At 45.2% G+C, this 144179-nt stretch overlaps 2 protein-coding genes across 2 annotated transcripts; both read left to right on the forward strand.

Moving 5' to 3' along the window:
- Positions 1 to 16781: 16781 nt before the first annotated feature.
- LOC141164979 (uncharacterized) lies at positions 16782 to 19341 on the forward strand. Its single transcript, XM_073650639.1, has 2 exons — positions 16782 to 17258; positions 17470 to 19341. Exon 2 carries the CDS (start codon positions 17478 to 17480, stop codon positions 19101 to 19103), a length of 1626 nt encoding a protein of 541 aa, XP_073506740.1. The 5' UTR covers positions 16782 to 17258; positions 17470 to 17477; the 3' UTR covers positions 19104 to 19341.
- A 4723-nt stretch (positions 19342 to 24064) lies between these two features.
- Positions 24065 to 84503, forward strand: LOC141165533 (organic cation/carnitine transporter 2-like). The gene is made up of 10 exons (XM_073651206.1): positions 24065 to 24926; positions 43569 to 43672; positions 50920 to 51074; positions 54816 to 54987; positions 61981 to 62107; positions 63629 to 63729; positions 64932 to 65146; positions 67929 to 68111; positions 68511 to 68646; positions 79764 to 84503. The coding sequence occupies exons 1-10, from the start codon at positions 24534 to 24536 to the stop codon at positions 79852 to 79854; spliced, it is 1677 nt and encodes a 558-aa protein (XP_073507307.1). The 5' UTR covers positions 24065 to 24533; the 3' UTR covers positions 79855 to 84503.
- The last annotated feature ends 59676 nt before the right edge of the window (positions 84504 to 144179 follow it).

Below are 144179 nucleotides of genomic sequence, written 5' to 3' on the forward strand. Positions count from 1 at the left end.
TAGCCATCTATATACAAGCAGTGATGCGGCCGGGCCAGCTCACAGGGAAGTTAACAGCTGCAGTGCTGGCCCGGCCGAAGAAGAAGTAGCGGCAGTGCGCCGCTGCTGGGGGAGCGGTCCGGGGGGCCCCCCCGCCACTGTCTGCCGGTATGTGCCGCGGCGCCGCACATATAATGAGGGCAATCTGGCCATAGACACCCCAGAGCCCCAGGCCCCCTGGAGGCTCGGGGCCCCGGGAGGTAGCCCAGATTGACCTCATTATAATAAGCCTATGCATGTATCCACCACAATACACTATTAAATACGTACACACACTACAATACACTATTATTCACACTACAGTCCACTATTACACACACTAAAATACAGTATAACACATACACTACCATACAATATACTAGTACACACACACTACAATTCAATATTACATACACAACAATACAATATATACACACCCTACAATACACTATTACAAACACACAAACTACAATACACTATTACCGTATTTTTCGGACTATAAGACGCACCGGACCATAAGACGCACCTAGGTTTTAGAGGAGGAAAATAAAAAATAAAAATTTAAGCAAAAAATGTAGTCATGATGCACTTTTAAGGGGGAGGGGGTCTTCTGCTGACACTGGTATAGGGGTAATGTCCCCCAATTCTGACAATATCCCCCATCCTGGTATATATGCCGCCCCCCTTCCTTTTATACGTGGTCCCCATCCCCATCCTGGTGTGCCTGGCATCCCTCCATCCTGGTATCCATAGCACCCCTCATCCTTATCCTGGTATGCATGGCACCCCTCATACCTATCCTGATATGCATGGCACATCTCACCCCTGTCCTAGTTTGCATGGTACCCCTCATCCCTGTCCTGGTATGCATGGCACCCCTAATCCCTATCCTGGTATGCATGGAACCCATCATCCCTGTCCTGGTATGCATGGCACCCCTCATTCCTGTCCTGGTATGCATGGCACCCCTCATCCCTGTTCTGGTATGCATGGCACCCCTCATGCCTGTCCTGGTATGCATGACACCCCTAATCCCTATCCTGGTATGCATGGCACCCCTAATCCTAGTCCTAGTATGCATGGCACCCCTCATCCCTGTCCTGGTATGCATGGCACCCCTAATCCCTATCCTGGTATGCATGGCACCCATCATCCCTATCCTGGCATGCATGGCACCCCTCATCCCTGTCCTGGTATGCATGGCACCCCTCATCCCTATCCTGGTATGCATGGCACCCCTAATCCCTGTCCTAGTATGCATGGCACCCCTAATCCCTGTCCTGGTATGCCTGGCACCCCTAATCCCTGTCCTGGTATGCATGGCACCCCTAATCCCTGTCCTAGCATGCATGGTCCCCCTAATCCCTATCCTAGTATGCATGGTCCCCCTAATCCCCATCATGCTGCACATTTTAAAAAAATAAGCACTCCTACTCACCTTTCTTCTCTCCTCCAGCGCTGCGTCCTGACGTCACTGCCATGCGCGGCTCACAAGGAGAGATCAGCTGCCGGAAGTCACTGCTCCCCACGCCGGGACTGTGTGCACGGGGAGCAGTCAGGGCCGGCTCCAGGTTTTTCTGGGCCCCGGGCGAAAGAGTCTCAGTGGGCCCCTATAATACATACCACGATTCATGATGTACAGATACCGCAGAGAAATATATATATATAGTACAATGCAAAGATTTCACTTCTTACATTACATGAGCGATATCTATTGTAAATTCCACAATAGCTCAGAAACCGGCGAATCACTCCACACAGAATACTGGCCCCCATATAAGGCCCCATACGGAATACTGACCCCCATATAAGGCCCCATGAAGAAAACTGGCCCCCATATAAGGCCCCATACGGAATACTGGCCCCCATATAAGGCCCCATACGGAATACTTGCCCCCATATAAGGCCCCATAAGGAACACTGGCCCCCATATAAGGCCCCATACGGAATACTAGCCCCCATATAAGGCCCCATACGGAATACTGGCCCCCATATAACGCCCCATACGGAATACTGGCCCCCATATAAGGCTCCATACAGGATACTGGTCCCCTTATAAAGCTCCATACAGGATACTGGTCCCCTTATAACGCTCCATACAGGATACTGGCCCCCATATAACGCTCCATGCAGGCTGTTACCCCCCACATAATGCCCCATACAGGCTGCCCCCCCCTTATAATGCTCCATGCAGGCTGTTACCCCCCACATAATGCCCCATACAGGCTGTCCCCCCCCCTTATAATGCTCCATGCAGGCTGTTCCCCCCACATAAAGCACTATACAGGCTGCCCCCCCTTATAATGCCCCATGCAGGCTGTTCCCCCCCCTTATAATGCCCCATGCAGGCTGTCACCCCTCCTCTTTATAATGCTCCATGCAGGATGTCACCCCCCCTCTTTATTATGCCCCATGCAGGATGTCACCCCCTCTCTTTATAATGCCCCATGCAGGATGTCACCCCCTCTCTTTATAATGTCCCATGCAGGATGTCACCCCTCTCTTTATAATGCCCCATGCTGGATGTCACCCCCTCTCTTTATAATGCCCCATGCAGGATGTCACCCCCCTTCTCTTTATAATGCCCCATGCAGGATGTACCCCCCTTCTTTATAAGGCCCCATGCAGGATGTCACCCCCCCTCTTTATTATGCCCCATGCAGGATGTCACCCCCTCTCTTTATAATGCCCCATGCAGGATGTCACCCCCTCTCTTTATAATGTCCCATGCAGGATGTCACCCCTCTCTTTATAATGCCCCATGCAGGATGTCACCCCTCTCTTTATAATGCCCCATGCAGGATGTCACCCCCTCTCTCTATAATGCCCCATGCAGGATGTCACCCCCTCTCTCTATAATGCCCCGTGCAGGCTGTCACCCCCTCTCTCTATAATGCCCCATGCAGGATGTCACCCCCTCTCTCTATAATGCCCCATGCAGGATGTCACCCCCCCTCTCTTTATAATGCCCCATGCAGGATGTCACCCCCCTCTCTTTATAATGCCCCAAGCAGGATGTCACCCCCCCCTCTCTTTATAAGGTCCCATGCAGGATGTCACCCCCCCTTTATAATGCCCCATGCAGGATGTCACCCCCTCTCTTTATAAGGCCCCATGCAGGATGTCACCCCCCTTTACAATGCCCCATGCAGGATGTCACCCCCCCCCCCCATATTATGCCCCATGCCTCCATACATTAAAAAAAAGAATCAAATACTCACCTCACTCCTCCTCACCTGCTGCAGCTGCTCTGGTCCGGACTCCAGCGTCGCCGGTATCTTCCCGCTCTGCGCTCCCTGTGAATGCTCAGGGGAGCGCACGGTGGAAAGACGTCACCGCGCCCTCTGACCTGAGACGTCACAGGGAGCGCAGAGCAGGAAGACAGCGGATCTGCGGAGGCACGGGGAGAGGTAAGTATCCGGCTGCTGGGGCCCTGAGCAAGCGGGGGAGAAGGGCGGGCGCTGACACCGCTCTCCTCCGCCCATAGCCAGGCGGGGTGCGCGACCGCCAGTGGGCCCCTCTGCCTGCTCAGGGCCCTGGCACTTGCCCGGGTGCTGATGCCGGCCCTGGGAGCAGTGACTTCACTCTCCTTCATAGCCGGAACACAGCGGAGCCGCGCGGCTGCTGCTGGCTATCTCCTGTGCCCACTCATTAAAGGGCTTGAATATTCTCCCCCTCCCCACGCCCATGGGCGTGGAGAGAGGGTGAATATTCATGCCCTTTAACAGCGGGCACAGGAGATAGCCGGCAGCAGTAGGAGCCGCAGCGTGGCTACACTGTATACCGCTATTAAGGAGCATGAATATTCATTTTCTTTAACAGTGGGGACAGTGTAGGCAGCAGTAGGCTGCTGCTGCCTCCTGTGCCCCGCTCCTCTACCGATACCGCTCCCCCCACACCACACAAATATACACCCCCCCAACATTCGGACTATAAGACGCACCCCCCATTTTCCTCCAAAATTTTGGAGGAAAAAAGTGAGTCTTATAGTCCGAAAAATACGGTAAATAAATAGACACTACAATACAGTGTTACACACAATTCAGTTTTACGTACACACTACAATTCATTTACAGACACACATACTATTACGTACACACACTACAATACACTAGCAAGGTAATGCGCTGTCATAACATTGATGCACACACAGAACATCAGAGTCCTGGCGTGGCACGATGACGTCACTATGCCGAACTCTGACAACCTGTGCGTGTGTCGACATCTCACTCGTTCTGTAGAATGAAGGCTTAAAGCGACCTGAGGTCTACAGAACAGTGGTGCAGGGAGGTCAAGTCATAGATTGTAATCTTGCGACCAGGGCCCTCACTTCTTTTGGTAACTGTTGATTTATGTATTATTCTGTAATGTCTTTATTGTCTGTACAAGTCTCCTCCAAATGTAAAGTGCTGCGAAATATGTTGGCGCTATATAAATAATGATTATATATTACCATGTCTCCCTGCTCTATGGCAGGGCTTAACTGTATCGGCGCGCTATGCACGCTGACCAGATAAGGGTAGCGTGGCTCCGGGTGGTCCCCTCTGAGCGCGAGGCCAAGGGTGACCAGCTACGCTACTGCAATACACTATTAAGTACAGACATAACAATACAATATTACATGCATGTTGCAATACATTCTAGCACAGACACTAAAATACACTATTACCGTACATACATACAACCTACAATACACTATTTCACACGTTACAATATACTATAATATACATACGCTTGCTACAATTCACTATTACACACACACACACTACAATATACTAGTACACACACATATTACAATTTACAATTACATAAACACTACAATACATTATTAAATAAACACACACTACAACACACTGTTATACTCCAAATAATACAATTTTACATAAACACACTACAATTTACTTAGATGCACACAATACACTATTACATATACACATTACAATACACTATTACACACACATATACACTACAGCACGAGTGGGCTATTATGTTTTCCGAGGGCCACATGAGAGACCGTGACTTTTGTAGAGGGCCAAAGCAATAGGCTGAAATTAAGTCTGTTCGGTATTAATCTTAACATATTAATCATAATTATTATTTTACATTAATATTAATTGAATAACGTAATATTGAGCAGAATTAAGTATGCTGATGTGCTGCTACTGCTAACACAGGTTACAACAGGGCTTATTCGTAACTTGTATTCTTACCTAACAAAACCTAGGATAAAAACATTGAGCAAATACCCTGCAGTAAGTAAATAGTAATAGAACATAGTGTACTTAGTTGACACTATTTTGATCAAAAAAAGGTAAAAAGCCATCCTACCGCGACAATGTGTACCCAATCAGGATGGACCCTAACTCTTGTAGTTCACCTCACTATGTGTCAGTAGGCCTCAAAATATACAGGGATAGAGGAGGACTCAGACCAGTCCAAAAATAGGGAGCCAAATCCCTGTATGTACAAAGTACAAAAAAGCTAAAGCAAAGCCAAAGAAATGGGTTGTTGATATGAGTGCAATGTGTAGCTGCACATTCACACTGTGGCCATTAACAGAAAAAAACCTAGGGAAAAAAATGAGCAAATACCCTAACGTAAATAAGTAAATACATAGTATTAGTACATGTAAATAACATAGCTTATTTGACACTATTTTGATCAAAAAACGTGAAAACACATCCCACCTGGTGACAGATTCCCTTTAACCATTAGAAATGTTTATACATATTAGCGATTATTATTACTTTCTTCAATCTATTTTCTAAAATTCATTAAAGGGGTTCTCCACTACTAGGTCAACCCCTTTTCAATCTGAATATTTTCCCCTGTTAAAATAAAAGCACCTATACTCACCTCCCATGCCAGCACCGTTCCAGGGGTGTCGTCCCTTGCGTTCCCGGGGCTAACATGACGTTATGTCACGTAAGCCCTGAGCCCAATCAGTGATAGTGTCACTGTCCCTGCCTTCGGACATATAAGTAATCAAGAGGAAGTCAGAGCTACACCAGGCCGATCACTTCCTCTTGATTACTTATACGTTCGAATGTGGGGAGAGTGACGCCAGCACTGACTGGGTGTTTTGAGTACAGTTGTTTTTATTTAATGGGGGAAAACATTCAAATTGAAAAGGGGTTGTCCTAGTAGTAGACAACCCCTTTAACTATTCATACGATCTAATATTTCTGGATAGCTTCCCCGAAATTCTACTAATGGTGAAAAAAATATTTTATACAGTAATCATCTTTATCTTCATATCTATACTGGACATCTTTTCTTCTTCAAGTAAGATAGAAACACCAGCTCCCAAAAGGGATAGGTACAACTGAAAGTTGCTGGCAGGTCAACGGGTCTTGTGTGAAAAACCCCTAGAGGGAAAAGAAAGTAAGATAAGAGATTGAGACTCTCCTGCTAAACAACTAATGAACAAAGGGAAATAAATGAAGGAAGCAAAGAACATGCAATAATAAATGTTTCATTAGAAAGTGAGTGTGTATCATAGTGAGTCTAGATAAAACTACAACAGCAGAGATCCTAATAATACAGAGGTTAAAAACAGGTAATTGTTAGAAATAGTCTCTTTCAATTGGTAAAATAAAGATATCCGTTTGTGCTGCTTCAAGCAATTTACACAGCAGACCTGGTGTTCTAGCTCTAGATCTTGCATGTGTATAATAAGAAAAATGGTATAAAACAAACCTACAGTTTGCTGAAGTTGCTTCCTTGTTGTCTCTCCAAAAGATCACTGGAGGATAGGGGTTATCCCTCTGCTTATGTGCGCTACTATGTGCACAGGTATCCGCTGTAGGGATCCTAAACCCAGGAGTGGTTAGATGTAGACAAGGTGCAGCGAGACACTGAAAATCTTCCGACACGTCCATGCAGCCAGGTCGCTCCGGATGGTAGCATCTCTGGTGACCACGAGGGTGATTGCTGGAGTAGCGTGTGACGTCACAGTGAGAAGTTACGATGTCCAGCGGTGTCCACAAACCTATGCGTTTCGGGAAAATCTCATTTCCCCTTTGTAAGGGTGTGTTGAATAGAGACCATAAGAGAAGATTTAAAGCTACTGTCTCTGCCCATATAAGTTATTGCACCCGGATAGCACAGCAGATAGAGGGCTTTTGGAGATAAGGGAAGATAATGATTCAAGCAGCTTGTTTCAAATGAAATGAAATAATTGATGGAATATAAAATATATAATATGTATAAAACATGTTTAAATTTGATACACTGCCGATTTTGCAAGTTTTCCCACTTACAAAGAATGGAGAGGTCTGTAATTTTTATTGTAGGTACACTTCAACTGTGAGAGACAGTATCTAAAAATAAAGCCAGAAAATCACATTGTGTGATTTTTACATAATCAATTTGTATTTTATTGCATGAAATAAGTATTTGATACAATAGAAAAACATAACTTAATATTTGGTACAGAAATCTTTGTCTTCAATTACAAAGTTCAGATGTTTCCTGTAGTTCTTGACCAAGTTTGCACACACTGTGCAGGGATTTTGGCCCACTCGTCCATACAGATCTCCTCCAGATCTTCCAGGTTTCGGGGCTGTTGCAGGGCAACATTGAGCTTCAGCACCATCCAAAGATTTTCTATTGGGTTTAGGTCTGGAGACAGGCTAGGCCACTGCAGGACCTTGAAATGCTTCTTACGGAGCCACTCCTTAGTTGCCCTGGCTGTGTGTTTTAGGTCATTGTCATGCTGGAAGACCCAGCCACGACCCATCTTCAATGCTCTTACTGAGGGAAGGAGGTAGTTGACCAAAATCACGCAATACATCATACCATCCATCCTCCCTTCAATATAATGCAATAGTCCTGTCCCATTTGCAGGAAAGCACCCCCAAAGCATATTTCTCATACCATGCTTCACAGTTGGGACAGTGTTCTTGGAGTTGTACTCATCCTTCTTCCTCCAAACACGACGAGTGGATTTGATACCGAAAAGTTATATTTAGTTCTCATCTGACAACATCACCTTTTCCCATGCCTCCTCTGGATCATCCAGATGATCACTGGCAAACTTCAAACGGGCCTGGACATGTGCTGGCATAGTGTGTTACTAATGGTAATGTTTGAGACTATGGTCCCAGCTCTCTTCAGGTTATTGACCAGGCCCTCCTGTGTAGTTCTGAGCTGATTCCTGATCTTTCTCAGAATCATCCTTACCCCATGAGGCGAGAACCTTGCATGGAGCCCCAGACCGAGGAAGATTGACAGTCATCTTGCGTTTCTTCCATTTTCTAATAATTGTGCCAACAGTTGCTGCCTTCTCACCAAACTGCTTGCCTATTGTCCTGTATCCCATCGTAGCCTTGTGCAGGTCTACAATTTTGTCCCTGGTGTCCTTAGACAGCTCTTTGGTCTTGGCCATAGTGGAGAGGTTGAAGTGTGATTGATTGATTGTGTGGACAGGCGTCTTTGATACCGGTAACAAGTTGCAATTAATACAGGTAATGAGTACAGAGTAGGAGGGCTTCTTAAAGAAAAACGAAAAGGTCTGTGAGCCAGATTTCTTGCTGGTTGGTAGGTGATCAAATACTTATTTCATGATGCAATTTAATTATGTAAAAATCATACATTGTGATTTTCTGTTTTTTTATTTTTACATTCTGTCTCTCACAGTTGAAGTGTACCTAGGATTAAAATTACAGACCTCTCCATTCTTTGTAGGTAGTAAAACTTGCAAAATCGGCAGTGGATCAAATACTTATTTTCCCCACTGTAGATCAGGATATCCTTATTTATATTTAATAAAGTTTATAAATGTTTTATATTTATCAATTATTTCATTTAATTTAAAACAAGCTGCTTGGAACCGAGATTTCCTCCAAACAGCCCCCTATATACAATATGAGCTCACACATACCCATACTATATAAAGTATAAACCCAAACACAGCCCCCTATATACAGTATAAGCTTACACACATAGCCTCCCTATTTACAGTATGAGCCCACACACAGCTTCCCTATATAATTAAAAGCCCACACACAGCTCCCCAAATGGTATTGTAAGAGGGTGACTGGGACGGTCATGCGCCTCTTTCCCTTTTGTGAATGTATTGTTCTACTCTGTGTTTATATATGAATATGTAAATGTCTATTCTCTAATGTTAGTTACAGGGACAGTATATGTTAGGAGTGGATGGTATATTAGATTAGGCATTGGGTACAGTGCAGTGGTGGGCACAATAGTTTAGGATAGAAATAGTTCATATATTTAGTAATAGCTCCAGTGTAGAAGGAGGGGTAGTAATGGAGTAGTTTGCCCAGCAACCAACGGAGACAGTTGATGATTGGTCCAGTTGAAAAAGGGGGAGGAGTTTGGGCCAGAAGAGAGCAAGGGTTATTCCTGTCAGGAATCAGTTGAGTCAGAGCAGTTGTTGCTGTTGGTCACGTTAAAGTCTGTGCTGGAGGAAAACTGAGGAGGAGCTCGGGGCCCTGGGGGCTGAAGGTCAATAAGGATACCGACGGTCGATGATAGAAAGAGTTAGGCAGCTGGGGGAACGTTGAAGCGGTAAACTCTGAGGAAAATTCCCTAAACGTCCGAGGCCTGTAGAAGGACTGATGGAGCCAGGCTTCACTACTCCCAAAGAGGGGAGAGCGGACAGGGACATACCTGAGGAAAGTAGGACCATGTTCTGGAAAGCTGCGGTACTGGAGAAACTAACTCTGAAGATAGGACCGAAAGGGACAGAGAGGATGACAAATGTAATCAGTCCTATCTTCAGAGTTAGTTTCTCCAGTACCGCAGCTTCCCAGAACACGGTCCTACTCTCCTCAGGTATGTCCCCGTCCGCTCTCCCCTCTTTGGGAGTAGTGAAGCCTGGCTCCATCAGTCCTTCTACAGGCCTCGGACGTTTAGGGAATTTTCGTCAGAGTTTACCGCTTCAACGTTCCCCCAGCTGCCTAACTCTTTCTATCATCGACCGTCGGTATCCTTATTGACCTTCAGCCCCCAGGGCCCCGAGCTCCTCCTCAGTTTTCCTCCAGGACAGACTTTAACGTTACTAACAGCAACAACTGCTCTGACTCAACTGATTCCTGACAGGAATAACCCTTGCTCTCTTCTGGCCCAAACTCCTCCCCCTTTTTCAACTGGACCAATCATCAACTGTCTCCGTTGGTTGCTGGGCAAACTACTCCGTTACTACCCCTCCTCCTTCTACACTGGAGCTATTACTAAATATATGAACTATTTCTATCCTAAACTATTGTGCCCACCACTGACCTGTACCCAATGCCTAATCTAATATACCATCCACTCCTAACATATACTGTCCCTGTAACTAACATTAGACAATAGACATTTACATATTCATATATAAACGCAGAGCAGAACAATACATTCCCAAAAGGGAAAGAGGCGCATGACCATCCCAGTCACCCTCTTACAGTATGATCCTGCAAACAGCCCTCTTATACAGTGTGAAGCCACACACAGCCCCCTACACACAGTATGAGCCTCCACACAGCCTTCCTATATAGAGTATGAGCCCACACACAGCCCCTATATACAGTATGAGCCCCTATATACAGTATAAGCCCCATACAGCCCATATATACAATATGAGCCCACACACAGCCCCCTATAGAAAGTATGAGTACTTACACAGCCTCTATATACAGTATGATCCCACACACAGCCCCCTATATACAGCATAAGCCCTCACAGCTCACTATATGAAATATGATCCAATAGACATAGCCACACTAAATAAAATATGAGCCCAAATACAACCCCCTATATACAGTATGAGCCCATACTCAGCTCGACTATATACAGCTACACAAATGGTATAATCCCACACACAGCCACCCCATATAAAGTATTACACTCACACAGCCCCCTATATACAATATGATCCTCCACACAGACCCTCTATATACAGTACGAGCCCGGGTGGGGCTATACATAACAAGAGAGGATGCTTTGTAATAAAGAATGGCGCTATGCATAATTAGAGAGGATACTGATACTATGTAGTTAGAGACAGTGCTATACATGAGAGGAAACTATGTAAAATATATATATATATATATATATATATATATATATACAGTACAGACCAAAAGTTTGGACACACCTTCTCATTTAAAGATTTTTCTGTATTTTCATGACTATGAAAATTGTACATTCACACTGAAGGCATCAAAACTATGAATTAACACATGTGGAATTATATACTTAACAAAAAAGTGTGAAACAACTGAAAATATATGTCTTATAGTCTAGGTTCTTCAAAGTAGCCACCTTTTGCTTTGATGACTGCTTTGCACACTCTTGGCATTCTCTTGATGAGCTTCAAGAGGTAGTCACCGGAAATGGTCTTCCAACAATCTTGAAGGAGTTCCCAGAGATGCTTAGCACTTGTTGGCCCTTTTGCCTCCACTCTGCGGTCCAGCTCACCCCAAACCGTCTTGATTGGGTTCAGGTCTGGTGATTGTGGAGGTCAGGTCATCTGGCGCAGCACCCCATCACTCTCCTTCTTGGTCAAATAGCCCTTACACAGCCTGGAGGTGTGTTTGGGGTCATTGTCCTGTTGAAAACTAAATGATGGTCCAACTAAACGCAAACCGGATGGAATAGCATGCCGCTGCAAGATGCTGTGGTAGCCATGCTGGTTCAGTATGCCTTCAATTTTGAATAAATCCCCAACAGTGTCACCAGCAAAGCACCTCCACACCATCACAACTCCTCCTCCATGCTTCACGGCGGGAACCAGGCATGCAGAGTCCATCCGTTCACCTTTTCTGCGTCGCACAAAGACATGGTGGTTGGAACCAAAGATCTCAAATTTGGACTCATCAGACCAATGCACAGATTTCCACTGGTCTAATGTCCATTCCTTGTGTTCTTTAGCCCAAACAAGTCTCTTCTGCTTGTTTCCTGTCCTTAGCAGTGGTTTCCTAGCAGCTATTTTACCATGAAGGCCTGCTGCACAAAGTCTCCTCTTAACAGTTGTTGTAGAGATGTGTCTGCTGCTAGAACTCTGTGTGGCATTGACCTGGTCTCTAATCTGAGCTGCTGTTAACCTGCGATTTCTGAGGCTGGTGATTGGATAAACTTATCCTCAGAAGCAGAGGTGACTCTTGGTCTTCATTTCCTGGGGCGGTCCTCATGTGAGCCAGTTTCTTTGTAGCGCTTGATGGTTTTTGCAACTGCACTTGGGGACACTTTCAAAGTCTTCCCAATTTTTCGCACTGACTGACCTTCATTTCTTAAAGTAATGATGGCCACTCTTTTTTCTTTACTTAGAATTTGTATTATGGCAAGAAAAAAGCAGCTAACATTCTATTCAGTAGGACTATCAGCTGTGTATCCACTTGACTTCTGCACAACACAACTGATGGTCCCAACCCCATTTATAAGGCAAGAAATGCCATTTATTAAACCTGGCAGGGCACACCTGTGAAGTGAGAACCATTTCCGGTGACTACCTCTTGAAGCTCATCAAGAGAATGCCAAGAGTGTGCAAAGCAGTCATCAAAGCAAAAGGTGGCTACTTTGAAGAACCTAGAATATAAGACATATTTTCAGTTGTTTCACACTTTTTTGCTAAGTATATAATTCCACATGTGTTAATTCATAGTTTTGATGCCTTCAGTGTGAATGTACAATTTTCATAGTCATGAAAATACAGAAAAATCTTTAAATGAGAAGGTGTGTCCAAACTTTTGGTCTGTACTGTATATACACACACATATTATATATATATATATATAAAGAAAGCGCAGCAGCACTCCATTATGGCCAAGATACATAAAGACAATAAAACCATTTGATTTAAACTGTGTTATTACTCAATGAGCTTTACTTACAAAAAATGGAGGTTTTTAGCGCATAAATTGGCCAATTCATGTGTGCCCATCAACCGCTGCAAAGTGACCTCCCATCTGATGGGTACTACTCTGCCTACATGCCTCTGTTGGGCTACAAGCCTATAACTCTGGACAGAACATGTCACTTCTGGGCTGAAACACCTACAATTTAAATGGGCTGGTCTACCAACCTCCATTTTTTGTAAGTAAAGCTCATTGAGTAATAACACAGTTTAAATCAAATGGTTTTATTGCCTTTATGTATCTTGGCCATAATGGAGTGCTGCTGCGCTTTCTTTTTATATATCTTATGCAGTTTCTGCAGCTTGCACCTGTTCACATTTAGGATGTGCTGGTCAGTTCTCTTTATATATATATATATATATATATATATATATATATATATATATATATATATATATATACACAGTACAGATCAAAAGTTTGGAAACACCTTCTCATTTAAAGATTTTTCTGTATTTTCATGACTATGAAAATTGTACATTCACACTGAAGTCATCAAAACTATGAATTAACACATGTGGAATTATATACAGTGGTGGCCAAAAGTATAGGCACCCCTGCAATTCTGTCAGATAATACTCAGTTTCTTCCTGAAAATGATTTCAATAACAAATTCTTTGGCATTATTATCTTCATTTAATTTGTCTTCAATGAAAAAACACAAAAAGAAATGTCCTAAAGCCAAATTGGATATAATTCCACACCAAACCTAAAAAGGGGATGGACAAAAGTATTGGCACTGTTTGAAAAATCATGTGATGCTTCTCTAATTCGTGTAATTAACAGCACCTGTAACTTACCTGTGGCACCTAACAGGTGTTGGCAATAACTAAATCACACTTGCAACAAGTTAACATGGATTAATGTTGACTCAACCTCTGTCCTGTGTCCTTGTTTGTACCACATTGAGCATGGAGAAAAGAAAGAAGACCAAAGAACTGTCTGAGGACTTGAGAAACCAAATTGTGAGGAAGCATCAGCAATCTCAAGGCTACAAGTCCATCTCCAAAGACCTGAATGTTCCTGTGTCTTCCATGCGCAGTGTCATCAAGAAGTTTAAAGCCCATGGCACTGTGGCTAACCTCCCTAGATGTGGATGGAAAAGAAAAATTGACGAGAGATTTCAACGCAAGATTGTGCGGATGGTGGATAAAGAACCTCGACTAACATCCAAACAAGTTCAAGCTGCCCTGCAGTCCGAGGGTACAACAGTGTCAACCCGTACTATCCGTCGGCGTCTGAATGAAAAGGGACTGTATGGTAGGATACCCAGGAAGACCACACTTCTTACCCCGAGACATAAAAAAGCCAGGCTGGAGTTTGCCAAAACTTACCTGAGAAAGCCTAAAACGTTTTGGAAGAATGTTCTCTGGTCAGATGAGACAAAAGTAGAGCTTTTTGGGAAAAAGCATCAACATAGAGTGTACAGGAAAAAAAAAGAGGCATTCAAAGAAAAGAACACGGTCCCTACAGTCAAACATGGCGGAGGTTCCCTGATGTTTTGGGGTTGCTTTGCGGCCTCTGGCACTGGACTGCTTGACCGTGTGCATGGCATTATGAAGTCTGAAGACTACCAACAAATTTTGCAGCATAATGTAGGGCCCAGTGTGAGAAAGCTGGGTCTCCCTCAAAGGTCATGGGTCTTCCAGCAGGACAATGACCCAAAACACACTTCCAAAAGCACTATAAAATGTTTTGAGAGAAAGCACTGGAGACTTCTAAGGTGGCCAGCAATGAGTCCAGACCTGAATCCCATAAAACACCTGTGGAGAGATCTCAAAATGGCAGTTTGGAGAAGGCACCCTTCAAATATCAGGGACCTGGAGCAGTTTGCCAAAGAAGAATGGTCTACAATTCCAGCAGAGCATTGTAAGAAACTCATTGATGGTTACCGGAAGTGGTTGTTCGCAGTTATTTTGGCTAAAGGTTGTGCAACCAAGTATTAGGCTGAGGGTGCCAATACTTTTGTCTGGCCCATTTTTGGAGTTTTGTGTGAAATGATCAATGATTTGATTTTTGCTTCATTCTCTTTTGTGTTTTTTCCTTGCAAGCAAATTAAATGAAGATAATAAGACCAAAGAATTTGTGATTGCAATCATTTTCAGGAAGAAACTGAGTATTATCTGACAGAATTGCAGGGGTGCTAATACTTTTGGCCACCACTGTACTTAACAAAAAAGTGTGAAACAACTGAAAATATGTCTTATATTCTTGGTTCTTCAAAGTAGCCACCTTTTGCTTTGATGACTGGTTTGCACACTCTTGGCATTCTCTTGATGAGCTTCAAGAGGTAGTCACCGGATATGGTTTTCACTTCACAGGTGTGCCCTGTCAGGTTTAATAAGTGGGATTTATTGCCTTATAAATGGGGTTGGGACCATCAGTTGTGTTGTGCAGAAGTCAGGTGGATACACAGCTGATAGTCCTACTGAATAGACTGTTAGAATTTGTATTATGGCAAGAAAAAAGCAGCTAAGTAAAGAAAAACGAGTGGCCATCATTACTTTAAGAAATGAAGGTCAGTCAGTCCGAAAAATTGGAAGTGTCCCCAAGTGCAGTTGCAAAAACTATCAAGCGCTACAAAGAAACTGGCTCACATGAGGACCGCCCCAGGAAAGGAAGACCAAGAGTCACCTCTGCTTCTGAGGATAAGTTTATCCGAGTCACCAGCCTCAGAAATCGCAGGTTAACAGCAGCTCAGATAAGAGACCAGGTCAATGCCACACAGAGATCTAGCAGCAGACACATCTCTTCAACAACTGTTAAGAGGAAACTTTGTGCAGCAGGCCTTCATGGTAAAATAGCTGCTAGGAAACCACTGCTAAGGACAGGCAACAAGCAGAAGAGACTTGTTTGGGCTAAAGAACACAAGGAATGGACATTAGACCAGTGGAAATCTGTGCTTTAGTCTGATGAGTCCAAATTTGAGATCTTTGGTTCCAACCACCGTGTCTTTGTGCGACTCAGAAAAGGTGAACGGATGGACTCTACATGCCTGGTTCCCACCGTGAAGCATGGAGGAGAAGGTGTGATGGTGCTTTGCTTGTGACACTGTTGGGGATTTATTCAAAATTGAAGGCATACTGAACCAGCATGGCTACCACAGCATCTTGCAGCGGCATGCTATTCCATCCGGTTTGCGTTTAGTTGGACCATCATTTAGTTTTCAACAGGACAATGACCCCAAACACACCTCCAGGCTGTGTAAGGGCTATTTGACCAAGAGGGAGAGTGATGGGGTGCTACGCCAGATGACCTGGTCTCCACAGTCACCAGACCTGAACACAATCGAGATGGTTTGGAGTGAGCTGGACCGCAGTGTGAAGGCAAAAGGGCCAACAAGTGCTAAGCATCTCTGGGAACTCCTTCAAGATTGTTGGAAGACCATTTCCGGTGACTACCTCTTGAAGCTCATCAAGAGAATGCCAAGAGTGTGCAAAGCAGTCATCAAAGCAAAAGGTGGCTACTTTGAAGAACCTAGAATATAAGAGATATTTTCAGTTGTTTCACACTTTTTTGTTAAGTATATAATTCCACACAGGGTGGATAAAAATCAATGTTTTTTTAAAAAAAATCAAAAAAATCGGATTTTTTTGATTTAAATCGGATTTTTTTCAATAAACTGCTTTTTGAGGAAAATATTTTACCATCCAAAGGTTCTTCCATCATGAGATAAAGCTGAGTTGTTTAACTCAGTAGAATAAAGGCTATATATGTGTAACATTCACAATGCCATGCTCTTCCAGAGGTTTCTGTAGGATTAGTGGGCAGTTTCTCTCCTATATTATCACAGACGCTCGCTTTACTTACGCAGTTCTCAAAACTGAATTCGACTCCGCAGAGGTCCCAGCCTCTTCTTCACGGCAAAAATGTTACAACATGAACAGAGTTGAGAAAAAGACCTTAATCCTATTGTTCTACAAACCTATGAATACAGAATCAACCCTTTCAGTGCCAAGTCCAAGAAGTTAGACAATATGTTTCTGATTGTTTGGAGTGGAATAGATCTGCACAACACAAGAAGAATGTGAATCTAAGTGTGAGGAGGAGGAAGGGCAAGCAGACAAGAAAATGAAAGTGAAACTTTGAGCACAATACTGCAGCATAGCCACAGACAGACAAGTCTGGATCTGTTTGTGTGTACGATCTGAGGTTTATTACATTCTTTCCTTATAATGGCAGCAGGCCGTAAAAGAGACCCAGTTTGGGAATATTTTAATGAAGCTCGTTCGCCTATCGGTAAGGCAGGCATGCGTGCAAAATGCCAACGATGCAACAAAGAGATGCAAGGCCTGGTGGCGCGAATGAGGCAACATCCTGAGAAGTGCGGTGATGAAGATGACCAAAGAAACACTTCTGAATAGGCAGGATCTGTTGGTAAACATTTTTATTGAATCTTATTTCTAAAGACTGAACTGTCATGTGTGAGAAAAATTATATTTCTTATTATTACTGCATGTTACTGTCATTTGGTACAGTTATGAAGAAAAACAAATATTCCTTTTGGGGCAGGGGCAGTGATGTGTTGTGTACAATAAGCAGAAATTGTATAAACAATAAAATAACAGCATTGACTTTTTTTGTTTAGGGGAATTCATGGATTCTGGAAACTATCCACCTCCAAGATCACCATCATCCTGTTCTACAGTTTCAGAGTTATCCATCCAGGATAGTGCTTCATTAGCAGCAGCATCATCATCAGACACCCACAGCCACATATCACCATCACCCAAAAGGAAGAAAAAACCTTTACCTCCGGGAACCACCATAGATAGGTTTGTAATAAGAACTAGCAGATTAGAAAAAGAGTTGATTGATGAAAAAATTGCCCAGTTTATTTATGCAACGAACTCTTCTTTCCGTCTGACTGAGAACCCACATTTCATTAATATGGTTCAGTCACTGAGACCAGGATACAGTCCACCCAGCAGAGCTGATGTTGCAGGGAAACTGCTGGATCAAGTGTATGACAGAGAAATGGAGCAATGTGCAACAGCTCTGGAGGGTAAAATTGTTAACCTAAGTATTGATGGGTGGAGTAATGTCCACAATGATCCTATTGTATGTGCTTGCATAACAACAGAAGAAGGTAAAGTCTTCCTTGCACAAACAACTTATACGTCAGGAAATGCACACACAGCAGAATACTTACGAGAAGTGGCAGTAAAAGCTATAACAACATGTGAACAAAAATTCAAATGTCTAGTACGCAGTTTGGTCACTGACAATGCTGCAAACGTATCCAAGATGAGAAGAAATTTAGAAGAGCAGGGAGGGAATACAAAGCTGCTAATAACATATGGTTGCAGTGCTCATTTGCTGCACCTCTTAGCCAAAGACTTAAGTGTTCCAGAAATAAAGGCTAATGTTGTTGAAATTGCTAAATACTTCCATAATAATCATTTTGCTGCAGCAGCTCTGAAAAGGATGGGTGGAACCAAGCTAACGCGCCCACAAGATGTTAGATGGAACTCTGTGGTGGACTGTTTTGAGCAGTATATCAAAAACTGGCCTATTCTGATGACACTTTGTGAAGAAAATCGAGATAAAATAGATGGCACTGTCACGGCCAAAATCCTCAACATTGGGCTTAAGAGAAATGTTGAACATATGCTGAGCTTCCTGAAACCCATCTCTCAAGCTTTAAACAAAATACAGAAAAATAGCTGTTTTATTGCGGATGCTGTTGAAATTTGGAAGGAACTGAGTGAACACTTAAAAACAGAACTACACATGGACATAATTAAATTACAAGCAGTAAACAAACGAATGGGACAAGCACTGACTCCAGCTCATTTTTTGGCAAATATTGTCAATATCCAATATCAGGGTCAAAACCTAAGTGCTGAGGAAGAGGAGTTAGCTATGACATGGGTATCCAGCAATCATCCATCTTTAATGCCAACTATAATAAACTTCAGAGCTAAGGGGGAACCATTCAAGAAATATATGTTTGCTGAAGATATTTTAAGGAAGGTCACACCAGTAAACTGGTGGAAGTCACTTAAGCGCTTGGATTTAGAGACTGTTCAAGTAATGATTTCACTTTTAACAGCAGTAGCTTCTTCTGCAGGCGTTGAAAGAATATTCTCTTCCTTTGGACTCATTCATTCTAAATTGAGAAATCGGTTGGGACCCAATAAAGCAGGAAAGCTTGTTTTTCTTTTCCAGATTATGAATAGGAACAAAGAAGAAGATGATGATGAAGATGACGACGAGTGAGCTACAGAGGACAGCAGGGACAGTAGTATTTAAGTTTTTCATGTGTCGGCTGGGCTGACAGTCTAAGTTTCTTAAAATATATATATATTTTGTTTAGCCAAATTAGTTAACAAACATGGATGTTTGTTTAAGCAAATAACTTATGCTGTAATGTTGTTATTGTTTCAGTTGAATAAATCTATTTAAGGCTGAGTTCACACGATGCGTTTTTCATGCGTTTCTGCGGCGTTTTTGCAGTTGCGTAAACGCCGCGGAAACGCATGAAAAACGCATGGTAGAAGGGCAGCAATGTTTCCCAATTGAAATCTGCATGTGCTGTGCCCATGATGCGGATTTTTCCGCAGCGTAAACGCTGCGGTCAAAAATCCGCAGCATGTCAATTAATTTTGCAGAAACGCTGCTCTTTTGCCGCCATTGACTTGCATTAGACCGCATGGAATCCGCATCACTGTATATGTTGATGCGCTTTTCATGCGGTCTAATGTGCGGATGGTACCCGGGTGTGGAGGAGAGGAGAGTCTCATCCAGACCCAGGTACCATTAAAAAAAAAAGAATAAAATAAAAAATATATATATTCTCACCTTCTGACGGCCCGCGCAGCACTCCTGCTTGATTCCCCGCACTTCGCGGTTGAATGAAGAAGGACCTTCGCTGACGTCAGAGTCATGTGACGGGTCACGTGACGCTGACGTCGGAAGGTCCTAAAGTCTTCACTGCCGGCAGCCGGGACCGAGCGAAGCCGGACACCGGGGGCCATCAGAGGGTAAAGTATATATTTATTTTTTATTTTTTGACATTCACACACTATATAAATCCATGCCGGTTGCATGGATTTATATAGTGTGAAGTTGACAAGCACTTTCCAAGTGATGCTAAAATCGCTTGGGAAGCGCTTGTCAACCCGCATGCGGAAATGAAAGTGAAGACCGCTTCATTTCCGCATGTCCCTGGCAGGAAACCGCATGTACAATCCGCATGCGTTTTTTCCTGCCAGAGAGATGCAGAAACGCTCAGGAAAAAATCCTGAGCATTTCTGCATCGTGTGCACATACCCTAAATTGTTATTAAGGTCAGGATTATGTTTCTCCTTCCTAAGTACAACAGAACAGTGGTGTCCAAATATGAATGATTAACCCATTAAACTGGGGAGAAAAAGTAATATAAAAAGTGATTCTAAAAATCTTCATCTACTTGCATGTTAAAGTAGCAAGAACTAGTTTAGGTAGAAACTTTGATTTAAATCACTGATTTAAATCAAGCCTTACTGACTAGTGATTTAAATCGTGATTTAAATCAGTTAGATTTAAATCAAATCCACCCTGATTCCACATGTGTTAATTCATAGTTTTGATGCCTTCAGTGTGAATGTACAATTTTCATAGTCAGGAAAATACAGAAAAATCTTTAAAATGAGAAGGTGTGTCTAAACTTTTGGTCTATACTGTATAGATACACACACACAGTATATAATCTGTAGCTTTGTTGCCATAAAAAGAGAAAGGCTCAGACACACTTCTTGCACATCGGCCCCAAGCGGTAAATGTCCGCCACTATGTACAAGTAATACCGTGATCCCCAGTGTCATTATGCACAAGAACTCTGCAGAAGGTATAGTGTACAGTCAATATAGAGATTTCCGGTGGCATTGTACACAGGAGCTCTTTAGATAGTACACTGTGTTCCAAATTATTATGCAAATAATATTTTCTCAGATTTTCCCAAATTACCTATATGAATTGCAGTCATTGTAATTTTCCAGTCAAATAACTATTAGAGTACAATTGAAAGGTTTTTGTACAAACTGCCCATGATAACAGTATATTTTTTAAAAAATAAAAACTCAAACTGCACTCAAAATGCATGTTCCAAATTATTATGCACAGCAGAGTTTTCAACCTTTTCATTTTAATAAAGAACAAAAAAATGGTCATTTTTGAAATTATAAGCATTAGCAGGTTATTACATACTGAAATCAAACAGTTTTCAACTCAAAACTTTATTCTAGGTGATGTTACATTTGCACATAGGACCCCTTGTTCGAAAGGAGCTTCTGAACTCTCTCGTCCATTGAATTTGTCAGGTTTTGCATGGTTTCTGCTTCAATTGTTTTGCAGGAGGACAGAATACCCTCCCAGAGCTGTTGCTTAGATGTGAACAGCCTCCGGCCATCATAGACACTCCTTTTGATGATGCTCCAGAGGTTCTCAATGGGGTTGAGGTCAGGGGAGCATGGGGGGTCACACCATAAGTTTGTCCCCTTTTATGCCCATAGCAGCCAGAGATGCAGATGTGTTATGTGCAGCATGAGACGGGGCATTATCATGCATGAAAATGATCTTGCTGCGGAATGCACGGTTCTTCTTCTTGAACCATGGAAGGAAGTGCTGTTTGAGAAACTCAACATACATTATGGAGTTCATCTGTACCCCTTCAGGGATCCTAAAAGGACCGACAATCTCTCTCCCCATGATTCCAGCCCAAAACATTACTCCACCTCCTCCTTGTTAGCGCCGTAGCCGTGTTTGCATGGGGTGTCCATCAACCAGCCATCCTCCACTCCATCCATCTGGACCATCGAGATCATTTCATGCATGATAATGCCCCGTCTCATGCTGCACATAACACATCTGCATCTCTGGCTGCTGTGGGCATAAAAGGGGACAAACTTATGGTGTGGCACCCATGCTCCCCTGACCTCAACCCCATTGAGAACCTCTGGAGCATCATCAAAAAGAGTGTCTATGATGGCGGGAGGCAGTTCACATCTAAGCAACAGCTCTGGGAGGGTATTCTGTCCTCATGCAAAACAATTGAAGCAGAAACCATCCAAAACCTGACAAATTCAATGGACGAGAGAGTTCAGAAGCTCCTTTCGAACAAGGGGTCCTATGTGCAAATGTAACATCACCTAGAATAAAGTTTTGAGTTGAAAACTGTTTGATTTCAGTTTGTAATAACCTGCTAATGCTTATAATTTCAAAAATGACCATTTTTTTTGTTCTTTATTAAAATGAAAAGGTTGAAAACTCTGCTGTGCATAATAATTTGGAACATGCATTTTGAGTTTTTTAAAAATATACTGTTATCATAGGCAGTTTGTACAAAAACCTTTCAATTGTACTCTAATAGTTATTTGACTGGAAAATTACAATGACTGCAATTCATATAGGTAATTTGGGAAAATCTGAGAAAATATTATTTGCATAATAATTAGGAAAACAGTGTATATAATGTAAATGTACAGGTAAATCCAGTGATCACCTGTCCAATCTCCAATTGAGGTAATTCTCTTTCTCCTTCATCCGGCGCAGACAGCTTCTTCCAACCACGACTGATTTCTGTAGAATGGCTGATCGCTTCTAGGTTACACTCTTCACTCCCCGCCCCCCCAATTCTACACTGCGCCTGATAAAGAAAAAAAAGTGTGATACTGCTGCCCTGGTGCCCTACACAGTGCTAGTACTTGCCTTTTGTTCATCCCACAAAATAAAATATTATTTCACTAGTGATGTTTCTCTTTATGACCCCTTCACATTAGAAATGTCCTTCTCTGTGGCCCTGATACAGATCTTATCTGCTTTAACGTGGTGATGCCCTGGTACCTATCTGAGCTGGGCATACGTTTGGAGGGCAGAGGCTGGGCATGGCTGGGCATATGTTTGGAGGGCAGAGGCTAGATATGGCTGGGCAGATGTGTGGAGGGCAGAGGTTGGGTATAGCTGGGCATATGTTTGGAGGGCATAGGCTGGGTATGGCTGGGCAGAGGCTGGGTATGGCAGGACAGATGTTTGGAGGGCAGAGGTTGGGTATGGCTGAGCACGTTTGGTGGGCAGAGGCTGGGCAGATGTTTGGTGGGCAGCGGCTGGGTACGGCTGGCAAATGTTTGTAGGGCAAAGGCAGGGTAAGGCTGGGCATATGTTTGGTCGGCAGAGGTTGGGTATGGCTGGGCAGATGTTTGGAGGGCTGAGGCTGGGCAGATGTTTAGAGGGTAGAGGCTTGGTATGGCTGGGCATACGTTTGGAGGGCAGAGGCTGGGTATGGCTGGGCTGATGTTTGGAGGGCAGAGGCTGAGTATGTCTGGGCAGATGTTTGAAGGGCAGAGACTGGGTATGGCTGGGCAGATGTTTGGAGGGTAGAGGCTGAGTAGAGACTGTGTATGGCTGGGCAGATGTCTGGAGGGCAGAGGATGGGTATGGCTGGGCAGATGTTTGGAGGGCAGAGGAAGGGTATGGCTGGGCAGATGTTTGGAGGGCAAAGGTATGGCTGGGCACATGTTTGGTGAGCAGAGGCTGGGTATGGCTGGGCACATGTTTGGTAGGCAGAGGCTGGGCACATGGTTGGAGGGCATAGGCTGGGTATGTCTGAGCAGATGATTGGAGGGCAGAGGCTGGGTATATGCTTGGAGGGCAGAGGCTGGTCACATGGTTGGAAGGCAGAGGCTGGGCACATGTTTGGTGAGCAGAGGCTGGGTATGGCTGGGCACATGTTTGGTGGGCAGAGGCTGGGCACATGTTTGGTGAGCAGAGGCTGGGTATGGCTGGGCACATGTTTGGTGGGCAGAGGCTGGGCACATGGTTGGAGGGCATAGGCTGGGTATGTCTGAGCAGATGATTGGAGGGCAGAGGCTGGTCACATGGTTGGAGGGCAGAGGCTGGGCACATGTTTGGTGAGCAGAGGCTGGGTATGGCTGGGCACATGTTTGGTGGGCAGAGGCTGGGCACATGTTTGGTGAGCAGAGGCTGGGTATGGCTGGGCACATGTTTGGTGGGCAGAGGCTGGGCACATGGTTGGAGGGCATAGGCTGGGTATGTCTGAGCAGATGATTGGAGGGCAGAGGCTGGGTATATGCTTGGAGGGCAGAGGCTGGTCACATGGTTGGAGGGCATAGGCTGGGTATGTCTGAGCAGATGATTGGAGGGCAGAGGCTGGGTATATGCTTGGAGGGCAGAGGCTGGTCACATGGTTGGAGGGCATAGGCTGGGTATGTCTGAGCAGATGATTGGAGGGCAGAGGCTGGGTATGGCTGGGCAGATGCCAAGCTGCCCCTGACGAGAGGCTCTGCTCTGTACATAGGATGACTATCCGCCACCTGCTGGCTCCTCCCGGTGAATGGCGGCACCCAGCCATGTCCCGAGAGCTCAGCCTGGAGCGCACGTTACATGCCAGGTGCCCGGTAACCGTGTGTCCTCTATGGTGAGTAGAGGGCGGACTCCACGGCAGGTTGGGGAATGGCAGCCCTGGGACTGGCCAGGGTCACCCTGTATGGGTGTCACCGCACACAGGCCGCCCCGCACTTCCTCCGCCCGGCGGGTGTATACAAGTGCTGGTGACCAGTGCAGACACAACCGTCCTCAGCACCGGCCGCCACCGCCGGGCTCATCCTCCTCCTCTTCCGCCGCGCCGCCCGCCTCCACCCGGGAGCGCCAGCCATGCGCGACTATGATGAAGCCACCGCTTTCCTGGGGGACTGGGGACCCTTCCAGGTGACCATCTTCTTCCTGCTCAGCGCCAGCATCATCCCTAATGGCTTCACCGGGCTCTCCGCTGTCTTCTTGGTCGCTATCCCTGAGCACCGGTGCCTGGTGCCCGACAGCGCCAACCTGAGCCAGGCATGGAGGAATGTGAGCATCCCCCTGGAGGAGAAGGACGGGCAGCAGGTGGAGAGCAGGTGCTGGAGGTACAGGCTGGACACCCTGACCAACTACTCAGCGCTGGGGCTGATCCCGGGGGTGGACGTCAATGTCAGCGCCATCCAGAGGGAGAAGTGTGTGGACGGCTGGCAGTATGCCCGGGAGCTGTACCACAGCACGGTGGTCACCGAGGTCAGTCAGCGGCCCCTCTGTCTGTCTGTCTGTCTATTGGGGTCGGGCTTTATATGAATGGAACCCCTGACATTTGGGACATCTGTGTTTGCTGTCAGTGAATAGAAAGTTTTTGTTTTCTGTTTAAATCTATTGTCATAAGTACCCCACAATGTATGCCCCATGACATCGTGCCCAGCTAAGCCAGACACCCCGGGTGCCAGGGCTGATCGCCGTGCACTGAACGATTGTCCGTCCAGCTGCCATCATGTGAACATTAGGGCTGAGGTGGGCCAGACCTCTGCGATGGGCAACGAGGTGTGTGCCACCTGTGGTCCTGAAAGTTTACTACAATGTATGGCTGGTTCACAGTCCGTATACAGACCACAATGCCTGGACTCACCACAGGTATCCCGACCTGAACTTACAGTCTTGTATATCTTGTGAGGCTATAAATTTGGACCCGTGATCAGTTCGGGCATTGTGGTCTGACTGTGAAATACGCCAGTGTGAACCAGGCCTATTAGAGTAACGTACAGTGTGTACCACTTTAAAAAATGGCCAAAGTCAGGGAATTCAATAATAAAGATATTCAATCCAGTTACTACAAAAGAGACCAACACCACTTTCAGTCCTGGCAGAGACCACGGCCATTGAATTAATAGTGAGAGAACCAGTGAGTATGGACTCTTTTGTTATTTTATATCATTCCTTGGCTTTGGCTAATTTAACCTCTTTAAAGTATCACTGACCGTAATCACAGATGTGGACTCAAGGGTTAATATCAAACATTTAAAGATCACCAATCCTATGGATAGTAGGTAATACTTGCACATCTGGAGTTATTTAACCACTAGGACCCCAGTGATCCTGAGAACGAGGCTCTGAAATGGAGCTCTGTGCATACATGGCCCCACGCTCTATTTGTTATCTATCTTACTGTCGGAGATAGCAGAGTTCTGTACTCCGCCATCCACTGTGGTCCCATAGAAAATAAATGGATTCCAACTGGGCATGTCAGAGCCCCATTCTGGGGATCGGAGGGCGTCTCAGCACTAAAGTTGGCTTGTGATTCTAGGAATCATGGAGTGGTGGTAGCTTTCATATACAAGAAAACTCCTCAGACCCATATACATATTTTGGATATCATTCACTAGTCTGCCCCAACTTTTTTTCTAAACTGTACAGATACTAAATTAACATAGCTCTTACAAGAACAGAATAGACACAATACTGTGAATGGCCAATGGACGTCTAATCTTACCTGTCTGCATAACTGGAACCTAACAGCAAACACACCGGCTGAGCTGCTATGCTCAGTATCGACAACAAACCTTGGCACTGAAGCTACCGAACCTCACCTGCAATGTGCCGAGTGGAGTCACTGCCCTCCACAGATTTGTTCTTTAGTCATTTGGATGTTAGAAATGGTAAAACACAGACGCCCACATACCTAAAAAGAAAAGGACATAATTTGTGCCAACGCTTTAATGTACTCACTTCTACTCTTCCACTCCATAGTTATCACCTTAATGATAAATTAGGAAAAAATTACACAAAACACAACCTTTTAAAGGAAACTTGTCGTTAGATTCAGTCTGCCCAAACTACTGGCAGCATAAATCAGACACTGGGTGCAAGATCTTTTATTCTGAAATGCTTTGGTGTTTTCAGTCAAGAACATACTTGGAAAAGCTATTCAGGGACCATAATTTATCAAGACTGGCATTTTGTACACCTACGTGAGCTGTGCGCTGTTGTAAGATGCATTAAGAAACGGGGGCATATTAATGAATTTGGAGCATCTTTCACCTGCCAGAAATGTTACGACTGGAGTCCATTTTTGGCGATATATACACCACCTTAGTGTAAATTATGAATTAATCAGGCACGCTTGGTCAAGCCCTTTCCAACCCAAGCGCTATCCTTTTTCTAAGAGTTGCAGAAGTGGCGTATAAGCGCCAAACATCACAACATTTTTGAGCAACTTTAAGTTTCACAAAAATTTTGCAACGTTTCAACATTATACACCAAAATTGTGATTTTAAAAACACCTTGATGAAACAGACTCTTTTTTTCAGATGACTAATTCTTCTTTTTTGCCGCTTTGACTAACGGGTCTCTCCCTGTGTTAACTCATAGGGAGAGACCTGTCAACTGGGGTGGGGCAGGTAGAAGCCGGCCACAGGCCACGCCATATGAGTGATCCAAGAAGCATAGTCCCTGGCCGGGGTCTGCAAGCATGTTTTTGTCAGAGTAAAACATACGTGGCCTTAGTCACACAGCCAGTCTTTCATGTAGCCCGTTATACAGGCGGTATGAATCTGATGACAGGTACACATCTCAATTATAGCTGAGAACAGGAGAAGACTGTGGCAAATGTCATTTAGTGTTGAATTCTGCACAATGACTTTTTCTGCTCGTTAAAGCTTAATGTTGCAATGTGAATGTATTTTTTCTTTGTCTTTTTAGAAGGCAGTTATGATTAGTCTAGAAAATGCGACTTTTTTTGGCACTATTATTTAGGAATACATTTAGAAATATATTGTAGTTCTTATTAAAAGGTTAACCATGCCCTCTCTTCTCATCATGTTTGTTTGGACTTCAAATAATGGCATAAAATACTGATAAATTTGCTGCACTCATTTACCACAAGGAAGTGACGCAAATTACACAGAATTTTGTGTTCAGACGCAAGGATAAGTGTCTGCCACGGTTTTGTAGCCTGCTGGCATAAGGTTTGCCAAATTCACTATGATGGGACTGTCACTACATAATGACTGTTCAAACCAAGTACAGGCGCTCGGTGCTTCATGGCTGGGCCAATCATTTATATACACAGTACAGACCAAAAGTTTGGACACACCTTCTCATTTAAAGATTTTTCTGTATTTTCCTGACTTTGAAAATTGTACATTCACACTGAAGGCATCAAAACTATGAATTAATACATGTGGAATTATATACTTAACAAAAAAGTATGAAACAACTGAAAATATGTCTTATATTCTAGGTTCTTCAAAGTAGCCACCTTTTGCTTTGATGACTGCTTTGCACACTCTTGGCATTCTCTTGATGAGCTTCAAGAAGTAGTCACCGAAAATGGTTTTCACTTCACAGGTGTGCCCTGTCAGGTTTAATAAGTGGGGTTGGGACCATCAGTTGTGTTGTGCAGAAGTCTGGTGGATATACAACTGATAGTCCTACGGAATAGACTGTTAGAATTTGTATTATGGAAAGAAAAAAGCAGCTAAGTAAAGAAAAACGAGTGGCCATCATTACTTTAAGAAATGAATGTCAGTCAGTGCGAAAAATTGGGAAGACTTTGAAAGTGTCCCCAAGTGCAGTTGCAAAAACCGCCAAGCACTACAAAGAAACCGGCTCACATGAAGACCGCCCCAGGAAAGGAAGACCAAGAGTCACCTCTGCTTCTGAGGATAAGTTTATCCGAGTCACCAGCCTCAGAAATCGCAGGTTAACAGCAGCTCAGATTAGAGACCAGGTCAATGCCACACAGAGTTCTAGCAGCAGACACATCTCTACAACAACTGTTAAGAGGAGTCTTTGTGTAGCAGCCCTTCATGGTAAAATAGCTGCTAGGAAAGTACTGCTAAGGACAGGCAACAAGCAGAAGACACTTGTTTGGGCTAAAGAACACAAGGAATGGACATTAGACCAGTGGAAATCTGTGCTTTGGTCTGATGAGTCCAAATTTGAGATCTTTGGTTCCAACCACCGTGTCTTTGTGCAACGCAGAAAAGGTGAACGGATGGACTCTACATGCCTGGTTCCCACCGTTAAGCATGGAGGAGGAGGTGTGATGGTGTGGGGGTGCTTTGCTGGTGACACTGTTGGGGATTTATTCAAAATTGAAGGCATACTGAACCAGCATGGCTACCACAGCATCTTGCAGCGGCATGCTATTCCATCCGGTTTGCATTTAGTTGGACCATCATTTATTTTTCAACAGGACAATGACCCCAAACACACCTGCAGGCTGTGTAAGGGCTATTTGACCAAGGAGAGTGATGGGGTGCTACGCCAGATGACCTGGCCTCCACAGTCACCAGACCTGAACCCAATCGAGATGGTTTGGGGTGAACTGGACCGCAGAGTGAAGGCAAAAGGGCCAACAAGTGCTAAGCATCTCTGGGAACTCCTTCAAGATTGTTGGAAGACCATTTCCGGTGACTACCTCTTGAAGCTCATCAAGAGAATGCCAAGAGTGTGCAAAGCAGTCATCAAAGCAAAAGGTGGCTACTTTGAAGAACCTAGAATATAAGACATATTTTCAGTTGTTTCACACTTTTTTGTTAAGTATATAATTCCACATGTGTTAATTCATAGTTTTGATGCCTCCAGTGTGAATGTACAATTTTCATAGTCATGAAAATACAGAAAATCTTTAAATGAGAAGGTGTGTCCAAACTTTTGGTCTGTATTGTACGTCAGTGTACAGGTAATACAGGGATCACCAGTGACACTATACACAGTAGCCTGTGTATAGTATGTAGGGTATAGTGTCAGTGTGTTACCTGTAAACTGGCACTATACCCTACATACTATACACAGGCTCCTGTGTATAGTGTAACTGGTGATCCCTGTATTACCTGTACACTGGCTCACCGGTGACATCTCTAGTTGATGTCTTTCATCTTCTTTTTTCTTGTTCATCCAACACAGACCGCCATCACTTCTTCCAGTCGGAACTCGTGTCTCCAGAAAATAAGTTATCTAGAGCACCACTTCCAGAGCAAATTCCCCAATTTTTCCCTAACTTCTACAGTACACCAGATGAAGAAAAAAAGTGACATAGTGTCGCCCTACACAGTAACAGGACCCCCTCCCCACTGAAAAGAGTATCCTCAAACATAAAATACATCAAAGCATGTCCCACATCCTGCTCCCATATGTACTCCATTCTGGACACCATATGTCCTCATGTGTTCTCCCATCCTGGCCCCATGTGACTTCATCCTGCCCACATGGCTCTCCATTCTGCCCCCATGTCTTAAAAAAAAGTTCCTCCTTACCTTGCCGCCGTTCCAGTGGCGACGCTCCGTTGATTTGAAGCGCGGACACCAGCCAGTCACAGGCCGGCACTGATGTCATACGAAAGCGATGTGCGCACTGACGTCAGCTGCTGGCCTGTGATTGGCTGGCAGCTGTTAACTATTGCTGTTCGGGAAGGCTCCCGCACGGCAATAGATGTAAAGTGAATCTGCGTCTGAGGACGCAAGTTCAGTTCGCTGGGGACCAGTGAGCAGATGGAGGGGGTCTGGGCCCCTGTGCTCAACGGGCCCCATACTACAGTAAGGGCAGTAATGCCCTGATAGCTTCCCTGTGCTTTGCTAAGCTTTACCCACTTTTCAGGAAACTTGGTGTAAAAATGGCAAAAGATTTTTGTGCATCTTCCTCTTGCGTAAAAATGGGTGACTTTTAGAAGCCAGTTTTCTTGCATAATGTGTTTTGAGGATTTACCACATAATATATCAGAAAAATGAGGAACTTTTCATTATACTCCGATCAAGTGATGTTTTCATAAGAAAATCCCGCTATGTGATTTTGGTTTGTACAATCACTCTGCTAAAATCGCCTTGTGATTGTTTCCTGTTGCCCCATAGACAGAATATGTCTAGACAGTATATAACCTCCAATGTGTAACGGTGGGAGTCCCCTCCAGTACCCTGCTCAGTTATCGGATCAGTCTCTCATAGATTGTACATTAGAATGTACCTTGTTAAAAAATGCATTATTAATGATAACAATTAGTAAAAGGGTGTGTTTTTTCCCCAAAGTAGTGCCCCATTTGTCCGTGGCCCATGGTTGGTGTTGCAGCTCATCTTCCTGATGCTAAATAAGATGAGTTAACTGTAATGCCATAAACAGACTTGCCATGAGTGGCTTGGTTCCTGGAAAAAGAGACTTTTTTATTTTTTAATCATTGACAACGTCTTTAAGGGAGTTCTTCTAATTTGGCAATAGGTGATAACTTGCTGACTGCTGGGGGTTTGTCGGCTGGAGTGCATACGCAGCTACCATTGTATTGTATCCAGGCATTTCAGAGCCCTGGTCTATGCATGGCTGGCTGTTTGACCACCCAAACCACTAATCCACATTTTATCATATTTCCTGTGGAGTTGAGATAACCCCTTTACAATCATGGCTCCACAGTGATCACAGTAAAGGGGTGTTCTCAAGTTTGAACGTTATCCCCTATCCATAGTATAAGGGATTTTTTGATCACTGGGTGCCCGAACGCCTTGGCTCTGGCTGTGAATGGAGCAGAGATTGATAATATTCTTCTAGGAGTACATAAACATATACCTACAACTTTTTATGTCAGATTATTTGTGATCTGTAATCACAGACACACAAGGGCATGCAAATCTGTGCAAGAACATTTCCAGAGATATCACATGAATATTTCACAGCCGCACGGTGCAATGACCCACATGTAATCCCTGTGTAGCCTGGTATAGAGAAAATGAAGAACAGAAGACTAATAAAATCACACACAGTAAAATTGTAAGGCCAGAATTAGTGAGGATCCTTTTGTGACATATTTCCCTAGATCTCAGGTGATCGGCGATCACAGCTCCTACTAGAAGATTCACCAAGATCATGTCAGTGGACGTGTTAGTTTTCACAGCTAGTTCCATCTATACAGTTTATAGGACAAGCTGTTAATCTGTCCTAACAAGAAAGATGCACAGGTGAAGACGTGGAGTGAATAATATTAAGTATGTCATGACAATGCCACCTGTCAATGGATGGGGTATATTGGGCAGCAAAAAGCGGGGGAAAGGAGCTAGCGTTAGGATCTGAGCGAGGAGCCAAATTGAGATGGTCAGATAATTTCCAACATAGCAGGAGTCGCCAGTGTATGTCATACCTAGTACCGGTAAACTGGCGGCAGGGTAATGGGCGTCCACGGCACATTGATGTGCATGAAGAGTGGAGACTTGCCCGTCTCCTCCAGTCCCACAGAAGAGCAATGGTGGCCCACATTGCTAAGAATGGTCCTTGCTGGATGTCTTCAGAGTTCATGACTTGATGGGTCCAGAGCTGTTTTAATGTTATGGCTGATGTGTATATATAGCAATCTCCAGTGACACTGATGAACTGATTATTTTTATAACACTGAAATAACTTTCCCATTCATTCCAGTGGAAAGTTTTAGAAAATCCCACATAACCCGGTGTGCAAAGTTCACATCCTCCAGAAAAACCAGTGGAAAATAACCGTTTGAAGAGAACTCTGGAGTAAACATCCAGTACTGCCACATGGAGCGTCCATAAAGCGGTATCATGTTGTAATATCAAAGAATTATCTTTTTAAATAGTAGAAAATGTGTCTGTGGTTTGGGCTGCACACTGCAGGAAAAGGCGAGAGGAAGTGCAATGACAAAGCTTTTACCCATCCTGCCCAATCCTTCTATGTTTGCTAACTTGTGACACTTTAATGTTTTAGATCAACTTACTGAACAAAGATAACCCAAGTGATCACAAAATGCAGATTTTTTTTTTGTTAAAGTGGTTGGCCAGGACTTTAATATTGATGGCCTATCTTTAGTATGAGTGCCACATACTCACTCCTGAGAAAAAATACTGACCAAATACTGATAGTGGGGCCGTGGCCTAAAAGTAATTGCCTTCTCCAGTTAGGCAGGGGCCACACAGTGTAGTTTTCATCAGTCCAAAACTTCAAGCAGTTGACTGCATGTGTTTTTGTAAAAGCAAAATTCCTATAAAAATAAAATGTATGTAAACTCCTGCTTTCCCCAGTCTAATTTGCTTGCCTTCAGCTGCATTGACATCAGAATTTACTCATTTGGAGTACTGATGATGGCAGTGAAATGAAAGGGTCAGCACCTGTCTCCTGAGTGTTGTGCTTATCCAAACGATCTTCTACAGAAGTCAGGGAGACACGGGTTCTGAGCTCTCCCTTTCACTGCTATCATCTGTACTCCAAATGAGTACTTTCTGATATCTGTGAAGTTCTGATATCGGTGAAGCTGAAGGTAGACAAATAGACTGGGGAATGGCAGGGGTTTGGATGCCATGTATTTTTATTTTAACAGGAGTGAAGCAAATGCCCTAATAAAGTGATTTGCAACATTTCATAACTTTTCATGCTGGACAAAATTGTTAGAAAATAAAAATAAAAGTTTAGCTACTCTTTAAGTAAACTGATCCGTTACAGCTTGAAAACGTAATGAAATAAAGTATAGCTTTATATACAGTAGGTATTCATTAGAAGTTGGTAATGTGCCTGGTCTCTGCTCTTATTGACTCGCCCCCTGGGCCTGTGTTGTGCAGGGAATACCCGGAGCCGGATCGCTGGGGGTTGTAGTCTCCGTGGCGCTGACCCGGTCCGTGCCCAGGGTGGTCAATTCAGTGGCAGTCTTATTGGTATGATGATACTCCGACTACGCCACCCGTGGATTGCGGTCAGGGAGTACCACTGCTGCGAGGCAGACCGCTGAGGCTGATGTTATGTGTGCAGCTAAGAATGGGATGACTCCTCACGGGAGGAGTACAGCCTCAGGGCAGTTAATGTGAATGATGGGAGTGATGGTGCACGAGCGCATCAGGAATAACTCAGAGTCCTTGCAGTGCAGTTCAGGGTCTTTACTTGTGTTATAAGGCAGACCCTCCCGGGAGTTCTGGTTAGCAGAAGGGGGCCTGGTCAGTCTGAGAGCTAGCAGGATCTCCCCCTGGCCAGGTGGAGTTGTAGGCCTCCCCGTCTATCTGCACTCTTTCTGGCTACCTTGCTGTATGCTGGTAGAAGTAGCCCACGTCCCTGAGTATACCGTGTGGTGCTCACCCGTATGGCCGGTGACTTGGGGCCTTCTGTTAGCCTCCGCTCCACGACAGCGGTGCTGGTCCCTTGCTTGTGACCGTGCCTCCGGGCTTCTATGGCCAGAGGACCTGGAATCCCCTGCCGGTTGGATTCTGCTGCTGGACCTGGATGTCCCCACAGCCTCGGACTCTGTGTCCGGTATTAGTGTCTCCAGCCAGGGCGAGCTATCTGGCTTCCAGCCCCTGGCTCTCACTCCTGCTCCTACAGAGCTCCTGGTTCTTCCTTTCCCTGTGTCTGCTGTCCTCCAGACCAGACTGCGTCTCTGTCTGGACTCTCTTTCTGACCTAATCCCGCCCCAGACCCAGTTTATAAGGGCAGATTCCTCCCCTCCCAGGTCTGGGCGGGCGGTGTTGCATGCTTAGGGCTCCTGACCAGAGAAACCTCCCACCTGCTCTCAGACGTAATATTTCTATTACTGTGGTAACCAGACCCCTGGGGTGCCACATTATTCTTGATGGAAGAGCATTACAAAAATAAAAAATGTATAACTAATTCCCTATAGTTACAGAAATCCATGTGTAGCCGAAGAGCCATCAATTGGCCACTCTTGTGACTTGACCAGATTAGGAATGACCCGTCATCATGACCAGGATATATACAATACTGCAGGGTTTTCCAGACGTAACGCCCTCCTGGCACCCCCAATTGTTTGTGAGGTGCTAGAGAAGCAATTTTAACAGAAGAGACTTTATTCTGCAGAAGACTTTTTCTGGCTGCACCATTTCTGGTTTTACATTTGGAAATATTTCTATGTTGTTTTGGTTGTGGAGACACATTTAAGGATAAACTAAGGTAACTTTTTTCCACATTTTAGCACGGATTACTGCCACTGTTAAAGCTCCAGATAGAAAACTGAATAGTAGAATAGGACTTGTGGACATACCGACTTGGGGTTTGGAGCAGAATTTTAGATGTAAGCTAATCACAGAATTCATCATTTTATTATTGGCAGAGGTTCTTGGTTTCATGTTGGAAATGCCCAATGCTAATGCACACTCAACCCGCTGTATGTGTTGATCATGTAATTTAGCAGGGAAAGCGTATTTATAGCAACTGTAAGCAGGACGTCATAGACTGTTATCTAATTAGGAACCCAGGAGAAGGAATTCATTATATGGAACATAGGGCAGAATGACAGAAGCAAGTGTCTCCGCTGAGGACAGCCAGAATCGCTGGAGGACAGGAAAGTTTTCACGAACGGGCTCTCGAGTACAAAAGCATTCATCCTGACAAGTAATTTCTTAAAGGGGCCTTCCCACCAAGAAGAGTATATAACTTCAGTGGGGGGTCCTGCAGCCCACTGTGCAGGTAGGGCAACTCAGCCTCCTCTATGCAGCAGCTTTACATGTCTGTCCACTGAAACAATGGTCACATTAACTCAAAATTACTGAAGTCCTACACAAAACCATAAAGCACACATCTTAGTAAAAAAGTATGTTGTTTTCCTTTTGAACACCCATACACTTTAATAGCAGTTGACCGAACACTTGTTCTGCTGTGGGCTATTTCTCTCAACTCCCCCATACCAATAAATGCTGGGCTGTGTTCTCCATGGAGAAAGCGTAGTAAGCCGCATCGAGAGTCAATCAGATACATTGGATGGCCGACTGAAATCAGTGGCTTTATGCCGTGTCCAAAGCGCTGCAGTGGAATCCGCATGTGTTTATTGAACCATGCGGATTCACCGCATTCAATACATTGTACTGATCTAATTTCTGTTGTGGAGACTAGCGACTCTGCAAGAGAAATTGACATGCTGCGGTCTGTGAAAGACGTGCCGCATGTCCTTGTCCACGGGTGATCCACAGGTGCACGGAGACGCATAGTGGACATGGGATTTCTACAAATCCCATTCACTATGCTGTAACCGCTGGCAGCTACGGGTTTGACACTGCATAAGTCCACAGGGTCAAACCCACAGCGGCTCCTGACCGTGTGCTCATACAGTTATATGAAAAAGTTTGGGCACCCCTATTAATCTTAAGCTTAATGTTTTATAAAAATTGATGTTTTTGCAACAGCTATTTCAGTTTGATATATGTAATAACTGTTGGACACAGTAATGTTTCTGCCTTGAAATGAGGTTTATTGTACTAACAGAAAATGTGCAATCTGCATTCAAACAAAATTTGACAGGTGCATAAGTATGGGCACCTCACCAGAAAAGTGACATTAATATTTAGTAGATCCTCCTTTTGCAAAAATAACAGCCTCTAGTCGCTTCCTGTAGCTTTTAATGATTTCCTGGGTCCTGGATGAAGGTATTTTTGACCATTCCTCTTTACAAAACAATTCCAGTTCAGTTAAGTTTGATGGTCGCCGAGCATGGACAGCCCTCTTCAAATGATCCCACAGATGTTCAATGATATTCAGGTCTGGGGACTGGGATGGCCATTCCAGAACATTGTAATTGTTCCTCTGCATGAATGCCTGCGTAGATTTGGAGCGGTGTTTTGGATCATTGTCTTGCTGAAAGATCCATCCCCTGCATAACTTCAACTTTGTCACTGATTCTTGAACATTATTGTCAAGAATCTTCTGATACTGAGTGGAATCCATGCGTCCCTCCACTTTAACAAGATTCCCGGTGCCGGCATTGGCCACACAGCCCCAAAGCATGATGGAACCTCCACCAAATTTTACTGTGGGTAGCAAGTGTTTTTCTTGGAATGCTGTGTTTTTTTGCCGCCATGCATAACGCCTTTTTGTATGACCAAACAACTCAATCTTGGTTTCATCAGTCCACAGGACCTTCTTCCAAAAAGAAATTGGCTTCTCCAAATGTGCTTTTGCATACCTCAGCCGACTCTGTTTGTGGCGTGCTTGCAGAAACGGCTTCTTTCGCATCACTCTCCCATACAGCTTCTCCTTGTGCAAAGTGCGTTGTATAGTTGACCGATGCACAGTGACACCATCTGCAGCAAGTTGATGCTGCAGCTCTCTGGAGGTGGTCTGAGGATTGTCCTTGACTGATCTCACCATTCTTCTTCTCTGCCTTTCTGATGTTTTTCTTGGCCTGCCACTTCTGGCCTTAACAAGAACTGTCCCTGTGTTCTTCCATTTCCTTACTATGTTCCTCACAGTGGAAACTGACAGGTTAAATCTCTGAGACAGCTTTTTGTATCCTTCCCTTGAACAGCTATGTTGAATAATCTTTGTTTTCAGATCATTTGACAGTTGTTTTGAGGAGCCCATGATGCCACTCTTCAGAGGTGATTCAAACAGGAGAACAACTTGCAAGTGGCCACTTTAAGTAGCTTTTCTCATGATTGCATACACCTGGCTATGAAGTTCAAAGCTCAATGAGGTTACAAAACCAAAAAAAGTGCTTTAGTAAGTCAGTAAAAAGTAGGTAGGAGTATTTAAAACAAGAAAATGATAAGGGTGCCCATACTTATGCACCTGTCAAATTTTGTTTGAATGCAGATTGCACATTTTCTGTTAGTACAATAAACCTCATTTCAAGGCAGAAACATTACTGTGTCCAACAGTTATTACATATATCAAACTGAAATAGCTGTTGCAAAAACACAAATTTTTATAAAACATTAAGATTAATAGGGGTGCCCAAACTTTTTCATATAACTGTACCCTTAATGTCATGTGGATGAAGATATTTAGAATTCTATACTTGATACAGGCATACTGCTCATTAAAAGAAAACAAGTTATCGAATTTGCCCCTCTAACCATTGGCACCATGTTTTTAAACATCTAATTAGCTTTCTACCAGTCTATTCATTACACCCCTGCAGTCCAGCATGCATTAACAAATGAACTTTAAACTTTAAAAGGGTTGTCTCAATTTTGCTCCTATCTGTAGTTTGTCAGAATGGAAAAGCGTACAAGCATGCAACCAGAGCTCCATTCACTGTCCACGGGACATCTCCATCAGTCCCATAGACAATGAATGGCCCCTCTGAGCCGTGTTGCCAGGATCAATGAAGGTCTTAGCATCAGGAACCCCAGCAATCAGCAATATATCACTTCGTATGGAACAACATAGGAATAAAGAAGTCTGGACCCCCTGTCTTAGTTGGAATTCCACCTTGCATGGAAATTTAACAAAGAGAAAAGTACCTACGATAATGTAGAAGGTCAATGTGTAACATGAAGGGGGCAGAATGGAGTGCTTATTTAAATCAACAGGATTTCATCTCCCAAACTATTTATATGCAGATGTAGCTCTTTCAAGGACAAGTCCAGCAATGCCTTTACGTGGCCAGTCTGTTCCTCCATTCCTAAGAAATCAGCGTTTTAATTGATATGCAAATGAAACTGAAGAGCTATGGTAGATCTGAAGCCTGCGTCACTCCAGCTCTATTCCCCGCCCAGCGCCGCCTCCTCCTGCTTGACTGACAGCCTCTGTGCTGTGTGTCTTCAGACAAAGAAGCCCTCAGGAGGAGGCGGTGCTAGGTGGGGAAAGGAGCTGGTGTGACAGAGGTTTTAGATAAACAGCCTTATTTGCACTGATTTCACAATAATTGAGGAAAAGACTGTCTAGGTAAAGGTATTGCTAGACTTGTCTTTGAAAGAGCTACCCGTACAAATAAATAGTTTTGAGGGGTGAAATCCTGATGACAGATTCCCCTTTAAAAAAAAATTAAAAATACAAGTGATGTATTTGGGCCAATATATCAGCACAGCACAATTGTCATTATTCTTGTTTTTGATTTTTTTTTCATGACCCTTCAGTGCAAAAAAGTCGTACATTTAGCAGAATCACTCCAGGGGGAACTAGAGTTTACTTGCAAAAAAAAAACTTTCAAATTTGCAATTGATTGATTAACTGAATACATCTGAAAAGCCTAACCCCGCACAGAGTGGCCAACAAAAAACAAATGAGAACATAAAGAAGTGACTTTAAAAAGGTGCAAATGAAAAGCTGAATCGGCCCGATAGTTTTCTATATCCGAGGTCAATTATAACTGTCGCCTCTCCCCATTATACAGGTTTTGCAGTTTTTTCTGTGTTGTGGTGTAGGCCACCGTGTATCCATTGTAGCTAAGAATATGGATCCAGTTTGTGTTTTAGGTTTATTATTATTAGAAGGATAAGAATATTCAGATAAGCTTTTATTTCCTTGAACTTTGTGTCGAGCTAATAAGACAATGCCTCGTGATTGCTGAAAGAAGAACTATCATTCGTGACATGTCCCACTTAGTCATATGGTCATTTCCTCTTAGCCCAGTAGCAATACAAGAAATTACTAAGGAGTTATAGTAAATGATGAAAAAAAAAAAGAACTTCCAGTTAATCTGTATATAGACACAAGGTCTCGATGACATTTTATAATGTTCACATTATATTGCCCCACACATACTGCCAGTCTTGATCTGCCCGCATTGAGTAGGCACCTTCATTGTTGGCACACAACTTCTTATCCTATTGGGTCTTTTACCCTTCGGCGCAGGAAATAAGGTTGGACTCGTTCATCCTAAGGCTATGTGCACACGATGCAGAAATGCTCAGGATTTTTTCCTGAGCGTTTCTGCATCTCCCTGGCAGAAAAAAAACACATGCGGATTGTACATGCGGATTGTACATGCGGATTGTACATGTGTTTTTCCTGCCAGGGACAAGCAGATGTGAAGCGTTCGTCACATGCATTTCCGCATGCGGGTTGACAAGAGCTTTTCCAAGCGATTTTAGCATCACTTGGAAAGTGCTTAACAACTTGGTCACAATATATAAATCCATGCAAACGGCATGGATTTATATAGTGTGACCGAAAGAATGGTAAAAAATAAATATATATTTACCTTCTGATGGCCCCCGGTGTCTTTATCCGATGCGTCCTGGCTTGCCGGCAGCTCGCGGTAGACTAAAGGACCTGCCGGCCTCAGCGGTCGCTTGACAAGTCACATGACTAAATGACGTCATGGCAGGTCCTTCAGTCCACCGCGAGCTGCCGGCAAGCCGAGACGCATCGGATAAAGACACCGCGGGCCATCGGAAGGTAAGTATAATGTATATTTTTTTTATTTTATTCTTTTTTTCACAGGTACTATGGTACCCGGGTCCGGAGGAGAGTCTCCTCTCTTCCACACCCGGGTACCATCCGCACATTGAAACACATGGAATCCGCATGTACAGATGCAGCGATGCGGATTCCATGCGTTCCAATGCAAGTCAATGGCGGCGAAAACGCTGCGCTTCCGCAACATAATTGGTAGTGCTGAGGATTTTTTTCCGCAATGATAACCCGCAGCGGAAATTTCTGCAGCATCTGCACAGCACATGCGGATTATCATTGGGGAACATGGCAGACCTTCTACCAAGCGTTTTTTAAGCGTTTCTGCAGCGGAATTGCCTATGCGGAAACGCTTGAAAAACGCATAGTGGGCACACAGCCTAAAACTAAGAATGGGCTCAAATACCAGAGTTAGGCTTTTTTCACACATAATGTTTTTGCTGTGTTTTTTTTCTGCAGCCAAAATCTGCTCTTTTGGCAGTAAAAACGCTGAGCTCAAAACCCCCATTTTGCTGCATTTTTGACTCATTTTTTGAAGCATTTTTTTGGTTGCGGATTGAGTGTGCTTTGTCTACAGTACATGTTTAATAAAGTTAATTTTATTCACCAAAAAACATGCAGCAAAAAAAAAAAAAAAGTTAGCATTTTTTTCATTTTCTCATTACTTTCTATAAGTGAAAAAACACTCCAAAACTGTGAAAGAATTGACATGCTGAAGGTTGAAAAAAATGCTGCAGTTCTCAAATTCAGTCAAGGGGGGGAAAAAACAAGTTTGTGCAAGGAAACTTTAGATAATGGGAATCCATCACCCAAAATAATGGCAGGCCAGGACACCAGACTGTTTCCCAGATATATGGGCCATCAGTTATCGTGTGGCTGCATCTGAATTGTGGCTTTTGCATTGTACAATATTTGCAGAATCATGTTGGTGACAAGAACATCAAGTTGCTGCTTATCTCCAATGCTGTCAATGCTGAATCTAAGCCGGGTGCACTCTCACCTACTTTCACGTTTTCAGAATAATCTAATCGGCTTTTCCAGGGGCTAAAGTGCACAGTATAATTGTAGTATACTAAAAGGGTTTCCAGCTAATGGATTAGTAATATTTACAACCCTGCTCTCATGTGGGTGACTCATTAATCCCAGTGGGACACAGGAAAGTTTCTAGACACAAGGTATTGTCAGTGTTTCCTGGCAGATCAGATGCATTGTTCTGGAGGCCTCTACTTCCCAAACCTGGGGAGATATGCACAATGTCTCCACGCTGCGAAAACTTATCGTCCCCCCTTAGTTCAGCTCTTGGTCTCTTTTCCCTATTCACATAATAATTACCGTACGTACAGTACAGACCAAAAGTTTGGACACACCTTCTCATTTAAAGATTTTTCTGTATTTTCATCACTTTGAAAATTGTACATTCACACTGAAGGCATCAAAACTATGAATTAACACATGTGGAATTATATAGTTAACAAAAAATTGTGAAACTACTGAAAATATGTCTTATATTCTAGGTTCTTCAAAGTAGCCACCTTTTGCTTTGATGACTGCTTTGCACACTCTTGGCATTCTCTTGATGAGCTTCAAGAGGTAGTCACCGGAAATGGTCTTCCAACAATCTTGAAGGAGTTCCCAGAGATGCTTAGCACTTGTTGGCCCTTTTGCCTTCACTCTGCGGTCCAGCTCACCTCAAACCATCTCGATTGGGTTCAGGTCTGGTGACTGTGGAGGCCAGGTCATCTGGCGTAGCACCCCATCACTCTCCTTCTTGGTCAAATAGCCCTTACACAGCCTGGAGGTGTGTTTTGGGGTCATTGTCCTGTTGAAAAATAAATGATGGTCCAACTAAATGCAAACCGGATGGAATAGCATGCTGCAGCAAGATGCTGTGGTAGCCATGCTGGTTCAGTATGCCTTCAATTTTGAATAAATCCCCAACAGTGTCACCAGCAAAGCACCCCCACACCATCACACCTCCTCCTCTATGCTTCACAGTGGGAACCAGGCATGTAGAGTCCATCCGTTCACCTTTTCTGCGTCGCACAAACACGGTGGTTGGAACCAAAGATCTCAAATTTGGACTCCTCACCAAAGCACAGATTTCCACTGGTCTAATGTCCGTTCCTTGTGTTCTTTAGCCCAAACAAGTCTCTTCTGCTTGTTACCTGTCCTTAGTGGTTTCCTAGCAGCTATTTTACCATGAAGGCCTGCTGCACAAAGTCTCCTCTTAACAGTTGTTGAAGAGATGTGTCTGCTGCTAGAACTCTGTGTGTCATTGACCTGGTCTCTAATCTGAGCTGCTGTTAACCTGTGATTTCTGAGGCTGGTGACTCGGATAAACTTATCCTCAGAAGCAGAGGTGACTCTTGGTCTTCCTTTCCTGGGGCGGTCCTCATGTGAGCCAGTTTCTTTGTAGCGCTTGATGGTTTTTGCAACTGCACTTGGGGACCCATTCAAAGTTTGCCCAATTTTTCGGACTGACTGACCTTCATTTCTTAAATTAATGATGGCCACTCGTTTTTCTTTACTTAGCTGCTTTTTTCTTGCCATAATACAAATTCTAACAGTCTATTCAGTAGGAATATCAGCTGTGTATCCACCTGACTTCTGCACAACACAACTGATGGTCCCAACCCCATTTATAATGCAAGAAATCCCACTTATTAAACCTGACAGGGCACACCTGTGAAGTGAAAACCATTTCCGGTGACTACCTCTTGAAGCTCATCAAGAGAATGCCAAGAGTGTGCAAAGCAGTCATCAAAGCAAAAGGTGGCTACTTTGAAGAACCTAGAATATAAGACATATTTTCAGTTGTTTCACACTTTTTGTTTAAGTATATAATTCCACATGTGTTAATTCATAGTTTTGATGCCTTCAGTGTGAATGTACAATTTTCAAAGTCATTAAAATACAGAAAAATCTTTAAATGAGAAGGTGTGTCCAAACTTTTGGTCTGTACTGTAGCTGCCCGGTGCCTTCCCTTGTCCAGTATGCCATTACTTGCTAGGATGAGAAGGATGAGAACATTTGCTGCCAAAGTTGCTCCAAATGAGTAATCAGATAGTTTCACCTGTATGTGTAATTGTTCCCATTATATGACAATATAAAATAAATAAAGAATACCTTCATGGTCACCCTTGTGTCACTCATGACTATGATATACAGTATATAATAATATGCTGTGTGATGAAACAACATAGTGTCCCATGTGGAAGCTCCTGCATTCTTCCAGCTCTAGACTTTGTCCCCTTTGTCTCCAAGACTGAGAGCTAAAAATGTAATATGGCTGTTATAGGATTATTCCCATCTCCACAGATGGATATTGTAAGATAGAGCTTGTAAAATCAAGCACTTTTGCAATTTTTTGCTTTTTAAAATTTACAGACATTCTTGAAATATCAACTTTTTTTTTTTTCAAACTGCTTGTTGCTTAGGAGATCAACCACTGATGTTGTCTAGCTTGTAGTAATGTGCTGAACTGGCTGAGATTAGGAGGTAACAGCGCCCTCTAGCAGTCCTGGCCATATTCAAAACAGTGCCTACAAGTTCAATAGAAGAGAGCTTGTAAGCACTGTGCATGTTCTGCTGTCTAGCAGTGGTGATGGGTTTCCAAGACTACAAGCAAAAAATATAAGGAAAGTGTTAAAAATTTTCAGCCATTTAAGAGATATTATCTGGAGTAAATGGCACCATTTCTTGTATTTACAGGCACTATCTAACAATAGCCATTTATGAAGATCAGAATAACCCTTTTAAATTAAGTTTGATCTTAACCTTCATATTGTTCCTCTTGACTGAAGCTTTTATATTTTGTTCCTCCAGTGGAACCTCGTCTGCGATAATGACTGGAAGGTGCCATTAACGTCATCGCTCTTCTTTTTGGGGGTGCTGCTAGGCTCATTTGTGTCAGGACAGATGTCAGACAGGTAAGTTGCTTTTCTATTAATTACTGTAATTCCTACCTGCCAATGAATCTCACAATAAATATCTGGTTAGATCCTCACCCTGGTACAGTATTATTAGTACTAGTATAATGCTTAATCGATGTACACAAACATCATCTCTAGTGATGAGCAAGCGTGCTCGCAACTGCTCGGTACTCGCCCGAGCATCTCATTGTTCGAGATGCTCGGCGAGTACTTCCAGGATGCTCATGCCAGCATCTCGGGTCCCCACCTCGCATGTTTGGCGCTCTTTAGACCGCAAATAAACATGCGGGCATTGCCTGCCACTCACTGTAATGCCGCAGCCATGTTGGTTGTGGCATTACAGTGATTTGCTGTCCGCATAGCGTTTATCGGGTCTATATAAGATCTAGTGACTCTATGCTTGTCACAGTCTACCCTGGAAACAAGCAGAGTAGGGAGCTGCTGCTGAGTGAGAGAGTGAATTGGTGGTTTATTAGTTAAGTCTAGGTATTCAACAGCAAGATATATCCATTTGAACTAACAGTCCTTCTAAGGACTAATCCAGCTGCATATATTACTGGTGATAGCAGGAGTTAAGCAGGCAGAGTTTGTGGACAGTGTATACAGCAGAATAGGGTCCATTGCACGTTCTGTCTGCTGCTGTTAGATACCCATAGCCCTAGATATCAGGGCTAATTTTTTTGCTCTTAATCCTGATTATTTGCTTAAAAAGCAATACAGTACACCAGTTTACTGCTCCATTTGCTTGTTAGCAGAATACAGACAGATTTTTTGGATTTTATTTGCATTGCTCTATTGTGGAAGCAGAGTAACTTGTCCGTTATGAGACGTGATCCCATATTACTGGTGTAATAATCGTCACATTTTTTGGAGCGTGCCAAATATTACACTCCATTTAAATTCTGCCAGTTGTGTGTTGTTCAAACCTATTTACACTTGGTCGCTGACCAATAGCATATCTGTGAACAATGTTGTCAGAGTATTATGCCACTTTTATGGACTGACAATAAAACATACAAAAACGAAGCTAAAATGGATTTTCCTGGAAGAAATATTAAGAAACATTCTTTGCAGGGTCATGACTTGTATATAAGGCCAAATAAATGACAAAATTGTATTTTTTTTTTTCTGCAGCACGCAGTATAAGGCAATAATACCTGGCTGGATCGGTGCAATTCGCTATCCATACTGCGATAGCTCACCCGTATATATACTAATTTCAGATAAGACAGGTAATATTCTAGAATATAGAATCTATTTGAATTGTCCTTCCCATTATTAAGGAGTGGGTCTCCCATACTTTTATTGCGTATGCAGCAAATTCAAGGGCTGCCAAAAATTAGGACAAACTCCTATACACATTTGAAGAGAGGTAAAAAAACAAACTATAAAAACACAGCAGGATCTTTAGTATAAAAACCAGCCTCGCTAATGTAACCAAAATGTAATCACATTCTACAGCTCCTGCACCTCCTCCTCTTCGGCCTCCATCTCTGAAATGACATCAGTCACAAACTGAAAGCACTGCCTCGGCCAAGCGGCAACAGGCTGTACGGAAGATAATTTGCTTAGGTGACAAACCGCACACCGATGCAGAGTTGTTGAAAGCTGCAGCAGAGCAGGCTGATCTGTGGATTTCACCGCTGAACATACAGCCAGGCATAGTCTTGTGTGTCAATGGCTGGAACCTGGTGGCAGAGAAATGACAGCCGGAGTAGACACAGTTTCCCTCTATGCCATTTCTTTCACCGACCTAAAGAATATGGCTGTGGTGAAATACAACTCTCACCCAGAAGCAGCCTTGGCTAAGAAAAGTCTGTGTGATTGTTCCCGGACACTCTATGGCTTCTTTTTTTACTGTGGACTGGCTACAGCAATCTATAAGACTTAAGATCTGCAATCTGGCACCTTGACAAAGCCCAATTCTGTTCTCCCTCTGATATCTAACAAACAGATCATACTGGAGAAACTTGCACCTACTGCCACTGAGTGTCTTCAGCTCCTTTGTGAGAAACTAATGTTTTGGCAGCCAGTCTACCAAATAAAATTCCTGAGATGGAAATTGTGGATGGCTTTGCTTCTGGTACTGGGTGCGAATACCAAACCATGGCGTGCCATAATTCAGTGGGTATTCCTGGCTAGTTGGAGACAAGCTCATGGCCACAAAAAAGTACCAGTGTCACAGAACGACAATGAGATTTCCGGCGAGCAGCACAACGCACGGATGCAACGGGAGATAGAGGGGGAAGGAGGGCCCTAGCGGTAGGGAACAAGGGAAGGGACACCTCCTGACACCAACCTGTGTCTGTCCCTAAGCTCCCCTATCATCCCTAGACGGGTCCTCTTACCACCCCCCCACCCCGCTCCCCATGCGTGATCATGTGCCTAAAGGCCCCGTCACACATAACGAGATCACTAGCAAGATCGTTATTACGTCACGGTTTTGGGATCGCTGGAGAGTCGTTTCGTGATCTCTGGGGAGCTGTCAAACATGCAGAACTTCCCAACGATTTCGGCCACCCCAGCGATCTAACTAACGATCTCGGCGGTCGTTGGGACGCTTTCACACAGCAGCTATTTCAACGATCCACACCTTGATAGGGACTGTACTGTGTCACAAAGGCGTGCATAAAATTACTTTTCCGCGCCCCCTCATCTCCGATTGGTGGACATTACTGCGTTCTGATTGGGCGGCCTTGGTCGCTACAACGATCCGCAAAATCAGGACTCAGTCGAATGAACGGATATCAACAGCCCGGAGAATTCTGCTAGGATCTGCAATCCAGCAAGAGGTCAAAAACAAAGGATGGAATCGCTATTCTGTTGCCTTCTTTATGCACGGCGGAAAATGAGAACGCTGTAGCGACCACCAATCGGGGACGAGGGGCGCGGAAAAGTTCAATTTATGCACTCCTACGTGTCTCAGTTCTGAATCGCTAACGAGGTCGTTGATAAGGTGTCAAATACAGCGATGCACACTGCCCCGCGGGAGCGCAACGACCCCGGAATGGTCCAGGAAGCTTTGTAACGATCAGCGATCTCACAGCAGGGGCCTGATCGTTGCTACCTGTCAGACATAACGAGATCGCTAGCGAGATCGCTATTGCGTCACAAAAACCGTGACGTATCAACGATCTCGCTAGCGATCTCTTAATGTGTGACGGGGCCTTAAGCCCTCGCTGGCCCTGGACTTAACCTAGCTGGTGCATAGGCCTGCAAACACTAGTCTCACCACTACAATAGGACAACACAAGGAAGGTAAGACAAACAATGGGAAGATAACAACATAAAATACACTTATCTCTCCAACAGAAAACTTCACTGCTGCAATAGCAATGAACACCACAGCTTCTCCATAGACTGGCTTCTTCAAAGAGGTCCGCATAGAATGAACTATAGCGAGCGGTCAGCTGATGGATCATGTGGCTATTTAAAGGGAGGTGGGAGTGTCACGAACCAACATCAGCTGATCATTAGCAGAAGGCTGCCAGCAAGAGACTAACATTAACCCTTGCTGGAAAAAACTACATTTAAATTACAGCATAATCAGAGCTGCCACGAATATCAAAATTATTTGTGACAACCAGCTAGCTAAGGATGGTGGCCTTTATCAGCATGAAGGAGTTTGCTCTTTGTTTAGGAGACCAACCACCGCTGCTGTCTACCTTGTGAACATTGTGTTGAAGCTTGATTGACCCAGGGCCCGCAATCTTCTGCGTCGGGAGGACTTGTTCCGTCCCAGGGTCTGACTGGGTGCCGGCTTCCACAGTATTATCCCAGTGTCCGTCAGTGAGATTTACCGTCCCTGGCCACAAGCACTTGTCCACGTGTCTGTGATTAGGTGGTCCTTCCCAGTAACTGTGTTTGGTGAGGGTACGGGTAATGTTCTGGGACCCGTGCTTGTATAAGGTGGGAACAGCACACCGGGAGAAATAGTGATGGCTGGGGACCGAGTACTGAGGGACAGCCACCGCCATGAGGTTGCGGAAAGCTTCCGCCTCCACGAGCCTAAAAGGCAAAATTCCTAGTGCAAGCAGTCAAGAAATGTGGCACTTTAGTATTGTGGCCTGTTTTGGCTGGGTGTTTGCATTTGCTGAGGAATATACCTTCTCCAAGTAAAAAAAAAATCTCCCGGATCTGCACATTCCTCAAACAAGAATCTGCAAAAACAATTGTACGTGCCCTCATCATCTCCCGCCTCGACTACTGCAACCTCCTGCTCTGTGGCCTCCCTTCTCGCACCCCTCCAATCTATCCTAAGCTCTGCTGCCTGACTGATCCACCTGTCCCCCTGCTATTCCCCGGCCTCTCCTCTCTGTCAATCCCTTCATTGGCTCCCCAGTGCCCAGAGACTCCAGTTCAAAACCCTAACCTTGGCATGCAAAGCCTTCCACAACCTGTCTCCTCCATACATCTGTGACCTAGGCTACCGGTACCTGCACGCCACCTCCGATCTTCACAAGATCTCCTTCTCTACTCCCATGTTTTCTCCTCTTCCCACAATTGCATACAAGATTTCTCCAGTGCATCCCCCCCCCCTACTCAGGAACTCTCTACCCCAACATATCAGGCTCTCGCCTACCGTGGAAACCTTCAAAAGGAACCTGAAGACTGACCTCTTCCGACAAGCCTACAACCTGCAGTAACCACCGCTGCATGACCCTCACCTCACCCTCACCTACTGTATCCTCACCCATCCCTTGTAGACTGTGAGCCCTTCCAGTTTTTGTTCAAGATTATTGTAGTTATTTTTGCTATGTATACCTCTTTTTCACATGTAAAGTGGCATGGAATAAATGAAGCTATAATAATAATAATGTGGTCCACACTCATGGCTACTGAGACTGGACCGTGTGGAAGACGGGGTGGTGGTTGCGAACTGACTGGAAGCATTATCTATTTATCTCCTATCCAACAAACAACCTCGAAATGATGTGGGTGCTTGTTGTGCTCCCTCAGCAGGCACACTTTCATCTTGCCCACGGCTTCGGCTCTGCATGCACCATCAGCATCACGTCCACTTCCCCGTCCCTTGCCGCGTGCCTTGCTCATTTTAAATGGAATTTAATATTTGTCACATTGCCAAAAATATCTGTATTATTGCTGCAGTAATATAGGATCACGTCTGATGACCACGGTTTTAGGCAGTGACCTGGGATAAATGAGGAAGTGAAGATGGATCCAGGTCAACACACCGGGCAATTAATCAAAATACGCGTTTCGAGTGAAAAACTCTTGAACACTGGCTACAAATTTTGAAAAGGATTTGCGAATAAAGAATGTTGAATTTTAATTAATTGCCCGGAGTGTTGAGCTGGATCCATCTTCACTTCCTCATTGATCCAGGCGCTGTGCAGCAGTGAGGACTCCGTGCTTCATGCCAGACTGGGATTACATCTCATTGGTGAGCTGAAATTTTCTCTTTATTCATATCAGTGACCTGGGATGAAGAGATGCTTCCAGGGGTCTTCCCCATGCTGTTCTTATGTAATTTCAGCACTGTATGGATGTGTCTGATCATGTCTCACACACCACATGACCAAATGAGGTAGTAAAATGTTAAAATTACATTTACCGGTGAATGTATTTTTCACCGTTGAAAGCAATGCAAAAATGCATCAAAAACGCTACGTGTGAACGTAGCCCAAGGTGTGGAGAAGCATTTTTTTTTTTTTTTTTTTTTTTTTTTGCCTTGTATACAAGTCATTACCCTGAAAAGGATGTTCCTTAACATTTTTTCCAGGAAAATCCATTTTGGTTTTTGTATGTTTTATTGTGAGTCCGTAAAAGTGGCTTAATACCCTGACAACATTGTTCATTGCAGTAACCTGGGAGTCAGAGATGCTTCCAGGGGTCTTCCCCATGCTGTTCTTATGTAATTTCAGCACTGTATGGATGTGTCTGATCATGTCTCACACGCCACATGACCAAATGAGGTAGTAAAATGTTAAAATTACATTTACCGGTGAATGTATTTTTCACCGTTGAAAGCAATGCAAAAATGCATCAAAAACGCTACATGTGAACGTAGCCCAAGGTGTGGAGAAGCATTTTTTTTTTTTTTTGCCTTGTATACAAGTCAGTAACCTGGGAGTCAGAGATGCTTCCAGGGTTCTTCCACATGCTGTTCCCATATCATTTTAGCACCGTTTCCATCGACGTGGCCAATTTTTAGGACCCCTGCAGACCAGGGGTCTGCCGTTAAAATGCTTGAGTTTCCCATTGACTTACATTGGGCTTGTTATTCGGCTCGAGCACTCGAGCATTATGATATGCTCGACCCGAGCAACGAGCACCCGAGCATTTTAGTGCTTGCTCATCCCTAATCATCACCCATGTACTAATGTCTCCTATCCGCAGGAAACCTGAATCCTACAATGTTTCAACCTGTCTCCTGCGTGGACTACACAGACTTCATAAACAGACATTATTATATAGCCATTTGTTGGCAATACTACACCCATGATAACCTTGGTGTGCAATCCTGGCAGGATGCCTGGGAATAACATTGGCCAGTCTATGACACAGGCCAAGGTTAAGACTAGAGAAGATTGCTAGAATATCTGCAATAGACTTATGTGGATTCATGGCAGGTCCACAATAATAGTGGCAGCAGCACTTTGACTACGTGTTGACATCTGTGTCGTTAGCTCATTTAGCGGCATCAGTATGTGGTATTTTTACATCCCATGTTGCCATCCAGTTTTACCATTGCTCAGAGTAGATGGCAGACTAAAGGTGCCCATACACATGTATGAGGCAGTCCAAGGAGTATCTCTCTCTCAAGGTGAAGAAAGGTTGAACTTGATGGACATGGTCTTTTTTCAACCTATGTAACTATAACTGCACCATACATGGTAACGCTCAATAGATGGTTCATGTGTTTTCAGTGAAAGCTGGAATAAACTGCTGCCAGACAGCTCTGGCATCGCCTTTTGCCGCAGAGGACAAAAGGATGAAGAATATGTATTTCAACTTGCCTATTTTTATCTCCCAGCATCATCTGTCGGGGATGAGTTGGAAGACCCCCATACACAGCACATGCCCTGCCTATCCCTTGGATATTGGTGGGTTCTGATGACTTGAACCGAATGTGTATGGTGGCCTCTCCACTTTGCTCTCAGTCATATTGATATATTAAAGTTAGGTTGCATGTTACTTTTGATTCTTACTGGCTGAAATGTTTGACATATTATAGTAACTGTAGAATTGTGTAAAGTGACATTTTACCAACTCGTCCACAGGTTTGGAAGGAAGAAGGTCCTGTTTATTACCATGGCTGTGCAGACTGGATTCAGCATAGTGCAAGTGTTCTCTGTCAACTGGGAAATGTTTAGTGTGCTGTTCCTCGTTGTTGGGATGGGACAAATCTCCAATTATGTGGCAGCTTTCATTCTTGGTAAGACATGACTATGGGTCTTATTTTCCTGTTCTGTATAATGTATGTGCTTATTTCATCCCCCTCACTCCCCAACATACATACAGAATATTTAGGCTATGATTATATCTGCCTATGAGCCTGTTTTGCGGATGCCGTTGTTTTTGATGGGAGAAATAGTGATGTATATAAACCCAACCTGTCATGGCCAAACACTTTTGGGGTTCATCTGCAAATAAATGGCGGTAAAATCCTGCTGGTTACCTTATTGGAGCAGCGGTTACAGGGAGAAAATTAACTTATTGCGTGGACGGAGATTGTTAAATCTAGCTGGACAGGTCCCAAAGAGATCTAGTAATATCTACAAAATAATAGTAGAGATAAATATCCTAGTTAAGGCTTTGTTCACATCTGCTTTGGGGCTTCAGCAACCAATGGATACTATTGACTTATAATGAGGCCCACTAGTATAGGCCCAAAGTTTTAATGGGAAAAACAGAGTTAAAGGGAACCTGTCATGTCTAAAAAATGCTATATTCCTGATTAATCTGCAGGTAAATACTGTTAAAATCAGGCATGGCTGCCTTGTTTAAGCAATGGCTACAGAACGAAAATGAAGTTCTATTCTCCCTGTAGCCGCCCGGAGCTGTGCAGGGAGCTGTTACAGTCACTACTCACTACACACTAAGTGTGGTCATAATCACACACTAATCCCTTGATTGACAGTCTGCTGTGCACACACACACTGCAGAGCAGGCTGTCAGTCAATGTGCCAGGTCGTGATTACAGCTTCCTCACTATGTAGTGAGCTGTGACTGTAACAGCTCCTTGCACTGCCCGGGTGACTAGAAGCAAGTGGCTAACTTCATTTTCTATCTGCAGCCGCTGCTTAAACAAGGCAGCCAGGCCTGATTTTAACACAATTTACCTGCAGATTAACCCTATACTAGCAGGTAAAAACTGCAGACACCTTGTTCAGTATCAGTGGGCCTCATTATAAATCAGTAGACTCCATTAGCTAGGATATTCTTCATTTCTACTATTTGTTTGTAGACATTTGTAGATCTGTTTGGGATTTGTGTAGCTCACTTTAACAATTCCCCTCCATGTTGTAGCTCAGTGCCATTTCTTGTGCCTCATGCTGATCAGAGGATGCCCATAACATTTGGAGTCCTGAAGATGTACACAAAGTGTTGCTTCCTTCTTCTTTTTTATATTAAACTTTATTTTACGCCCATAATTAAACAATATCCACAGAGACAGCAATTTGATCAAACTGTCAAAACAAAAAACAATGCAAATCCCATTTGGAGAGAAGGAATAGAAAATGACTAAAAAGAACTCACTACATCAGAAGAAACTGTCCTACCATAGTCTAAGCATGTGCCTTGCATCTGTATCGCTTCAGTCATTTCTTGATGATTTCTCATAGCTATAACGTTGACCCGGGTCTCAGTAAGTGGATCCGTGATACTAGCCCAGATCCTTGCAATGGTTAGCTGGCAAAAAGTAAAAGTTCAGATATTAATTTTTCGTTTCTTGGGCTCAATCTTAGTTGAGCCCTGTCACCCAGTGACACCTAGCACACAAATGGAAGGGTCAGCGGGAACCAAGACCATCACTTTTCATAGATTTGTCTTAGTATTTTTGACTCCCTAGTAACCAAACACGACCATAACTTGTGGATGTAAGTTGCTGTGTCATCTCCATATCTAGTGCAAATAGGTGAGCTCCTCTTTTGAACAAAAAAAAGAAAATGAGTCATGTAATCCTTCCACAAACATCAGTTGAACCAAACTGTAAATCATATTTAAAAACTTCCATTATTTTAGAGTATTTGCCCATTCCTCATTTGTGGAAACCCCCATTGTCATGTTCCCAGAGGCATCTCTTTACACTTTATCTTTCTAAAAACCTCAGTATTTATTATAACTTATAGCTTGCGAGAGAACCACCTATTTCCTGAAAATCAGTAACAAAATCAAGTCTAGGAACAGAGAGAGAAAACTGAAAAAACACTCTTTTAATCGGAAAAAAAACAAAATAGAATTTTAAAAATTGCACCAAATTTGTGTCTTTTGGTGTTTAACGACAGTTTTTCCCAGTTTCACCCAAATGTGCAGAGGTGTAACGCCAGAGCTCATCTAAATCATGATTAGCTGTAGCGTTCTCTTTGTCAGAAGTCAAGGACTGTAGTGAGATTTGTGACGAATGCGCTCAGAGGCTTATGCCAGTCGTCAGATCCTTATGATTCAAGGCACGTGCCTCTTTAACGAAGAAGGAGCATCTGACTCCAACATGGACCCTCACCAAGACGAGCTAGAATATCTAAAGTCTAGATGAATGTGGGCCATACTGTATGGCCGAATTTTGCCAAAATTTGCATAAAATCTTTTCTTGTAATTGTGGCAGGGAAGTGTTTTCCTGTAGTGGAGAAAATGGTAAAAAAAAACTGATGTCAAAAATTCCCTTAAGACTTTTTATATTTTGAGAGTCTCAGTTCTCCAAATTCAATAACTTAGAATTTATTTTTAACGTGCAAATGAGTAATATCCCACCAATATCTGATTTTCATCCAGGCAAAACACATTGTCAAACTTGAGAGGTAAATTATCCTCCTAAGTTGGGAATAGGCAGGCTGCCATTAGCTATAGGGAAAATAGACCTAATGAAAGCTTATTGCCTCTCCATATGAGTTCAGAAAGGAGATTATTTAAAGGGTCAGGTGACTCATGCTGCCCAAACTATAGTCAGCCTGAATAAGACACTGGCTATGTTATTGCAGCCATTGTGGTAAAGCGACTTGCTTGGTTGTATGCGGAGGTAGACAAGTAACACTGTCTGTTTAAATTTCGGGTTAGTTTATTAAACATCATAAACTAACCTGGAGTCCAAAAAGAAAACACAGCCCATTTGGCATAAAGGCAAAACAAAATACCAAAGTTGCAATACAGTCCGTATATCGACCTGGGTCCGACCACTCAGGGTTAGTCGCTCACGGTTCAGCACAGCACATGCAAGCTCCTTCCTGGAGCAGGTTTTTTCAGACACTGAACACCTCCTGAGTCAAAAGGCTGGCTCTTCATAGCCCCAAACCATGCCCTGGAGAGGAGATGGGAAGGCCATCCACATGTAAAGCATGCCCTTGTAAACCTGGCTATTAACCCTCTCTGCAACTAATGTGCAGGAGAAACTTCCATGTTTCACATCACTGAAGCCAATAGTCTCAGTGAAACATATCTCCCACCAGTATTCTGCCAGTGATTTTGTCACACCATGTAATAACCTACTCTGAAAATCTGGGGAATATGTATCTTGGATGACAAGTCTGAGGCCGGTGCCCAGCTTCTCCCAGCCTTAATTCCCTAAACTGACAGGTGTCTCCCCATGTGTGTATAGGGATAGACTTGTCATTGTAGGGGAGCCAGTGGTTTGGTCCACATGAATTGGCTAACAGGTTACCTTTCATTGTTTAAAATTGGTAGTATTTAGCCATAGGGCAGCTTTAGAAAAGACTTTGAGGGAAAATGAATTGTTTAAAATGAGAAAATCCAGTCCACCTTAGACAAAGGCAGATTGTTCCAAATGTTGATTTTCTGCTCTAATTTATTAATTTTCCTTCTTGCTCTAGTCAAGAAATTGCTAGGGCTTGGATTCATGTTGGCTATGAATGGTGATTTTTGTATCTTTAATATCACTAGTTTTTATATAAAGAGTCATCACCCATCCACTTAATGTAGCTTTCTATTATCTTTTTAATAGGGGCAGAGATACTTGGCAAGTCAGTGCGCATCATATTCTCTACGCTGGGTGTGTGTATTTTCTATGCTATTGGATACATGTTGCTGCCGCTGATCGCATATTTTATCAGAGACTGGCGCTCGCTGCTGATGGCGCTCACTGTTCCTGGCCTGTTCTGTATTCCTCTGTGGTGGTAAGTTTCCGTCTGCTTAGTAGGGGAGATTCCTAAAAATGAGTGCAACTGAAAAATGATGGAGTTGTGCATAGCCTTTGGAACGTAAAAGCAAATCATTATGGGTCTTGACTATCAGTGGGAACATTTACTGAAGCCGAAGAAATATTTTTTCCAATTGATCTAATTTGGTGATTCATTGGCCCTAACTTATTATCTACTAAAATCATTTTAGCACTTTTTTTAATTACTTTTTATAGTTCAGTATTTTTGTATTTCAAATTTGCCAATCCACACTGTAACGAAGCATTAGACTGGTTCCTTATTTTGTTTTAGACCTTTTGATATATCCACTTTCTAATAACCCCTCAAATCCCTACACCAAGTAAGAAACTCTTCATCTCTCCCTCTATTCTCCCCATTCATCTCACCTCCTCCTCCAAATTATTCCTCAGCATTCAATCCTGGATCTCCAAACACAGACAGCCACCTCATGCTCTCTCTTGCTCCCACCTGCTAACACTTTCTCTGCTCCTCCTCACTGCTGGAGATATCTCTCCAAATCCTGGTCCTCCTCGCCATATCCCCACAGTCACTTCTACCTCCTATCCACGACCTTCCTCAAACTGTCGCAACCCTTCTAACCTCATACCCATCCAACTAATACCCACCTCCTCAGCTATACTAACAGGAGCTCTATGGAACGCTCGCTCTGTCTGCAACAAACTTTCCTTCATCCACGATCTTTTCATTACAAACAAACTCTCCTTCCTCGCCATCACTGAAACCTGGCTCACCCCCTCTGACACAGCCTCCCCAGCTGCCCTTTCATATGGCGGATTCCACCTTTCCCACACCCCCCGCCCCAATGGCAAACATGGTGGAGGCGTAGGTTTCCTCCTATCGGAACTCTGCGCTTTCACCAAAATCCCACTGCCACCCTCCGTTACACTCCCCTCTTTTGAGGTGCACTGTGTGCGCATCTATTCCCCCTCCAACCTCCAACTGGCCGTCGTTTACCGACCCCCAGGGCAAGCCACCACCTTCTTAGACCATTTCACTACCTGGCTGCTTCACTTCCTTTCCACTGACATCCCCACTATCATAATGGGTGACTTCAACATCCCCATTGACACTCCCCACTCGTCTGTCTCTAAGCTCCTATCCCTCACCTCCTCCTTTGGACTCACTCAATGGTCTTCCACACCCACCCACAAAGATGGCCACACACTGGACCTCATCTTCACCCGCCTCTGTTCCCTATCTAACCTCTCTAACTCACCACTCCCTCTCTCTGACCATAACCTCCTCACATTCTCTACCCTCTCCTCTCCGGGTGCACAATCCCCACTCCACAAACTCACACACCCTCGCAGAAATCTCAAACACCTTGACCTACACTCTCTCTCTGAATCCCTCCTTCCTCTCACAGACATAAATTCCTTGCACGATGCAGACGTTGCTGCTGCTTCATATAACACCACAATAGCTACAGCTCTAGACTCGATCGCCCCTCTCACACACACCACACCTCGCACATTCAACAGGCAACCCTGGCACACTAAACTTACCAAAGAACTGCGCCGGGCCTCCAGGGTTGCGGAGCGGAGATGGAAAAGGTCTCACTCCATCGAGCACTTCATGGCATTCAAGCAATCCCTCACTAATTTCAAGTCCGCACTCACTACAGCAAAACAAACCTACTTCTCATCTCTCATATCCTCCCTATCTCACAACCCTAAACAGCTATTTAACACTTTCAACTCTCTCCTTCGTCCCCCAGCACCTCCTCCCTCTTCTCTCATCTCAGCCGACGACTTTGCCTCATTCTTCAAACAGAAGATTGACACCATCAGACAAAACTTTGGCCTAAAGTCCACACAACCCCTCCTCATATCTACTCAACCATCCTCCTCCAAACCCCACTTCTCCACCATTACAGAAGGTCAAGTCTCCTCTTTACTCTCCAAATCACACCTCACCACCTGCGAACTTGACCCAATCCCATCCCACCTCATCACTAACCTCACCTCAGTCTTCATCCCAACCCTAACCCACCTCTTCAATCTATCACTAACAACCGGAGTCTTCCCCTCATGTTTCAAACATGCCGCAATCACACCCATCCTCAAAAAGCCCTCCCTTGACCCTTCCTCTCTGACCAGCTACCGCCCCATATCACTTCTCCCCTTTGCCTCAAAACTTCTAGAACAACATGTCCACCTTGAACTGTCCTCCCACCTCTCCTCCTGCTCCCTCTTCGACCGTCTACAATCTGGCTTCCGACCGCATCACTCGACTGAAACTGCCCTGACCAAAGTCACAAACGACCTACTAAATGCCAAATCCAAGCGACACTACTCCATCCTCCTCCTTCTGGACCTGTCATCTGCCTTTGACACAGTGGACCATTCCCTCTTACTCCAGATTCTCTCATCTCTTGGCATCACGGACTTGGCTCTATCTTGGATCTCCTCATACTTAACAGACAGGACATTCAGCGTCTCCCACTCACGCACCACCTCCTCATCTCGCCCCCTATCTGTCGGTGTCCCCCAAGGTTCAGTTCTAGGACCCCTGCTCTTCTCCATCTACACCTTCGGCCTGGGACAGCTCATAGAGTCTCACGGCTTTCAGTATCACCTCTATGCTGACGACACACAGATCTACCTCTCTGGACCCGATATCTCCTCCCTACTAACCAGAATCCCACAATGTCTGTCCGCCATCTCATCCTTCTTCTCCGACAGGTTTCTAAAACTCAACATGGATAAAACAGAGTTCATCATCTTTCCACCCTCTCATTCACATCCCCCATCTGACCTATCCATCAACATCAATGGCTGTTCACTCTCCCCAGTCCCACAAGCTCGCTGCCTTGGGGTAACCCTGGACTCTGATCTCTCCTTCAAACCACATATTCAAGCCCTTTCCACCTCCTGCCGACTCCAACTCAAAAACATCTCCCGGATCCGTGCATTCCTCAGCAAAGACTCTGCAAAAACACTAGTGCATGCCCTCATCATATCCCGCCTCGACTACTGCAACCTCCTGCTCCGTGGCATCCCTTCCAACACTCTTGCACCTCTCCAATCTATCCTAAACTCTGCTGCTCGACTAATCCACCTGTCCCCCCGCTATTCCCCGGCCTCTCCTCTCTGTCAATCCCTTCACTGGCTCCCTATTGCCCAGAGAATTCAGTTCAAAACTCTAACCATGGCATACAAAGCCATCCACAACCTGTCTCCCCCATACATCTGTGACCTAGTCTCCCGGTACTTACCTGCACGCAACCTCCGATCCTCACAAGATCTCCTGCTCTACTCTCCTCTTATCTCCTCCTCCCACACTCGTATACAAGATTTCTCCCGTGCTTCCCCCCTACTCTGGAACTCTCTACCCCAACATATCAGACTCTCACCGACCGTGGAAACCTTCAAAAGGAACCTGAAGACCCACCTCTTCCGACAAGCCTACAACCTGCAGTAAACACCACTGCACGACCAGCTCTACCCTCACCTACTGTATCCTCACCCATCCCTCGTAGACTGTGAGCCCTCGCGGGCAGGGTCCTCGCTCCTCCTGTACCAGTCGCTGACTCGTTTTGTTAAGATTATGTAAATGCTTTTGTTATGTATATCCCTATCACATGTAAAGCGCCATGGAATAAATGGCGCTATAATAATAAATAATAATAATAATAATATATATTTCATATGGTCCCAGAGTGGTTATGGTGAGGGGTTTGGTTGATGTGGGCACTGTAGTTTTTTCTTATATGGTGCTTTGTTGCATAGGCATGAGCTTTAAACCCATGATATACTTTTACATTGGCATGGTTTAAAGCTCACTACCTCATGCCTCACATATACTGTGTGTATGTCTTAAGAGGTTAAGTAAGTGTTTAAACATTCAGGAACAGACATTATTATACAGCCGTTGAAACAGGTATTGAACACGTTGCCAATTTTCTAAATAAATATATTTCTAAAGATGCTATTGACATGAAATTCTCACCAGATGTCGGTAACAACCCATGCGATCCACACAGGCAAAGAAATCTCCATAGATGTCCATAAATTAAGTTGTGTAATTATGAGAAATGACAGATTTTTATCAATAATTTGTCGGTACGTTTGTCCATTCATCCTTCCTTCAAGCATAAGAAGTTTGCCATTGCCGTATACTGAAAAGCAGCCCCACACCATGATGTTTGGACCTCCAAATGTCACTGATATAGTGTTTTTGGGGTTATGTACAGTGCTTTTTGGCCTCCAAACACAGTGAGTATTATGACATCCAAAGAGTTCAATTTTGGTCACATCTGACCAGTCTATATTCTCCCCGTATTTCACAGGCTTGCCTGAATGTTGTTGAGCAAATTTTAAATGCTCTTGAACATGCTTTTTGTTCAACAGTGAAGTCTTACGGGGTGAGTGTGCATACAGGTTATGGAGGTTGAGTTCATTACTTATTGTTTTCTTTTAAACAGTTGTACTGCTGATTCCAAGTCTTTCTGTAGCTCTCCACAGGTGGTCCTAGGCTTTTGGATAACTCTTTTGATACTTCTTTTCCCTCCTCTGTGTAAAATCTTGCAGAGGGCACCTGGTCGTGGCTGGTGTATGGTGAAATTATGTTCTTTCCACTTCCAGATTACAGTGCTCCCTGAAACCTTCAGTAGTTTAGAAATTCTTCTGTAAACAATGCCATCAGTATGTTTTGCAACAATAAGGTTGCAAAGGTTTTGCGACAACTCGCTGGTTTTACCAGTCATGAGAAGTTTCATGTGTGGCACCTTGTTAATGAGACACCTTTTTATAGGCCATCAGTTAAACCAGCTGATATTATTTTTCACTAAGTGGTAGGATTGCTTTCTAATTACTGATAGATTCAGCTTGTATCATCACTTTCCATGGCTTCTTGCACCTCTTTTTCTTCATGTGCTCAATACTTTTTCCCTTTGTCATTTCTCATTATTACATATAACTTAATTTATGGATATCTATGGTTTCATTTGTTTGTCTGTGTGGATCGGATAGGTGGTTACTGACATCTGGTGAGAATTTCATGTCAATAACACCTTTAGAAATATTTTTACTTAGTAAATTTGTGATGTGTTCAATACTTAATTCACCTGCTGTATACCTATTTATTAGTAATGCTGCACCCATAATACCATGTTGTGCAATCCTGGCCGGATGACCGAGGCAGTGTCGCCAGAAAGGTTTAATGACAAAGGCCTTGTGTCTGATTACAGAAGGAGAATGCAAATAGATCAGCAAAACACTCGTGTTGATGCAAAGCAGGTCCACAAATGATCAGAAACAGAGAGGTTTGATATAGCAGTAATGCCAGCTGCCCACTGCACTTACGGAAGTATTGGTAATGTTCGATGCGGCCACAGAAGGAAAAATGTCTACTAGTCTCTCCTATGATTCCTGGGGTAATGATAATAGTCTACAATTCCCCAGTGCGTCCTAGTCCATTGGGTGGATGTACTGACAATCTAATCTGTTAGGGTACCACCACTGTAAGGTTATCTGGCAGAGAATTATCTCCCTCCGCCTGCTGTAATAAACATACATGCTCAGCCGAGCCCAGCTTGCACGTTTATGAGGCTTCAGGAAAGATGGCTTTCTGTTGAACAAGTAGTATGGGAATGTAAGCGTTACTCGAAAGTAACAATCCCAGTTTTGCCCATGCCCAATACCATTTAGTGTAAAGCCTGTCCTGTGGTATGTGGAGGGTAGCTTATCTGTTTGCTCAGCAGACATTATCACTCACCCGTATCTGACTACTCCACTCTTAGGCTTTCAATGATTTCCAGAATGCTGATACAGACCTTGATCTAAAGGGGTTAAACAGTAATGAATTGTAGCCATAACCATTTTTACCATGTACTCCTCTCTGTAGAGTATAGTGTTAAATTGGTTAGTTTCTTAAAAATGATGCCCTCTTTTGTGGCTGACTTAAAAGATGAAATGCATTTCCTTCCCACAAGGGGGCAGTACTGTAATGGTCAGTGGCTTGTGTTTTTTTTTCATAAAGGAGTTTTATACAAGATACACTAGACTCAAGAAGACTAGATCTCAGGAGAGATGGAAGGGATTTGGAAAGCAGGGGTTTAGTAGAGAAGAACTTCTAGGAGAGGCTTATGGCCACAGTGGAGACACTTCCTTGCATTTTGATCACAGTCCTGGCTAGTAATCCTCCCTGGATTCTGGCAGACTACATAGGGGGCATGCTGCAGGTAGACTGCCTGGTCTGAGGACAGCCTCCTCCTGCAGGTATTTCTGTGGTTAGATTCTAACTGTGGACAGAAAGTCAGCAGTTTGGACTTCATAATGTCACAACAAGGGCTATAAATGGCTGCAAGGGGAGCAGCAGAGGTGAAGTTCATCTCCTCACACCTTCTTTCTTCCTTTATCCAAATTAATCAGGGAATTGATTCAGCCAATAAATATATTTTATGGGATGCATACGAGGGTGAAATCTCTTGAAGAGACTTTGCTCACACACTTCCAATATATATTGATAGGTTAATTGAGTCAAGAAAATTGGCACTAGTGTGTGAGCGGATTTAGATTCGGAGCCCCAGTGGGGTCAGATACAAGAGTTGACAATGTCGGTATAGCACAGTACAGTATGTTGGCACTTTCTAAGCTGCTTGAGTAAATGAATTCCTCAGCTGTCTCTGTATCATATATGGACAACACCCCGTACCTGTCATATCTTACGCTGGACATACACATCCGATCAGTGGACCCGTGACTGCAGTGGGACTGTTATGCATGAGGGCTTTTGTTTCTTCCCCAATTCCTGATGTTGGATTTCAGCATGCCCCATTGTAATGTATACAGCCAGCCTCGAGCCCTGTGCATATTGCCTAGCGGTAAGTGGGTTATTACCCGTGACTTGGTGAAGTTGGGCTTAATATTCCTATCAGAAGATGACCATACTACTAATAGTATGTTACAGTAAAGTGGTAATATTCTAGTAACTGCTTTATTGCAGGGTCATTCCTGAGTCTCCTAGATGGCTGCTATCACAGGGCAGAATCAGTGAAGCTGAAGATATCATCAGGAGAGCTGCCAAGAAAAATGGCATAACACCGCCCGATATAATCTTCAGTTCCTCTGAGGTAAGCTATTCTCCATTGGTGTGAAATGCCTCATTTGGGAAAATTAACATAATTCGCTTACCACATACAGGTTGTACAAGCATGTTTGTCTCACCCCCCTACCTTTAGTGTCACCCATACTTACTCATAGGGCTACCTCACACAGCCCTCAATTCTCTCATCTGATTATACAAATACAGGATCAGATTATTTCTGTTCCCCTCCCTGTACAGTCAGAAATAGCACATCAGACAGCCAGAACTAGAATTAACATTTAGCAAATGTTAATGAGCGCTAGCTTAGGTTTTATAATGGCTATGAGGTTGTGTTAGGCTGCATGCCATGAGATATGGGCCCTGCTCACATCACGTTTTGCACCACATTTAGCTCTTGCACTGGGACAGCTCCCCATGAAGAAACAAAATGTGTCCATAGGGCTCTATTACTAGACAGAAGACAAAAGAGTGCCCTTTTTATTCTGTCTGGTCAGTATACTTTAGTATACTGCAAGACTATCCTTTAAACAGATACTTATTTTTTTTAAATGGAATCTGTCAGCAAGATCAACCCTCTTAAGCAGTCTATATGGGCATGGAGGTCATAGGCAGCTGAATAAAATGATATCTTCAATCCGATGTCTTAGTCCAGAGAAATCCACGTTTTTCTGTTTTTCTTATATATAATTAAGCTGTTCAGGGCTATGGGCCGGACACTGATTTGCATGAGAATCTGCCTTTACAGCATATTTTTTTATGAAAGGGGACATTACCAGTGTGAGACATGTAATGGTCGCTCTCTGCTCTCCTGATCTCACTGCAAAGCTGTGCGTGATTATAACTGACACATCTGCAGGTTCCCCTCAGCTTCAGCTTCCATCTCACAGGTAGACAGGGTTTCAATACTGCGAGAGCTGCAGCTGCTAACATGTTTGTTATGAGACAAACTTCAGTTCCACTGTTCTGTGTTAGTTACATGTCTCACACTGGTATCTCCCCCTTTCTAATAAGATAATCTCTGGAGGTAGATTCTCATGCAGATCTGTGTCCTGCACATAGTCCTCAACAGCTCATTTACATATAAGAAAAATGGGGATTTCTGTGGAAAAAGATATCGGATTGCAGATATCAAGGTATCATTTTATTTAGTTTCCTGTGAACTGCGTAACCATATGGAAGGCTTAGGAGGGTTGATCCTCCTGACAGATTCCCTTTATGAGTCTAAAGTTTTTAAAAGAGTTGGCCACTTTATCTTGTTATTGAAACTTTCCTCACAAACTTTATAGCAATTCTGTCCAATAAATGGCTGCTAATGGAGAATGTGACCCGACCTGTCCCATGCCGCTTGTTTGGAAACCTGCACTAATAAGAAAAAGTGGCCAACCCCCATAAGTTACACATCAAGTAAGAGTGATCTTCACGAGTGTGAGAATTTGTACCATACATGCTATGCTTTTCTTATTTTTTTCTTTGCTCAAGGCAGTATTAAGTTATCAAGAGTCAATGTATGTTGTTCACGGTTTTGTTTTCTTCATTGGTGTCATAGCTTCAAGACCTGAAGGACCAGTCTCGCAAGGCATATACATTTTTTGACCTGCTGAAAACAAGAAATATTCGTATTGTCACATTTCTTTCAATTTTGCTCTGGTAAGAAGTGGAAACCTTTAATTAGGTGAATACTGTCTGAAAACTTAAAGCATTTTCAGGGAAAAACATACTTTACTAGCCCCCGGGGACTGAGTCGCACTGCTGACAGTGACTGACAAGCCTCTGCCTGTATGCGCATGTAGGCAGAGATCTGTCAATCCAAGGCAGCGAGTGGGGGAAGCCTGTCTGACTAGTCTGCTGCGCGGCTCGGTCCATGGCAGCTATTAAAGTATGTTTCTCACTGAAACACTGCAGCGTTTCAGAGTAAAACATACCTGGCTGAGATAATACAGCCAGTGCCTGATACATGCTGTGCACAGATTGGGCAGGTTCTCTTTAAAGGGGTACTCCCATCTTCAAGATCCTATCCCAATATGTATTAGGTGTAAAACATTTAAAACCACATAGAAAAGTGCAGGGGTGTTGTCATTTCTGCCCTTCTCTATGTGGTTTTAATTTTTTTTTTATCTTGGTTGTATGTTCTATTGGTGTCAATAAAAACTGTGTTTTCATTCTATATTAGGTGTGCACATTTTATATGCATTGGTCTTTTTCTGTCTTTGGGTATTGCGGTTTCCATGCATTATGCAGCACCCATATATTAGGCTCACAAAGTAGTGCACCCTACTTATTATATATCCACTGGCCCTGTGCTTGACACAGGAGAGCGTTTCCTGTATCGGCGTGTGACTGATACTGTTTATGAAGGGGGCTGGCTGACTGGCTAATTTCAGTAGCTAAGCCAGCCTCTATCACTGTCAATGAACAGACAGAGAAGGCTTAGCCATCGAAATAGCAGCCAGCCCCCTTTATACATCACACTGATAATGGATCCAACACAGAAATTGCTGTCATGGTCAAGCATCAGGCAGAAAGTGGAGAAGCTGGGAGCCAGGACTGCTGCTGAAAACCATTGGTGGTATATTAGTTACTCATTGGTTTGAAACATTGTTTCATGTAAAAAGGACTTTTAAGGACTTATTGTGCCTTTTTAGGATACATTAGCATCCTGTGTTGAATCCCTCTGTGTGGAGCAGAAAGCCACTAAGAAACCGCCTCTCTCACTTTGGTGCGCTCAGGTCTTACATGTATGACATCCATGTAAAATCACTGCATGCCCAATGCTGGCTCTTCTAAGTCTTTCTTTTCTTGCATTATTCCACATGCCTAAGCCTGGAACTACATGTGTTTTATTTCTGCAGGATGATAATATCTGTAGGCTACTTTGGCTTGTCACTTAACACCCCCAATTTACACGGTGACCCGTATGTGAACTGCTTCCTATCTGCTATCATTGAGGTCCCTGCTTATATCATAGCTTGGCTGCTGCTCCGAAACTTCTCCAGAAGATACTCTACATCCAGCACATTGTTCCTTGGTGGAGTTGTCCTTCTTTTCATACAGCTAGTGCCTCAACGTAAGACGCTTGTTACCTTTTTATCATGACATTTTTATTTTGTGAGTTTTTACAATGAAAATGCAACGTTAATATCCTATACCAAGAAAGATTTCACTGTACTAATTGTACCACTGCGCAGGGGTGTTGCTACAGTCCTAAAAGATCAGGGGCCCAAGCCCCAAAGTGCATGTCTCCCCATGCGACTCCCCCCCTACAGCCAATTATAATAGTATCTATACTTATATTATTACAGTATACCACTGTTAACCAAAAGTACACTATATACCTAGACCAATATTATCAAAATTACTACTATACAAGGCCAAAACAGTACGGCTACACAATGCCCACTACCATCACCACTACACAGCGAATACGTAATGTAATATGACCATTACCTCTACATAACAAAACACTTGGTAAAAGACCAATGATACCACCATACACCTTCTACTACATAATGACTGAAATACATTAAGCTGTTACTAAATAAGAAAAGAAAAAATGCTACTATAAAGAGCAATATTACCACCTTTGACCATATAGTGATAGATACCCGTCCCGCAGAACATACAAGTGATTACAGTACAGTTATATATAGTAAATTACAGTTAACGTCTTTCTGATGGAGTCGTTCAGTTTTCCAGTCCTTTCCATCTGGTCCAGACCTCCATGACAACTTCTTCCAGTCACAACTCATGTACACAGATTACAACAAAAACATTTGACTTCTCACTTTCCCAGCGCCATCTCCATCTATTCCCAACCTACAAAAACTCCCCATTATGCGTGCAACTATGCCATGGAACAGTGACCACAATATTTAAAAAAATGTGTCATTACTATGGTCCCCCCCTCCCCCTTAAAAATTTAAAGTGTCCCAAAGAAAGTATTAATGCCCCTACTGTTCTACATAGACAGGCCCTGTATCCTCATTTGAAGGATGTAATATCCCAGGTTCCCCCTTCCAGCAACAAATACCCTTGAGTGTCCACTTAAAGTTAACAAAGTAAAAAAAACATAATGGAACCTGAATGTTATGTCCTGATTCCCGGCACCGCAGCCTCCGTTTTCTCTTCTGACCTGCACAGCGATGCGCCGCCTGCGTGAGCGCGCTGTTATCTCGTAAGCCGCAGTCTGCAGCCGGGCTTATGAGACAGTGATAGAGCAGCAAGCCACAAGCTCCCTGCTCTATCACGGGATTGAACCGTGTCAGCGTCATGTTGATGCTGACACAGTTCAATGCGGCTGTTGCTCCGGCCAAGACGTTCGGGGCCAGAGCCTCGGATCTTTGCCGCTAGCGACTCTCCTGCCACTGCTTATCATTCAGTGTTATCTTTGTATGCTGTCTGTACAAATCAGCTATTGCCACTATTAATATGTACTAATATTAAGATGTGTGAATACTCAATTGGAACCGCAAGAGAAACCACTGCCAGATAATTATGGTGGTGACTTATCTCTGAGAAGAACGAAGGATCGGGGATGTTGAAATGCAGTATGCCCATGCTTTCTTTCCCTGACATCTGCTGTTTGAATACCCCTATACATTTTAGACAGACCACTTATACAGCCATTGAACCAAAAACAGACTATGATACAGCTCACCCCTATGTGCACAGATGATTGTAGAATAACAAGTCACAGACATATCCACCATTAGGTAGGAGATCCAGCAACTGACTTTTCGACTCCCTTTAAAATCATGTTGGCACCGTATACAGTAGGTGCGCACAACTGTTCTGGTCCAAAGTGCTCACACTGCCAGATTAAAGTAATCCGCAAAAAGGAAGATTATTGTTTGAGACATTTATGGTATAGAAGGTATGACATAAATATATGATGGGTGGCAGTTCCACTTTTAGGATTCTAACTTGTCAGGAGAGTGGAGGTCTTCTACTCAGTGTTCGAAATCCAGAAAGGAGACCATCCATGATTGTTTTTCTCTCTACTGTAGGTTATGTGAGTTGCTGAAACGGATGCATTGTTCACTACTCACAGAAAACTACAGTACAATAAAACTTGCCGCACAATACATGACCATATCTTCATCTCATCTACTTTGTCCTAGAATACCACATAGAAGTTAGGAGACCCTCATTCTGAGTATATATGGAACCTCAGAGATGGCTCAACAATGCGTTTTTAGTACTTGCCTATCTCAGCTCCCACCTACAAGCTAGTACTCTTCTCCCTGACATGAAAAATAGGTGTGGGCAACCACCAGACACAGAAGCATGTCTCTAAATGGTTGTGGACCTCAAAGGAATGGCATCGCTGGCCACATGCAGCCCCAAGGCTGCGGGTAGGGCACCCCTGAAAAACAGCTCATGCTTTTCAAGCGAGGGTTTCTCTTACTCATATCCTGAGATGAGGCACAATTGTAAAAGGATAAAATAAAACTTTTGGATTTTAACCATTAGATGTTGGAATCTCTGCTTTTTTTCTAGATATGCCACCATTGGAAAATTCAGCCTAATGTGAATGGCTAGCTTTAACATTTCACTTGGCTTTATTTCATGTATTGTTATTTTTTTCCTAAAACACAAAATATTCTTGGTTCTGCTGCTTTAAAATGTCTTTACACATTATAAAAGCCAGCACGAATGTTTAATGCCTTGTGTTCTTGTTGATGTGATTTACGTAATGTGTTTTGTGGGAGCTGTGTTCTGAGACTCCAGGCCCCAGACACTTGGGTTCCTCAAAGACCTCATATTTTAGTAGAAGTAATTTGATTTATGCCATATGTTCTTGATCATGCTGAACTAGTGGGAACATGCGGTATCTGGTTTTATTGCAGATCTGAGTATCCTGTCTATCCTGCTTGTCATGCTTGGGAAGTTTGGAATCACATCGGCTTTCTCCATGGTATATGTGTACACCGCTGAGCTGTACCCCACAGTCGTTAGAAACATGGGGGTTGGAGCCAGTTCTATGGCTTCCAGATTAGGCAGCATTTTATCCCCTTATTTTGTTTACCTTGGTAAGTCCTGCTATTTTATAAATGTTTTAATAAAATTATACTACTAGAATTTATCATGCTGAGCTTGTATTTTGGATAAGTAATTTGTTATCTGTTAGAGAACACATTACACAAATGCTAGAGGTCAATGTGACATTTCTATTTAGTAATACCCTTTGTGTGTATTAACAAATATAAGTGTACCAGCACAGAAAGCAGCCGGACTTTGCGGATGCTAAGATACATAGGTATATATTGCACTGTAATCACTTTAAATTCTATTACTGCAATTTCTGTAAGCCCACCTGCCACAAGACGACCCCACACTAATATTATATCTCTATAATTGCACATCTAAAATATGTTTAATAATTTCTAGAGTATCCCACGTGTACATTTTTACATTTGTTCCTTCTCCAGGTGCCTATGACAGACATTTGCCTTTTGTCCTGATGGGCAGTCTCACAGTTCTTGTGGGTATTTTTACCCTGTTTCTCCCAGAAACCCATGGTATGCCTTTGCCTGACACAATTGAAGAGATGCTTAGAGTAAAAGGGTAGGTGGCGATTTATTTTTCAACTTTCTTGTTCTAGATATGCAACAACAGCACAGCTACATGTGAGAAAAGTTTTACACTATTTATGTAGTTAATTTGTTTTTAATCCAGTAAATTCAAACTTTTATACATGCCAACCGCAGCTGGTGCAGAAGGTAAAGAAACACACGTGAATGGCATAAACAATTTATCCATAAAGTGGAGAAACATCCTTGGCAATATTAACCCTTTACTGACGTAGCCAATTTCCATTTTTGCGCTTCCGTTTTTTCCTCCTGTTCTTCCCATAGCCATAACTTTTTTCTTTTTCTGTCCAAATAGATGTATGGGGGCTTGTTTTTTTTTTGCAGAACAAATTGTACTTTTGAATAGCACCATTCATTTTACAAGAGAAAAAAGAGACAAGCGCACATAGGTTGATACAGTATAGGTAGAGGAAATTAGGGGGTGATGAGTGGGGTGCTCACCTGGCAAGGTTGTGAGTGTCACAACATTATTACAGTTATATGAAAAAGTTTGGGCACCCCTATTAATCTTAAGCTTAATGTTTTATAAAAATTGGTGTTTTTGCAACAGCTATTTCAGTTTGATATATGTAATAACTGTTGGACACAGTAATGTTTCTGCCTTGAAATGAGGTTTATTGTACTAACAGAAAATGTGCAATCTGCATTGAAACAAAATTTGACAGGTGCATAAGTATGGGCACCCTTATCATTTTCTTGTTTTAAATACTCCTACCTACTTTTTACTGACTTACTAAAGCACTTTTTTTGGTTTTGTAACCTCATTGAGCTTTGAACTTCATAGCCAGGTGTATGCAATCATGAGAAAAGCTACTTAAAGTGGCCACTTGCAAGTTGTTCTCCTGTTTGAATCTCCTCTGAAGAGTGGCATCATGGGCTCCTCAAAACAACTGTCAAATGATCTGAAAACAAAGATTATTCAACATAGTTGTTCAGGGGAAGGATACAAAAAGCTGTCTTAGAGATTTAACATGTCAGTTTCCACTGTGAGGAACATAGTAAGGAAATGGAAGAACACAGGGACAGTTCTTGTTAAGGCCAGAAGTGGCAGGCCAAGAGAAACATCAGAAAGGCAGAGAAGAAGAATGGTGAGATCAGTTAAGGACAATTCTCAGACAACCTCCAGAGAGCTGCAGCATCAACTTGCTGCAGATGGTGTCACTGTGCATCGGTCAACTATGCAACGCACTTTGCACAAGGAGAAGCTGTATGGGAGAGTGATGCGAAAGAAGCCGTTTCTGCAAGCACGCCACAAACAGAGTCGGCTGAGGTATGCAAAAGCACATTTGGAGAAGCCAATTTCTTTTTGGAAGAAGGTCCTTTGGACTGATGAAACCAAGATTGAGTTGTTTGGTTATACAAAAAGGCATTATGCATGACGGCAAAAAAACACAGCATTCCAAGAAAAACACTTGCTACCCACAGTATAATTTGGTGGAGGTTCCATCATGCTTTGGGGCTGTGTGGCCAATGCCGGCACCAGGAATCTTGTTAAAGTTGAGGGATGCATGGATTCCACTCAGTATCAGCAGATTCTTGACAATAATCAGTGACAAAGTTGAAGTTACGCAGGGGATGGATCTTTCAGCCAGACAATGAGCCAAAACCCCGCTCCAAATCTACTCAGGCATTCATGCAGAGGAACAATTACAATGCTCTGGAATGGCCATCCCAGTCCCCAGACCTGAATATCATTGAACATCTGTGGGATCATTTGAAGAGGGCTGTCCATGCTCGGCGACCATCAATCTTAACTGAACTGGATTTGTTTTGTAAAGAGGAATGGTCAAAAATACCTTCATCCAGGATCCAGAAAATCATTAAAAGCTACAGGAAGTGACTAGAGGCTGTTATTTTTGCAAAAGGAGGATCTACTAAATATTAATGTCACTTTTCTGGTGAGGTGCCCATACTTTTGCATCCGTCAAATTTTGTTTGAATGCAGATTGCACATTTTCTGTTAGTACAATAAACCTCATTTCAAGGCAGAAACATTACTGTGTCCAACAGTTATTACATATATCAAACTGAAATAGCCATTGCAAAAACACCATTTTTATAAAAACATTAAGATTAAGATTAATAGGGGTGCCCAAACTTTTTCATATAACTGTATATGCCCGCAGAGTATACAGGTACTGCAGTCACAACTGCTGATAGAAGGAAATCTTCATCTGCAAATATATTGAGGAGTAAGAGGAGATAGCTGTTTCTGGTTGACCACGCTGCTGCTGGAAAAGTAGTCGTTCCACGCTGTGATAGTATTTAATAGTAACTTTATTACGCTTTTCAAGTTCGTACCAAACTCTTTCAAAAACTAGACTTTGGTATATTTAGTTTATTTCTTTAAAAAGAGTTCAGTACGAACTTGAAACGCATAATAAAGTTACTATTAAAGAAGTTAACAAAGAAAATGACGGCACTTCCACTACAAAAACTAGGTGTGAACAGGTGCTTACTAAGAGCAGCTACCTCCATATATAATGAACAAATAAAGTAGCACACTGTAACACTGAGTATATAGATATGAAATATGAATAGCATAACTGCTGTAGAAAATAGAAATAAATGAATAAATAAATTTTTTTTCATTTATTTCTATTTTCTACAGCAGTTATGCTATTCATATTTCATATCTATATACTCAGTGTTACAGTGTGCTACTTTATTTGTTCATTATATATGGAGGTAGCTGCTCTTAGTAAGCACCTGTTCACACCTAGTTTTTGTAGTGGAAGTGCCGTCATTCTCTTTGTTACTAGATTCAGCGTTGACTGAGCACTCCACCCCCACCCCCATGCCGCAGGTGGTTTTAAATGCATCAGGATCTGTCTTTCCCACACATAAGCAGACGGAGGTCTCTTAGAGAGGTATTCACATTGATAGGTCCTGACATCGAGAAACGCCTTACCGCGGCTGTCAGGTACACATGAATTGGCCAATTTATGCGCTAAGATTTCTCATTTATTTACAGCAGTAATGCTATTCATTTTCCATACTTCATATTTACATGCGCTAAAAAAAAAAAAAAAAAATTTTTTTCATTTATTTCTATTTTCTACAGCAGTTATGCTATTCATATTTCATATCTATATACTCAGTGTTACAGTGTGCTACTTTATTTGTTCACTATTAAAGAAGTTGTCCGCAAGTGATAAATTTACTGCAGCACAGATTAATCTCAGCTAAAAGTCTAGACCCTTAGATCAGGAATAGGACAGCCATTTATAGGACATTTCATAACGTTCCCAAATTCTTATGAAAAAATATTCCCCACAAACTGCATTGAACTACTGTACCCAATTTATTATATATTTTAGGAGTTGGAGTTGGTTAATTTTACACCGGCTCCACCAAAATGGGCTCCGACTCCATGACTCTGACTCCACAGCCCTGGTTATTGGCGACAGCGGCACACGGCCGGAAGTCCTCACTTGCGGTGCTTGGCCATCTAGCTGTAGTGGTCTCCACTGGGTACTGCACATCCACCTCCCATTAAATTGAATAGGAGGCGGATGTGCAGTACCCCGCAGCGACCACTAGTTGGCCAAGCACTGCAAGTAAACACTTTCGGCCAGGTGCCACCGCTGCCGGCACTGATAACAACTGATCAGCTGGGGTGCAACTTCTTTAAATACTAACACAACATGGAATGACTATTTTTCCGTGGTCATCCAGAAATGCCCATCTCCTTTTACTCCCCACCATTAATTGGAAACAGGAAGAAAAGACCAAGGGCTGTGAAATTGTGAAGAAAGAAAAAAACACAGTTCTGATATTGTTTTCTGGGAATTGTTTTTAGGTCGTAAATTGTGTGGTAGAAATTACCTCGCAATGTGATTCTCCTAATCGGTAGGATTATGGTGATACCAAATATGGCCAGTTTATTATTTTAGTGATGAAAAAAATAAAAAAATTTGAAAAAAAAATTGGGGGCTCGTGTAGAGTCCTGTAACGTTTTCATTTGTGTGAAGGCTTATTTTTTGCGAGGTGAGTCAATGTTTTTATTGATACCATTTTGGGATAGATGTGATATTTTGATGATTTCTTATAGCATTTGTTATTGTATTGCAGCCACCAAAAAAACATAGTTTTGGCGTTTTCTGAATTTTTTTTTTCTGTTAACGTTACTTACCAATCGGGTCGATTAGTTTTATCTTTTGATAGGTTTGGCTTTTCTGGACATGGTGATACCACATGTGTATTTTTTTTTAAATTATTTTTCATATGGTAAAAGTAAGGCGATTTGAACTTTTATTGGGGTGGGGTTCATATTTTTTAATTTATTTTTATTTTATTTTTTTATACTTTTCACTGTCTTTATTCGTCCTTGTACTATAGTGAAAATCACAGTCTTCCTTTAAGCCCAGACACAGGCTGGGCTTCAAGGGAGCTTGAAACTTCAACAGACCCTAGGCTGTCTTCGCAAGCAACCAGTGCCCTGCGATCACGTCACAGGCCCACCGATGGGCGCATAAAATTACACGCTCCCCATGCTGACATGCTGTTAATGCTACGGTCAGAGATTGACAGTGGAATTTAACAGGTTGACAATCGCGGGCGGCGCTGTTGGAGGCATGTCCTGGCTGTAATACAGAGCCATTACCTGCTGAGTATGTGGCGAGCTCACCCCGTGACCACTCTCTATACAACCACTACCGGCTTGTGCTGTACTTATAGGGCTGTTGTCAGTAAGGGATTAAATAATGCATACCATAATACGCAGACAATATTTCATTGTATGTAAGAGACACTTGGTCATCTATTGACCCAATGATAAATATTATGCAACAGTTTGGCATCTGATCAGGTCTCCTAGTACAAAAAAAAACTGACCAGCACATCCTAACAGAATGAAGCAAATGTGGACAGCTGCAAGCAGCTGTGATTAATATGTAAAGTTGAAATCAAAAGTTTACATATACTATATAAAAAGACACATATGCATGTTTTTCTCAATAATCTGACATGAAATCAGAATAAACCTTTCCCGTTTTAGGTCAATTAGGATTACCATAATTTTTAACATTTGCCAAATGCCAAAATAATGAGAGAGAGAGAATGTTTTAAGGCTTTTTTATTACTTACTGCAAAGTCAAAAGTTTACATACACTAAGATTACTATGCCTTTAAGCAATTCTGGACTGCCCATATGATGATGTCATATGTTTGGAAGCTTCTTATAGATTTTTTGGCAACATCTGAGTTAAAGACACACCTGTGGATGTATTTTAATGCACACCTGAAGCACACTGCTTCTTTGTGTAGCATCATGGGAAAGTCTAAAGAAATCAGCCAAGATATCAGGAAGAGAGTTATGGACTTGCACAAGTCTGGCTCATCCTTGAAGGTGCCTTGTTCATCTGTACAAACAATTATACGCAAGTACAAACAAGATGGGAATGTCCAGCCACCATACCTCTCAGGAAGGAGACGGGTTCTGTGTCCCAGAGATTAACCTGCTTTGGTCCAACATGTGCATATCAACCCTAGGGCAAAAGAAAAAGACCTTGTGAAGATAATGGCGGAAGCTGGTAAGATTGTGTCAATATCCACAGTGAAACAAGTACTATATCAGCATGGGCTGAAAGGCCACTCTGCCAGGAAGAAGCCATTACTCCAAAAGAAACATAAAAAAGCCAGATTAATGTTTGCAAATGCACACAGGAACACAGACCTTAATTTTTGGAGACATGTCCTGTGGTCTGATGAAACTAAAATTGAACTTTTTGGGCATAATGACCACCGTTACGTTTGGAGGAGAAAGGGAAGAAGCTTGGAAGCCTAAGAACACCATCCCAACTGTGAAACATGGGGGTGGCAGCATCATGTTATGGGGTTGTTTTGCTGCAGGAGGGACTGGTGCACTTCACAAAATAGATGGCATCATGAGAAAAGCAATATTGAAGCAACATCTCAAGACATCAGCCAGGAAGTTAAAGTTGTGTGGAAATGGGTCTTCCAAATAGACAATGACCCGAAGCACTGCCAAAACAGTAACAAAGTGGCTTAAGGATAACAAAGTCAATGTTTTGGAGTGGCCATCACAAAGCCCTGATCTCAATCCTATTGAAAATTTATGGGCAAAGCTGAAAAGGCAGGTGCGAGCAAGGCGACCTACAAACCTGGATCAGTTACACCAGTTTTGTCAGGAGGAATGGGCCCAAATTCCGACCAATTATTATGAGAAGCTTGTGGAAGGATATCCCAAACGTTTGACCCAAGTCATTCAGTTTAAGGGCAATGGTACCAAATACTAATGAAATGTATGTAAACTTTTCACTTTGCAGTAATTAAAAATGTCTTTAAAACATTCTCTCTCTCTCTCTCTCATTATTCTGACATTTGGCAAATATTAAAAATTATGGTAATTCTAGTTGAACTAAAATGGGAAAGGTTTATTCTGATTTTATGATGCTGAGAAAAACATGTATGTGTGTCTTTTTATATACTGTATGTAAACTTCTGGTTTCAACTGTATATAAACAAAAGAATACAGCTGCTAAGATATATGCAAACTACAGTGACTGTAACATATATAAACCAAAGAGTACAACAGCTCTCTGTATATGCTAGGATATATCCATTGAATATCTCAAATTTAAACTTCATTAAGGCTATATGGAATATGCTTATAAAATGAAGGTATGCACAGACTTGCCAGTTCATGTGTGCTCACCAGCCAGGACAAGGCAATCTTTCTCTGGTAGAGCCCTAATTAACCATTTCTACCAGACATGCCTCTCCTAGGCCAAAATGATATAAATATAAAGGGCCCCCATAACTGGCATCTTGGTCCTCCCCTTAATAGCAGAATGTACCTTTCACTATATATTACAATACAGTCAAACTTGCAATTTATACTGCAATACAAGTTCCCTAAGGGAACTAAAATATAAATAAATATATATATATATATATATATATATGTATATGTTTATTTATATTTAAAAAAAACTAAGTGATAATATAATATATACTGTATTTTTCAGACTATAAAACGCACCTAGGTTTTAGAGGAGGAAAATAGAAAAAAAAGTTGAAGCAAAAAATGTGGCCATGATGTCCAGTTATGGGGTGGGGATCTGCTTCTGACACTGTTATAGTGGTAATTCCCCCCAATTCTGTACGAATCCACAGAATTCTGGTATATATATATATATATGTCCCCATGGTATATTTGCCCCCACATCCTGATATACACATGGCCCCCCCATCCAGGTATATATGGCCCCCTCATCCCCATCCTGGTATATTTAACCCCCTCATCCCCTTCCTGGTATACATGGCCACCAACACGCTGCACACATAAAAAAGAAAGATCTTTCTTACCTTCCCTCCGCTTCCTCGCAGCGCTGCCTCCTGTTCTGATGCCAGCAGCTGACATCACTGTGTAAGCAGTACATGACATCACTGCCATGTACCCTGACACTCTGCAGTCAGCTGCCAGACTATTCCCTGCTCCTCACACCGAGACTATGGGCGTGGGGAGCAGTGAATATTCATTTTGTGTAATAGCGATCACACTGTTCTCCACAGCGGGTGGGCGATCATGTGTGACCACTGTTAAAGAAAATTAATATTTACTGCTCCCCACGCCAATGGGAGTGGAGAGAAGTGAGTATTTATTCTCTTTAATAGCAGGCACACGTGATTGCCCGGCCACTGCAGGAGAACAGTGTGATCGCTATTAAAGAAAATTAATATTCACTCCTCTCCACTCCCATGGGCGTGGGGAGCAGTGAATATTCATTTTCTTTAACCGTTAGCCACAGCTGCTGGCTACTGCCTCTGTGACCCGCTCCTTCTCGGCTGGTGCCTCCACATCCCATTAATAGCCACAGCAGGTACATCCGGACTATAAGACGCACCCCCCACTTTCTTCCAAAATTTTGGAGGAAAAAAATTTCGTCTTACAGTCCGAAAAATACGGTATATATCATGTTGAAATCACTCCCCTTCTCCATTTAAAAAATAAAGAAACAAATATATTTGGTATCACCACATCCATAAAAGTCTGATCTATCAAGATATAAAATTATTTTAGCAATATATTATATATCTAAAAGAACAAAAATTAGAAACGCAAGAACGGGAGATTTTTTGGATACTGCGCTACCCACAGATCAGACCAAGACGTTGTATGTATTGTAAAATAGTATTTAAAAAATATTGTAAACTCAGCGTGCAAAAAGCAGACCATTAACAGAAAAATAAAAAAGTTACAGGTCTCAGAAAATGGCAACATAAATTAAATTTCATCTTTTTTTTTTTTTCTTTATAAAGTTTAAAATTTTTGTTTTGACCAGAAAAATATATAAAAGAGCCTTTTTTATTAGTTTGGCATCACTGTATTCATACTGACCTGAAGAATAATACTGTCAAGTTGTCTTTAACAACTAACAAATGCCATAAAAACAAAACAAAAAAAAAAACTATGGGGGAAATGAGTGTTTTTTTTTTTCCATTTTTCTTCATCATTTGTGCACCACTTTTTCTTTCTAATTTTTCAGTACATTACATGGAGAAGTGAATGTTGTCATTCAAAACTACAACTCATTCCATAAAAAATAAACCCTCATATAATTATGTTGATGGAAACATAAAAAAAGTTATCGCTCATGGAAGAAGAGGAGTAAAAAGTGAAAGATCAAAAACTGAAAAAAAGAAAGCACAGGGTAGATATTAACCCTTTTCTGGCCTCGGGTGTATTAGTATGCCGCAGGCCATCACCCCCCGGTTCAGTGAGGGCTCCGGCGGTGAGCCCGCACTGAACCGGGCACATGTCAGCTTATTCTTACAGCTGACATGTGCCCGCAACTGCCGCGGGTGGAATCGCGATCCACCCGCGGCTGTTAACCAGTTAACTGCCACTGTCAATCTCTTGACAGCGGCTTTTAACAGAAGCTCGTCACTTACCCCGCCCATCGGTGACCCCGTCACGTGATCGCGGGTCACTGATGGGTGGGCATCTCTGGATCTGCAGAAGACCCCTGTCGTTGTCATATAAATATCGCTATGAGCGCCACCTGGTGGTCGGCGCTTATAGCACAGGAGCATTTCTGCTACATAGAGGTGATCTGTTCATCACCTCTATGTAGCAGAGGCGATCAGACAGTTGCTGCTTCTAGTCTCCCATGGAGACTATTGAAGCATGCAAAAAGTGTAAAAAAAAAAAAAAAAAAATGTTTTTTAAAAAATATAAAAGTTTTAATCACCCCCCTTTTTCCCCATTCAAAATAAAATAATAAAAAATAAAGCCCACATATACATATTTGGTATCGCCGCGTCCAGAATCGCCCGATCTATCAATATAAAAAAATAATTAATCCGATCGGTAAACGGCGTAACGAGAAAAAAATTCCAAACGCCAGAATTACTTTTTTTTTGGTCCACGCAACATTACAATAAAATGCAATAACAGGCGATCAAAACATCGGATCTACCCCAAAATAGTATCAATAAAAACGTCAGCCCGGCGCACAAAAAAATAAGCCCTCACCCGGCCCCAGATCCCGAAAAATGGAGACGCTGCGGGTCATGGAAATTTTTTTTTTTTTTTTTTTAGCAAACTTTGGATTTTTTATTTCACCACTTAAATAAAAAATAACCTGTACATGTTTGGTGTCTATGAACTCGTAATGACCTGGAGAATAACAATGGCAGGTCAGTTTTAGCATCCAGTGAACGTGGAAAGAAAAAAAAAAACTGTGGAATTGCATTTTTTTTTTTGCAATTTCACCGCACTTGGAATTTTTTTCCCCGTTTTCCAGTACACGATATGGTAAAACTAGTAATGGTGTTTTAAAAGTACAACTCGTCCAGCAAAAAATAAGCCCTCACACAGCCATATTGCCCAAAAAATAAAAACGCTGTGGCTCTGGGAACAAGGGAGCAAAAAACGAAAATGCAAAAAATGGAAAATCCCAAGTTCGTAAAGGGGTTATCCAATATGTGTGACTGCAGACTACTGAATCCTGACTCCGGACACCACAAGCTGTCAGGATTCACTGGAATTGCTAATGAGAGAGGGCAGTCACTTGATCGCAAACATGTTTCTGGCCACATTCCAAGTAGACTTGCTTGGCTTCTCTCAATACAAGTGAATTGACAGTAGCCGATCAGGTCTAGTCAGCACGTGACCGCATGTATTCAAATCATATAGTTGCGGTCACGTGACTGGCCACTCCCACCAATACCGGTGAATTCTGACTGCATGCGCCCTTGGAATTTTTTTTCCCACTTTCCAGTACATCAGATTATAAAATGAATTATGTTGTTCAAAAGTACAACTCGTCCCGCAAAAAACAAGCCCTCATACGGCTAAATAAAAAAAGTTTTGGCTCTTGGGAAAAGGGTAGGAAAAAACAAAAAAAATGAAAAATCGCCCGGTTGTAAAGGGGTTAAAATTCATGTTGATGCAGAGCCCATGCATACCTCTTTTTTTTCTCTGATTTTATTATTGACACACAATTTGTTTTGTTTTTTTGTTTTCTCTGAAAAAAATAAATGTTAGTCTTCTGGTCCTACAAAACGTAATGTGAATTGTATCGTCAGGATGCCAACTTGTTGCTAATGATTTCCTGCCAGCCTGACCTTACTCCATACCATGTGTGTGTATAGTAAGAAACTCATGGACTCCTTACAGACAGTCTGACTGGGATACTTTCATTCACAAATTTCCAAACGGCCCCTAACAAAAACCCACAAAGTGCAATAATGATAATTTCTGGAATATTCCCTTTCTCGCACTAATTAATATTCTTATCCTCTGTTTTCTATGTACATTTGTAACCCTGTAACTTTGCACATCCCTCACCCGTTTCCCCAGATCCCCTTTTCTCCCATTCTGTCACCCTTTCGTCTTAAGTTATATCTGCCGTGAAGGAGCAACAGACATTGGCACATCTGACAGTATAGCCCCAAACCTCAGCAATGCGCTGTTTCTACCAGAATTCAATAGTTTGATCTTATCCGTCATTACGGAGAACAAATAACTACATTCAGAAGAGAAAATTACTGAATCTGAGGGAACTTCAGTCATTATGTCCAGTGGTGTCACGCATATTATTCCAATTATTCTCTTTCCAGATTCAAATATAAGAAAGGAATTAAAAAAGGCATGAAATTTCCGAAGCAGAGCAATGGGAAACTGAAGGTTCTTTCAAACACGGCATTATAGGTCTCTGAGACCCCTTCATTTCGCCCCAGAACTATAGACAAAATGCCATCCTTTTACAGACGGTTCAGTAGGTAGGACTCTCGGGACAAAGCAGAGCTGAATCCAGTCACTGATGTCCCCGGTCGCCCACTGAAATGGATTGCACAATCCGGACCCCTATATATCAGAGAGGAGCTGGATATTTTTTGACTACTCACTGAAGAGGAGGAAACAATAAGGCATATTGAAGAAATTAAAGTCCCGCCACTGGTAATACTATTATAAGCAGTAGTTTTCTATTGTGTTTCTGTAAATATGATGGTGTGCTTTATTTATTTGCTCTGTATATTTGCCAAGGACACTACAGGCACCTTTCTATGTCAGTGTACATGTACCAATAATGTCCTCTTATCTGCATTCCACTACCCTCTGAGGATACACAATGAAATGGTAACATTTGGGCTTCACAATCTATGTGTAAATTGTCACAATATTAAAGTATGGTCTCTAAAAAAAAAGAAACTGTTCAAAGAAGTCCTAAGGAAGAATGTGACTGAACCTTAGTGGTTGCTCACACTGGCAACTAACTAGCATATAACTCGGACTCCAATGTTATACTATGGGGCAATGCCGACTAGCGGTTTTTTTTTTTCACATGTCATGTTGGTATGAGAAAAGAAATTGCTGCATGCTGTGATTGGGAACATATATTGGACGGTGCGCACCCATACAAGTCTATGGGTGTATGCAAAACATTGGAGTGCACTCGGATGTCATCCAAGTGAAGTCCAATATATGCCGACTCACACAATGGAGAAGATGGAGAAATTCAGTTCTCCATCTTCTCCACACCTGTGATCCGCATGCAAGAGAATTGGATCACAGTAAGATGACACTCGGATCACGCTCGCAGCACAGTTTGAGCCCAGGGTCATTTGCATATATCATCTGATTCTCTCATCAGACGTGTGATGCTGTATGCTAGTGAGAGCGCGCCCTTAACCTCTACATGGTGTAAATGAGGCATTCATCTACTGTCCTGTTCATTTTTAGGCGGCACTTTTTACTATAACAGATTTCTTCCCTTGGACTGCACCTTATTTTATTAGCATTTATGCACGAAGTACATTTTTATTTGGAGCTACAGAGAATGACCTCTGTGCCACCTTAATCAGATGGCAACTAATATGCTAGCTTCATAGTAATGTATATTTAGCAGGAATTCAGATCACCAGCTACAGGGATTTCCCAAGGTTTTGCACTCCTAGATACAGTTTTTATTTATTACCGCTTACATTGGGTTTGGCATTAATAGTGCCACCAGTAATATGGAGTGGTGTTGATTATTTACCTATTTAATGTATGCTCCAACAGTCTGGGGCTCTTCTACACTGGCAGATCTGACTTCAGTTAACCTTGTCGTGAGATGTCATCTGACCCCATTATTTCCTTGTGTGCAGCATGAGATAATTCCTTGCAGGAAGTGCAGGACAGGATCATTCGTGAAGGGATCATCCCTACTAATTAAAAGGTTTCCTTGAAAAAAGCTGACCACAAAGCATCCCACGCTGGAATCCCCAGCAGTCACCTGTAACCTGTGGAAAACCTAGTGTTCAGTGTCACTGCAGCGCCACCACAGGGGACATGAAGAATTACACAGTACATTCAAGTCAGTGCAGGACCAGACAGGTTCGCCAGAGTGAGAGACGCTCTTACAAACTCCACTCCGACCAAACAAATGAAGACACTGAATAGTGATGCTCTGCATTAAAGGCATTAATGCGGTATTCCCTTCTCCAAAATGCTAACCCAATATGTAGTAGGTTTAATAATAATAATAATAATATTAGTAAATGCCTGCTATTAGAAATGTAGTATAGTTCTTCTGATTTGCTATGTCGTTTACCCCATGTGCAGGGCATTGCAGTAGCTTAGGTATCCATGGTTACGACAACTGACAGATAACTGTCACTATATGAGTGGTCGTAACCATGGCTATCTAATGTACTGCAATGCCCTAAACATGGGGTAAGAGACCTAGTGAATTAGAAGAAATATACTACATTTCTAATTGGAGGTATTTGTTGTTCTTAATTGTTATTATTGTTATTATTATTATTGTTCTTATTATTACACCTATTGGGATAGGATCTTGGAATTTGGAATACCCCTTTTTAACTCCTAGATCTGTATGATATGATATATGTTAGATGGAGTTTCTTAACTGAACAATTGTACAACCCATGTAAAGTGTCTCTTTACTTTAAAGGGAGCCAGCCATCCGATTCATCTTGCCCGAACGGCGGGTAGCATGAATCAGATTGTAGGCAGGTATACTATTCTCTGAATTTCTCCAGCGTTTCAGAGAAAATATACTTTAAAGAGCTGTTCTCAGGGTCACTCAGGTGATTGACAGTTCTCTTGCTCATGCTTACATAAGGAGAGGTCTGTCAGTCACCTGCCGCGGCGCTGGGAATAGCTGGGGTTGGTGCCGTTCTAGTCTCATCTCTCCATATAGTACCAGGCCGGCTCTCCAAAGTGTATTTCCTCAAACGCCAGAGTATTTCAGAGAATATTATACCAGGCTGCAATTCATGTTGAACAGTATGATTTGTCTGACAGGTTCCCTCGGAGGTCCATTGTTGAATGGAGTTGTCACCTTAGTCTGCTGCACAGCCATTGCTTGTCTGCTGTCAGTTACCGTCTTGTTCCTTCTTCCAGCTTCTAATAAAGTGTAAGAAAGGACTCCAAACCTCTGATTACTGAACCGTAGTAAATGACTACTATTATACCAAATGGCTGCCTTGCATATATGTGCTCCAGTGACTTCCCTGGCTATATTACCTGAACCATGACATCTAGTCTTTACCTATGTGCAAAGCACTCAGGTTGTCTTAACGTAGTCGGTCAATGGCTAAAAAGTCACCTGGGCGTTTCTTGTGATGTTTTCACCTTTACGCCCAGTCTTATGTATAACTAAATGTTCTGCTACTTTCTGCCACAGCTTATAATTTTTATTACCATTTTCAATATCTCAGATTACCACCGGCTTTGTGTCTATAAAAGGTCTCTGCTAGACTCTTTACCTACACACCTCTCTCTCCTGTCCTGAGGCTTTGCTGCAGTGCATTAGTATAGGTACAGCTTTTACAGGAAAGCTTACACTTTTGATAACTTTCATCCAAATGCTTATTTGACTGACAAATATTCCTGACCTCCCCATCCCCACTTGTTCTACCAAGTGTATGCAAGTCTTCAATGGGGAGAGGGGAATAAATCACTTCTAAGCATCTTTTAATTATTAACTGACAGCAGGCAAGGATCTTGAAAAAGGTGAAAAATGGCAATTAAAATGGCATTTTTTTCACTATTCAGTGATTAGGTTGGTCAACCAAAATAAATGGATTTGAGGTCTATGAAGTTTGTGAATTCTCTCCAAATTGAGTGCACTTGTGTGAATTAGTTGAATTTATGATATAAAAATCCTACTAGTAGAACATGAGTGGTGAAAAATTGTAACTATGTCTAACCAAGTTCACTTGATTCACCCCTTGAATGAATGAGAATCTCCATACACTTAGGACTACGTTTAGGTCATATTTAAAAGCGTTCTCCACTACTAGGACAACCCCTCTCACTCTGAATGTTTGCTCCATGAAAATAAAACCGCCTATACTCCCCTCCTCTGCTGTCGCCATTCCAGCGGAGTTGTCCTATTTTCACAGTCAAACATACCAATAGGCTTGATGGAAACTTAGGACCCCTGAGGCGTGTATGAACAGAGCTTTATCCCTTTACTTGTAATTTCCATAGGTAGATAATCTGTCAGTGCCCAGAGACCTTCTACTGTATAATATTTGTCATACAAATATATAGCCGTGTATAATTTATCTATAACTTATTGATACCAGTTTCTCTTTGTGTCACATTAGTAGTTGATGTATATACATGTCTTTGTTTTCTACATGTCTCATTGTGATATTTCTAATTAATCCAGTGTTGCCCTCATCACATTTCCAAGTAACAATGTTTTTATTCTCCTGGCTCCACTTTCTTCCACACGAACCTTTCCATTGGCCTGTCCAGTATTTTTTACACGAAGAACAGAGTTACTCTACTCTTCCCATCAAAAGTACTAGAAATGCTAATGGATCTTTTTAAAGTCTATGACAGTAATGGCTCCATTAAAAATAGAAGCCATGACGCTAGTTACAAGTAAGCCGTATTTGGCAAACATTGTGATTTATTGGAATGGTCCAGTGTATAATTTTCTCTTGCACAATACCCCAACCTGAGGTGTATTAATATCCAGTCAGCCTCTTCTTAATCTGATATGGCTGATAACAGGAAATAATTAATAACATTCAACTGCACAATTTTAACTTCTAAATGAGGAAACAGTAGCTTCTAAGGGCCGGTTTACATCACCCAACTTGTGGGCTTTAAAAAAACTATATTGTTAGTCATGCACAGATTAAATGCATTTTTAGTGCATTTCCGCAGCGGAAATACACATACGTTTTTTTACTTGCGTATTTTCCACATCGAATTCAAGTCTATAGGGAAAATCTGCTCCTAAAACTGAGCGCACCTGTAAGAAATTGACATGTTGCAGATTTGAAACACGCACAGCAGGTCAGTAAACGCTAATCTTTAAAAAAAAAAAAAAACTATGGGCATGAGATTTCTATAAATCCCTTTCATTTTGCTGGAAATGTAGAATGCTGCGTTTTCAATGCAGCGAAAATACACAGAGTGAAAAATCCATCATGGTCACACAACTTAACGGTGCATTTCATTGGCCAATTATCAGGCGTTTCCAAGATTTAGCCAGTCTAAACAGGCTGCCAATGACCAGACTAATGAGCAATACACATGTTCCTTGAAATGACTTTGAAGCAAGCTTAAAAATCATTCTTCTTGGCAGCACATTGTCCTATTGAACAGGACATTAGCTAGCGAGAACAATTACACTCTATGCGCACAGAACAATGGTTTGATGCTCATGAAGGTGCTGTCAGCTTGTCTAAACAAGCTTTTAAATGACCACCGATCAGTTTACATGTAGCCATTTGGTAGCCGCAGGTTGGTTAATGTGAACCCATCCTAAGGTTTATTGTCCATTTAATTTCATACTGATTTGCATTAAATTTGTGTACCAGTTACCTTAGCTTTCCATTTTTCTAATGTTACAAATACTGTTGTTTGTATAGTTCAGAAATCTGAATGAACACATGAAGGCTTTGTTCTAATGGCTTTACCATGGCCACATGCTCTAGGTAAATCTCTACTATGAAGCACGATTGGGCCAGCACTTGCCAACCTTAACCAGGCTAAATAATTCCATACTAGAATAGACTGCTTTAGCATGAATCTTTTCCATCTGTCTTACATATGCTCTGTATGGTCATCTTCAGACATGGAAAAAAATGATGCACTGGAGATTGCAAATATACCTTTTTGCTAGCTAGATAGCTTTATATTTTGCCCTCGCCCCCGCCAGGCTCTCCATGTACATTGTCCATTGACATTGAGCTGCTCATCAGAGGAGGGGGCACGGTCGGACCAGTGCTAGTGTGCTCTCTAGTCCAGACAGTGATAATGTCCTGGTGATAAAACCTTTTTTGTAAGTAAACAACAGCAGAGGACCTAATAAGTGACAGACACATCACTGAAGTCCATGTTTCAGCCCTGTCTCCTGCTGTCTTCAGATTACACTGTACATAGTGTGAAGTTATGAGTATAAAGCTGCATTTCTATAAAGCAGATGTTGCATTTGCTACTTATTTTGTTTTTTGGTTACTGAGACATAGGAAAATGTCAATCTCTGACGACAGTGAATGCTAAATTATCAGCAGTATCCGCAGCTAGATTGGTTTCCACTCTTTAGTTTCTCAACAAACGGCGCTGTCATGTTATTGTGATCTACTTTTAAGGCTCTGTTCACATTTCCGTTGGGGGCTTCTGTCTATTCATTTGACGGGAAAGAATAACTGGATGCACCAGTAATCTTCCTGTCAAAACTATGGAAACCTTAACAATGTCCATTTGCCTCGGTGGTATTGGATGTCCGAGTCCAGCAGAGTCTCCTCATACACCGTGGCTACAATGCTGGTATCAACGTAAATGAATGTCAATTGGTTGTGAGCCGCAAATTAGCAGATTAAAAAATTATCGCCAGTATGATTGTGTGTTTTGTGTTTGTTTGGGTATTTTTTTTTTTTGAAGGATGTGGGGGGGGGGCTTTTTTTTTTTTTTTACACGGATGCGCCAACTGAATGTAAAATCCTGACATGTTGTAAGTGAAAAAAACACTATATCAAGTTAACTTAAAATTGAAATAATTCAAAGGAGTAAGTCAGGTTCATGAAAATTTCCCATACTCCTGGCTCCATAGCAGCAGACTACCAATTTGCATAATGCAGTGTGTAGTCTGTTGCTAAGGCAACTGACGGAATATTAAACTGTGCAGCAAATTTAAGCGAGACTGATCCTACGCTCTAAAGGAAATAATAAGAATAAGATGGCTTTAGTCCTGTGCGTGTTTGATCTGGAGCTTCGACACACTAACCATGGAAATCTGCAATGTTTATCCAAATAGTGAATAATGAACATGCCGTTCTGGTCATTGTTCAGTATTTGCCCAGTAAAACCTTTCCAGATCTCATGTATTTTTGGCAGGAAGAGCTTCTCCTTGTTTGCCTTATACAGACTATGAAATGTTGGAAGCTGGCGGCGAGCACATAACCGCCTGATCTGACTGGTGTTATGGGAAGAAAAGCTCTAAATATTAATCAGTATCTTCCGTATTTATTCTAAATGTTCGTCAGACTTTCTTACTTGAAGTGTATATGAGCACAACAATGCAAAATGTCTGTAAAATAGGTGTTCTTATTTCTACATTTAACTTGTATTGTGATTTAGAAATTGTCATGAAACCATTTTGTATTAATAAAATTATTATTTCAAAACATATCATATTTTTGGATGCAAATACAATGATTATATACATGAAGTGAAAATAAAGTAATATTAAAACAGCTACTTGTGTCTGATCTTATTGCTGAAATACGTTAACACAGCTTATGGTTTAGCCATGTACCTACATGTACTTACTACAGCTTTCAACAATGAGCATATCGCCTGCAAAAAAGGGGCTCACCGGGTATGTGCCCATGCTTCAGTGTGCCAGGCAGTGGCATCAGAAAAGAGTGTTCAGCTAGAAGGCTAGGACAGTGTGCCACCTCATGGCGTCTTGTGTCATGTCACTGCTATGTAGAGTAAATCATTAATGATCAAAGGTCGAAGGAACAAAAAATGTAGCATCAACAAGACCTATTAAAAGTTTCAATGTTTATTAGATAATATTAAAAAGTGTAATCACAAAAAGACAAACAGACACGCAAACAGAAATCGGCATTCCTTAAGCATCTGGGGTGAGCACCTAACTATCGGGCCTCCTGATTATTATTATTTATTATAGCGCCTTTTATTCCGTGGCGCTTTATATTTGAAAGGGGTATACATAGCAAAAACAATTCCAGTAATCATGAACAATACAAGTCAGCGACTGGTACAGGAGGAGCGAGGACCCTGCCCGCGAGGGCTCACAGTCTACAAGGTATGGGTGAGGATGCAGTAGGTGGGGGTAGAGGAGGTCAAGCAGTAATGTGGTGGAGCGGTGGTTACTGCAAGTTGTAGGCTTGTCGGAAGAGGTAGGTCTTCAGGTTCCTTTTAAAGGTTTCCACTGTAGGAGAGAGTCTGATATGGTGGGGTAGAGAGTTCCAGAGTAGGGAAGATGCACGGGACAAATATTGTATGCGATTGTTGGAAGAGGAGATAAGAGGGGAGTAGAGAAGGAGAACTTGAGAAAATCGGAGGTTGCGTGCAGGTAAGTACCGGGAGACTAGGTCACAGATGTATGGAGGAGACAGATTGTGGATGGCTTTGTATGCCAAGGTTAGGGTTTTGAACTGGAGTCTCTGGGTAATGGGGAGCCAGTGAAGGGATTGACAGAGAGGAGATAGCGGGGGGTCAGGTGGATTAGTCTGGCAGCAGAGTTTAGGATATATTGGAGGGTGCGAGAAGGGAGGACACAGAGCAGGAGGTTGCAGTAGTCAAGGCGGGAGATGATGAGGACGTGCATTCATGATGAACCATCTTTGGGGAAACGCATTGAGGCATTATCTGAGACATCACTGATTGGATAAACCCCCTATACCAAATACCAGATATGGCACTTTAATTGACTTGATATTTTTTCTGTTAATATGTATACTATACATTGAAAAAGGCAAGCTCTGACACTTTGTGTCTATTTATTGTGCCATTGTCCTTGTTTTATGTAAATATTAATGCATATGTTGAATTTCAATACAAGGGCTGGCTATGTTTTATACCATTTGTTTATTTTATTCTACTGCTTATAAATTAGCTTATAGCCTGGATAAAACAGAGTAAGGTCAAACAAATGAAATTTGTTGTCATGGCTATCTATGAGTTTATCAGATGCAGCTATCTGTGGCATATGAAGTGCTTCATTGTTGCCTTTATTACTATATATGGTAATTGATTTATGCTGGTACTAAATATGGTTCTAGGCATTTTTTCTATCATGCCCAGGATTAGTTAGGTTACGGTAGGTTTATATCAAAAGAAAAGGAGAAGTAGGGGTTCCCAGGGACAGCCACCGAGGAGCGGGGGCGCCAATTGTCACATTACACATAGGGTGCCATCCACCGCTGTCAGGCAGATACAGCAAATAGGGCTGCCTAGGGTTTGCCAGGGCATTTTTTTCTGTTTGTGTATCTTTGTTTGTTTGTCTTTTTGTGATTACACTTTTTAATTTTTTAATATTATCTAATAAACATTTTTAATAGGTCTTTTTGATGCTATGTGTGACTGCTATGTGAATGATGGCATATCCTGTGCCACACCACAAAACTGCAATGTATTTTACAAGAAAGGGAGTGAAAACCACCACGATGACAATCACCGCTCCTTAGCTGACATAAAGGGAAGTAGATATATATTCTGTTACTGCATGTAATCATCCAAGTTTCACAGGAAACCTATAATATGAGACGATAAATGACCTTTTAAGCAGGATTGCATTTTTTTTTCCAATTTGCAAAATGAGAGGCAATATCTCATAGAAGGAGCAGGACTTGTGTGTGCACTCATCAATTGGTAAGACAAGCAACACGTCAAACAATAAGGAGAGATAGAACATTGCAGACAGTATGCAGAAATGGTACGATTACTATGTTTAAACAATACAGAGTTAAACGACCCCTTCTCGGGACCCTTTCCTTAGTTGTAATGTAAGTTTTGGATAAAATGGAGTAAAGAAGAGTGTTTAAAAAAAAAAAATGTAGAAATCCTATTTAAAGGATGAAGAAATGTGCAGGAAGACCTGCATTGTGAAAGCCCCGCTCTGGTCAAACCACGCAGGAAATTACAGTAAAAAGATGCTGGAAGGACACACTAGCTCGCTATGCCAAAGTATGTACAAAAACAAGATACTGGCAGGCTTTCCGTGTGACCCGGCCAAAATTCTCAATCCTGAAAACACTTTTTTCACTGACTGTAGCATTTTCTCGTAGTAAATGATCATATTCATAAGCAGGAGATCTGTTGCAGATTTTTTCTGACTCCACAATCCAATTTGATGTATTCAACAGGGAAATCTACAGCTACAAATCTACACAAAATCATGCGGATCTTGCTGCAGTATTTCTGAAAACTCAGCAGGAGAAAAAACTAAGAGACATCTGCTAGAGATTTCTCCAGGCCTAGCAGGATCCGCAGCAAACTTACAACATACTTTTAAGATTTATACTGGTATTCTCACGTAAGAAAGTTATACCCTATCCATTCGAAACTGGGATCTAAGGTGCCCCTTGTGAAAAGAGCGGTGATCAGTCATGTGCAATGAGCAATGAATGTGCACTGCCGTTCCATTCATTCTTAATAGGACCGCTGGAGAGTCCCATAAGAGTGAATAGAGCGGCATTGCTTTCTCAAAATCTTGTTTCTCAAAATTGGTGGGGGTCCCAATAATCAGACCTCCAGCAATCAGGAAGTTATCCTCTATCCTAGGGATGTGTGATAACTTTCAAATTTGAGAGTATCCCTTTAAGCTTATAGGATTTCTATAGAAAATATCCGCACTAATAATGTATGAAATTGACTTACTGCAAATTGAAAAATCTGCATAACGGGTCAATTTCAGCCTGAAAATAAATTTCAATTTATGGCTGAGATAAGAAAATCGCATCCACTTTGTACTGCAATTACAGAAATTTCTAGCTACAAGAGAATTAGATGGCTACTAGGGTAGCTATACTGAAAATGAGGACCGGATTGGTAACCTGAAATTTTCTTTTTTTTTTCTGGACAAAATATCCAGATATGACAAACAACATTTTTACGGACCAATTCTATTAAAGTTACCATAAAAAATGACACAAGACAATAGCTGTCACAAACTGATTACCAGCATTCACTGTGAGATGTGAAATGATGCAAATTACAATAATGTAAGTACTTTCAGCCTCAAAAAGTTACCTAAGCATCATTTATTTTCACAGGTACAGAATAAAGACCCTATTTTTATGGATTGTCCATGAATTTCTTGATGTTGGTAACCCTTAATTGGGGCAACACCTTAAAGGTGTTGTCCAGGCTTGGAGTTCAAGTCTGCAGTCACTCTGTTTGACTGCAGACTTGTGAATCCTCAGAGCGCACACAAAGCGCGCTGTCAGGAGACTTCGGTCTTGGCGCCGGAAACGGGCGGTCATGTAACTGGAAATATGTGATTTGCATACTTCTGGCCACATTCCGACTAGATGTGTCCGGCCTCGCTCAATTCACTTGTATTGAGTAAGGCTGTGCATGTCTAGTCGGCACGGGACTTCATGTATACAAATCACATGTTGCATGTTTCCGGACTCCTGTGCTGTGAGGATTCACAAGTCTGCAGTCCACATAAAGTGACTGCAGACATGGGCCCCAAGCCTGGGCAACCTCATTAAGGCCTGTTTCACAACACAATTTTGTAATTTTTACCAGCCTCATATTATTAAACTGATGCAAACAGATGCATTTTAAAGCTAGTACGTCCATTTTTTTAACATATGCATTTGCATCAGGTGGGGTTTTTTTTTTTTTTTTTTTTTAAAACATTCAGGTTTTTAATCAACATGGAAGGATCATGTGACTTTTTTCTAGAAAAAAAAACCATTTACAAAATAGATGAAAACATTTGCATCAGTCTTCCACAGGCTGTAATATTCTAAAAAAATTATCCATTTTACATCTGTTTTTAATTATAAAAAAGCACAATAGATTTTTTTGTATCTTGTAAAAACGGGATTGAAACAGATATATGCAAAAACATATGTCAAGGAGGTACCAATTTGACATATGGTTTTCCTATTATATTCTATGTAAATACAAACTTATCCGTTTAAATGCATTTTTTACAGTACAAATGGATACGTCAAAGTACATTAAAGTAAAGTAGTATAAAACAGGCCTAAGAATTGAAAAAAATGTTTTGAAAATACATTTGTTAAAAAAAAATGTTGATACAAAAAAAAGATTAAATACAAATTAAAACATTTTCTATTACTACATTGTTCATGGGCCTTCTACTCCAAAGAGTTAACAGCTCCCCAAAGAGGAATTGTGGGACTTTACACCTGTTTTTCATGTAATTTTAATTCTAAACCTGTTTATTTTGTGTACTTTTCCCCATGTGCCCAGTTTTAGAATGTTTGTGTCCTGTATGGGTCATTTAATATAAAGTACAGTTATAAAACCTGTTCACCAAGTTACACCTGACAAGGCAATAGGTCTATCTTACAAGAAATGCCATTGATTTTCCCAACACCACCCCATTGGCTATAACAGACTAAAGGTATATTCATGTTGATTTCCTTTCCCTAACTTTCTATAGCTGAAATCTTTCCCATACACCTGAATGGTGTTTTAGATCACATACACATACTCCAGAAACTGCTTTTCTTAGAAAGTTTTAACAAATCTAACACATGAAAAATATTATAGAACTGTGAATTCATATGTTTGGCACTGATTATAGGTTGCTCTAATCTACACTGAAGATGTCTGGTTCCCCTCCCAATACTGATAAAGTTAAATGACAATGGAGCATGGGGCTTGGCTGCAATATCAGGCACAGCCTCAGCAAAAGCCTGGTAAACAATCACAAAGCGCCATGGGCCCCTTCAGTCAAACAGGAGTCAGACACTCATAGATTAGATATTGATGAGCCATAGACTGCATAGATCACCGATGTTAAAGGGATTGTCCCAACATCATGAATGGGTAAAATGGCAAGGGCATATAAAAATAAGCAACTTTGCAATTTACTTGTTATTAAAATCTTCATTCTCAAGAACAAAGGGATTTTAATATTATTTACTGCTTGTTGCCTAAGTTACCAACCACTGCTGCAGTCCATCAATGATAATCTGTCTCTAGGCAATGAGCACATCAATTACAAGCTCACTACTCTAGAGCTTGTAAGCTCTGCTCTGAAACTCTCTGGATGCCTCGATATACCCCAACTATCTGTGCTTCGTCAATGCTACAGAAGCAAAGCCGCTTCTACTTGGAGCATCAGAGAGTTGCACAGTCTGGGGTGGTGGAGCAACAATTGCGCTGGTCCGGACTGTCAAGTGAACTGGAGCGCTGTGTTTCCAGCCAGCATGAAGCGGAATGATGTGCTCTGCAAAAAATGATATTGAGACAATATTTTACAGGCTCACGACTAGAGATGAGCGTTGTTCTACTCGAACTGTTCGCCAATCTCAAATTCGAGCTGTTTTGGGCGGTGTTCGAGCCGGTCGGCGAACACGAACAATTTGAGAAAAATTCGGCTGTTCGAGGTTATGTTCGATAACTGTTCGTGCACCAAAATCATAACTGGATTTTTTCTCAGTAATGATGAAAATTAATGTTAATACGCAGTTTGAGTGTACAGCGGGGCGGGGGGAGGGGCAGGGGATGGATCTCTGCAGGAACAATGAAGATCTCCATTTTTTTTTCTCTTTCCCGCATTTGCAGTGGGGAGGTGCAATCTGTCAGCCTATCAGCAGCGCACACACGGAGCGAAGTGCTTTTTTTCACACAAGCAAGGGCATGTGTCATTGGCAGTGTATGTCACATGTCCTTGCCCTATAAGACCAAGCCATTTTCCCCGTCGCCACCATTTTCTCACTGCTGCAGCTGCGTGTTAGACGGCACCGCTGTTGCTGTGTGCGCTATACCTTGTTAATTTCAAGCCAATTTTCGCACAAATATACAGATAGCTTGGGAGTAGGGAATAGTTGTGATTGCAGTCCTTTTAAGGACTAGGTTACAGCATTTCCTACGACTTTTATCAAGCAGGTCTGTGCTCTTAAATAGATAGATTGTGGGAGTAAAGACTAATTGTAATTGGAGTCCTTTTCAGGACTAGGTTACATCAGTTCCTATCAGTTTTTGCCAGGCAGGTCTGTGCCAGTGCTGTGCAAGTTTTTTTCACAGCATTTGGCTGAATCTAGCAAAGCTAATCCTTTTTGGCCTATTGCAGAGTGTGTTAGTCAGTGGAGTAGCCTATCTGTGTTGCAAGATATACCACCTGTGTATAGAATACCAATTTTTTTACTGCACCTAGTGAAGTAAAATCTTTTGGGCATAGCATCATTCTATTAGTCCATCTATACTGACCTCCATCAGGTTGCAAATTAAAAATAATTTTTTTCTGCATCTAGCTCTGAAAAAATATTTGGGCTTCTAGCAGTGTGTGGGACTTGGTCTATTAGTCCATCTATACTGACCTCCATCAGGTTGCAAATTAAAAATAATTTTTTTCTGCATCTAGCTCTGAAAAAATATTTGCGCTTCTAGCAGTGTGTGGGACTTGGTCTATTAGTCCATCTATACTGACCTCCATCAGGTTGCAAATTAAAAATAATTTTTTTCTGCATCTAGCTCTGAAAAAATATTTGGGCTTCTAGCAGTGTGTGGGACTTGGTCTATTAGTCCATCTATACTGACCTCCATCAGGTTGCAAATTAAAAATAATTTTTTTCTGCATCTAGCTCTGAAAAAATATTTGGGCTTCTAGCAGTGTGTGGGACTTGGTCTATTAGTCCATCTATACTGACCTCCATCAGGTTGCAAATTAAAAATAATTTTTTTCTGCATCTAGCTCTGAAAAAATATTTGGGCTTCTAGCAGTGTGTGGGACTTGGTCTATTAGTCCATCTATACTGACCTCCATCAGGTTGCAAATTAAAAATAATTTTTTTCTTCATTTAGCTCTGAAAAAATATTTGGGCTTCTAGCAGTGTGTGGGACTTGTTCTATTAGTCCTTCTATACTGACCTCCAGCAGGTTGCAAATTGAATATAATTTTTTTCTGCATCTAGCTCTGAAAAAATATTTTGGCTTCTAGCGGTGTGTGGGACTTGGTCTATTAGTCCATCTATACTGACCTCCATCAGGTTGCAAATTAAAAATAATTTTTTTCTGCATCTAACCCAGCCAATAGTTTTGGCCTAATACCACAGTTTGGCCACTCAGCTCTGCTCGGTTACCATCCATTGTTTTTTTGTGCAAACAACTCCAGAGTTGTGAATTAGTTAACCACCAAAATGAGTGGAAAAAGGCCTGCTGCTGGTGGAAAGGGGAATAGGCGTGTTGGGAAGGGGAAAAAAGGTTGTGTCCGTGGGGTAGGTGCAGAAGAAAGACCATCTTCCAGCCAAACTAAAATGTCTACTTCTTTTAGCGGACAATGTGATAAGATCCTTTTCTTACGGCCACGCCAATCGCTACAAATTCCAGATGAGGCACAAAAACAGCAGGTGCTTCAACGGATATCAAGTGCTCCTTTAAGTGGGCTCTCCTCCACATCAACTTCAACATCACAAATACTCCAGTCCTCAAAGGTGTCACCCAAATCGCACTTGCTTCCTCACAGCTCCCAAATCTCCAGCTGCCCGTCTGAGTATGAGGTAGAACAGATGGTTGAGTCTGCAGAGCTGTTTACTCATACTATAGCCTGGGAATCAGAGGTCGACTCCAGCGCTTCTGTGAATCCAGACGAGGAAATGATCTGCACTGATGCCCAGAATCTTTATGAGTCGGATCCAGGACCAGACGCAGAAGGTTCTGACCATAATGTAGACCCTCATTCCCAAACTGTAACTCCTGTTGGTGGAGACAATGAGGAAGACGATGATAAGACTCAAATACCTGATTGGAGCGACAACTTTAGTTTTTTGTCAGGGCAGGAACAGGTTGGCTCTGAGGACGACGGGTGTGATAACGCACAGGGTGATGATGATGAGGTCGGAGATCCCACTTACTGTCAACCCACAGTCAGCCAAGAGATGAGGTCAGCAGAGGAGGTGGAGGAAGATGCTAGTGACGACGAGGTCAGGTTGCGCCTTCCTGGACAGAGACGTAGTACTGGAAGCACGTCAACAACTGCATCCTCAAACACAACTCTGCCTCTCACCACAAGTCATGGTGGCTCTTCAGGTCGCATGGGTGCTAAGCCTTGCATAGCCTGGGCATTTTTTCAGATCGATAAAGATGACCCAACTCGTGTTATCTGTAACATTTGTCAGCAAAAGCTAAGTAGAGGCCAAAAAATACATAGTTTGAGTACTTCATGCATGAACCGGCACATGGACATGAAGCATAAGTTGCAGTGGGAAGCTCAGTGTTCTACAATGCGGCCTAGCCGGCCGGGCCAACCACCGTCTGCCATACCTTGTGCATCCGCGGCCTCTTCATCCTCTGTGACTGGGGGGACAGCAGTCACACCTGTTTTGGGGCGCAGACCTGCCACCTCTTTACCCGCAACAGCCAGCGTGATTGGCAGGTCATCATTTTCTTTGGAGGTGGTAACACCAGCTGGTCTTGAGCGCTGTCCGACATCGATAGCACCACCTTTGGATCAAGGCAACCTAACATGTCCGCCTGCATCTTCCTCACAGACCGGCAGTTTGCCGGGGACACCCTTATCAACCCCGTCTAAGCACAATAGCCAGCCCTCGGTCCCTCAGATGTGGACAAGTAAAAGACCATTTCCTCCTAGCCATGAGAAAGCTAAGAGGTTGAATTTCACCATCTGCAAGCTCTTGGCTACAGAAATGCTGCCTTTCCGCCTGGTGGACACAGAGGATTTTCGAGACCTTATGTCCGTCGCAGTGCCCCAGTACCAGATGCCCAGTCGGCACTACTTCTCAAAGAAAGGTGTGCCTGCGCTCCACCAGCATGTCGCACACAACATCACCGCTTCTTTGAGAAACTCTGTGTGTGACAGGGTGCATTTCACCACAGACACTTGGACGAGTAGGCATGGACAGGGGCGTTACATGTCGCTGACTAGGCACTGGGTAACTATGGTGACAGCAGGACAAGGGGCTGCTGTCCAAGTCTTGCCGTCCCCACGAGTTGTGCGTCAATCCTCTTTATGTCAAAGTTCCTCCACTGCTTCTGCCTCCTCAACCTCCTCTCGGTCTTCCACCTGCACCCAAAGCCTGTCTGGTCATGCCACAAGCTTTCTAACTGCGCAGAAGGGATCCTGCACACCTCCTTACTATGCTGGCAGTAGGGCTCAACGTCATCAGGCGGTTTTTACATTGAAATGTCTGGGAAATGTGAGTCACACAGCTGAGGAGTTGTGGTCAGCTCTGGAGAACCAATTTCATGAATGGTTGTCTCCACTGGACCTGAAACCAGGGAATGCCGTGTGCGACAATGCTGCAAACCTGGGTGCGGCCCTTCGCCGGGGCAATGTCACACACGTGCCTTGTATGGCTCACGTGTTGAACCTGGTTGTCCAGCAATTTTTAGCCCACTATCCCAGACTAGATGGCCTTCTGCAGAGGGCACGGTCGCTGTGTGCTCACTTTTGCCGTTCGCATCCCGCAGCTCAGCGACTTACATCTCTACAGAAGTCGTTGGGCCTGCCACTTCACCGGCTAAAATGCGATGTGCCTACCCGGTGGAATTCAACTCTGCACATGTTGCAGCGACTGTGGCAGCACCGACAAGCCCTGGTGCAATACGTTCTGACGTATAGCCTGGGCCAACGAGATTCAGAGGTGGGGCAAATCACGCTGGAGGAGTGGTCTCAGATCAGGGACCTATGCACCCTTCTGCACAGTTTTGAAATGGCGACGAAGATGTTTAGTGCTGACGATGCCATTATCAGCATGACTATTCCGGTGATTTACATGCTGGAGCACATGTTAAACAGAATTCGGAGTCAGGTGGTGGCACAAGAGGAGGTGGAGGAAGTAGAGGAGGAGGAGTTGTATGCGGAAGGGCTAACATCTGCAAGGTCCAGACGGTCGGCAGCACCAAGGCGGCAGGCATGTGAGGGTGGGGGAGATGATTTTACCAGGGCGCATGGTAGCAGCCAAACTAGTGAGGAAGGTGCAGGAGCCCAGGAAGAAGTGGAGGACGAACTGATGGAAGACTCATCAGATGAGGGAGACCTTGATCACATTTCTGTTGTGCGAGGTTGGGGGGAGAGGACAGAGGAAGGAAGCATGATTGTTACCTCGCCACCAACACAACAGGGACTTGGTGCTCCTGGATGCGCAACACACATGAGTGCCTTCTTGCTGCACTACCTGCAACATGACCCTCGAATTGTGAGAATTAGAAATAATCCTGACTACTGGGTTGCCACACTGTTAGATCCCCGGTACAAAAGTAAATTTGCAGAAATTATTCCTGCCATAGAAAGGGATGCACGCATGCAGGAGTATCAGCAGAGACTGTTGCAGAATCTTACATGTGCTTTTCCACAAAATACCAGTGGTGCACGTAGTGAATCTCACAGTTCCAACTTGCCAACCGTGGGACCGTCAAGTGTTCAGCACTCAAACCGTAACAGAACCACAGTATCTGCTGGTAACATCAATTTTGCGGAATCATTTCACCACTTTTTTAGCCCATCCTTTGCAAGGCCACAGGAGACAAGAAGTCTGACACATAGTCAACGCCTAGAGACGATGGTACAGGAGTATCTCCAAGTAAACATTGAAGCCACGACTGTGTCACTGGACCCTTGCTCTTTTTGGGCTTCCAATCTGGATAAATGTCCGGAGCTAGCCACTTACGCCTTGGAGATCTTGTCATGCCCCGCAGCCAGCGTTCTGTCTGAACGTGTGTTCAGCGCTGCTGGTGGTGTGCTGACAGATAAGCGCACGCGGCTCTCCACTGATAATGTAGACAGACTCACGTTCATAAAGATGAACAAATCATGGATCCGAAACGACTTTTCTACCCCTGTGTCATCCTGGGGAGAGTAAAAGCTTGATGATTGGTTAAAATCACCCTACCAACCGTTTTAAGCTTTCAAATTACTAATCATGTTTATCTGTATCTTGACTGGAAAATAATTTGGGCTTTGTAGCAGTGTGCAGCACTGATCCTATTAGGCCATCTATAATAAGCTTCACCAGATTTAAAATTAAAAATAATTTTTAGCTGCATCTAGCCCGGAAAATAATTTTGGGGCTCCGAGATGCGCAAGACACATAAGTGCCTTCTTGCTGCACTACCTGCAGCATGACCCTCATATTGTCAGAATTCGAAGTAATCATGACTACTGGGTTGCCACACTCTTAGATCCCCCAAACTTTTCGATCAACCTTTTCATTTTAATAAAGACCAAAAAAATGGTCATTTTTGAAATTATAAGCATTAGCAGGTTGTTAGAAACTGAAATCAAACAGTTTTCAACTCAAAACTTTATTCTAGGTGATGTTACATTTTCACATAGGACCCCTTGTTCGAAAGGAGCTTCTGAACTCTCTCGTCCATTGAATTTGTCAGGTTTTGGATGGTTTCTGCTTCAATTGTTTTGCATGAGGACAGAATACCCTCCCAGAGCTGTTGCTTAGATGTGAACTGCCTCCCGCCATCATAGACACTCCTTTTAATGATGCTCCAAAGGTTCTGAATGGGGTAGAGGTCAGGGGAGCATGGGGGTCACACCATAAGTTTGTCCCCTTTTATGCCCATATCAGCCAGAGATGCAGATGTTTTATGTGCAGCATGAGATGGTGCATTATCATGCAGAAAAATGATCTTGCTGTGAAATACACGGTTCTTCTTCTTGAACCATGGCAGGAAGTGCTGTTTGAGAAAATCCACATACATTATGGAGTTCATCTTTAGCGCCTTCAGGGATCCTAAAGGGGCCGACAATCTCTCTCCCCATGATTCCAGCCCAAAACATTACTCCACCTCCTCCTTGTTGGCGCTGTAGCCGTGTTTGCGTGGGGTGTCCATCAACCAGCCATCCTCCACTCCATTCATCTGGACCATCGAGCGCTGCACGGCACTCATCCGTGAACAAAACAGTTTTGAAATCAGTCTTCATGTAATGTTTGGCCCACTGGAGCCGTTTCTGCTTGTGTGAAGTGGATAGAGGAGGTCGACAGGATGGCGTATGCACAGCTGCAAACCTCTGAAGGACCCTGCATCTTGTTGTTCGGGGGACGTTGGAGGCACAAGCAGCTTCAAAAACTTGTCTGCTGCTATGACAAGGCTTTTTTGCCGCTGCTCTTTCAACCTGACGTAATTGCCTGTAGGAAAGAGTCCTCAATTTGCCCTTATCAGCACGCACACGTGTGTACTGTGAATCAGCTACATACTTCTTGATTGCCAAGACACTTCATCCTGATCATCGCACAATGTTGATTGTAGTCATGCCTTGACCTAAACACTCCACAATTTGTTGCTTCTCAGCAGCCGACACATCCTTTTTCTTTCCCATTTTGGCAGAAAATGTAGGCTGCTTAATAATGTGAGAGAGCCTTCTTAAGTAGTCTTGCCTTTCAATGGACACACCTGCCAAACTAATTAGCACAGGTGTCTGCAATTGCTTACAGTGATATAAAGAGCCCTGACACACATCACCATCAATGAGTTTAACTGACAAACAAACAAATTCTTCCCTTATCACTCCTAAACACTTTTTGCATAATAATTTGGAACGCGGTGTACATGTGCTTTTCCACAAAACACCAGTGGTTCACGTAGTGAATCTTACAGTTCCAACTTGCCAACCGTGGTCTGTATGGAATTGTTCAATAAAGGGCCCAAAATTAAGATAACATAGATGGGAGAGGTCTCTATGAATAGGAATTCCTAAGTATTTGATACCCTGTGAGGGCCAGGCAAAGGGAAAGTTGGACTGGATGGAATCCTATATGGATTTAGGGAGGGAGACATCGAGGGCCTCAGACTTCGCTGCATTGATTTTAAAATTTTACCATGTAACAAAGTGATCTATTTCAGCCATAACAGCAGGGATGGATATATGTGATTGAGTGATATATACTAGGACATCATCAGCAAATAGAGAGCACTTGTACTCGGTGCCTCCCACCTCAATCCACCTAATATTGGGGTTATGGCGAATTGATGAGAGCAGGTGCTCCGTCACTAGGATGTATAAGAGAGGGGACAGAGGACATCCCTGCCTTGTCCCATTGGTGATTGTGAAAGGTGATGAAAATGTTCTGACGCACCCCCTGGGCCTTGGGACACCCGGAGCCGGACCCTTTTTGGTGGATGCTGGTGGTTGTAGTCTTCGTGGCGGCGATCCGGTTCCGTGGCTCAGGGCGGTCAAACCAGTGGCGGAACTATTTATGTGGTTTTGATGCTTAAATGTCCGACTACGCCACCCGTGGATTGCGGTCAGAGTGAACCGCCGCTACAGGGCAGACCGCTAAGGCTGGTGTTGTGGGTGCAGCAGAGCGTAGCATAACTCCCCACGGGAGGAGTATAGCCTCAGGGCAGTGTATGCGGAGGATGGGGGTGATGGTGCAGGGCAGCAGCAGTAACGACACGGAGTCAGTGATGCAGTTCAGGGCCTTTACTCACAGTTCTTATTATCCAGACCACGTCTGCAGGTAACGGCTGCCCACGTCGTACTGTGCTCACCAGGTGAGGGGCTCAGACAACTCCCAGATAACTTTGGAGCGCTTCACAGGACCCCCTTTGTGTGTCCTTTGTCTGGCCTTTCTTACCAACACTTCTGTCCGGCTGCCTCGGGCCTCCTCTTGGTAAACTTGGCACCAGTTTCCCTGACCCTATGTGGTGCCTTCCTAGCGGGTGGAGCAAGGGGCTGCGCCACATAAAATGTCAGAGCCTCCTGTTTCTAGCTGAGGGTCGTTTCCTGCCTCCACTAGTTCGGGGACCGGTCTCCCCCTTTGGCCTGACCCCTCCACGCAGGTGGATTCGGGCGTGCGGTGGCGACTCGCCCGTCCGCACCCCTGGGATCCCTTCATTCCTCGTTCCTGGAGCCTTCTCCGCTCCTCTTCCTTCCTTCTCCCTCTTGCAGGCCTGAGCCTCTGTTACTAGGCCCGCCTCCGGAGCAGAGCTCATGCAGAGCCCCTGCTCCCTGCCACTTCTGCTCAGACTTCTCTGCACTGAACTAAGATGGTGCCCACCTTTTATACTCCCTTCTCAATGCACCCAGGAACTGCTTCCTCCCTGCTCCTGCACTGCAGGGTTCCCCTTCCTCAGTGTTCCCTCCCCCCACTCCAGCCAGGGACAGGGACTGTCGTGCCCATCTCAGGGGCATATTGGTCGCCCTGCCCCACGGCAATGTGGTGTAATGCATGCAGGTGTCGGGTCCTGATCCACACTCCATCCTTATCTGAGAGTGAGATATCACACCTCTGGGTGAGGTGCAATACGTCTGTAGCAACCGAGCCCTCGGTGCTACAGTTCCATTTATCTTCAGCCTAGGTGACGTATTGTGATACAGGGCCGTGATTTTGGCTATAAAAGGGTCCCCTAGACCCCTACCCCAAGCTTTTTAAGAGAATCATATATGGCGTGCCAGGAGACTCTATGGAATGCTTTCTCAGCATCCAACGAGAGTATCTACTTACAAATTTTTAACTGCATCTAGCCCAGGAAATACTTTGTGCCTAGTAGCAGTGTCTGCTAGTCAGCGGATTATCCCGGCTGTTAAGCAAGCTACACCACCTGTAGTTTGGACACTTAATTTTTTCAAAGGAAATGCTTCGGGACCACGGGATACTCAGTGAAGAGCATCAGGAGGCACCCCAAGGCATAGGGGCTGGGACTGGCAGTAGGATGCCTTGCGGTGGACAGCCGAGCTCGATCCTTATAAAAGCTTTTTAACTGCAGCAGCTTTAGTGGACGCTACTGGAGCTGGAATTACGCGGCTGCTGGCATGAGACTTGCCCTCCAATAGATCCTTGTAAATGGATTTAAAGTGTATTCATTCAAATTAGAGGGACAATTTAAATTAAAAAGCTTAGAGCTGCCTCCACCACAGGGGGGCTCTCTCGACCCACCAGCGGACAGGCACCAGTATTGGGAGAGGGGGGCTGGCCGTCAGGGTTCACCGCGGCTCTGGCACAAACCCGGCGACACGGAGGTGGCACGGGCAGGAGCGGACTGGCCGTCTCGGCTTCTCACTTTTTGGATTTTAGAAGGGCATGACATGCCTATATCTGTGTCTCCCCCTCCTTTTACTCCTCCACCTCTTTTCTTTTCGCATGACTATATGTATGTAGCACCCTGAGGATTCGGCTGCTACAGGAGTATTGCACCTCAACCCAGAGGTGTGATATTCCACTCCCGGGCAAGGATGGAGAGTGGAACTGAGCTCGGTAGGCTGCATGCACTACATACATCCCATTTCCGAGGAACAGGCCGACGGTACTCCCACTTAGAAATGTGCAGGTACGACCGAGTCTGTTCCTGGCTGGAGTGGGAGGGGGGTGGTACATCCCAAGTAGTGTAGGGGCAGATAGGGGGAGCAGCCTGGGTAAAGATAGGAGCTCATTGGGTGCTGGTCACCTGAGCTCACACATAGAGGGTGTATATAAGGTGGGCACCAACTAAGAACAGGGTCAGATGCAGAGAACAAGTCAGATGCAGAGAGTCAGTCTGCTGCAGAGAACAAGTCAGGAGCAGAGGAGAGAAGAAAGACAAAGACCCAGAGTGAGAGAGGAGAAAAGAGAGAGACCCAGAGCACAGAAGAGAAGGACTCTGAGATCCCAACTAAAAGCACCGGGTGAAGAGTCGGCATCAGGGTACCGGAACCCAAGCTGGTGGGGGTAAAAACATTCCCCAGCCAGAGACCGGAGACCGTGGGCAGCGTTTGCCACGGTCACCCATCACATCCACCCCGAAGGCACACCACATGAAGGGTCAGGGAACCCAGGGCCAAGGGTGTCCCAACAGAAGGCCCGAGGGAGCTGGACCTAGGTGGATCACTGGTGGGGACGGCCAGAGAACGGGACAGAAAGAGAGCTCAGGGCCACGCTCCGGACTTGTTTGGGGGTTGGCTGGATCCAGGACCTGGTGGACGCAGCACGGCTCGGGTGGTCACTCGCAGCTGGAGTGACCAGTACAACATCTGCAGTAAGTAAACACCCTTAACTGCACAACCCGACTCTGTCTTCACTGCCGTCTGCACTACACCACCACAACCCCCATCCTCTGCACCTGTCCCCTCTGAGGCTATACCCCTCTCGTTGGGGGTTATCCCACCAAGCTGCGCATCCACCATCAGCCTCAGCGGAACCTGCTGCAGCGGCGGCCACAGTGACCGCATCACAACGGGTGGCGTAGTCGACACAAAAGAACTCTTAATAACATCTGTAGGACTGCCACTTCACACTGAGCTTGACGCCCTGGGCACGGGCCGGGTCACAGCCGCTCGGAGACTACAACCCCCCCATCTGATCCGGTGCCGGGTATTCCCCTCAAAAAGGAATATGTCCCAGGGGGCGCGTCAACTTTGGCGTAGTCGGCAGGATTACGTGCCCGCAACACCCGGGTACTGCGTGCCTGAAGAAAAGTGCAAGTTTACCTCAGAAAGAAGTCTCCCGCCGGTTCCGGAGGGTCCACGCCATCGGACCCCATCACAGGTCGTTTCCCGCCGATTGTCCGCCATTTCCAGCTTGTTCCCGCCATCTGCAGAGTTTCCCGCCACTGGGCGACGCTTCCCGCCAAATCCGCAGATTTCCCGCCTTGGAAGAGCAGCGGACGCCATTATGGGCGTGCCAAAGGAGGGCAGGAGGCCACCTCCCATCGTGGGCCAGGACAGAAAATGGCGCCAAAAGTGGAAACCGCCCCCACCAACAGAGACTGTGATGCTGGAGGTGTCTGTCAGCGTGAAAGAACTGCCCCTGGAGCTGACAGCCACCGAGTTGCCCCGGGACCGCCCTCTAAGTGGGAGGAGACGAAAGAAAAGAACGAAGATGGGTGCCGCCTGGAGCAGTCTGGAGCGAGCGCACCCGGAGGCAAGAGGTCTAACGAAGAGTAGCAGAGAAGCTCACCCGGAGATGTCCAGAGAGCAGAGCAGCACCGGCCCGCTGGCCAGGAGCCTGCTGGAAGAAGAGCAGAGCAGCACCGACCCGTTGGTCAGGAGCCTGCTGGACACCACGACCCCACTAGGCCTAGTGGAGGTCCTTGCACAGCTCCCCCGAGACCGGGAGTGTGCACAGACTGCCCTGGAGGGCCTCGCACGGAGGATGGCCCGGGTACAGCGCGAGATATTGGCGGAGTGGAGCCGGGAGATGGCCCAGCAAACCAAGACCCGGAGCACGCCAGCCGAGATGAGGAAGGAGACCGCCTCTGAGGATGGCGTGGGAGGACCCAAGGCCGGAGACGGCGCCGAGGAGGGAGCCGAACGCATGGAGGCAGGTAAAGGGGACGTCTATACCCCAAGCCGTGACACCGCTTACCTGCCCCAGCTCCCCGTCGCAGAGCCCGAAAGTCCCCCTGCTGTGCCCGAAAACGCCATGTCACCGACGCAGACTAGGCCCCAACCGGAAGCCGCCGCCGCGACCCCTGTGACGTCACACGCCTCAACCCCGAGCGTGACCAAGCAGGAAGTACCACCAGCCTGGTCGCAGGGCCTAGAATTCCCGGGCGTCGCATCACCAACAGCGCCCCCTACCTCCGCGGAGCCACCGGCCTGGTCGCAGGGCCAAGTAGCCCAGGGCGCCGCCGTCCTTACGTTGCCCTTCACTTTCCAGGTGCCCCAGGCCTGGCCGCAAGGCCTGGGCAACCCGGGCGCTACCACCACCGCGCCCATAAAACCAAGAGTGCCGCATCTGGGAGAAGATTTGTTCGCCCAGCACACGTGGCCGGACGGGCAGCCTTTAATCTGGCCCCAGAAGTATTACGAACTGGAGCACCCGAGGAGGGTTGGGGCCATGTGTGCACCCCTGATTCTGGCTCCGAAGCCCATAATAAGGATCTCGCCCCCGCTAGCGGAAGCGCAGTTTGAGTGGGACCCCACCGGAGAAGATCTAATGGGGTTCACTCAGGAAACCAGGGCAGCTGCAGCAGAGCGCGCTGAGTGTTGCCGACAGCAGCTCGAAGAGTTCGCGAGGGAGCGGAGAGAGAGGCGGGTCCGGGAACAACAGGCCCAAATAAGGAGCGCCGAGCAAAAGAGCCGGACCAGGAGGGATCCCCGTGCAGCGCACAGTCCCCGTACCACCGGGACTGTAATAAAGTTCAACCAGCAGCATGGGTGGGGCTTCATTAGAGACAACAACACCCCCGGCGACGTCTTTGTCACGCGCAGAGACGTGGAGTCCCATCTGCCGGAGGGGCACAGAGGTCGTGACCTCTACATCGGAGACGAGGTCACCTTCACCCGGCACAAGTGTGCCAAAGGACCTTACGCCCTCCACATACACCGCCTGACGGAGGAGGAGTTGCAGTGCGGGGAGGAGGAGCAAGAGGACCCGGACGGGTCTGAAGTTACAACCAGTTATAAGCAAAGAGCAGGAGGAAGACGCCGTTGAGTGCGGCAGAGAAGTGATGTAAATAGTTACCCGACCGGGTACCAAAGAAACTGTTGATACATATATATAGTCCCCGTTGGGACCAGCTGAGTGAACTGTTTACCCGTTAACCCCTTAATCCCGCAGGCTGAGGACTGTGAGCAGCCATTCCCTTCCCTTTACCTGGCCGAGGACTGAGAGCGGCCAACTTCCCCTGTATATAGTTGCGCTTCCTAAAGCGCCCCTACCGGTTTTATAGGAAAACCAGTTTTCCAGTTTTTCTAAGAGACTGTCGCACTTTTCCCGGACACACGTTGCACAGTGTCCGGAGGAGGAACCTGAAACAAGAAACGACTACGAGAATGTTTATATGAAAAGTTTTATATATATAATGTTTTATATGTTTTATTATGTTTATATGAAAAAAAAAAAAATTTTTGTATGTTTTGGTGTTATTTATGTCTTACAGCCCGAGGACGTGCTGTGATTTACCAGGGGGGAATGTAGCACCCTGAGGATTCGGCTGCTACAGGAGTATTGCACCTCAACCCAGAGGTGTGATATTCCACTCCCGGGCAAGGATGGAGAGTGGAACTGAGCTCGGTAGGCTGCATGCACTACATACATCCCATTTCCGAGGAACAGGCCGACGGTACTCCCACTTAGAAATGTGCAGGTACGACCGAGTCTGTTCCTGGCTGGAGTGGGAGGGGGGTGGTACATCCCAAGTAGTGTAGGGGCAGATAGGGGGAGCAGCCTGGGTAAAGATAGGAGCTCATTGGGTGCTGGTCACCTGAGCTCACACATAGAGGGTGTATATAAGGTGGGCACCAACTAAGAACAGGGTCAGATGCAGAGAACAAGTCAGATGCAGAGAGTCAGTCTGCTGCAGAGAACAAGTCAGGAGCAGAGGAGAGAAGAAAGACAAAGACCCAGAGTGAGAGAGGAGAAAAGAGAGAGACCCAGAGCACAGAAGAGAAGGACTCTGAGATCCCAACTAAAAGCACCGGGTGAAGAGTCGGCATCAGGGTACCGGAACCCAAGCTGGTGGGGGTAAAAACATTCCCCAGCCAGAGACCGGAGACCGTGGGCAGCGTTTGCCACGGTCACCCATCACAACCACCCCGAAGGCACACCACATGAAGGGTCAGGGAACCTAGGGCCAAGGGTGTCCCAACAGAAGGCCCGAGGGAGCTGGACCTAGGTGGATCACTGGTGGGGACGGCCAGAGAACGGGACAGAAAGAGAGCTCAGGGCCACGCTCCGGACTTGTTTGGGGGTTGGCTGGATCCAGGACCTGGTGGACGCAGCACGGCTCGGGTGGTCACTCGCAGCTGGAGTGACCAGTACAACATCTGCAGTAAGTAAACACCCTTAACTGCACAACCCGACTCTGTCTTCACTGCCGTCTGCACTACACCACCACAACCCCCATCCTCTGCACTTGTCCCCTCTGAGGCTATACCCCTCCCGTTGGGGGTTATCCCACCAAGCTGCGCATCCACCATCAGCCTCAGCGGAACCTGCTGCAGCGGCGGCCACAGTGACCGCATCACAACGGGTGGCGTAGTCGACACAAAAGAACTCTTAATAACATCTGTAGGACTGCCACTTCACACTGAGCTTGACGCCCTGGGCACGGGCCGGGTCACAGCCGCTCGGAGACTACAACCCCCCCATCTGATCCGGTGCCGGGTATTCCCCTCAAAAAGGAATATGTCCCAGGGGGCGCGTCATGTACTTGTCACTTTTCCATGTGTTAGTTGTGTCTTCTGAGCAGTTTGTCAGCTTTTGGACACCTTTGAAGGTGTTTTCTATGTGTTTCTATGTGTTTTTGTTTGCCTGCCATTGGTTTTAACGGTGTTCGAAGGTGTTCGACGAACAGTTCGACGAACAGTTCGGCGAACACACGGGTGTTCGACGAACCGAACCGAACTCGAACACTACGGGGGTGGCTCAACACTACTCACGACATTCCTAGTCTCATCAGTCAGTAACATCCTGTCTACTCTCCGTTCTAGATCAGTTAGCTTTTGTTAGGCAATCACAGGGGTCCTTAGAGAGTAGGGTCTGACAGGTGATGAGGTACAAGTGTCCCCCTTTCAGACAAAACTTATCTATAGGGTGAGTAAAAGGGACTCCCTGCGGATTCACTGTACTTGGATGGCTCAGCTTGAGCATCTAGATTGGGTCTCATTCTCCAATTGTATAGTTGTGTGCACTGATGGTGGCAGATGGCGTGGGACTTTCCTAGCGGTCCTCCTGTATGGTGGCACATAATGTCATGATTATATATACGATGCAGCTTACCCTTTCCATCCCATGGGCAATAGAATCAGCTTCACAGACAATATGGCTGCCTGTGGTCTAATCTATCTCTGTTAGGAAAAAAAAGACATTAGTTCTTACATTATACCACAATGATTTTGTTAATATGAGTCTTGTGGGTCTGCTCTGCATGAAGACCCCTTTTGTCTTTTGCTGGATAGTATCTACAGCACTGGTGGACACAGACAGAAGAGGCCCCTCTACAAGAGCATTATAAGGGCTCTTTGCAGCCCAACAGATCATCATAATGCTCAATTCCACATGCTTTGGAAGGAAGGGGGTCCCCTTATCTCTTGAGCCCCTATGCGACCGCACAGGTTGCACCAATGATATGTTGGCCCCTCATCTACGGTACACAGCTTTTGATTTGCAGGTTTATGTTTGGGATTATGATTGAACACAAAAATAATCTGATGTCAATAGAAGATTGCCAATGAATTCCTTGCATTTTAGTTGCTTAGTTATTACTCATATTGCACAAATTTAAAAGTATTAGGTCTGCTTTGCTATTTTTTGTACTTCAGGTAAATGAGAGATGTCCTTTCATCATATATGACATTGCAGGTACTCTGCTACCCGTTACTTAATGTCACTCATCTAGTACAGGAGATCTATGGCCTATGAACATCTATAGGAGTGAACAAAACTAATGTTCCTTCAATACAGACTAATAAGGGGCAAGGTTTGTTTTCATAACTGGGTAACTTGGTGTAAAAATATTCAACTCATCTGAACATCTATAGTATGACATCCTAATAATTAATGAAGATGGACTACAGACCACAGTTTCAAGTCCTTCGAGATAAAAGAATGTAATTTTAGTTGGTAAGTAACTTTCAGGTTAATAACCACTGCTGAAATGTTGGTAAATGTTTCCAGCTAAGATAGTATTAACCTTTTCATTATCTCTGTTTTGCAGTTTACAGTTGTATTTTGTAATAGTTTTGTAACATTTCTTACTGGTGCACTTGGCTCCTGGTGACAAAGGCTCCTGTCTGGAGCCGAAAACCGGTTTGTGCTAATCCAATAAAAATTTGCTTTTAAGTATCCAGTTTGTCATTTCTTCTTTTTGTGGTTGACAGCACACGTGTTATCCCAGCTTTGAAAGTTTTGGAATGGCCCAGACCTGAATCCAATTGAAAATCTATGGGATTACCTGAAGAGGGCGCTGTACACAGGCGATACCCTCACAATCTCACAGATTTGGAGCGCTACTGTAAGGAAGAGAGCCAAGATTGCCAGTTCTAGATGAGCCATGCATATAGACTCCTGCCCAAAATGACTGAATGCTGTCAGAAATTCAAATATTACTTCAACAAAGTATTAGTTAGTAAATGTGCATATTTATGCAATTGCATTATTTTAGTTATTCTTTTTCCGCCTGAAAAGGTTTTTCAATTAAATTGTACAGATTATGGGTGACATTAAAGGAAACTTGTCACCAGGTTTTCCCAATTTAAACTAAAACCACTACTCTTTACTGCTGTATTCCCGCAGTCCATCGACCTATATCTTAGCCCCCAACTCCCCTTGTATATGCCCAAAAATACCTTTCATAATTCTGCCATACAGAGCAATCTGGTCCTATGGGCGTTTTAACTTCTGCAGCTGCCATCCTCCTGACGTGATTGATGTGGATGACACGTCCTACGTCATCCACATATCGCTGCAAATCTTGTTACCTGTGCAGTTGAAGCGCAGGCCTTCATTGGCGCCCTATTATGTGCCCTACTAAGGGCAGAGCAAAGACCTATTAAGCCAGGAGTGAAGTCAGTGCTTCAACTGCGCAGGCACAAGATTCATAGGACGTTTCATCATGGAAAAATTTCTAAAATGATTCCACTTGGTATGATTTTATTACATGACAAAACACTAGCATTTTAACAGGGGTGTGTAAAACTTTTTTTACCGTATTTGCCGGCGTATAAGACGACTTTTTTTTGCCCTGAAAAACATGCCTCCAAGTGGGGGGGGGGTCGTCTTATACACCGGGTGCACTTCAGTTGGGATGCGCCGGGAAGATGCCGGGGCCCTGAGCAGGTGGGGGGCCCACTTGCGGTCAGGCACCCCGCCGGGCTATGGGGGGAGGAGAGCGGTGTCAGCACCCGCCCTTCTCCCCCGCTTGCTCAGGGCCCTGGCAGCTGGATACTTACCTCTCCCCGTGCCTCCGCAGATCCGCTGTCTTCCTGCTGTGTGCTCTCTGTGACGTCTCAGGTCAGAGGGTGCGGTGACGTCTTTCCACCGCGCGCTCCCCTGAGCCGTCACAGGCTGCGCAGAGCGGGAAGACGCCGGCGACGCTGAAGTCCAGACCAGAGCAGCAAGGGCAGGTGAGGAGGAGTGAGGTGAGTATTGGATTTTTTTTTTAATGTATGGAGGCATGGGGCATAATATGGGGGGTGACATCCTGCATGGGGCATAATATGGGGGGTGACATCCTGCATGGGGCATTATATGAGGGGGTAACAGCCTGCATGGGGCATAATATGGGGGGGGTGACATCCTGCATGGGGCATTATATGGGAGGTGGTGAGTATATAACAAACTCTATATTTTGAGTGGAAATGCTGGGGGGTCATCTTATACGCCCAGTCGTCTTATACGCCGGCAAATACGGTATATCCACCATATTTGGGGACAGTGAGGTTTCACGTATGTATTTTGGAATTTGTTTTTGTATTTTGCCTTTTTTTAATTAACTGTTTTTGTTCCAAGCTCTAAATAAGTAAACATTTTATATCATTGTATGGATAGGGATATAGCAGATAGGTGATATGGTTAATAGTGATCTACAACTGGCTCATATCAATATAATACATTTTCTACCTACATCATGTTTATTATACTGACAAATCTGGTTCCTAGTAAAGAGATTAGTGGAAATAAACGGTGTACAGGAAAACAGCACAGTTAATACCCTTAATACCTTCCTGCACTGTGACCATGTACACACAGCGGTCACTACTGGTCAGTGCCAGCATCTGGACGTACTTTGTGGGCGAAGTTAGTATGTGATATGCTCTTATCCCACAGATGTAGACAGCAGTGGCAGCCCCAGTGTCTCCTGTGATGTATACTCCAGCTCCAATGTCTCCGATGATTTATTGAAAAGCCCCAGTGTCTCCTTTGTAATGTATATATACTCCAGCCCCAGCATCTCCAATGTGATGTATATGCTTCAGCCCCAGCATCTCCTATGGGGATGTATATGCTTCAGTCCCCGTGTCTCCTAAGTGATGTATGCACTAGCCCCAGTGTCTTCTATGTGGTGATGTATGCTCCAGCCACAGTAAATTATATGTGTGTGTAAACAGCAGTCTCTGTGTCTCCTTTGTGATGTATCCTGCAGATCTCTCACTGCTTGTATTACATAAACATAACGTGAGCAATGACAAATTTCCCACTTCAAAGAGACCTGCAGTGTAATATATGTGGCACCCCAGAGTCCGGTTGTGGCACCCCAGGAGTCCAGTTGCCACATTGGCATTGCCTCCCTCACAGGAGCAAGGAGGGGTCCTAGAAGCAAGGAGGGGTCCCCTTATCAGGTAACACCAGCATTCAACACATTTCCTGGCTCCAGACCAGAAGGGGAGCTCTAACCCGGTTTCAGGGGAGCTTCCCCTTTAAATTGGAGCCCGGAGGCAGGGGTTAGAAAAGTCAGTTGGAGTGAGAAAAGTCAGTTGGAGAAGGAGGAGAGAGACGAGGGAGAACCTGGGGAGGGGAGCTGTGAAGAAGCTCGCTCCAGAGAAAAGCGCCAGAAATCGGACACTGGAGTCCGTGGTTGCTCGGGTACTGAAGTCCTGGCAGCTAAATCCAGAGGGCAGGAGACTGCTGGTCTCCTGGCCCCTCGAAACACTCGGCAACTCAGCAGCATACTAGAGCCCGGAGCCGCCACGAAGGAGCGACACCTGTAAAAGGCTCGAGCTGCCTGCCATACGGGCTAGGATTTAATGATCACTCAGGAAAGAGGGCCGCAGCATAGCTTTAGGCAGCAGGGCCAAAGAGGACAGCGCAGAAGGAAGGCCTACAACCCCACCTGGCGAGGTGGATCCCAAATTGCTTCTAGGCTGCCCGGATCTCCATTACCTTCTGTTACCAGTGCCCCGGTCTGCACCATCAAACATCAAGTAAAGGTAGAGGAAACCGCCATTCTTGTGTCGTTTGGTCATTATCTGCACCCTCAGTCCTGCATCCCAACATTCACAATCCCCTGCATAAACTATACCGGTAGCCCTGGGGTCCTGCTCTACCAGTGGGTAAGCGATCCCTCTCGCCTGCAGAGCAGCAGACTGGTACGCCAGCAGAAACCCAGGACCTGGCTGAGGTTCACTAAGTGGGGAGGAAGATGCCCAACCTAGAACAGGGTCCAGCTGCGGGTGCGGCCGCAGCAACTGTAATGCCTTTATCCATGCCGTATATCCCAGGGGTGGCGTGGTTGCCTCAGTACTCAGGGGAGTCGCACACCCTGAGCGAATTTGAGAAGAGACTACATAGTTTGTTCGAAGTGTACCCCCTGTCTGAGAAGCAAAAAGTCAGCATCCTTATAGGCCAGCTAATCTGTGCAGCCCAGAGGGAGGTGAAGTCCTGGCTGGGCAGGTACAAAAGCACTGTTAAGCAAATTCTTGCCAGGTTTGACACCTGCACAGCAGCGGAGATTAAAATGAAGTTCTACGGGTGCAAACAATGGGTGCAGGACAGTGTACGGGACTATGCTCTAAACCTACAGGATGCGCTGCGGGCCATTAAACAGGTAGACCCCAACAGTGTGCGAGACGAAGACAGATTGCTAACCGAACAGTTTATTGAGGGGCTCCTGTCTAACGCTCACCGGACACAGCTGTGAATTATGGCTCTGCAAAACCCTGATCTAGACTTTGCGCAAATTAAAGACCGGGCCATCCGGGTGCTGCGAGCATCAACCCCAAGTGGCACTGCACACCTCCGGCGTCCAGCTATCACATACCACCAGGAGGCGGCGTCCTTTTACCTGGCACCTGTGGAGGCTGATGCGCAGACCCTAGATAATGACCCCTCTGCAGACCTACGTCTTCAGGTCCAGGAGCTGACCAAAAGTGTGGCTACACTAACCAAAACCGTGCAGGCCATGGAAGTGTCTCCAAAGGAAAGGATCCAGCTGGCTTCCAGTCCAGATGACGCCGCATGGCGACGGCAGAGAAGAATTACACCGACCAGAGGGAGAGACAGCGATCGCTACGACCAGAACGGACAACCCATCTGCCACCGCTGTCAAAAGGCGGGGCACATCGCTAGATTCTGCGATTTAAACGAGCAACCCCTGGGGCAGAGGGTCAACCCCCAGGTGTAAGATGACCAGGCCCACAAAGCTGGCGAGATAAGTACGTGAGAGGACGACCGGTCCTGCCTGTTGTGCTTGATGGCATCCCGGTGAACGCGTTACTGGACACAGGATCCCAGGTGACAACGATGCCATATATGCTTTTTAAATGGTAGAGGGCTGATTCAGAAATTACCCGCAGTCCAGATGAACACTTTAAAATGTTTGCCAACAATGGTCAGCCCTTGCCTCAGGTGGGGTATAAAGAGGTGACCATAAAGGTTGGCCGAGTAGAATTGCAATCACAAGGGTTGATTACTGTAGATATTGATCGCCGAGAAAGCCATCCTATGATAACCTTAGGCACCAATGTGATAGAGAATTGTCTTGGGGAAATTATTGTTTCGTTGCAGCAGGTCGCAGAGACTGCCAGTTCTAGTCAGCAGCGAGTTCTGCAGAAGGAGATCAAAGCCCTGATGCAGAGACAACAGGTAGAGCAGTCTGGTGGAGATGTCGGCAGTGTCAGAGTGAGTGATCCATTCCCCATTGCAATACCCCCTAGGAGTGAAATGTTAATTAGAGATGAGCGTTGTTCTACTCGAACTGTTCGCCAATCTCAAATTCGAGCTGTTTTGGGCGGTGTTCGAGCCGGTCGGCGAACACGAACAATTTGAGAAAAATTCGGCTGTTCGAGGTTATGTTCGATAACTGTTCGTGCACCAAAATCATAACTGGATTTTTTCTCAGTAATGATGAAAATTAATGTTAATACGCAGTTTGAGTGTACAGCGGGGCGGGGGGAGGGGCAGGGGATGGATCTCTGCAGGAACAATGAAGATCTCCATTTTTTTTTCTCTTTCCCGCATTTGCAGTGGGGAGGTGCAATCTGTCAGCCTATCAGCAGCGCACACACGGAGCGAAGTGCTTTTTTTCACACAAGCAAGGGCATGTGTGATTGGCAGTGTATGTCACATGTCCTTGCCCTATAAGACCAAGCCATTTTCCCCGTCGCCACCATTTTCTCACTGCTGCAGCTGCGTGTTAGACGGCACCGCTGTTGCTGTGTGCGCTATACCTTGTTAATTTCAAGCCAATTTTCGCACAAATATACAGATAGCTTGGGAGTAGGGAATAGTTGTGATTGCAGTCCTTTTAAGGACTAGGTTACAGCATTTCCTACGACTTTTATCAGGCAGGTCTGTGCTCTTAAATAGATAGATTGTGGGAGTAAAGACTAATTGTAATTGGAGTCCTTTTCAGGACTAGGTTACATGAGTTCCTATCAGTTTTTGCCAGGCAGGTCTGTGCCAGTGCTGTGCAAGTTTTTTTCACAGCATTTGGCTGAATCTAGCAAAGCTAATCCTTTTTGGCCTATTGCAGAGTGTGTTAGTCAGTGGAGTAGCCTATCTGTGTTGCAAGATATACCACCTGTGTATAGAATACCAATTTTTTTACTGCACCTAGTGAAGTAAAATCTTTTGGGCATAGCATCATTCTATTAGTCCATCTATACTGACCTCCATCAGGTTGCAAACTGAATATAATTTTTTTCTGCATCTAGCTCTGAAAAAATATTTGGGCTTCTAGCAGTGTGTGGGACTTGGTCTATTAGTCCATCTATACTGACCTCCATCAGGTTGCAAATTAAAAATAATTTTTTTCTTCATTTAGCTCTGAAAAAATATTTGGGCTTCTAGCAGTGTGTGGGACTTGTTCTATTAGTCCTTCTATACTGACCTCCAGCAGGTTGCAAATTGAATATAATTTTTTTCTGCATCTAGCTCTGAAAAAATATTTGGGCTTCTAGCGGTGTGTGGGACTTGGTCTATTAGTCCATCTATACTGACCTCCATCAGGTTGCAAATTAAAAATAATTTTTTTCTGCATCTAGCTCTGAAAAAATATTTGGGCTTCTAGCAGTGTGTGGGACTTGGTCTGTTAGTCCATCTATACTGACCTCCATCAAGTTGCAAATTAAAAATAATTTTTTTCTTCATTTATCTCTGAAAAAATATTTGGGCTTCTAGCAGCGTGTGGGACTTGTTCTATTAGTCCATCTATACTGACCTCCATCAGGTTGCAAATTAAAAATAATTTTTTTCTGCATCTAGCTCTGAAAAAATATTTGGGCTTCTAGCAGTGTGTGGGACTTGGTCTATTAGTCCATCTATACTGACCTCCATCAGGTTGCAAATTAAAAATATTTTTTTTCTGCATCTAGCTCTGAAAAAATATTTGGGCTTCTAGCAGTGTGTGGGACTTGGTCTATTAGTCCATCTATACTGACCTCCATCAGGTTGCAAATTGAATAAAAAAAATTTCTGCATCTAGCTCTGAAAAAATATTTGGGCTTCTAGCGGTGTGTGGGACTTGGTCTATTAGTCCATCTATACTGACCTCCATCAGGTTGCAAATTAAAAATAATTTTTTTCTGCATCTAACCCAGCCAATAGTTTTGGCCTAATACCACAGTTTGGCCACTCAGCTCTGCTTGGTTACCATCCATTGTTTTTTTGTGCAAACAACTCCAGAGTTGTGAATTAGTTAACCACCAAAATGAGTGGAAAAAGGCCTGCTGCTGGTGGAAAGGGGAATAGGCGTGTTGGGAAGGGGAAAAAAGGTTGTGTCCGTGGGGTAGGTGCAGAAGAAAGACCATCTTCCAGCCAAACTAAAATGTCTACTTCTTTTAGCGGACAATGTGATAAGATCCCTTTCTTACGGCCACGCCAATCGCTACAAATTCCAGATGAGGCACAAAAACAGCAGGTGCTTCAACGGATATCAAGTGCTCCTTTAAGTGGGCTCTCCTCCACATCAACTTCAACATCACAAATACTCCAGTCCTCAAAGGTGTCACCCAAATCGCACTTGCTTCCTCACAGCTCCCAAATCTCCAGCTGCCCGTCTGAGTATGAGGTAGAACAGATGGTTGAGTCTGCAGAGCTGTTTACTCATACTATAGCCTGGGAATCAGAGGTCGACTCCAGCGCTTCTGTGAATCCAGACGAGGAAATGATCTGCACTGATGCCCAGAATCTTTATGAGTCGGATCCAGGACCAGACGCAGAAGGTTCTGACCATAATGTAGACCCTCATTCCCAAACTGTAACTCCTGTTGGTGGAGACAATGAGGAAGACGATGATAAGACTCAAATACCTGATTGGAGCGACAACTTTAGTTTTTTGTCAGGGCAGGAACAGGTTGGCTCTGAGGACGATGGGTGTGATAACGCACAGGGTGATGATGATGAGGTCGGAGATCCCACTTACTGTCAACCCACAGTCAGCCAAGAGATGAGGTCAGCAGAGGAGGTGGAGGAAGATGCTAGTGACGACGAGGTCAGGTTGCGCCTTCCTGGACAGAGACGTAGTACTGGAAGCACGTCAACAACTGCATCCTCAAACACAACTCTGCCTCTCACCACAAGTCGTGGTGGCTCTTCAGGTCGCATGGGTGCTAAGCCTTGCATAGCCTGGGCATTTTTTCAGATCGATAAAGATGACCCAACTCGTGTTATCTGTAACATTTGTCAGCAAAAGCTAAGTAGAGGCCAAAAAATACATAGTTTGAGTACTTCATGCATGAACCGGCACATGGACATGAAGCATAAGTTGCAGTGGGAAGCTCAGTGTGCTACAATGCGGTCTAGCCGGCCGGGCCAACCACCGTCTGCCATATCTTGTGCATCCGCGGCCTCTTCATCCTCTGTGACTGGGGGGACAGCAGTCACACCTGTTTTGGGGCGCAGACCTGCCACCTCTTTACCCGCAACAGCCAGCGTGATTGGCAGGTCATCATTTTCTTTGGAGGTGGTAACACCAGCTGGTCTTGAGCGCTGTCCGACATCGATAGCACCACCTTTGGATCAAGGCAACCTAACATGTCCGCCTGCATCTTCCTCACAGACCGGCAGTTTGCCGGGGACACCCTTATCAACCCCGTCTAAGCACAATAGCCAGCCCTCGGTCCCTCAGATGTGGACAAGTAAAAGACCATTTCCTCCTAGCCATGAGAAAGCTAAGAGGTTGAATTTCACCATCTGCAAGCTCTTGGCTACAGAAATGCTGCCTTTCCGCCTGGTGGACACAGAGGATTTTCGAGACCTTATGTCCGTCGCAGTGCCCCAGTACCAGATGCCCAGTCGGCACTACTTCTCAAAGAAAGGTGTGCCTGCGCTCCACCAGCATGTCGCACACAACATCACCGCTTCTTTGAGAAACTCTGTGTGTGACAGGGTGCATTTCACCACAGACACTTGGACGAGTAGGCATGGACAGGGGCGTTACATGTCGCTGACTGGGCACTGGGTAACTATGGTGACAGCAGGACAAGGGGCTGCTGTCCAAGTCTTGCCGTCCCCACGAGTTGTGCGTCAATCCTCTTTATGTCATTTTTCCTCCACTGCTTCTGCCTCCTTAACCTCCTCTCGGTCTTCCACCTGCACCCAAAGCCTGTCTGGTCATGCCACAAGCTTTCTAACTGCGCAGAAGGGATCCTGCACACCTCCTTACTAGTGTTGAGCCACCCCCGTAGTGTTCGAGTTCGGTTCGGTTCGTCGAACACCCGTGTGTTCGCCGAACTGTTCGTCGAACTGTTCGTCGAACACCTTCGAACACCGTTAAAACCAATGGCAGGCAAACAAAAACACACAGAAACACATAGAAAACACCTTCAAAGGTGTCCAAAAGCTGACAAACTGCTCAGAAGACACAACTAACACATGGAAAAGTGACAAGTACATATAGTCATGCGAAAAGAAAAGAGGTGGAGGAGTAAAAGGAGGGGGAGACACAGATATAGGCATGTCATGCCCTTCTAAAATCCAAAAAGTGGGAAGCCGAGACGGCCAGTCCGCTCCTGCCCGTGCCACCTCCGTGTCGCCGGGTTTGTGCCAGAGCCGCGGTGAACCCTGACGGCCAGCCCCCCTCTCCCAATACTGGTGCCTGTCCGCTGGTGGGTCGAGAGAGCCCCCCTGTGGTGGAGGCAGCTCTAAGCTTTTTAATTTAAATTGTCCCTCTAATTTGAATGAATACACTTTAAATCCATTTACAAGGATCTATTGGAGGGCAAGTCTCATGCCAGCAGCCGCGTAATTCCAGCTCCAGTAGCGTCCACTAAAGCTGCTGCAGTTAAAAAGCTTTTATAAGGATCGAGCTCGGCTGTCCACCGCAAGGCATCCTAGTGCCAGTCCCAGCCCCTATGCCTTGGGGTGCCTCCTGATGCTCTTCACTAAGTATCCCGTGGTCCCGAAGCATTTCCTTTGAAAAAATTAAGTGTCCAAACTACAGGTGGTGTAGCTTGCTTAACAGCCGGGATAATCCGCTGACTAGCAGACACTGCTACTAGGCACAAAGTATTTCCTGGGCTAGATGCAGTTAAAAATTTGTAAGTAGATACTCTCGTTGGATGCTGAGAAAGCATTCCATAGAGTCTCCTGGCATGCCATATATGATTCTCTTAAAAAGCTTGGGGTAGGGGTCTAGGGGACCCTTTTATAGCCAAAATCACGGCCCTGTATCACAATACATCACCTAGGCTGAAGATAAATGGAACTGTAGCACCGAGGGCTCGGTTGATACAGACGTATTGCACCTCACCCAGAGGTGTGATATCTCACTCTCAGATAAGGATGGAGTGTGGATCAGGACCCGACACCTGCATGCATTACACCACATTGCCGTGGGGCAGGGCGACCAATATGCCCCTGAGATGGGCACGACAGTCCCTGTCCCTGGCTGGAGTTTAGGGAGGGAACACTGAGGAAGGGGAACCCTGCAGTGCAGGAGCAGGGAGGAAGCAGTTCCTGGGTGCATTGAGAAGGGAGTATAAAAGGTGGGCACCATCTTAGTTCAGTGCAGAGAAGTCTGAGCAGAAGTGGCAGGGAGCAGGGGCTCTGCATGAGCTCTGCTCCGGAGGCGGGCCTAGTAACAGAGGCCCAGGCCTGCAAGAGGGAGAAGGAAGGAAGAGGAGCGGAGAAGGCTCCAGGAACGAGGAATGAAGGGATCCCAGGGGTGCGGACGGGCGAGTCGCCACCGCACGCCCGAATCCACCTGCGTGGAGGGGTCAGGCCAAAGGGGGAGACCGGTCCCCGAACTAGTGGAGGCAGGAAACGACCCTCAGCTAGAAACCGGAGGCTCTGACATTTTATGTGGCGCAGCCCCTTGCTCCACCCGCTAGGAAGGCACCACATAGGGTCAGGGAAACTGGCGCCAAGTTTACCAAGAGGAGGCCCGAGGCAGCCGGACAGAAGTGTTGGTAAGAAAGGCCAGACAAAGGACACACAAAGGGGGTCCTGTGAAGCGCTCCAAAGTTATCTGGGAGTTGTCTGAGCCCCTCACCTGGTGAGCACAGTACGACGTGGGCAGCCGTTACCTGCAGACGTGGTCTGGATAATAAGAACTGTGAGTTAAGGCCCTGAACTGCATCACTGACTCCGTGTCGTTACTGCTGCTGCCCTGCACCATCACCCCCATCCTCCGCATACACTGCCCTGAGGCTATACTCCTCCCGTGGGGAGTTATGCTACGCTCTGCTGCACCCACAACACCAGCCTTAGCGGTCTGCCCTGTAGCGGCGGTTCACTCTGACCGCAATCCACGGGTGGCGTAGTCGGACATTTAAACATCAAAACCACATAAATAGTTCCGCCACTGGTTTGACCGCCCTGAGCCACGGAACCGGATCGCCGCCACGAAGACTACAACCACCAGCATCCACCAAAAAGGGTCCGGCTCCGGGTGTCCCAAGGCCCAGGGGGTGCGTCAGAACATTTTCATCACCTTTCACAATCACCAATGGGACAAGGCAGGGATGTCCTCTGTCCCCTCTCTTATACATCCTAGTGACGGAGCACCTGCTCTCATCAATTCGCCATAACCCCAATATTAGGTGGATTGAGGTGGGAGGCACCGAGTACAAGTGCTCTCTATTTGCTGATGATGTCCTAGTATATATCACTCAATCACATATATCCATCCCTGCTGTTATGGCTGAAATAGATCACTTTGTTACATGGTAAAATTTTAAAATCAATGCAGCGTAGTCTGAGGCCCTCGATGTCTCCCTCCCTAAATCCATATAGGATTCCATCCAGTCCAACTTTCCCTTTGCCTGGCCCTCACAGGGTATCAAATACTTAGGAATTCCTATTCATAGAGACCTCTCCCATCTATGTTATCTTAATTTTGGGCCCTTTATTGAACAATTCCATACAAACCACGGTTGGCAAGTTGGAACTGTGAGATTCACTACGTGCACCACTGGTATTTTGTGGAAAAGCACATGTAAGATTCTGCAACAGTCTCTGCTGATACTCCTGCATGCGTGCATCCCTTTCTATGGCAGGAATAATTTCTGCAAATTTACTTTTGTACCGGGGATCTAACAGTGTGGCAACCCAGTAGTCAGGATTATTTCTAATTCTCACAATTCGAGGGTCATGTTGCAGGTAGTGCAGCAAGAAGGCACTCATGTGTGTTGCGCATCCAGGAGCACCAAGTCCCTGTTGTGTTGGTGGCGAGGTAACAATCATGCTTCCTTCCTCTGTCCTCTCCCCCCAACCTCGCACAACAGAAATGTGATCAAGGTCTCCCTCATCTGATGAGTCTTCCATCAGTTCGTCCTCCACTTCTTCCTGGGCTCCTGCACCTTCCTCACTAGTTTGGCTGCTACCATGCGCCCTGGTAAAATCATCTCCCCCACCCTCACATGCCTGCCGCCCTGGTGCTGCCGACCGTCTGGACCTTGCAGATGTTAGCCCTTCCGCATACAACTCCTCCTCCTCTACTTCCTCCACCTCCTCTTGTGCCACCACCTGACTCCGAATTCTGTTTAACATGTGCTCCAGCATGTAAATCACCGGAATAGTCATGCTGATAATGGCATCGTCAGCACTAAACATCTTCGTCGCCATTTCAAAACTGTGCAGAAGGGTGCATAGGTCCCTGATCTGAGACCACTCCTCCAGCGTGATTTGCCCCACCTCTGAATCTCGTTGGCCCAGGCTATACGTCAGAACGTATTGCACCAGGGCTTGTCGGTGCTGCCACAGTCGCTGCAACATGTGCAGAGTTGAATTCCACCGGGTAGGCACATCGCATTTTAGCCGGTGAAGTGGCAGGCCCAACGACTTCTGTAGAGATGTAAGTCGCTGAGCTGCGGGATGCGAACGGCGGAAGTGAGCACACAGCGACCGTGCCCTCTGCAGAAGGCCATCTAGTCTGGGATAGTGGGCTAAAAATTGCTGGACAACCAGGTTCAACACGTGAGCCATACAAGGCACGTGTGTGACATTGCTCCGGCGAAGGGCCGCACCCAGGTTTGCAGCATTGTCGCACACGGCCTTCCCTGGTTTCAGGTCCAGTGGAGACAACCATTCATGAAATTGGTTCTCCAGAGCTGACCACAACTCCTCAGCTGTGTGACTCACATTTCCCAGACATTTCAATGTAAAAACCGCCTGATGACGTTGAGCCCTACTGCCAGCATAGTAAGGAGGTGTGCAGGATCCCTTCTGCGCAGTTAGAAAGCTTGTGGCATGACCAGACAGGCTTTGGGTGCAGGTGGAAGACCGAGAGGAGGTTGAGGAGGCAGAAGCAGTGGAGGAAAAATGACATAAAGAGGATTGACGCACAACTCGTGGGGACGGCAAGACTTGGACAGCAGCCCCTTGTCCTGCTGTCACCATAGTTACCCAGTGCCCAGTCAGCGACATGTAACGCCCCTGTCCATGCCTACTCGTCCAAGTGTCTGTGGTGAAATGCACCCTGTCACACACAGAGTTTCTCAAAGAAGCGGTGATGTTGTGTGCGACATGCTGGTGGAGCGCAGGCACACCTTTCTTTGAGAAGTAGTGCCGACTGGGCATCTGGTACTGGGGCACTGCGACGGACATAATGTCTCGAAAATCCTCTGTGTCCACCAGGCGGAAAGGCAGCATTTCTGTAGCCAAGAGCTTGCAGATGGTGAAATTCAACCTCTTAGCTTTCTCATGGCTAGGAGGAAATGGTCTTTTACTTGTCCACATCTGAGGGACCGAGGGCTGGCTATTGTGCTTAGACGGTGTTGATAAGGGTGTCCCCGGCAAACTGCCGGTCTGTGAGGAAGATGCAGGCGGACATGTTAGGTTGCCTTGATCCAAAGGTGGTGCTATCGATGTCGGACAGCGCTCAAGACCAGCTGGTGTTACCACCTCCAAAGAAAATGATGACCTGCCAATCACGCTGGCTGTTGCGGGTAAAGAGGTGGCAGGTCTGCGCCCCAAAACAGGTGTGACTGCTGTCCCCCCAGTCACAGAGGATGAAGAGGCCGCGGATGCACAAGATATGGCAGACGGTGGTTGGCCCGGCCGGCTAGACCGCATTGTAGCACACTGAGCTTCCCACTGCAACTTATGCTTCATGTCCATGTGCCGGTTCATGCATGAAGTACTCAAACTATGTATTTTTTGGCCTCTACTTAGCTTTTGCTGACAAATGTTACAGATAACACGAGTTGGGTCATCTTTATCGATCTGAAAAAATGCCCAGGCTATGCAAGGCTTAGCACCCATGCGACCTGAAGAGCCACCACGACTTGTGGTGAGAGGCAGAGTTGTGTTTGAGGATGCAGTTGTTGACGTGCTTCCAGTACTACGTCTCTGTCCAGGAAGGCGCAACCTGACCTCGTCGTCACTAGCATCTTCCTCCACCTCCTCTGCTGACCTCATCTCTTGGCTGACTGTGGGTTGACAGTAAGTGGGATCTCCGACCTCATCATCATCACCCTGTGCGTTATCACACCCGTCGTCCTCAGAGCCAACCTGTTCCTGCCCTGACAAAAAACTAAAGTTGTCGCTCCAATCAGGTATTTGAGTCTTATCATCGTCTTCCTCATTGTCTCCACCAACAGGAGTTACAGTTTGGGAATGAGGGTCTACATTATGGTCAGAACCTTCTGCGTCTGGTCCTGGATCCGACTCATAAAGATTCTGGGCATCAGTGCAGATCATTTCCTCGTCTGGATTCACAGAAGCGCTGGAGTCGACCTCTGATTCCCAGGCTATAGTATGAGTAAACAGCTCTGCAGACTCAACCATCTGTTCTACCTCATACTCAGACGGGCAGCTGGAGATTTGGGAGCTGTGAGGAAGCAAGTGCGATTTGGGTGACACCTTTGAGGACTGGAGTATTTGTGATGTTGAAGTTGATGTGGAGGAGAGCCCACTTAAAGGAGCACTTGATATCCGTTGAAGCACCTGCTGTTTTTGTGCCTCATCTGGAATTTGTAGCGATTGGCGTGGCCGTAAGAAAGGGATCTTATCACATTGTCCGCTAAAAGAAGTAGACATTTTAGTTTGGCTGGAAGATGGTCTTTCTTCTGCACCTACCCCACGGACACAACCTTTTTTCCCCTTCCCAACACGCCTATTCCCCTTTCCACCAGCAGCAGGCCTTTTTCCACTCATTTTGGTGGTTAACTAATTCACAACTCTGGAGTTGTTTGCACAAAAAAACAATGGATGGTAACCGAGCAGAGCTGAGTGGCCAAACTGTGGTATTAGGCCAAAACTATTGGCTGGGTTAGATGCAGAAAAAAATTATTTTTAATTTGCAACCTGATGGAGGTCAGTATAGATGGACTAATAGACCAAGTCCCACACACCGCTAGAAGCCCAAATATTTTTTCAGAGCTAGATGCAGAACATTTTTTTATTCAATTTGCAACCTGATGGAGGTCAGTATAGATGGACTAATAGACCAAGTCCCACACACTGCTAGAAACCCAAATATTTTTTCAGAGCTAGATGCAGAAAAAAATTATTTTTAATTTGCAACCTGATGGAGGTCAGTATAGATGGACTAATAGACCAAGTCCCACACACTGCTAGAAGCCCAAATATTTTTTCAGAGCTAGATGCAGAAAAAAATTATTTTTAATTTGCAACCTGATGGAGGTCAGTATAGATGGACTAAAAGAACAAGTCCCACACGCTGCTAGAAGCCCAAATATTTTTTCAGAGATAAATGAAGAAAAAAATTATTTTTAATTTGCAACCTGATGGAGGTCAGTATAGATGGACTAATAGACCAAGTCCCACACACTGCTAGAAGCCCAAATATTTTTTCAGAGCTAGATGCAGAAAAAAATTATTTTTAATTTGCAACCTGATGGAGGTCAGTATAGATGGACTAATAGACCAAGTCCCACACACCGCTAGAAGCCCAAATATTTTTTCAGAGCTAGATGCAGAAAAAAATTATATTCAATTTGCAACCTGCTGGAGGTCAGTATAGAAGGACTAATAGAACAAGTCCCACACACTGCTAGAAGCCCAAATATTTTTTCAGAGCTAAATGAAGAAAAAAATTATTTTTAATTTGCAACCTGATGGAGGTCAGTATAGATGGACTAATAGACCAAGTCCCACACACTGCTAGAAGCCCAAATATTTTTTCAGAGCTAGATGCAGAAAAAAATTATTTTTAATTTGCAACCTGATGGAGGTCAGTATAGATGGACTAATAGACCAAGTCCCACACACCGCTAGAAGCCCAAATATTTTTTCAGAGCTAGATGCAGAAAATTTTTTTATTCAATTTGCAACCTGATGGAGGTCAGTATAGATGGACTAATAGACCAAGTCCCACACACTGCTAGAAGCCCAAATATTTTTTCAGAGCTAGATGCAGAAAAAAATTATTTTTAATTTGCAACCTGATGGAGGTCAGTATAGATGGACTAATAGACCAAGTCCCACACACCGCTAGAAGCCCAAATATTTTTTCAGAGCTAGATGCAGAAAAAAATTATATTCAATTTGCAACCTGCTGGAGGTCAGTATAGAAGGACTAATAGACCAAGTCCCACACACTGCTAGAAGCCCAAATATTTTTTCAGAGCTAGATGCAGAAAAAAATTATTTTTAATTTGCAACCTGATGGAGGTCAGTATAGATGGACTAATAGACCAAGTCCCACACACCGCTAGAAGCCCAAATATTTTTTCAGAGCTAGATGCAGAAAATTTTTTTATTCAATTTGCAACCTGATGGAGGTCAGTATAGATGGACTAATAGACCAAGTCCCACACACTGCTAGAAGCCCAAATATTTTTTCAGAGCTAGATGCAGAAAAAAAATATTTTTAATTTGCAACCTGATGGAGGTCAGTATAGATGGACTAATAGACCAAGTCCCACACACTGCTAGAAGCCCAAATATTTTTTCAGAGCTAGATGCAGAAAAAAATTATTTTTAATTTGCAACCTGATGGAGGTCAGTATAGATGGACTAATAGACCAAGTCCCACACACTGCTAGAAGCCCAAATATTTTTTCAGAGCTAGATGCAGAAAAAAATTATTTTTAATTTGCAACCTGATGGAGGTCAGTATAGATGGACTAATAGAACAAGTCCCACACGCTGCTAGAAGCCCAAATATTTTTTCAGAGATAAATGAAGAAAAAAATTATTTTTAATTTGCAACCTGATGGAGGTCAGTATAGATGGACTAATAGACCAAGTCCCACACACTGCTAGAAGCCCAAATATTTTTTCAGAGCTAGATGCAGAAAAAAATTATTTTTAATTTGCAACCTGATGGAGGTCAGTATAGATGGACTAATAGACCAAGTCCCACACACCGCTAGAAGCCCAAATATTTTTTCAGAGCTAGATGCAGAAAAAAATTATATTCAATTTGCAACCTGCTGGAGGTCAGTATAGAAGGACTAATAGAACAAGTCCCACACACTGCTAGAAGCCCAAATATTTTTTCAGAGCTAAATGAAGAAAAAAATTATTTTTAATTTGCAACCTGATGGAGGTCAGTATAGATGGACTAATAGACCAAGTCCCACACACTGCTAGAAGCCCAAATATTTTTTCAGAGCTAGATGCAGAAAAAAATTATATTCAGTTTGCAACCTGATGGAGGTCAGTATAGATGGACTAATAGAATGATGCTATGCCCAAAAGATTTTACTTCACTAGGTGCAGTAAAAAAATTGGTATTCTATACACAGGTGGTATATCTTGCAACACAGATAGGCTACTCCACTGACTAACACACTCTGCAATAGGCCAAAAAGGATTAGCTTTGCTAGATTCAGCCAAATGCTGTGAAAAAAACTTGCACAGCACTGGCACAGACCTGCCTGGCAAAAACTGATAGGAACTGATGTAACCAAGTCCTGAAAAGGACTCCAATTACAATTAGTCTTTACTCCCACAATCTATCTATTTAAGAGCACAGACCTGCCTGATAAAAGTCGTAGGAAATGCTGTAACCTAGTCCTTAAAAGGACTGCAATCACAACTATTCCCTACTCCCAAGCTATCTGTATATTTGTGCGAAAATTGGCTTGAAATTAACAAGGTATAGCGCACACAGCAACAGCGGTGCCGTCTAACACGCAGCTGCAGCAGTGAGAAAATGGTGGCGACGGGGAAAATGGCTTGGTCTTATAGGGCAAGGACATGTGACATACACTGCCAATCACACATGCCCTTGCTTGTGTGAAAAAAAGCACTTCGCTCCGTGTGTGCGCTGCTGATAGGCTGACAGATTGCACCTCCCCACTGCAAATGCGGGAAAGAGAAAAAAAAATGGAGATCTTCATTGTTCCTGCAGAGATCCATCCCCTGCCCCTCCCCCCGCCCCGCTGTACACTCAAACTGCGTATTAACATTAATTTTCATCATTACTGAGAAAAAATCCAGTTATGATTTTGGTGCACGAACAGTTATCGAACATAACCTCGAACAGCCGAATTTTTCTCAAATTGTTCGTGTTCGCCGACCGGCTCGAACACCGCCCAAAACAGCTCGAATTTGAGATTGGCGAACAGTTCGAGTAGAACAACGCTCATCTCTACTCCTTACTATGCTGGCAGTAGGGCTCAACGTCATCAGGCGGTTTTTACATTGAAATGTCTGGGAAATGTGAGTCACACAGCTGAGGAGTTGTGGTCAGCTCTGGAGAACCAATTTCATGAATGGTTGTCTCCACTGGACCTGAAACCAGGGAAGGCCGTGTGCGACAATGCTGCAAACCTGGGTGCGGCCCTTCGCCGGGGCAATGTCACACACGTGCCTTGTATGGCTCACGTGTTGAACCTGGTTGTCCAGCAATTTTTAGCCCACTATCCCAGACTAGATGGCCTTCTGCAGAGGGCACGGTCGCTGTGTGCTCACTTCCGCCGTTCGCATCCCGCAGCTCAGCGACTTACATCTCTACAGAAGTCGTTGGGCCTGCCACTTCACCGGCTAAAATGCGATGTGCCTACCCGGTGGAATTCAACTCTGCACATGTTGCAGCGACTGTGGCAGCACCGACAAGCCCTGGTGCAATACGTTCTGACGTATAGCCTGGGCCAACGAGATTCAGAGGTGGGGCAAATCACGCTGGAGGAGTGGTCTCAGATCAGGGACCTATGCACCCTTCTGCACAGTTTTGAAATGGCGACGAAGATGTTTAGTGCTGACGATGCCATTATCAGCATGACTATTCCGGTGATTTACATGCTGGAGCACATGTTAAACAGAATTCGGAGTCAGGTGGTGGCACAAGAGGAGGTGGAGGAAGTAGAGGAGGAGGAGTTGTATGCGGAAGGGCTAACATCTGCAAGGTCCAGACGGTCGGCAGCACCAGGGCGGCAGGCATGTGAGGGTGGGGGAGATGATTTTACCAGGGCGCATGGTAGCAGCCAAACTAGTGAGGAAGGTGCAGGAGCCCAGGAAGAAGTGGAGGACGAACTGATGGAAGACTCATCAGATGAGGGAGACCTTGATCACATTTCTGTTGTGCGAGGTTGGGGGGAGAGGACAGAGGAAGGAAGCATGATTGTTACCTCGCCACCAACACAACAGGGACTTGGTGCTCCTGGATGCGCAACACACATGAGTGCCTTCTTGCTGCACTACCTGCAACATGACCCTCGAATTGTGAGAATTAGAAATAATCCTGACTACTGGGTTGCCACACTGTTAGATCCCCGGTACAAAAGTAAATTTGCAGAAATTATTCCTGCCATAGAAAGGGATGCACGCATGCAGGAGTATCAGCAGAGACTGTTGCAGAATCTTACATGTGCTTTTCCACAAAATACCAGTGGTGCACGTAGTGAATCTCACAGTTCCAACTTGCCAACCGTGGTCTGTATGGAATTGTTCAATAAAGGGCCCAAAATTAAGATAACATAGATGGGAGAGGTCTCTATGAATAGGAATTCCTAAGTATTTGATACCCTGTGAGGGCCAGGCAAAGGGAAAGTTGGACTGGATGGAATCCTATATGGATTTAGGGAGGGAGACATCGAGGGCCTCAGACTTCGCTGCATTGATTTTAAAATTTGACCATGTAACAAAGTGATCTATTTCAGCCATAACAGCAGGGATGGATATATGTGATTGAGTGATATATACTAGGACATCATCAGCAAATAGAGAGCACTTGTACTCGGTGCCTCCCACCTCAATCCACCTAATATTGGGGTTATGGCGAATTGATGAGAGCAGGTGCTCCGTCACTAGGATGTATAAGAGAGGGGACAGAGGACATCCCTGCCTTGTCCCATTGGTGATTGTGAAAGGTGATGAAAATGTTCTGACGCACCCCCTGGGCCTTGGGACACCCGGAGCCGGACCCTTTTTGGTGGATGCTGGTGGTTGTAGTCTTCGTGGCGGCGATCCGGTTCCGTGGCTCAGGGCGGTCAAACCAGTGGCGGAACTATTTATGTGGTTTTGATGTTTAAATGTCCGACTACGCCACCCGTGGATTGCGGTCAGAGTGAACCGCCGCTACAGGGCAGACCGCTAAGGCTGGTGTTGTGGGTGCAGCAGAGCGTAGCATAACTCCCCACGGGAGGAGTATAGCCTCAGGGCAGTGTATGCGGAGGATGGGGGTGATGGTGCAGGGCAGCAGCAGTAACGACACGGAGTCAGTGATGCAGTTCAGGGCCTTTACTCACAGTTCTTATTATCCAGACCACGTCTGCAGGTAACGGCTGCCCACGTCGTACTGTGCTCACCAGGTGAGGGGCTCAGACAACTCCCAGATAACTTTGGAGCGCTTCACAGGACCCCCTTTGTGTGTCCTTTGTCTGGCCTTTCTTACCAACACTTCTGTCCGGCTGCCTCGGGCCTCCTCTTGGTAAACTTGGCGCCAGTTTCCCTGACCCTATGTGGTGCCTTCCTAGCGGGTGGAGCAAGGGGCTGCGCCACATAAAATATCAGAGCCTCCGGTTTCTAGCTGAGGGTCGTTTCCTGCCTCCACTAGTTCGGGGACCGGTCTCCCCCTTTGGCCTGACCCCTCCACGCAGGTGGATTCGGGCGTGCGGTGGCGACTCGCCCGTCCGCACCCCTGGGATCCCTTCATTCCTCGTTCCTGGAGCCTTCTCCGCTCCTCTTCCTTCCTTCTCCCTCTTGCAGGCCTGGGCCTCTGTTACTAGGCCCGCCTCCGGAGCAGAGCTCATGCAGAGCCCCTGCTCCCTGCCACTTCTGCTCAGACTTCTCTGCACTGAACTAAGATGGTGCCCACCTTTTATACTCCCTTCTCAATGCACCCAGGAACTGCTTCCTCCCTGCTCCTGCACTGCAGGGTTCCCCTTCCTCAGTGTTCCCTCCCCCCACTCCAGCCAGGGACAGGGACTGTCGTGCCCATCTCAGGGGCATATTGGTCGCCCTGCCCCACGGCAATGTGGTGTAATGCATGCAGGTGTCGGGTCCTGATCCACACTCCATCCTTATCTGAGAGTGAGATATCACACCTCTGGGTGAGGTGCAATACGTCTGTAGCAACCGAGCCCTCGGTGCTACAGTTCCATTTATCTTCAGCCTAGGTGACGTATTGTGATACAGGGCCGTGATTTTGGCTATAAAAGGGTCCCCTAGACCCCTACCCCAAGCTTTTTAAGAGAATCATATATGGCGTGCCAGGAGACTCTATGGAATGCTTTCTCAGCATCCAACGAGAGTATCTACTTACAAATTTTTAACTGCATCTAGCCCAGGAAATACTTTGTGCCTAGTAGCAGTGTCTGCTAGTCAGCGGATTATCCCGGCTGTTAAGCAAGCTACACCACCTGTAGTTTGGACACTTAATTTTTTCAAAGGAAATGCTTCGGGACCACGGGATACTTAGTGAAGAGCATCAGGAGGCACCCCAAGGCATAGGGGCTGGGACTGGCACTAGGATGCCTTGCGGTGGACAGCCGAGCTCGATCCTTATAAAAGCTTTTTAACTGCAGCAGCTTTAGTGGACGCTACTGGAGCTGGAATTACGCGGCTGCTGGCATGAGACTTGCCCTCCAATAGATCCTTGTAAATGGATTTAAAGTGTATTCATTCAAATTAGAGGGACAATTTAAATTAAAAAGCTTAGAGCTGCCTCCACCACAGGGGGGCTCTCTCGACCCACCAGCGGACAGGCACCAGTATTGGGAGAGGGGGGCTGGCCGTCAGGGTTCACCGCGGCTCTGGCACAAACCCGGCGACACGGAGGTGGCACGGGCAGGAGCGGACTGGCCGTCTCGGCTTCTCACTTTTTGGATTTTAGAAGGACATGACATGCCTATATCTGTGTCTCCCCCTCCTTTTACTCCTCCACCTCTTTTCTTTTCGCATGACTATATGTGACGCGCCCCTGGGCCTGTGTCGCGCTGCGTTGCGCACGCGGGAGCCTACCCGGAGCCGGATCAGTGGAGGGTTGTAGTCTCGTGGCGGTGACCCGGTCCGTGCCCAGGGAGTCAAACTAGACGGCAGTCTATTAGTAGTAAATAGTTGAGGACTACGCCACCCGTTGAGTGCAGCCAGGGAGCTGCTGCTGCAGGGCAGACCGCTGAGGCCGGTGGTAGGATTGTGCAGCGTGATAGTATAACCCCCAACGGGAGGGGTATGGCCTCAGGGCAGCCGACGTGGATGATGGGGGTAGCAGGAACCACTCAGAGACGGTACGGTGTAGTTCAGGGTCATTACTGGTAACAACGACAGACCCTCCCGGAGTACTTGCTAGCAAACGGGGCCTGGTCAGTCTTTGAGCAGATGGGATCTCCCCTGGCCAGGCGTAGTTGTAGGCCTCCCAAACTGACTGTACTCTTCTGGCTACCTTGCTAGAAGCTGATGTAAGTAGCCCACGTCCCTGAGTGTACCGTGTGGTGCTCACCCGTATGGCCGGTGACTCGGGGCCTTCTAATGGCTTCCGCTCCACGATGGCGGTGCTGGTCCCACGCGTGTGACCGTGCCTTCGGGCTTCTGGGCCAGAGGACCTGAAATCCCCTGCCTGACGGATTCTGCTGCTGGGTAGGAGTTAGTCCCCACAGCCTCGGACTCCGGGTCCGGTAAAGAATCTTCTTAGTCAGGGCGAACTCTGCAGCTGCCAGCCCCTGACTCCTTGTAACTCTGCTGTTTCCTATGCTGCTTCTTGTCTCCACTCTCCTTGTCTGACTCACCCTGCCTCAGCCCCGGGTTTGTACAGGGGAAGTTCTTCCCCTCCCAAGACTGGGCAGGAGGTGTGGCATGCACAGGATCCCTGACCAAAGGACCTCCCACCTGCTCTCAGACATAACATTACATTACTGTGGAAAACCAGACCCCTGGGGTGCCACATTCCCCCCTAGTGAAATTTAGTACTCCGGGACTAAACCCATTTAGAAAAACATAACAAAGTATAACAATAACAATACTATAAGAAAAACACATAAGATGGTTACGGCGTGTCCGCAACCGGATGCAGTCTTTGAAGAAAAGCAAAGGTGTCCATTTCACCAACACAGGGAGACGTAACCAGGTAGGGGTCTGTCCTACCCCGAGTCCTTAACAGTCTCTAGTCCATCCTGGGTTACGCTCCAACTATATACAAGGATTCCCGGTAAATCCACCAAGGTTTCCTAAAAACAACTGGAAACACAAAATTATACACAAGCAACAATACACAGATAAACATAAATAAAACTATTTCTACACTTCAAATTCTCCAGCGTGCGGGTAACTGGCCTCTAGTGGCCCTAGTGGACCTACGGAGCTGACTGTCTGGCCCTGAACTACAGGGTGTAGGAGCTGTCAAGGGTAAACTGGGCAGCTGTCTACCGGCTCTTTGTCTCACTAGGGGTGCGGCAGGCTCACTATAAGCAGAGGGTTGATTCTCCTGTTCTACTCGTGTGGAGTCTTCTGCCTCCTGGACCGGCTGTTCTTCCAGCTCTACCCGTTGCTCCGTTGGTTCTTGGGATGATGGTTGGAGGAAGGTGAGTACGGGTACCACAACTGCACCATTGACTTGAGTCCAAGACCGAGGGAAGTCCCCGAGCACGGTACTAACCATATCTTCCCTTTCTCCCACGGGTCGATGGTCTTCTTGTTCCTCTTCAGGGTTCCTCAGTTGTTCGGGACACTTCTTCAGGTGGTCCCGGGACACAATGGCTGTGGTTTCCCCTCCGTCTTTACTGATGGTACAGACCTTCGGGTTCTCGTGGCTTGAGGGCAGTACGGTGTACGGGTCCTTCTCCCACTGGTCATCCAACTTGTGGAGCCGTCTTTTCCTCTTCAAGACCTGCTCTCCGGGTACCAGCTGAACAGCGGGAGCATACTGGTTGTAAGTCTTCTCTTGTCTTTCCCTAGCCTGACAGAGACTTCGCTCCACGCTCTCTTGTACTCTCCGGTACTGCTGCTGCCTCTCTGTGTCCCAGTCTGTTTCTGGTGAAGTGTCCTCAGGTGTCAGGACTCCCATTTCCAGGTCAACAGGTAACTTACCAGGTCTCGCCCTCATTAGGTAAGCCGGGGTACAGTTGGTGGAACCTACCGGGATGTGGTTGTATAGGTCCACCAGATCGGGCAACTTCTCAGGCCACAGACTGCGTTCTTCCAGGGGCAATGTTTTTAGAAGATCCATTACCACCTGGTTCATTTTTTCACAAAGTCCATTAGTTTGCGGATGGTAGGGTGTCGTCCTTATCTTCCGGCAGCCATACAGATTGCAGAATTCCTGGAAGACCTCCGCTTCAAAGGCAGGTCCCTGGTCCGTCAGCACTTGGTCCGGGTACCCGTGTGGACGGCAGAAGTGCTGCTGGAAGGCTCTAGCTGCTGTTTGAGCCGTTAAGTCCTTGACGGGGACGACAACCAAGAACCGGGAGTAATGATCCACGATGGTTAACGCGTAGACGTAGCCACTTCTGCTTGGGGTCAGTTTTACATGATCCAAGGCTACCAGTTCCAACGGTTGCCGGGTGACGATGGACTGCAGGGGAGTCTTCTGGCTGGCCCGGTCCTTCCTTCTCAGATTGCACGGGCCACAGTCTCTGCACCACTTCTCGATGGTTCCCCTCATGCCTACCCAGTGGAACCGCTCGCGCAGCAGGAACTCCAGCTTTTTCCACCCGAAGTGTCCAGCTCCGTCGTGGTATGCCTCCATCACCATGGCTGCGTCTCTTCGTGGCACCACTACTTGCCAGAGTAGTTCATGCGTCCGGGAGTTGACCATTCTGCGGCACAACTTCCCCTTGTAAAGGAATAGTCGACTCTTCTCCGCCCATAGTTGTTTGGCTTCCTCCGGAGCGTCTGGTTCAAGGCGAGCCTCCGGCCGAGTCAGCATCTCCTTCACTAGTCGGACGGCAGGGTCGCTGTCTTGCGTTTCCGCCCAGTTGTAGTGGGGTAAGGGGTTCAACGTAGCAGCCTGCTTACCCCTTACCCGGTGGGAATACTGGATAGTCCCATGACGGTGGAACGCAGGGAGTTCAACTTCTTCCAGTCCCTCCGGATCTTCTCCTTCGTCCGGCAGGTTGGGCATCCTGGACAGGGCATCCGCGTTAGTATTGGAGCGTCCTGCCCGGTATTTGATTGTGAACTCGTAGTTGGACAGACGGGCCATCCACCTCTGCTCCAGGGCACCGAGTCTTGCCGTGTCCAGGTGTATCAACGGGTTGTTATCCGTGTATACGGTGAACCGGGAAGAAGCGAGGTAATGCCTAAAGCGCTCGGTGACTGCCCATACCACGGCCAGGAACTCTAACTTAAATGAGCTGTAATTCTCGGGGTTCCTTTCGGTGGGTCGCAGTTTTCGGCTGGCATAGGAGATTACTCGTTCTCTCCCCTGCTGAATCTGGGACAGTACGGCTCCTAGCCCGATGTTACTGGCGTCGGTGTAGAGGATGAAGGGCTGGCTATAGTCCGGGTACGCCAAGATTTCATCCCCCGTGAGGGCCATCTTCAGCTGGCGGAAGGACTCCTCTTCTAGCTCTTCCCATTTGAAGGGCGGCTTCTGGTTCTTGGCCTTCCGGGACTGGCCTATCAGGAGGTCCTGCATAGGCGCTGCCTTTTTGGTGAAACCGGGAATAAACCTTCGGTAGTAGCCTACCAACCCTAGGAACTGCCGCACTTCTTTTACGCTGGAGGGGCTTGGCCATCCCTTAATTGCGGTGATCTTATCGGGGTCGGGAGCCACTCCGTCAGCGCTCACCACGTGTCCCAGGTATTGCACCTTTGGTTTCAGGAGGTGACACTTGGAGGGTTTCACCTTTAGGCCGTAACTCGCCAGAGCTTCGAACACCTCCGCCAGGTGTTTCAGGTGGTCCTCATAAGTTTTGGAGTATACGATGACATCGTCCAGGTACAACAGGACCGTCTCAAAGTTTCTGTGGCCCAGACAGCACTCCATTAATCGTTGGAAGGTTCCTGGGGCGTTGCAGAGTCCGAACGGCATGCAGGTGAACTCGCTAAGTCCCATCGGGGTGGTGAATGCGGTCTTCTCCCGGTCCGCCTCTGCTACAGGAACCTGCCAGTACCCGCTAGTGAGATCCAAGGTAGAGAAGAAGTTAGCAGATCTTAAAGCAGCCAATGACTCCTCTATCCTTGGTAAGGGGTACGCATCCTTGTGTGTGATACGGTTGATTTTCCGGTAATCTACACACATCCTCATGGTGTTGTCTTTCTTTTTGACTAAAACTAGTGGGGCTGCCCAGGGGCTACAGCTATCCCGGATTACCCCAGCCTCCTTCATGTCTCGAAGCATCCCCTTGGCGTGTTGGTAGTGTGCAGGGGGTACGGGTCGATACCTCTCTTTTATGGGAGGATGATCTCCCGTGGGGATGCGGTGTTCTACCCCCTTGACCCGCCCAAAGTCTAACGGGTGTTTACTAAACACTCTCTCATACTCTTGAACCACCCGATAGACTCCTTGTTTCTGATGTGAGGGAGTGGAATCAGTACCCAAATGTAGTTGCTGACACCAGTCCTCCATGTCTTTCTTAGAGCCGTTACCTTCCTCCGGGTGAGATGGAGGCAAGGGTTCCACAGATTGTATAGAATTTTGATTAGTGGTATATAATTTGGCTAGCGTGGCATACCGGGGCAGGTACACTTCCCTCTCCCCGATATTTATTATGCGAATGGGCACCCTCCCATGGCGTACATTGACCACCCCCCGTGCTGTCAAAATGGTGGGCCTACTGTCTGAGTAAACTGGTTCTACCATTGCTTGGTAATCTCTTCCTCTCAGACCAATAGCTGCCCCGCACCAAATCATCATTTCACTTTTTGGGGGCATGGCAATAGGAAAAGGGTCACACATTCTTACGCTACCAATCTCACCGCCGGAGAGTTCCACTTGTTGCCGTTGCATCAGTGCCCGGATCTCTTTCTGGAGCACCCGCTGCTCGCCGGAGCTGGCGTTCTTGGCAACCTGCTGTAAAAGGAAAATCACCTCTGCAAGACAATTTTCAATTACGTTAGTTCCTAGAGTTATTTTTGGGTGACTCTCATGTTTATCAATATCTACAATGATCAGTCCCTGTGCGGCCAGTTCGACTCTACCGATTTTGAGGGCCACCTCTTTAAATCCGATCTGTGGCACGGGCTGGCCATTGCTGGCGATGATACTCAAGTCGTCGTCAGGGTAGTGGGTAATATCCGAGTCATTCCAGTACTGCTTGAAGAGCACGTACGGGATGGTGGTGACCTGTGACCCGGTATCCAGTAGGGCACTCATGGGAATGCCATCCAGTACCACAGGCAAGACTGGACGTCCTCCCACATATCTGTCGCGCCAGTTCGATGGGCCTGGTGATCTTTTTCCTGGGGGTTGGCCCTCTACCCCAGGTTGTGCCCGTTTAAAGAACAGTACCTTTCCATATGTCCGGATTGATTGCAGCGGCGGCAGATGGGTCGTCCGTCCTCGCTGTATCGGTCACTGGGTCTTCCTCTGGCCGGTGGGGTCCTCCTTGGTCGACGCCACGGGATGTCCTCCGGTCCGGATGCCAGCTGGATCTTCCCTGGGGTGGAAACCTGTAAAGACTGCACAGTTCGGGTTAGCGCAGCAACGCTCTTAGCTAGCTCTTGGACCTGATGGTGTAGGTCTGGAGCCGGGTCATTGTCCAAAGCCTGCGCATCAGCTCCCACAGGCCCTGCTGACAAGGGCGCCGCCTCCTGGTAGTAAGTGGTAGTGGGGCGTCTGTGGGTCACAACGCCACCTGGTGCCGGTTCTCGGAGCACCCGGATGGCTCTGTCCTTGAACTGTGCAAAATCCAGATGGGGATCCTGTAAGGCCATTGCCCGCAACTGGGTTCGGTGGGCATTGCAATATAAACCCTCTATAAATTGTTCAGTCAACAGCCTGTCCTCGTTTCCCACCCCATCAGGGTCGGTCTGCTTTATGGCCCTCAGGGCCTCTTGTAGGTTTAGTGCATAGTCCCTTATACTCTCATGCGCTCGCTGCTTGCACCCGTAGAATCTAAGCTTAATCTCGGCTGAGGTGCGGGTATCAAAGGTGTCCTTCAGCCGGGTTAGTATCCCTGCGACAGTCTTCCTCCCAGGTGGCCAGGATTTTACTTCCCTTTTGGCTGCCCCGGTTAGTTGGGCCACCAGGATGCTCACTTTTTGCTCTTCTGTGAGGGGGTACACCTGGAAGAGGCTATCCAGCTTTTCTCTAAAGTCATGCAGGGTATGTGACTCCCCTGAGTACTGGGGTAGCCAAGCTGCTCCCGGGATATAGGGCATGGTGAAGGGCATAACTGCAGCAGCGGTAGCGCTGGCGGGGGTTGGGGCAGTGAAGCTCTCCTCCGTATCCGACATCTTCCTCCCCCCTAGTGGACCGTGGCCTACCTTGCGATGATCCTCTTCCGTAGGCCGCGGCTCCGCAGTGGATCGTCAGGGTTGAGGACCTTCCGTCGCGCTCCTGTGACGTCGGCGTCTGCTGGGCTCCTTCCAGGACCTTACGCAACGTCCGGACGTGAGGCGGGGCTTCAGTTCTCGCGCGCTTTCAGAGTCCACGCCCCTCTTCTTCCCGCGCGGCGTCCCCAAGATGGCGTCCAACGGCGGGAAAACTCCACGGATGGCGGGAAGAAGGTAGAAGATGGCGCCGGATGGCGGGAAACCTCCACGGATAGCGGGAATCTTCACCACTGGTAAGTTTGAACAGTCTTTGCTTTTCAGGCACGCAGTACCCGGTGGTTGCGGGCACGAGATCCTGCCGACTACGCCAAAGTTGACGCGCCCCTGGGCCTGTGTCGCGCTGCGTTGCGCACGCGGGAGCCTACCCGGAGCCGGATCAGTGGAGGGTTGTAGTCTCGTGGCGGTGACCCGGTCCGTGCCCAGGGAGTCAAACTAGACGGCAGTCTATTAGTAGTAAATAGTTGAGGACTACGCCACCCGTTGAGTGCAGCCAGGGAGCTGCTGCTGCAGGGCAGACCGCTGAGGCCGGTGGTAGGATTGTGCAGCGTGATAGTATAACCCCCAACGGGAGGGGTATGGCCTCAGGGCAGCCGACGTGGATGATGGGGGTAGCAGGAACCACTCAGAGACGGTACGGTGTAGTTCAGGGTCTTTACTGGTAACAACGACAGACCCTCCCGGAGTACTTGCTAGCAAACGGGGCCTGGTCAGTCTTTGAGCAGATGGGATCTCCCCTGGCCAGGCGTAGTTGTAGGCCTCCCAAACTGACTGTACTCTTCTGGCTACCTTGCTAGAAGCTGATGTAAGTAGCCCACGTCCCTGAGTGTACCGTGTGGTGCTCACCCGTATGGCCGGTGACTCGGGGCCTTCTAATGGCTTCCGCTCCACGATGGCGGTGCTGGTCCCACGCGTGTGACCGTGCCTTCGGGCTTCTGGGCCAGAGGACCTGAAATCCCCTGCCTGACGGATTCTGCTGCTGGGTAGGAGTTAGTCCCCACAGCCTCGGACTCCGGGTCCGGTAAAGAATCTTCTTAGTCAGGGCGAACTCTGCAGCTGCCAGCCCCTGACTCCTTGTAACTCTGCTGTTTCCTATGCTGCTTCTTGTCTCCACTCTCCTTGTCTGACTCACCCTGCCTCAGCCCCGGGTTTATACAGGGGAAGTTCTTCCCCTCCCAAGACTGGGCAGGAGGTGTGGCATGCACAGGATCCCTGACCAAAGGACCTCCCACCTGCTCTCAGACATAACATTACATTACTGTGGAAAACCAGACCCCTGGGGTGCCACATATGTACTTGTCACTTTTCCATGTGTTAGTTGTGTCTTCTGAGCAGTTTGTCAGCTTTTGGACACCTTTGAAGGTGTTTTCTATGTGTTTCTATGTGTTTTTGTTTGCCTGCCATTGGTTTTAACGGTGTTCGAAGGTGTTCGACGAACAGTTCGACGAACAGTTCGGCGAACACACGGGTGTTCGACGAACCGAACCGAACTCGAACACTACGGGGGTGGCTCAACACTAATGTTAATATGGTGTCGGGCAGCAATAGGTCTCGGGGGTCAAGATTATCAGGCCCTGGTAGAACCCGTGTACTCTGATAGTAGGCCCACCATTTGACAGCCAGGGGGGTAGTCGATGTCCGCAAGGGGAGAGTACCGATACGCATCCTGAATTGTGGGGAGAAAGAGGTCCATTTACCCCGGTATGCCACCTTTGCTAAGCTGTTCACTGTCAGTAACAACGCAATAAAGGCAGTGGAACCCTTGCCTCCGCCCAAACAGGCGGAGGACAATGGCTTCAAGGGGCAGATGGAGGATTGGTGTCAGAAGCTACAAGTAGGCACTGACTCCACCCCTTCGCACCAAAAAGCATGGGGTGTACCGGGTGGTCCAAGAATATGAGCGAGTCTTTAGCAAATACCCACTAGACTTTGGGAAGGTAAAAGGGGTCCAACATCATATCCCCACAGGAGATCACCCGCCCATTAAAGAGAGGTACCGGCCTGTACCCCTATCTCACATCTCACTGTGCCAAGGGAATGTTACGGGAGATGAAGGAGGCTGGGGTGATCAGAGATAGTTGTAGCCCCTGGGCAGCTCCATTAGTCCTCTTTAGAAAGAAAGATGGTACAATGAGGATGTGCGTTGATTATAGGCAGATTAACCGCATTACACATAAGGACGCCTACCCATTACCCAGAATTGAAGAATCATTAGCTGCACTGAGATCCGCTAACTATTTCTCCACTTTAGATCTCACCAGTGGGTACTGGCAGGTTCCCGTAGCAGAGGTGGACAGAGAAAAGACTGCGTTTACGACACCAATGGGCCTCTGCGAGTTCAACTGCATGCTATTCGGGCTCTGCAACACCCCAGGAACATTCCAGCGGTTAATGGAGTGTTGCCTAGGACACAAAAACTTCAAAACCCTTCTGCTGTACCTGGACGACATAATCGTCTACTCAAAGACGTACGAAGACCACCTGGAGCACCTGGCCGAAGTGTTCGAGGCCTTATCTGGTTTTGGCCTGAAAGTAAAGCGGTCCAAGTGCCACCTGTTGAAGCCCAAGGTACAGTACGAAGGTGTAGCTCCAGACCCTGAAAAAGTCACCGTGATCAAGGACTGGCCAAGACCCTCCACTATCAAGGAAGTGCAGCAGTTCCTCGGGCTGGTAGGCTACTACAGGAGATTCATCAAAGGTTTCACCAAGATAGCGGCACTCATGCAGGACCTCTTAGTGGGCCAGTCCAAGAAGGCCAAGAACCCGAATCCTCCGTTCGAGTGGGGTAAAAAAGAATAAGAATCCTTCACTCGGCTGAAGGAGACAAAGTCCTGGCCTACCCCGACTATGGCCAACTCTTTATACTCTATACGGATGCCAGCAACGTGGGATTGGGAGCGGTGCTGTCCCAGGTACAGCAAGGCAGAGAGAGAATGATTGCCTACGCCAGCAGGAAGCTCCGTCCCACGGAAAGGAACCCCGACAACTATAGTTCCTTTAAGTTGGAGTTTCTAGCCATAGTCTGGGCTGTAATGGAGCGCTTCGAACACTACCTGGCTTCAGTGAAGGTTACCATTTTCACAGACAATAATCCGCTGACCCACCTTGAAATGGCGAAGCTAGGTGTGCTGGAGCAGCGATGGATGGCCCCACTGTGTGCAGAATTATTAGGCCAGTTGTATTTTAGAAAATTATTTTTATTATTGATCAACAACTATGTTCTCAATCAACCCAAAAGACTCATAAATATCCAAGCTTAATATTTTTGGAAGTTGGAGTGGGTTTTTTTTTAGATTTGACTATCTTAGGAGGATGTCTGTTTGTGCAGGTAACTATTACTGTGCAGAATTATTAGGCAACTTAATAAAAACCAAATATAATTCCATCTCACTTGTTTATTTTCACCAGGTAAACCAATATCAGTGCACAAAATTTAGAAATAAACATTTCTGACATGCAAAAACAAAAAACAAAAAAATTAGTGATGAATATAGCCACCTTTCTTTATGATGACACTCAACAGCCTTCCATCCATAGATTCTGTCAGTTGCTTGATCTGTTTTCAACATTGCGTGCAGCAGCCACCACAGCCTCCCAGACACTGTTCCGAGAGGTGTACTGTTTTCCCTCCCTGTAGATCTCACATTTTATGATGGACCACAGGTTCTCTATGGGGTTCAGATCAGGTGAACAAGGGGGCCATGTCATTATTTTTTCTTATTTTAGACCTTTACTGGCCAGCCACGCTGTGGAGTAGTTGGATGCATGTGATGGAGCATTGTCCTGCATGTAAATCATGTTTTTCTTGAACGATACCGACTTCTTCCTGTACCACTGCTTGAAGAAGTTGTCTTCCAGAAACTGGCAGTAGGTCTGGGAGTTTAGCTTCACTCTATCCTCAACCCGAAAAGGTTCCACAGGTTCATCTTTGATGATACCAGCCCATACCAGTACCCCACCTCCACCTTGCTGGCGTCTGAGTCGGATGGAGCTCTCTGCCCTTTACTGATCCAGCCTCTGGCCCATCCATCTGGCCCATCAAGAGTCACTCTCATGTCATCAGTCCATAAAACCTTTGAAAAATCAGTCTTAAGATATTTCTAGGCCCATTCTTGATGTTTTATCTTATGTTTCTTGTTCAAAGGTGGTCGTTTTTCAGCCTTCCTTACCTTGGCCATGTCCCTGAGTATCGCACACCTTGTGCTTTTTGATACTCCAGTAATGTTGCAGCTCTGAAATATGGCAAAACTGGTGGCAAATGGCATCTTGGCAGCTTCACGCTTGATTTTCCTCAATTCATGGGCAGTTATTTTGTGCCTTTTTTGGCCAACACGCTTCTTGCGACCCTGTTGGCTATTTGCCATGAAACGCTTGATTGTTCGGTGATCACGCTTCAAAAGTTTGGAAATTTCAAGACTGCTGCATCCCTCTGCAAGACATCTCACAATTTTGGACTTTTCAGAGCCTGTCAAATCTCTCTTCTGACCCATTTTGCTAAAGGAAAGGAAGTTGCCTAATAATTAAGCACAACTTATATAGGGTGTTGATGTCATTAGTTAACATCCCTCCTCATTACAGAGATGCACATCACCAGATTTACTAAATTGGTAGTTGGCTCTCAAGCCTATGCAGCTTGGAGTAGGACAACGTGTATAAAAAGTATCATGTGATCAAAATACTCATTTGCCTAATAATTCTGCACACAGTGTACGAATTTACCATCAAATATCGGGTGGGGCATAAAAACGCTAATGCTGATGTGCTGTCCAGGATGCCCAACTTGCCAGATGGGGGAGAAGACCTAGAAGAACTGGAGGAGATAGAGCTACCTGCTTTCCATCGTCACAGGGTGACCCAGTGCTCCCGCCAACAGAGAGGCCACGTTTAACCCATTGCACCACCATGGATGGGCAGAGACGCAGGATAGAGACCCGGCTGTCCACCTAGTAAAGGAGTTTCTGACACAAGCTGACTCGCACCCTGGTCCAGATGCTCCACAGGAGACCCAACAGTTGTGGAAGGAGAAGGGCAAGCTGTTCATCTATGAGGGAAAGCTGTGTCGGAGAAGCATCAACTCCTGGACACACGAACTGGTCTGGCAGGTGGTAGTCCCGAAGCGGGAGTCACAAATGGTCTTAGAGGCATACCATGAAGGAGCAGGACACTTCGGGTGGAAGAAGTTGAAAGTCCTGCTACGTGAGCGAGTCTACTTGGTTGGCATGAGGAAAGCAATCGAGAGATGGTGTCAAGAATGTGGTCCATGAAACCTGAGACGGAAAGACCGTGATAGCCAGAGGGCTCCCCTGCAGCCCATAGTCACCAAACAACCACTTGAACTGGTAGTCTTGGACCACGTGAAGCTAGCCCCTAGCCGGTCAGGCTATGTCTACGTTCTCACCATAGTAGACCACTACTCCGGGTTCTTGGTAGTAGTGCCAGTGAAGGATCAGACGGCTAAGACGGCAGCAAAAGCGTTTCAACAACACTTTTGTCGCCCACACAGTTACCCTGAACGAGTGCTTACCAACCAAGGCACAGCCTTTGAAGCAGAAGTGTTTCAGGAATTCTGTAACTTGTACGGCTGCAAGAAAATAAGGACCCCAGACCAGCGGGTTATGCAAAAAAATGAACCAGGTACTAATAGACCTGTTGAAGATGCTGCCCCTTGTAGAGCATAGCCTTTGGCCAGAGAAGTTACCGGATTTGGTAGACATATATAACCACATCCCAGTGAACTCCACCAACTGTACACCTGCCTACCTAATGAGGGCGAGACCTGGCAAGTTACCCATTGACTTAGCCATGGGAATTTTAACACCTGAGACGACATCACCAGATGCAGACTGGGATACGGAGCGGAAGCAACAATACCGCAAGGTGCAAGAATGTGTAGAGAGAAGTTTGTTCCAGGCGAGACAGAAGCAGGAAAGAACTTATAATCAGCACGCACCTTGTCACCTGGAGAACAGGCACTCAAAAGGAAGAGACGAGTTCACAAATTAGACGATCAGTGGGAGATTGAGCCCTACACCATGTTACCTTCAAAATTCGACAACACCAAGGTATGCCTCATCAGTAAAGATGGAGGACAGACTTCGGTGGCAGTCTCAAGAGACCACCTAAATATATGCCCTGAACAATTGAGACACCAAGAGGAAGACCAAAACAGCCCCCAGCACACAGAAAAGGTGGAAGAGACGGTCCAAACAATCCTTGGAGAATTTCCCCGGTCTTGGACGTAGGTGAACCGAGCAATCGTGGTACCTGTTCTGACCTTTCCCCAAGTAGCCTTACCAGAAGCCGCAGAGACTCTAGTACAGCTGGGAGACCAAAAGGCCCCAGCAACAGATGCCACAACCGCAGTGGAACAAGTGAATCTACCCCCTGCTAGCGGTGACTCTGTCAATCCCATGGTAAGTATAAGAGTTTTCAGAAGGCAATGTGGTATACCAGTACTACGTAGGTCCACAAGTAGCGTAGTGAATAGTGCACCCACCACACCAGCGGTAGACACTAGAGACCCGGGTAGGTCATTAGCAATAACTGTACTGCGTAGATCAACCCGTAGTACCAGAGGTCAGCTCCCTGCCCGTTATAGGGACTAAGGTGTAATAAGATAATAGAGTATAGTATATAATTGCAACCGCTAAGCATACAGAGACTTCCTGTAAGAACTTTTAAGCAATCGTGAGTGTATATAGTTATTATATTTATGGACAAATTGACCACAGGACTAGATGTGGTCAGAACAATATTGAGTAA

Source organism: Phyllobates terribilis, unplaced genomic scaffold (genome assembly GCF_046119375.1).
Source record: "Phyllobates terribilis strain yellow unplaced genomic scaffold, ASM4611937v1 Scaffold_11__3_contigs__length_659146591, whole genome shotgun sequence".
Lineage (NCBI taxonomy): Eukaryota > Metazoa > Chordata > Amphibia > Anura > Dendrobatidae > Phyllobates > Phyllobates terribilis.

Coding starts and splice junctions, on each gene's coding strand:
- LOC141164979 (XM_073650639.1), top strand. CDS start 17,478: ATGGATTCTGGAAACTATCCACCTCCAAGATCACCATCATCCTGTTCT.
- LOC141165533 (XM_073651206.1), top strand. CDS start 24,534: ATGCGCGACTATGATGAAGCCACCGCTTTCCTGGGGGACTGGGGACCC. Junction 54,988..61,980: donor TTCTGTATTCCTCTGTGGTG/GTAAGTTTCCGT, acceptor GCTTTATTGCAG/GGTCATTCCTGAGTCTCCTA. Junction 68,112..68,510: donor CCCTTATTTTGTTTACCTTG/GTAAGTCCTGCT, acceptor TTCCTTCTCCAG/GTGCCTATGACAGACATTTG.